The 116311-nt window shown below is 38.2% G+C and overlaps 8 protein-coding genes across 9 annotated transcripts in view; 3 read left to right on the forward strand and 5 right to left on the reverse strand.

Moving 5' to 3' along the window:
* The window catches only part of LOC308687102 (Fc receptor-like protein 5), a 12851-nt gene extending 12382 nt beyond the window's left edge, over positions 1-469 (forward strand). The window contains exon 11 of the mRNA XM_081359365.1: positions 1-469. This exon is cut by the window's left edge and continues 1294 nt beyond it. The gene's annotated coding sequence lies outside the window, so the exon portion shown is untranslated.
* Positions 470-5132: 4663 nt separating this feature from the next.
* Positions 5133-6577, reverse strand: LOC308687114 (histone H2B-like). Its single transcript, XM_081359378.1, has one exon. The coding sequence runs from the start codon at positions 6046-6048 to the stop codon at positions 5674-5676; it is 375 nt and encodes a 124-aa protein (XP_081215504.1). The 5' UTR covers positions 6049-6577; the 3' UTR covers positions 5133-5673.
* Positions 6578-6634: 57 nt separating this feature from the next.
* On the reverse strand, positions 6635-6946 carry LOC308687119 (histone H4; the record flags this gene model as incomplete). Its single annotated transcript, XM_081359382.1, has 1 exon — positions 6635-6946. The coding sequence occupies one exon, from the start codon at positions 6944-6946 to the stop codon at positions 6635-6637; it is 312 nt and encodes a 103-aa protein (XP_081215508.1).
* A 653-nt stretch (positions 6947-7599) lies between these two features.
* Positions 7600-8010, reverse strand: LOC308687110 (histone H3.2; the record flags this gene model as incomplete). Its single annotated transcript, XM_081359374.1, has 1 exon — positions 7600-8010. The coding sequence occupies one exon, from the start codon at positions 8008-8010 to the stop codon at positions 7600-7602; it is 411 nt and encodes a 136-aa protein (XP_081215500.1).
* Positions 8011-8898: 888 nt separating this feature from the next.
* On the reverse strand, positions 8899-9288 carry LOC308687125 (histone H2A-like; the record flags this gene model as incomplete). Its single annotated transcript, XM_081359388.1, has 1 exon — positions 8899-9288. Exon 1 carries the CDS (start codon positions 9283-9285, stop codon positions 8899-8901), a length of 387 nt encoding a protein of 128 aa, XP_081215514.1. The 5' UTR covers positions 9286-9288.
* Positions 9289-10171: 883 nt separating this feature from the next.
* Positions 10172-10792, reverse strand: LOC308687124 (histone H1-like; the record flags this gene model as incomplete). The annotated part of the gene is made up of 1 exon (XM_081359387.1): positions 10172-10792. Exon 1 carries the CDS (start codon positions 10784-10786, stop codon positions 10172-10174), a length of 615 nt encoding a protein of 204 aa, XP_081215513.1. The 5' UTR covers positions 10787-10792.
* Positions 10793-33605: 22813 nt separating this feature from the next.
* On the forward strand, positions 33606-107654 carry LOC308687103 (cell adhesion molecule CEACAM5-like). 2 transcript variants are annotated; one of them, XM_081359367.1, is made up of 8 exons: positions 33606-33879; positions 57692-57733; positions 71200-71397; positions 82405-82647; positions 97166-97453; positions 101203-101463; positions 102597-102884; positions 107309-107654. In XM_081359367.1, the coding sequence occupies exons 1-8, from the start codon at positions 33852-33854 to the stop codon at positions 107350-107352; spliced, it is 1392 nt and encodes a 463-aa protein (XP_081215493.1). In that variant the 5' UTR covers positions 33606-33851; the 3' UTR covers positions 107353-107654. The 2 variants fall into 2 exon arrangements, with proteins under 2 accessions (XP_081215493.1, XP_081215492.1); XM_081359366.1 differs by lacking the exon at positions 33606-33879 and adding an exon at positions 50824-50891.
* LOC308685815 (Fc receptor-like protein 5) lies at positions 36416-40783 on the forward strand (the record flags this gene model as incomplete). Its single annotated transcript, XM_081357838.1, has 8 exons — positions 36416-36614; positions 36713-36735; positions 36892-36997; positions 37073-37351; positions 37440-37703; positions 38390-38635; positions 38728-38838; positions 40182-40783. The coding sequence occupies 8 exons, from the start codon at positions 36416-36418 to the stop codon at positions 40226-40228; spliced, it is 1275 nt and encodes a 424-aa protein (XP_081213964.1). The 3' UTR covers positions 40229-40783.
* Positions 107655-116311: the final 8657 nt, after the last annotated feature.

Genomic DNA, 116311 nt, shown 5'->3' on the forward strand with positions numbered 1-116311 from the left:
ATAAAAGTCAAAGAACATTTGATGCAGACCCCAAAAAACTGCATCTAGCTTATAATCTCTTGAATATGAAAACACAACAAACAACAAATCCATTTGCCTTAACCATTGTGCGCTGTTCAGGGTCTTTTTCACCCACATTTCTGACTTTCATTCATGGGGATAACATGGATAATTTGACATGGTTTAGTGTAGGATTTTTGCCCATCTTTTGGAAAATGCTGTTTTAAAAGTAACAAATGATCACTTTAACCAGTAGATGGCTGCAGAGCACCACTATTTGCTATTTGCTTTTTGACTAACTGAAAGACATCTTTTCACAAGTTTTTCCAGTTGTACTCATATCTACATATAATGAAATCACAATTATAACAATAAAAGTTTCTTTTTGTCAAAGTTTAGGCACTTTTTGTACTGAAAAAAAAAAAATCTGTTTTTCAGTAATGTTATATTATGATTAGAATCAAATGAATTTGATCAATGGACAAAATTCATCCTCAAAATCAGAAACAACACAGAACACACATAGAAATGTATTGGCACACTTTAAATTTGTAGAATTATATGAAAAACAGATGTTTGAAATAAATGATAAACTCTAAAAACTCCAACTTTTCTCTTTGTAACATCCTGATCAGGTTTGATTCTAATCATAATGTAAAAAATTTTAAAAACTGAATTTTTTTTCAGTATAAAAACTGCCAAACTTTGACAAAAAGTAACTTTTATTGTTATAATTGTGATTTCATTATATGTAGATATGAATCTAACTGGAAAAACTTGTGAAAAGATGTCTTTTAGTTTGAAACTTTTAGTACTTTTAGAGCTCTGCAGCCATCTACTGGTTAAAGTGATTATTTTTTTTTTTTTTTACTTTTAAAACGGCATTTTCCAAGATTTGGCCAAAAATCTTACACTAAACCATGTCAAATTATCCATGTTATCCCCATGAATGAAAGTTAGAAAGTTGTGGAACATAGTGCAGAACAAAGTGCAGCCATAACAGGGCATTGTGTATCAAAAAGTTAAATGAAAATAAATAAATACAAATAAATAGAATGAAGAAAAGAAAAAAAATCTATATAGAGATGTCATTTAAAGGGTTAAGTTATGTTTATGCACTAAACAAGACCAATAAACTTGATTTATTAACCTATTAACACAGTATACCCCATTTTCCCATGATATATGTACTTACAAGGCATTTGCCCACCGGCAACTATAGTTGCCGCTTGGACTTTTGACTAAGTATACAAAAAACTATAGATCTCTTGTAAAATTTGTTTTATTTGGATGATTCTAGAGACCTTCATGATTATGTAGATATATATATGTCAACAAAAAATACTTATTAGTAACACTAAAATGACCTTTCTTTGGGAGGGTTTGCCTTCGCCATGCTTCCTGGAAGTAGGGGTAGGAAGTTGACAGCCTCATGTGACAGGGAGGAAGTGAATACCTTTTTTTTTTTCTTGAAATCCTTTATTTGGTTGTTTGCTTGCATGTCATTGAGAAATAAAACATGGACAACATCTAGAAAAATATTTACAAAAGGAAAATGACAACTATGCACTGCGGCAACTATAGTTGCCGGTGGGCTTAAATGGGTTAAGATGTGTGTGACCATCATATGACAGTAAACGAGCACACACACATCTCATTTTAACGATTGTTGGTACGTGACAGGAGGGCCTCCACTCAAGCATGAAACATGATGAACAAGTCTAAGAATGCTCCACATATGGTTGAAATACCATCTTTGGCCTAGAAGGATTTAGTCAAGTCAAGTTTTATTTATAGAGCACAAGTTTAACACAACCGTAGTTGATCCAAAGTGCTTTACAGTACAATAAAATAAATCAATAAAAAATAAAGAGAAAAGTAGTAGAAAAAAAGGAGATAAAAATCAAGTATCAAAATCATTCAGTGTATATACAAACATGCATAACGTAGAACACCGACTAATTTAAAATACATACACAACATTACTTGAATGCAAGAGAGTAAAAATAGGTCTTTAAGCTGGATTTAAAAGCAACCAGAGATGGAGAGGTCCTGATGTTTAAAGGTAAATTGTTCCAGAGCTTTGGGGCGACTACTGAGAAAGCTCGATCAAAAGAAAGCTTTTGATTTACACCGAGAGCGAGGGACAGATAAAAGTGACTGAACACAAGATCTTAGTGACCTAGAGGCTGTGTATGGCCTAATAAGATCACAAATATAATCTGGGGCCGCACTATGTAGAGCCTTGTATGCAAAAAGAAGGATCTTAAAGTCGACTCTAAATGTTATTGGTAGCCAATGCACTGAGGCAATGATAACATTCTGGGAGTCAAGACTATAAAAGAGGAAGGATGCCTTCCCTTCGCTGTCACACTCTGCAGCCGCTCTGTGTGACTGTACGACTGCTGGCCTTTTCTTGCAAGAAAATAAACCTCCTCAAAGACTACTGGAAATGTTTGTCTCTTATTCAGTGATAGAGTTTTGTTTTCCACCACAGTCTCTAAATAATGCGACTACAAAAAGGAGAAACTATATAAATCTGTTTTAGGAATGAACATTTTTCTTTCATTTATTTCAACAGGCATTAGGCTACTTCATCTGTACCATGTAGTTTGTAATTGCATGGCGTTATGTTGAGTCGGCTCAACTTAAAGCAAGTAAAACTGAAGCAAGTAAAAAAAAACAACAATCCTCCTTAAATCCTAAAGGAGTTCTCCTTTAAAAGAGCCTTTGTGTTCGCTGATGAATGAGGCCTGGATGATAAAATGTTATTTCCACTGAGTGAGTGATGAGATATCATATGTTTCTACTCACAAACATGATTATTTTGAACTTGATTGTCAGTAAAAGCTGAGACAGAGATATGACTATATCGGATTTATGTGTAATGAATGGAGTATAGGAAGGCTGCAGACCTTGAGCCAGTAGATATTCGCCCCAGGCAGTTTTACGGCCCTGTTGTTCCTCGTGCGTCCAGTAGGGGGAGGCTGTACAGCGACGCGAATTGAGGTATGTTCAATAATCTGCTAAAGTTATTGTTGTTAAGCATGATGCAACATTTATTATTTATAAACACTTAGCTAGATAGAGCTAGGGTAGGTAGATATCAATTTGTTTCTATATATCAATGGATGGGTCTATAATTTCAAGAGACAAAAAAGTTCTTAAGGGTCTGGTTGATGTTCTGTCTGGCTCAAACTTAGCTAAGGTTTAGCTGCTCCTAGTCTTCTCTAATCACTTTCAGAATAAATTTTCTTTTTAATTTTCTTTTGTTGCCTGTCTTTAGCTTGCGTGAGATGGCCTCTTCTGGTAAGACTGTTTACACACTCCACATGGGGCAACATTACAGTAGATTTTGGAAATATGTGAACTTTTTTTTTTTTTACAGTCTATGGTGTGAACACACAAAAGACACATTTATAATAGGCATATATGTATATATGTAGCCTATGTAAATCTCTCTCTCTAAGTAAAGAGTTGAACTGCACACTTACTCAAATATTTTGATTATTTCCAACATCATACATGCACATTAAAAACTTTTCCCATATGGTTTGAATGTAGATTCTGGTTTGAGTTGTTTCTTATAAATGAGATGATCTAATTATCTAATTTATATCTTAATATACATTTTTCTTAAAATAGCTCACTGATCTGGACTAAAATGTAGGCTATGTGTGCACTTATGTGTGTTTTTTCATACTCTGTATTTACCAAGTTCTCTTTAACTTGCATCTCATAAAGGTGTGTGTTTGCTTTAGCTACTTAAGGAAATGAAAATCTCTCTCTCTCTCTCTAAACTTGTATAAATTATAAACACCCATCTCTTTTTTTTTTAACTGCATTCCAAACCAACAGCTTATCTAGTAAATAAACGACTTACAGAGACATACATGGACATGTTTTTAATGTCATTTTCAATTTTCTCTGCACAGTCCATCATCAGTGGCCAAAAGAAATCAAAGTGGCTTGACACATTTTCCAAAAGTGTTCCACAAACAAGTGCCTGTGCCGTTGTACTTTGAAGATCAGGAGCAAATTGATGCAATCCACACTCACCTGACATAAATTCTGGGCCACACACACACGCACGCACGCACGCACGCACGCACGCACGCACGCACGCACACACACACACACACACACACACACACAGTGACAAGATAAAATTCACCATAGATGTCCTTTTTTAATTTTTTTATGTTTCTTTTTTTTATCCATTTTGACAGGAGGATAGAAAAACAGTTAAAGAAGAGTGGCAAGCCATAGGGGAGTCATCTACGGGAGTCATCATAATTCATAAATGGTGTTAATGAATATTTTAATTTGTGAACAACAATATTGTCTCTTTCTTTTAAATGGACCTTGGAATTTTAGAAAAGGGATAAATTTGTGTTTGTCTTCATGAAATGCTATGTTTTGTACCGTGACAACCAATATGAGAATAGTACAGTATTTATCAAGGATCCATAGGATTACACGGTACTGTATGTCTTATGGGATAAATATGGTTAATATCTAAATGTAACTTTATATAAATTCACAACATATTTCACTCAGTCTCCTGTATAACCTACGGTGAATATAACTATTCTAAGTCATATCTCATTACTTGTCATCTGATCCAACTATGTGTATTATTAATATTTTAATTCACAAAAACAAATAGTCTTCTGTAGGCTGAGTGAAGAGAGTGAAGCCCAACTGAATATCTACAGATATTTGAATCCTTAGTGCAGATCTACACTGTAACGTTTATATTAAAAATGTACAAAAAAACAAAACAAGAATTGGTCAGTCTATGGACGGGACGGTAATTAATGTGTAAGTTTCGAGCGTCTATTTAATGTTATTTCGCAGTATATCCCCTTACTGTACGCATCAGGGAGAACAGGGCCGTAAAACTGCCTATGCCGTATATCTAACGGCTCCAGGTCTACAGCCTCCCCATGCTGAATGTGTGAATCTCCAGGTTAATATAGTTCATGCTAACAGATCTCCACTGACATTATTGCTAGAAAACAACAAAATTGATCTCAACTTTTGAGATATTCTTTTTTTTCCCAAAAAGAATAGTACTAATAAATGAAAAAAAAATTATTAAAATAAATCAGGACCCTTTATTTATGATGGTCATTTCAGATGGAATATCTTTAATAAGACAAAACGGATCAAGCAGTGACATTTTCCAAAGATTTGTGAGCAGCTGCCTACATCTGTTCGGACTTTTCTGTTATTAATCTCAGTTAAAGCAGATTATGATAATCTATGAACATATTGAAAAAGGGTCTTCAAACTCCTAAAATTGAGGTGAATATTTGTGAATCTGCTTTTTAAGAAAAATTAAAGCAAATTTATGAATATTCCTGTGCCATTTTATTTGTGTAGAAATCTTATGTTCATGTTTGTCACAAGAAACAAAACTTAAAATCGATGTTCTAAAAACTAACTACAGGATGTTCCATTTTGAGACTGTTATAAAGCTCTTCTATTAATAAAAAATAAATGGAGCTAAAATTTTGCTGGATTGTATTACGTTATCAAAGTCAGCAATAACGCTGATTTGTTCTTAAAATTATTATACCAAAAAGTGCAGAAAAACAAAAGCTCTTTTTAAAGACAATATGTGTGGCTCTTAAAAGAGCCTTTGTGTTGTGTGTTGAGCGGACTCCTCTACTTGGAGCTGGTGTATTTGGTCACAGCCTTTGTGCCCTCAGACACGGCGTGTTTGGCCAGCTCTCCGGGCAGCAGCAGACGCACGGCGGTCTGGATCTCTCGAGATGTGATGGTGGAGCGCTTGTTGTAGTGAGCGAGACGAGACGCTTCACCGGCGATGCGCTCGAAGATGTCGTTGACGAAAGAGTTCATGATTCCCATCGCTTTGGAGGAGATCCCGGTGTCGGGATGAACCTGCTTCAGGACTTTGTACACGTAGATCGCGTAGCTCTCCTTCCTGGACTTTCTGCGCTTCTTTCCGCCCTTGCCGGCGGTTTTAGTGACGGCCTTCTTCGAGCCCTTCTTGGGCGCGGACTTCGCTGGTTCAGGCATGATGCTTCAGACAGAGAAACTCAAAGAACAATAAAACTGAATCACTGCAGGCGGGGTTTTATCCACTGCTCTATGCTAATTTCCAAAGGGAAGTACGGTCTTCTCTGATTGCTAGTTTTCCTGGACCAACCCATAGAATGATTTCATTGGCTACATTAAAAGTTCCTTGACTTGTAGGACACCCAATCACAGGCTTTAAATGTTAATCCCGCCCATCGCCTCATGTCTTACTACCATCCCCCATTCTATCATGTTTCTTTGTTTCATTTTCCCGCATTTTTCGTAATGCAATGCACAGCAGTATTACATATTGAAAGTACAATATTGATCATTTCAGTTTAATCAATTTGAAAGAAATAAAATACAATTCATATAACAAAATAACAGATATTAACATATTTAATTGCCACATAATGGCCAGTGGGGATTGTTATAACAATTTTATCACCGAATGTAAACAAAAATAGCTCATAATCTCGTTAAATTCCACTTAATATCGTTTTTAACCACTTAGAAACTTGTTCTCTGTGTGTAAATGTGGGTGGCTCTTAAAAGAGCCGTTGGGTTTGTCTTCTTCGTGGATCTCTTAACCCCCGAACCCGTACAGAGTGCGCCCCTGTCGCTTCAGCGCGTACACAACATCCATGGCGGTGACGGTCTTTCTCTTGGCGTGTTCAGTGTAAGTCACAGCATCACGAATGACGTTCTCCAGAAACACCTTCAACACACCGCGAGTCTCTTCATAGATCAGGCCAGAAATACGCTTGACGCCGCCACGACGAGCAAGACGACGAATAGCGGGTTTAGTGATTCCCTGGATATTATCGCGAAGAACCTTTCGGTGACGCTTAGCGCCTCCTTTCCCGAGTCCTTTACCGCCTTTTCCTCTTCCAGACATGACTGCGAATTTAATTCACAAACAGAATACAAACTGCCTGGAGAACAGAGGTTTATAGTCGGCTAGCGGACCTAGTTGAAACCAAATTCATGGGTGGTTCTGTTGTCACTCACTGGTGCTCTGCAAATGACATGCAGCTCCACCTCTCTGGACGTCATATGGGTTGAGTTAGATGTAGTTCAGCTCCACCTCTGTGGAAATAATGGGTGGAGGAATTGTGGGTGGGTGTTAGAATTAGTTTGACCGTCTATCTTCAACCATTACCAAATTACATTCAGAGAGGAGCTGGATATCTCACACATCACCCAGTGAGAAGCCTCTCCTACACCAAATAAGTGCAGTTGTCCTTCAAAGGAAAGTTTTTTTTATATTTTTTAAATCACTTCAAGGAACAAGCAAGCACTGTGACATTACCTTAAGCATACTATTTATGGAAATATAGTTTATTTTTAATAAAGCTACTTAATGTGACCTTGAACTTAAGAACAGTGTGCAGTTGCCATTAGTTACACATAAAAATAAAGTGATTAATCCAGCAATGCTGTATCAAATATATTCATGTTTTTTTTTTTTTTTTAAAGCAGGCCCTTTTTTGAGACATTGAGGTGGCTCTTAAAAGAGCCTTTGGGTTTGTGACTGTTTCTGCTGTGGATTTAAGCGCGCTCTCCGCGGATGCGGCGGGCCAGCTGGATGTCTTTGGGCATGATGGTGACTCTTTTGGCGTGGATGGCGCACAAGTTGGTGTCCTCAAACAGACCCACCAAATAAGCCTCGCTCGCCTCCTGCAGGGCCATGACAGCCGAGCTCTGGAAGCGCAGATCCGTCTTGAAATCTTGAGCGATTTCTCTCACCAGGCGCTGGAAGGGCAGTTTGCGAATCAGCAGTTCAGTGGATTTCTGGTAACGACGAATCTCTCTCAGCGCCACGGTACCGGGCCTGTAGCGATGAGGCTTCTTAACGCCACCGGTAGCGGGTGCGCTTTTACGGGCGGCTTTAGTGGCCAGCTGCTTCCTCGGGGCTTTACCTCCGGTGGACTTACGAGCGGTCTGCTTAGTTCTTGCCATTGTTTCTCAGGAGATCAATTATTACTGTGAACAAGACGAACAAATGAATAGTTCGCTATAACACAGCGCGTATTTAAGCCCAGGGCTGCCATACGCTTATTGGATGGCTTTGCTTCAGAGGCATTTGATTGGTTATTGTCAGGCGTCTGTAAATGACAGTTGGCCAATGGCTGTGCGCCTCCTGTTTTCAAAGAAGAGACACGAGTTTGTGGTTCCCGCCCGAATATCCTTTGTTTCTCTTTGTACATTAAAATAGAATAGGCGAAATCAAGTATAAATTTGTACAGCAAAACCCGTGATTGATTTTAAAATACTATTGAAAGTGTAGAGTTGGACTTGTGGCACTAATAGTAAAAACTGAGATAAATACATTTCCTTAACTACGGTGTTTCATTTCTTTGTAATATAAATATATCAGTTTAAATGTTTAGCCATGCCAATAAAACTATGCACTTTTATAATACATTCATTAAATCCTTACGACCGGATAACAATAACATTAAAATTCTCTAGGGACATGCATTTCTAGTCAGATTTTAAAGAATTAAAAAAATAACGTCATTGAAAAACTGATTTATGAATCTCAGACACTAGAGCTTTGGTTTCCTTCAGAAATGTATCTCTATAAATATACAGCAATGCGTTGTATATTTATAGATACATTTCTTAAGGAAACCATGTATGGTTGTTGTATAGTTTCTAGCATTGTATAGTACAAGAAGAGTCAATGTATGGGCATTCTTCTGGCAGTTTTTTTTTTTTTTTGCCTTTATCAAACGAACTTTAATAGAAAATCAAATAAAAATCGGACGAATGCAATCACTCTTTCTTGGAGAAATTGTGTGGCTCTTAAAAGAGCCTTTGGTCTGAAGAGAAGCTTCGGTCAGTCTACTTGGCCTTCGCGGGCTTCTCGGTCTTCTTGGGCAGCAGCACGGCCTGAATGTTGGGCAACACACCACCCTGAGCGATGGTCACGCCACCCAGAAGCTTGTTCAGCTCCTCGTCATTGCGCACCGCCAGCTGCAGGTGTCGAGGGATGATGCGGGTCTTCTTGTTGTCCCGAGCGGCGTTTCCAGCCAACTCCAGGATCTCAGCGGTCAGATACTCGAGCACAGCGGCCAAATACACCGGAGCTCCGGCACCGACGCGCTGGGCATAGTTGCCTTTGCGGAGAAGCCTGTGAACACGGCCGACGGGGAACTGCAGTCCCGCCCTGGAAGAGCGACTCTTGGCCTTAGCGCGAGCCTTTCCCCCGGTTTTACCTCTTCCACTCATTGTAGTTTGCAGTTATTGCTCTTCTATTGAGAAAAATAATACTTTCGAAAGCTGTGTTCTGACTTTTAAAAGAAAGCTCACTACTCTCCTATTGGCTGGTGTCTGAACACATCATCGAGCCAATCAGTGAACTTCCCTCCAAACCCAACCCTCTTTCTACTATTCTCAATAGTGTTTGCTACTTTTAATGTGTTTTCTACTTTTAATGTACTACTTTATTTAAGTTTTTTAAGGGGTCATTCATTTCTTCAGTTTCTTAATTTTCACTATTTTTATATTTTTTATTTATATAGTATTTATGACTTTGTAAAGCATGTTGAATTACCATTTTTTACTTTACTGTCTCTGGTTTTAAGCATAGTAATAAATTAAGGTCGCTCTTGAAGCAATGCGGTTTCAAAGTTCATTGGTATGAACATAAACGTCTACGAACAGCTACAGATTTAATCAAAATGTTTAAATTGTAAATGTAAACATAAAACGTCTCAAATTAAACCAAGATTAGGACATTTAGTTAAATTAGGAAATATAATTAGCTTTTAAAAACGTGCCTTTGGGAGAAAAAAAATTGGGCCTATTGACGTGCATCTTAAAAAAAAAAAATAGCACTGACCTATTTTAAGATACGTTAGTGCAAGTTGATTTCAGTTAAAACAGCTAAAATATGCATTTTAGTCTGGGACTAGGCTTAAACCTTCATTGTTTGTGAAACGGGATAAATGTGTGTGCACATGAATATAAAGGGCCCATGTATTGTCTTCGCGGTAACAATGACTTTCATTGAATAGATGACTGATGAAATAATAATACTCTTCACTATGAATTAGTGGGTGGCTCTTAAAAGAGCCTTTTTTGAGAAAATAAAAAACAAGGGAAAATAATGAGTTTATTTCTTTTTGCCCGCTGTCTTTTTAGGCTTGGCGGCTTTAGGTTTTGCTGCTTTAGGCTTCGCCGTTTTGGGTTTGGCTGCCTTTGCCTTTTTTGGGCTATTGGCTGCTTTCTTAGGAGTCGCCGGTTTCTTGGCCTTCTTGGGGCTCTTCGTTGCCTTTTTAGCGGCGGGTTTCTTCACCTTCTTCGGGGATTTCTTAGCGGCGGGCTTCTTCGCTGCTGCAGTTTTGGGCTTCTTAGCGGCAGCGGGTTTCTTCGCTGCGGGCTTCTTGGCTTTAGGAGCCGCTTTCTTGGCGGGTTTCTTCTTGGTCTCGGTCTGTTTCTTGTTGAGTTTGAAGGAGCCCGAGGCGCCGGTTCCTTTAGTCTGGACCAGGATGTCATTAGTAACGAGACTCTTGACGGCGGTCTTGACGCGGGAGTTGTTCTTCTCCACGTCGTATCCACCGGCAGCGAGCGCTTTCTTCAGGGCGGCGAGGGACACACCGCTCCTCTCTTTAGATGCGGACACAGCCTTGACGATCAGCTCGCGGACGCCTGGACCTGCTTTCTTGCTTTTAGCTGTTGATTTCTTCTTGGCCGCTTTGGTCGCGGATGCTGGAGCGGTTTCTGCCATGATTTCTCTGAGTGAATCTGGACTCACACAATCTGACTGTGATCGACAATGAACCGCAGCGCATTTAACCGCAGCATGAGAACCGCGTAGACTCAACCTGCTCTGTCCAGTGTCTGCTCCTCCACTAACGCCTTTGCTTGTGTTTTCTCCTTTCGTATTTGGGATACAACTGGAGTTGTAAAAGAGTTTAGTAGAGTAAAAACAACATACACATCGAGTAGAGAGATTGAACTTTAATTGAAGACTAAAACACGCGACAAGTGAACATATATTTAAACATCGTTGGATCAAATCCAAAGCGTGCACCGGTAATGATCAAGGCTGTGTGTGTATTTCATGTAATTTTGTGTATTAACAGTGGTAAACGATGCAGTGTGTCATCCTGGTTTTGAACTAGCACTTTGACAATGCTTTAATGTTAGAAAGATCGCTGATGGACTTAGATAGTGTTTCATTCAGAGGTTGTTTTGTGAAGCTTGAAGCACACACTCACACCTGTCTGTGTGTGTGACTCTCATGTCTTAAGTTTATCTGCAGTTACTATTGCTCCTTACATATCTCGATGCTTTATGGCTCTAGAATACCAGAACGAATTCTCAAACTCCGTGCATTCTGCAGGTCAATAATGAGCACAGACACGCGTTGACGAAGGACTCGGTACTAAACTAAACTTGTCAGCTGAATAACTCATGAAATTAATAACTCAGTGTGTAAGTAAGCCTTAATAAAAACACAAGAATTAAAATTTGGTAATTGGATGGTGTGATTAGAACTAATTTTCTCAATTACTGATGCACATTTTTTTTAATCAATTTAAATTATTATATGATTACAACAGAACTACCAAGACAAGTTGTTATAAGGATGTTTGCCATATCAGCCATGTTTTCTTAAAGAAATTGCACACTGCTAAAACTGCATGACTGTAGGTTATTATTCATACTTTGTGAATTCATTATCTGACTGGTTGCAATATACAAGCATGGTTTCATTCTGAGTGGGTTTGAGATTCTTGTTTAATAATTTACAGCAAATAAAATGATGTGCATGCAGTGCATTGGTCACATGCAGGAACTGTTTACAGACTCTGATATTGCACCAAAAAGGCAAAAGTTCATTACAGTTTAGAATGTTTTCAAAATATGATGCAATGGTTTAACTGAATTACTGAACACACCAGTTAAACTGACAGTCTCTTAAAGACACATCATTATTATTTATACTACATGTTAGAGCATAATAGAGGTTTGAACAAAAATAACCTTCATATTTAAGGGTTAAAAAGCAGAAGCACCGGATGGTTTGAAAATTATGGCTGCCATGTTTGACATTTCCAAATCGAGAGGCAATTATGCACAACATATTAAGAACACACCTTCTAGTCTATGGTTATCTCCAGGTTACTGATAAAATGTGCTTTAGCAAACTAAACAGCAGTCAAGAACAGTTACATGGATAGAAGGAAACTCATTTGTGCTGTATTATTATATTTATCTTTAATTCTGTAGCTCAAAAAGCATTATGCTAGCAACACCAAGGTCATGGGTTCGATTCCCATGGAATGCTTGAACTTAAATATATATATAAAAATGTATGCAATGTAAGCTGCTTTGGATAAAGTCATCTGCCAAATTAACAACCATCTACTCTGCCCGAGGTGAACGAAACATAATTAACTGAGCCAAACATGGTGTGCAGATTTATTTAAAATAAAAGAACAAATGAAGATGCATAGTAAAACAAATCAAGACTCAAGGTTAATAATACAGACAGGGGATATATCAAAACAATTTTCAAACATGTTACACCAGACAATTTGCTGTGCATTTGCCAGCTTCTTTTATTATAAAAGAAAACAAGAGTTCTGATTTCATTGATTCATCACAACTCCATTCCTCTGTGACTATATATTGGTATATGGCATAATCTCATCAGGCTTAAAGGAGAAGTTCAATTTTAAAATGAAAATTCTGTCATCATATACTCACCCTCATGTTGTTTCAAACCTGTATGAATTTCTTTCTTCTGCTGAACAGAAAGGAAGATATTTAGAAGAATATCAGTAACCAGGCAGTTTTTGGGTCCCATTGACTTCCATAGTAGGAAAAAATATACTATGGAAGTCAATGGGACCCAAAAACTGCCTGGTTACTGACATTCTTCTAAATATCTTCCTTTCTGTTCAGCAGAAGAAAGAAATTCATACAGGTTTGAAACAACATGAGGGTGATTATATGATGACAGAACTTTCATTTTAAAAGTGAACTTCTCCTTTAACTGTAAAACACAAACACAAACACACATACACATTAACCTTGCAGTGTAAATGAAGACACATATACATTTATTGTTTTTACATAAAGTTCATCATAATGACTACAGACTAATGGCTGTAGAACAATTTTCTCCTTTACTATCTTGAGAAATGCTACAGAAGCATTTTACTTTACTACTTACATGTAACTTATAAAATAATTCTGGCTAAATATATTTACAAATGTTCCCTTGTTTATTTCTAAACAAATCTAAACCTTCTATAAAGGACTGAACAATATATCGCAAATACATATTGTGACATTCATATCGCAATGGCTTGAAATAACTGAATGTAAAGTTAGGTAAAATCAAAACGTTAGCTTAATGCAGATAGCAGAGAACAGATTGGATACATGACTGTTACATCCGTGTGATATACATAATGTCAAAAATAGTTTAAAAACTCAATGCGGTACTCGCACACACACAAAGCGGTTTCTCGGACAGCGCACAATCCCAAATTCAGAACTCTTCCACAGCTCATATGGCCAAATACACAAAAAATTATGTCAAAAGGCCAGTCTTGGTGAGTATTCATGTTCTAAGTGAACATAGACTGTTGAGAAAGAATGAGGGAATGAGAATGGGTTGGTGTATCAGTATACTGGATCCATGCATTAGGTCTTAAAGTGACAGCAGCCTATAAACCTGCTGTTGACTGTGTCATTAATGTTAATCAAACAACAAAAAACAAAGAGAAAATCACTCACTGTTCTTGGCTGAATAACTTTTATAACTTTTATAGGAGTGTTTATTCTACAGTAAAGCCTCAGCAGTTTTATTTTTACATTTGAACTTCTGTTTTGTGCATTATTGTTTCGCATATCACATTATTTAACAAGTTATTGCATTATTGCATTATTGAACAGCTCTGGTGGACTCGTAGAACAAATGCACACACAAACCTGAGATACTGTATTGTTTGTTAATAAAACTGACAGAGCATTCAACAAATTCAATAGTCACACTGAAATTCAACAGTCACACTGAACACCATGAACTCTGTAGCATTTGACAGCCAATATGATGGACACGAGCAGAAACATGAAGGCTGCCAGTAGAGAACTGAGAAGTTTGGGGACTGAGATTGAAGCTTCTGGAAAAACAAACTGACAAAGTTATACTCAAGCAAGAAAACATGAAAGCATTGCACTCTTATGCATTTACAAATATGCACTGATGCATTTTCACCTTTTACAGAGATCCAACTGTGGGGTGACTGTACTCTCTCTGTTTTACAGTAGTAGAAACCCTCATGTGACTTTGAGACAGTAGTGATGCTCATCTCTCCTGTCGTCTGATTCTGGATCAGTGATCCGTCTTTATAGAAATCAGCGCTGAGGATCGGGGAGTTTGTAGATCGATGTAAACAGTGTAGAGTCAGAGTCTTTCCCTCAATCACAGGATTAACAGAACTCTCCAGAATCACCTCACCGTCTACAAACACAAGAAATGTGTGTAAGCTGTAAAATTGTCAACTAACTTTGGAATATGCTGATAAAATCAACGAAAACATGAGAACAAACAAACAAATGCTTTTTTTTTTTTTTTTTTTTTTCAATTCTATAGTTCAACAAAAGAGAAAAAAGATGCACTCACATAAAATAATTTATGAACAGGTGCTGGAGCAAAGCATAAAGTGTAAAAACACAAAATGCATATTTAAAAACACTTTATAAAATAGAGAGTTTCAGTCCTTGATTCTGATTAGCTAAGCTGTGTTCGAAGCCATTGTAAATTATACTACAAACATAAATAAATAAAATAAATATTTTTATGGAGTATGCCATAAAAAAAGTGTTCGGCGTCTTGCCTAACAGTGTCCCTTAGCTGTTCTAAATTCACTGTAAACCACGGCTTCACAGGGCTTGTTGCTTTACTCTATAACACCTCTAGCCTGGAAATCCAGACCTAAATCTGAAAGATTAATGGTCTGCCATTGACTAATTAAAATCGTCCAGCTTGAGGGGCGGCACCAAGCATGCATTTGAAAATCTCACTGCACGCAATAGGATAACACTACGACCAATCACAACAAGCCTCATACGCTTAGCTACCAGCGGATGTAACTGGTAGATTAGACTCTTGCCGTATCCGGTCGGCAAAACAGCAAAAACACCCTTCTTGCAAAGGAACGATTCGAGCGGCGTCTTCTGTTCCTCTTTTAGATAAAAAGCCAAGTCTAACTCGTTCATTGTAGCGGCCAAAGCCGTTTCAAACAACTGGTGTTCATCCATAGCCATCTTGCAATGTTTACTAATAGGCTTGTACGACTTCATGCAGATCTGCGCAGATCTGCGCAGACCGATCGGCGGCTGACTTGAAGCAGTGCATGCCGGTTAGAAATTTTGTCCGACTTGATACAGTGCCGACGCCACGTGACTGTGACGTATGCCATCAAAGTAGCGCGAGAGCGATTTGAGCGTAGCCGGAGAACTCAGCCAGCCCAGCTTTTCAAGAGCGGCTGCACAAGCTCTGATGACGACACAGCTGTTCCACGATTGGCCGGATTCACTATGCCATAAAAAGAGTGTTCGGTGTCTTGCCTAACAGTGTCCCTTAGCTGATCTAAATTCACTGTAAACCACGGCTTCACAGGGCTTGTTGCTTTACTTGTTGCATTTGCAGCTCCTCCCCGCATGTACGCGGCTACTCTCGCCGATCGGTTACATCCAGCCGCAGCCAATGTCGAACACACCTAAAGACTTCATCACATTGCTGTCATCATATGTTTAGCTCGCCTCTGGCCCGCCTATATCAGATAACCTGATGTGATTGGTGCAGCTCGGATACAAGGGCATATTTAATGAGCATCATTACTCGACGCCAGAGTAAACTCGCTGAGCAAATTCAACTTGTGCTCTCGCGAGAACTCTGGATTTCCAGGGTATAACACCTCAAGAACAGAGCACAAAAAAGACCAAAAAAAAATAAAAATAGACAAAAGAACAAATCAAAACCATGAGCTTTCACCTGGTTTGTGGTTAGGGAGTGAATGTACATTTCTGTTATTTATTTGTTACTCTTTGACAGGCTTAGTAAGAATTTAACTACCAGATAGACTAAACTTTTGTTTGTTATTTTGGCATTGCCCCCTTCTGAAGTCTTTGTTTCCTTCCAAAAGACCTATTCGCACTGGATTAGTATTATCTGGGGACCACATGTGATTTAGAAATTACCCACCCACATCTGAATTTTGTGTGGCGCATTCGCACGGGATAAGCGAAGCCTGTGATTTTACTAAAATTTACTGACTTATCTCCCGGATATGATGTCAATAGGCTATTGCTTGGAAATGTCTTGCCGTTATAGGTCTAGCTGCATGATATAACAAACAGAAGAATGTTCCTTACCGCATGCTGCTATATGTCATTCATCTCCATCTAATAATTTTTTTTATTTATTTTTGCTCTTCTGATGGTTTTCAGCTTTCTCTTTCTGCAAATTGTATAGTTGTATGGTGTATAGCGATAAGACCCAGCACCCAAAATACTATCAAAACACTCCAACACAGCCTCCATTCTTCGCAAAAGATGGATAAAAAAAGCACACAGGAAACAAAAACCTTGAAAAAATTATATACGACCCCACCAAATCACAGAGAGGCCAATTTGCGCGGGACTAATATTACCACAGGACCTCGGTGTTTGGCGAAATATGGTAGGTCATTTGCGGGGGAATTTTTACTTTACAAATTACAGACATGGCCGATTCGCACAGGATTAAGACAACCTCCGCAATAACAAATGACTAGAGGTCACCAGGTAATACTTATCCCGTGCGAATAGGGCTTAAGTTGTACTCTGTAAGTAAACTGTTATATGTTAAGAGCCTTTGAATAAAGGTGTTAAAAGGGATCTTGTTGTTGTGGTGCTGTGGCAGGACCCAAACAAATGCTCTTCAAAACATTAATTTTGTTATGTTCTGTTAAGAAAAGAACCCTAGACACTCATAGGACATAACAATTGTCAGAAAACATCACCTGTACTTGTGTAACACTGATATTAGAGTATATTTGTGGAAAACGATGGTTTCCCATTGCATATTTAGCTGCATAGTTTCTATGTGTTAAGGTCACAAACTACATGGAGATTATTTCTTAGTTCCAAAAACAAGAGGAGCTTCTTCAAAACAGATCTATTCTCCTTTGCATTCACAGAATTAAAGTGGTCACAACTTGACCTTTTCCTTTTTATTTTAATCAATGAATAATGCTTGAAAGAAGAGATACACCTTCTGACTGCCTCCTCTAAAGGACATTTATCTTGACTCTGTCTGACCGAGGGCAAACTACAGTATAACATCCAAGCTTTCACAATACACTGGTTACAAGTCATCTTTTGATAACATGAAGAGAAGGCCAACTAGAATGAACTGAAAATGTCTTGAGGACATAGGCTAAGTCTACCTGTCCTGCACATCGAGACTTTGAGTGTACTTTCTGTGAACTAAAATAGCCTCATATTCTCTGTCACAGTTTCACCATCGCTGATTGGACCAACACAAACATCTGTTTGCAAAATGTTATCTAGAACATAAACTGAATTGGAACATGATAGTAGTGTGTGCTACTATTTCAGTGAAAAGCAGTAAAAACATAAAGACAAACTATAAGCACACACTTGCCTGGTTATCTAATGTCTTTGTGGACTCATGATTGTCACAGTGAGGAAAAGATAAACTCACTCACCTAATACTGTCAGTGTAACTCCATCACTGATCTCTGAGTTCTGTAGGGTTTCAGTCAGAGTTCCTCTACATCTGTACAGACCAGCATGAGACGGATCCACAGATGTGATTATATAGATCGGGTCTGTTCTTCTGCGGTTATCTTGATCTTTATACCAGCTGTACCTCCAGACTCCTGTCTCCTGTATGTCACATGTGAGAGTGACTCTCTCTCCTCTGAACACACGTACATCAGGCTTCACCTTCACTACAGGTTTGGGTCTCTCTGTGAAATGAGCAAACACACATTTCACATGTCTAAAAGTCATTAAAACTCAAAATATAGAAAGATTAATTACCTCTCACTGTTATCTTAACATGACTGAGGTCTGTGTAGTATCCTCCTCGCCTTGCTCTACACCCGTATGTTCCTCCATCAGAGACTCTCACAGAACTGATTGTTTTAGTTCCAGCACAATCACTGGATTCCCAGTTTGAGTCTTTCCACCAGAGAAACGTCCATCCAGTTGAGCTTCCCAAGTCACAGCTGAGAGTAACTGTGTCTCCAGTGAACACTGAACTCTGGGGCTTTACAGTCAGAAACGGCTGCGGTTTATCTACACAGTGAAACAACATTGAGTGCATCTCTCACAAACACAGGCATTATGTTCCATATTTGTCAGTTTGTCAGAAAATGTTTTCTTTTAAATATAAAAGTGTTGTTCCACTTTTACTAATAGCACCCAACGAAAAAAGCCAAAATAACAAATAATGATAATAATGATTTGCATTGACATTTATTTGTTTAGTGGATGCTTTTATCCCAAGTACTTTCTGAGTATGTTTCCTAAATACCACCTCCACCCTCCATTATTCAAACCAAAAGATAGTGCCAGACCAAACTCACATTTTTGTTTGTGCCAACAAATGACATGTCAGACCACTCAAAGAGAGATATGGAGATATAGTACTTAGAATTTACCAATGACTTAAAGGGTTCCTTGACTATGATTTCACTTTTTTAACTTTAGTTAAGCCACGATCACACCTAACACGTTTTTCAGGTTCGAAAATGCGAGGCACACATCACACAGAACTGGTAGTGTGCTGTGTTTTTTATGTTGCTAAGTAACCAGGGAGTCAGCTGTCCTGTCAGTCTAATCATGAGCACTCTTAAATTTTTTTTTTTTTTTTTTTTTTTTTTTAAAAAGGCGCATCTCACTGCAAAAAAAAAAAACGTGTTAGGTGTGATCGGGGCCTTAGTGTGCAATGCTGCTGTTTGAGCATAAACAACATCTGCAAAGTTACAAAGCTCAAATAATGCAAAGGGACATATTTTCTTTTACAGAAATCGATTTTAAGGACTACGACTGGTAGGAATTACAACAAGCTTCTTCCTGGGTTGGTGACATCACAAACCCTAAAGTTCAGTAGCCCCACCCATTGGTTTGAGCACAACAAGTAGTAGTAGGTAAATAACAGACATGAGGCTAACACTGGATCAAGCAACTAAGCAATAACCATGCCTTTGAATGCAAAATGTTGTGCAGAGCCATGTGGAAAAACACAGCTGCAAGATTTGCAGAGAGCCTGAAAAAAAAAAAAAAAAAAAAAAAACTATGCTGTGCCTTCTATATTGGATCCGACAGGAACTGCGCAACATGCGAGTAATTTTTAAAGTTTAAAAAGTTTCTAATATGTTATTTAAACTGTGGTTAAATTATATATAAAAAGCAATCAAATCACGCTCACTTTACAATCGCTGGAACTGTCAATCAAACAGCACGAGTGTTCTGGACTCTCGCCAAAACTCCCGTTTGAATCAACAAATCTCTTATTTACATTGTGTTTGCACTGTTAGTTATGATGAAAGCATTCGTTAGTGTGCAGATATGACGAGATCGCTGCATTCATGCGCTCGACATGTCTGTGATCGGTTACAATGCTCATCCACTGCAACCTTTCATGCCAAGATCTACATATGATGCTATAATCAACACTTTCCATGATTCATAAACCTATAAACTAGGTCAGCCAGAACCGGGAGCACTTCTTATAACACCCAATGTACTCGTTGTTACATCATAAGAAGAATGGCATGTGCGCTAGTCTTTCTGTTTATTCCGAGGTTTACTGTAGACAGCCGGATTCTGGCCGTATCCAGATCAGATCTGAGCCTAGACACGATCACAACGCAGCAGAGATTGTGTCAACTAGACTCTCCCATGTGAAGACACGACAGCCAGTGGCACTGATCCTCAACAAACCCGTCTCCATACCAGCGTGATGACTCCGATCTTCAACCAGGTGAAACTGGATAAATATTCTGAATGTTCCAATCCAATCTGACTTCTGACCTATAATGGTCCCTGAATCATAATACAAGGAGAACTGGCCCCCGACTAAGCCTGGTTTCTCCCAAGGTTTTTTTTCTCCATTCTGTCACCTGATAGAGTTTTGGTTCCTTGCCACTGTTGGCAAAAGCCTTTTGCTTTTTGCTTGCTTAGTTGGGGACACTTAACATTCAACAATATTACTGATCTGCCAGCTGGACGATGACATCACTGTTTTCTCCAGAGTGGCTATATGTGAACTAAATTAATAACTTTACAACAAAAATGAACCATCACTGAACTTACGTAAGCTGGACTATGACACTATTTTCTTTCTGCTGTACAGTGAAATAAACTTTGTTGCATTATTTTCCTGTTATCACTGTAAAGCTGCTTTGAAACAATCTGTATTATAAAAAGCGCTATATAAATAAAGGTGACTTGACTTGAGAACTGTAATCTTAAAAATGTACTAAACGTTTTCGAGAGAATTCCACATGTAATACTTAGCTATTTCCATATGTAAAGATGTTAGCCAATCACAGCAGTGGGCGTTTACACTGAATGCTCACAGCAGACACGCCCCTTAAAACAGAGCATCCAAATCAGAGGGCTAAAATCAGGATAGGAAAAATGCCTTTTATTATTAAATTATTACAATTTTGATGTAAAAATCATAATAGTGATGCAAGTGCACCCCAGGAAACATTATAAAATTATAAAATAATAAAATAATGCAATTCATGATCCCTTTAATTATAGGTCTTTTCGCACACAAATGGGATACGAGAAACTTTTAATAAAAACCAAACAAACCTTGGAATTGTATTTATTTATTTATAATTTATTTATTTAATGTGACAATATATTTACTTATATATCATAATGCATGTAATTTTATATTCATTAATATACTGCTCAAAAAAATAAAGGGAACACTTTTTAATCAGAGAATAGCATCAAGTCAGTTAAACTCCTGGGATATTGATCTGGTCAGTTAAGTAACAGAGGGGGTTGGTAATCAGTTTCTGCTGCTTTAGTGTTAATGAAATTAACAGCAGGTGCACTAGATGGGCAACAGTGAGACAACCCCAAAAACAGGAATGGTTTTACAGGTGGAGGCCACTGACATTTTTTCCCTACTCATCTTTTCAGACTGTTTTTCACCAGTTTTGCATTTGGCTAGGGTCAGTGTCACTACTGGTAGCATGAGGCGATACCTGGACCCTACAGAGGTTGCGCAGGCAGTCCAGTTCCTTCAGGATGGCTCATCAATACGTGCCATTGCCAGAAGGTTTGCTGTGTCTCCCAGCACAGTCTCAAGAGCATGGAGGAGATTCCAGGAAGACAGACAGCTACTCTAGGAGAGCTGGACAGGGCCGTAGAAGGTCCTTAACCCATCAGCAGGACCGGTATCTGCTCCTTTGTGCGAGGAGGAACATGATGAGCACTGCCAGAGCCCTACAAAATGACCTCCAGCAGGCCACTGGTGTGAATGTCTCTGACCAAACAATCAGAAACAGACTTCATGAGGGTGGCCTGAGGGCCCGATGTCTTCTAGTGGGCCCTGTGCTCACTGCCCAGCACCAGGGAGCTCGATTGGCATTTCCCATTGAACACCAGAATTGGCAGGTCCGCCACTGGTGCCCTGTGGTTTTCACAAATGAGAGCAGGTTCACCCTGAGCACGTGACAGACAGGAAAGGGTCTGGAGAAGCCGTGGAGAATGTTATGCTGCCTGTAACATCGTTCAGCATGACCGGTTTGGTGGTGGGTCAGTGAGGGTCTGGGGAGGCATATCCATGGAGGGACCCACAGACCTCTGCAGGCTAGACAATGGCACCCTGACTGCCATCAGGTATCGGGATGAAATCCTTGGATCCATTGTCAGACCCTATGCTGGTGCAGTGGGTCCTGGGTTCCTCCTGGTGCACAACAATGCCCGGCCTCATGTGGCGAGAGCATGCAGGCAGTTCCTGGAGGATGAAGGAATGATACCATTGAAGGGCCACCACGCTCACCTGACCTACATCCAATAGAACACCTCTGGGACATTGTGTTTTGGTCCATCTGACATCACCTGGTTGCACCTCAGACTGTCCAGGAGCTCAGTGATGCGCTGGTCCAGATCTGAGAGGAAATACCCCAGGACACCATCCGTCGTCTCAGTAGGAGCATGTCCCGACGTTGTCAGGCATGCATATAAGCACGTGGGGGCCATACAAACTACTGAGAACCATTTTGAGTTGCTGCAATGAAATTTCAGCAAAATTGACAAGCCTGCTGCATTATTTTTTCACTTAGATTTCCGGGGTGTCTTTGAATTCAATCCTCTGTAGGTTGATTATTTTCATTTCCATCAAACGATGTGGCATCCTTTCGTTCATAACACATTACCCAGTCCATATTAGTATAGATATCCAGCATGATATTTTTCCCCATTGAGATCTGATGTGTTTTCAAAGTGTTCCTTTAATTTTTTTGAGCAGTGTACATCATAATATATAGATATATATGTGATCAGATATAGCACCGTATGTGCAATATATTGCATATATTTCATATATTACTCATGCAGCATAAACACAGACATATATACGTAGCTTGTATATATATATGTATATATATATATTTCTGTTTATATATATATTATTTCCATAAGACCTGTCTGATTGTTTACTTTGCTGGATATAGCAAATAATGACAAAATGAACGTGTTAAACAAGATAAATGGTGTATGTTTGTGTGAATTAAAACCACTGAAATTACATGTTAAAGGGTAACTAAACCCTAAAACAACCTTTTTTAGTTAATGATCTGTAAGACTATTAATGCTGTTCATTGATTCGAGTAATGTTTTTGACATTTGGGTATAAAGTGTTTCAATTCTACAATATATGGTGTAAAAACGTCTGAGTGCTGCCCTCTTCAGGTTGAACGGTTGCTACTGCAGTTGAATTTTGAATCTATTGGAAGTTGTGGTGCCGCGTGACGCAAGCAGGTTCCAGCTCACCACGCCCTGCGAAGCCCCTGGTATAAAAACATCTTGTTCCATCAAAACCACTGTAGTGAGTCAGGAGTTGGAATTGCGAGTATTGAAAACAACCAGGATAGCGTATATTAGCATCTAGTTAGCATAGCATTTATATAGTTATTTAGATTATTTCGTGTAGCCTTGGTAAAATGGGCTTCTCCACACATCTCGCGCTGAAAAGCGATGCAGTGCTAAACGCTGCTCCTCCTGCATGAACTCCACCACCGCAGCGGTGTCTTGAAGTGAGTGAGCATATATTTGTAATCACAATTTTGTTCCTTCCTATTAGGCTAAAGTTAATCCTCTGGGGTTGACAAACACGCCAAACAATAAACCATTGTGCTTTTGTAAAATAAAGAAAACAGGGTATGCTTTCTGCCTCTCCGTCTCCATGAACTTTTTTTCAGAAGCACATCTCTAAACTTAAACAAAACTCAGCGAATGCTAGTCACACAGGCATAAGCAATATATCTTTATAAACATTTAAGTCTCGGCTAAATTATCTAATTCAAAATGAAAACAAATATTCTCTGTTTATGTAATCTGTATGAAAAGATAAAGATGTCAGTCGTTCTCATGGCAACTCATTATCTGCTAATGTAAACATGATTATTGAAAGCGGGTCTCAGGTGCACAAGGCTTTTTCAAATATTGCCAGTGGGTGGTGTCAGGCTCTGATCAGGGGTTGAGTAACCCTTTAATTATCTTTAGTAGTGGAAAGTAGTCTACATTTTTGTAACATTTGTACTTAACAGTATAGACAAACAAAACCAAAGAACAGCTTACCTTGTACTGTTAACATAACCATTTCACTGCACTCTGAGTACTCTATGCTGTAGAACATTATTCTGGATGCAAAACACCCATAAAGTCCTTCATCAGAGGCTTGAACATTGATCAATTGATAATGATTTATGCCATAATGCCACATGGTCTTGATGAACCAGGAAAACGTCCATCCAGTCGAGATTTCCAGATCACATGTGAAAGTTACTGTGTCTCCCGTGAACACAGATCTCTGGGGATATACAATTAGATGTGGTACTGGTCTATCTGAAGAATATAATGATTAAGAGTTAATATACAGTCGGAAGTAATGTCTGTAATTGCTCATGTCATCATGGTCACGTGTCATGTATTGTTTTATAAAGAACAAATATGCAACTCACATTGAGTGTGTCCAGAATGGATATTTGAAGTCAGCGCTAAAAAACCCAAAATGAAACAAAGAGGGAGAGAAATAGAGAGAGAGAACACAAATTATAGATGCTGCTTTAAAAAAAAAAAAAAGGCATATATTTGTATGGCGTCCATTTGCATGTCATTCTAAACATTTGTAAGAAAATTCCACATTCACAGAAATGTATTTCAGTAAAACAAACATTCATTCATATGCATATGCATGCCAGCAGCCATTTCACCCTGTAGCCCACTGAAGCTCAGCAGGGTTGAGTCTGGTCAGTATCTGGATGGGAAACTCCCGAGGTTGCTGCTGGAGGAGGTGTTAGTGAGGCTAGCAGAGGGTGCTCACCCTGTGGTCTGTGACTCTCTATGGTCATTAAAAATCCCATGGTACTTTTCGTAAAGAGTAGGGGTGGAACCCTGGTGTCCTGGCCTCATTCCACCCATTGGCCCTTATCAATCATGGCCTCCTAATAATCCCCATCCACTGGATTGGCTCATCACTCTCTCTCCTCTCCACCTATAGCTGGTGTGTGTGTGTGTGTGTGTGTGTGTGTGTGTGTGTGTGTGTGTGTGTGTGTGTGTGTGTTTGTGTGCGCACTGGCGCCATTGTACTGTGGCTGCTGTCGCATCATCCAAGTGGATGCTCAGACTGGTGGTGGTTGAGGAGAGATTCCCTGATATGATTGTAAAGTGCTTCGGGTGTACATTAGTATGTATGAAAGTGCTATATAAATGCCTCATTCATTCATTCATTCATTCATTCTGTAGTTTGTGTTACGGCTGTGACGAGATCTCGCAAGTCAGTTGGATCACTTCAATTCCATCCAGCTCATCCAACACGAGCTCGTACATAGTGCAGCAGGAATCAGAGTTCACGGATCACGTGACGAAAGTAAGATATATGTCAAAAATATTGATTTTCTGATAGATATCGATATTGAAATATATGATATATATTAACAAATGTCTTGTGTATTATTACACAAACATTATTTCCACAAAGCTACCAAATCTCTCAAATAAAGAGATTATCAGTTCAATTGTAGAATAAAATAAATAAATCAATATACAAGCAATGACATTTTTACGCAACACCGCCACCAGTGATCAGAAATGGTAAAACATTCAAAACCTAAACTAATAATGAAGTCATTTAAATGAACGGCACATAATCAGAAACATCGCGTTCATAAACGTGAAATATTTCAGCTGTTAATGTGATGATCACACATACATACATACAAATCAAACACTGGGTGCAATATTAATATACTACGAATTGGAAGTAGGCCTAATATTGAACATAATCAGCACATTCACGTGCACTGGACAGCACGCGATTAACTGCTTCATCAATGTTAAATAATCAATAAAGGATAACATTGTATCAAGGATTTACAAACTCCTTAACCAACATTTATCATTAACTTTGTAAACAGTCAACTTACATTTGTTTATTGACCCACACTTTGCACACACAGTCCCGCTTGCACCTTCCGCTGAGTCAATCTGGCTGCTGATGATGCTTTGCAGAAAGTAGCGCATGCGCACGTGACTCGTCCTTTCAAACACTTTTACGCACTCATGAATATTGTTGGTGTAACAGGACTTGAATTTCGTCGAGGGATTGCACGTATTGATCATAAATGTACTCATTCCTGCAGATTTTGTGCTCACACCCAAAGTGCAGCACATAAAAGTATACTGGCTAATATAAACAGTATAGTGGGTCTGTGTGTCAGGTCTTAAAGTGACAGCAGCCTAGTAGGCTATATCGTCTGCCAAATTATGAGATAATATTTAAAATATCTATATGGCAGTTTTTCCCTATGGTATCGATGTCAAAATTGTGGCCAGTGAAAATGCTGAGTGGCTTGTAACTTTGGAAAACCACTAGCCACAGTGGCTGGTGAGCAAAAAAGTTAGTTCGGAGTAAAATCAACCTAGGGTCCTTTGCGCCATGACCTCCAGCCAAATTAAATTAAACTTTATTATTAAAATTAGAGCTTATTTAGAGAAATCAGCCAGATGGTTTAGTGCAGGCGCTAATGGATCCTATGATGTATCTCGTAAATTATCCCACTAATAATGCCCAGAATGGTACCAAACTTCTACAGTAGTACAAATAGGTTCTGTACTCAAAAAACGAGGCATTGGAAAGTTTGTAAGTACATCAGGAGTTTATTTAAAAAAACACTTGATGTTGATGATAATGAAAATGAGAGAGAGCGTTTATGGACAAGACTTTAATGTGCACTTCTTATACTGTGTTTATTTAGCTCTTACAGTGACTTTCTGTATTAAAACTAACGCTTCATCTTATGTGTGATGTACAATAAACTTTATAAAACTCATCAGTATATTTTTGGCCATCATTCAGACACTTGTATTGTTGTATTAATAGTGGACAAAAAACAAGATGAAAAATAAGTTATAACCGTAACTGAACTAAACTATACCTGCTCTATCTCCATTCAGCATATATTTTTTGGCTCTGTATACAGTATTGTCGAACTCCAGTTCGAACTGAACACTGCTAGTACAGTTTCTGTTCAGACATTTTAAATTAAATTAGACAAAAAAAAAATAAAATAAAAAATCTGTGTATATCTTCAGTTAAAACTTCACATACACACTCTGCGGACATCAGAGACTTATTTTACATCTTGTAAAAGGGGCATAAGTGCCCTTTAAGTTCACAGAGTCAGGTGTGAATGAAAGCAAACACAATGGTTTGTCAGTTTAAGAAAAATAGGAGAATACATTTTTGACTTCTGAATATGACTAGAATTACAAAACATGACCTGGATGGTTACAGACTCCTCTGAAGATGAAATTATTATTTTAATGTGTTAATAAAGAACAAGGGATACAAAAAAAAAAAAAAAAAAAAAAAAAAAAACTGTCACGATCCACACACAAAGGAACGGGAAAAGGGAAGATCCAAATGCAGTAGATATTTATTAGGGTAATCCAAAATCCTATCCAGTCCAGGCAGGGGTCAAAATCCAAATAATCAATCCAACAACAAGAAGAACACAAATTACAGGGAACAGAAGTGGTGTGATATAAGACAAGGAATCCGTGACAAACACTAGACTGGCAGGGTATATATAACAAGAACTAACAATGAATAACAGGGAACAGCTGGGTACAATGATGACGGGGAACAGCTGAGTGCAATGAACAGACAAGGATTGTGGGGAATGCAGTTCATGAACAGGATGACACCGTGGAGACGAGGACCTCTAGTGGACACCAGTGATACACAAACAGACACTGTGACAAAAACCCCACAAAAAAAACAAAAAACAATTACAGACAATAACTGAAGAATAATTAATTGAGAATAGGTCAAATGAAAGAAAGAGGCTTGTGGAATTAGACATCAGATTCAGAATGTAAATAATAACCAAGTCCAGCTCTAAGTCCCCCCCCCCCCCCCCCCCAAAAAAAAAAGAGTTGGAATCACCACTGACAATTTAGTCAATGCAAAAATCGGTAGGACTGAAATCAGCAAAACTTCAAATAAGTATTCTGAATTTCCTAAAATTAACAAACAAAAAGGGGAAAAATGTACCTGAACATGAAAGAAACAAGTCAATTATCAGATGCTGATGCGGCAAAAAGATGGACATTCTCAACAAATCACCTTCTCAACCAAAGCAACAAATCTGCTTAGACCACCACACAGGGAATCACAACCACCCAACCACCCAACTAAACATTTCCAACTCCGTCAATTGACAAATCATTGCTTAAAGAGGTCTTTACAAACATTATAAGTAGACCTCATATTTTGATATAAGCAACTTCTGATTGCTGAAAGCTCAAGAGTCAAACAGTTGAACTGTAAACACTGAAGATGTACCAGCTGACACACACATAACATTTACATTTACAATACATATCAAAACCTGATATTTGCTCTAATGCATAATAAATGAGAAAATAATACTCACAGAGCATCAGAAGAAGTGAACCGAGCTCCATACTGATCTATTAATGGCACGCTGTCAAACACACAGTCTGTTTTAAAGAAAGTTATTTCCTGTACTCAAGAGAGAAGGCGAAGAAGAAAATCTCACCCAATAGCCTGACAACGACATTTCATCATTCATCAACACCAGAAACAACAAACAAAAAAAGTAAATAAATACATGAATAAATATCTTGGCTATAGAGAAGTGCATAATTTATAATCAATTTTGACTTAAAAATCACACATTGCCAGTGGATTGGTAATTAGGATTTAAAAATGATTTCTTTAAGACTCATGGATGCATTTTTCCTGTTTGAATAATTCTATTTGGATAATACTTACATTCATGAATAATTGTGATCACTCCTGCTTGTGTTTGGAGCTTTTTGACAAAATAAAGGAGTGCAAAAGTCAGTGCTGAATCACCCATGCAGTAACAACATTGATGACCTGAAATAAGTCAATAAACAAAGAGGTATTAATGAAGCATGACAAATCATGCAAATCCAGATCATGATCACACTGCACAAACTGTACTTTCAAGGTCAAGCAAACTACAAAACAGAACCGTATTGCCCTGCAGACATTTATAGACCATTCTTAGACACTTTAGGCCATATAATACTTATTGGATACAGCGAAACATACACTTTAAGCTGCATAAATATTATCCATTATATAACTAGTTCTCTTTGTCATATTTTCTGCATTTCACTACCGCATCTAAGCTGACTGGATTATACCTTATATTTGTGTACTACAAATATTATTGTTTATAACACATTAGTTGTCATGTTCATCTTGTAAGTTGCTTGTAAAAAAACAACAACCAGCAAATAGCACTTTCCCCAAAAGCAGGTATGGTTCCCTTTTTGGTTATTTAATTGGGAATCATTTCCTAATGTTCTAGTTTTTTTTTTAATATTTAAAAAAAAAAAAAAAAATTATAACCAAAAACAAATTATTAACTAGGAAACACATCCAGATGGGCTTTTTTAAATATGTTTCTCTACTTGTTTATAAGCACATAATTCAACTAATATGTAAATTGTGTGTATGCAATTTATAGCTATAGCCTATTGCATTATTTTGCGATGCATTATTACCAATGCATTGGATGCATGGTTTTACAAGAAGATACAGATGATGAACGAGTAACACAATACGTCTACAATTTAATGCCGTCAAAATCCTGTAAATCAAAGGACAAATTTGTGGATTTCGAAAAATTCTTCACAACAAATAGATCCATGAATAGCTGGAGTCAGTGCACCATGTTTAATGATAGTCAGTAAACTCACTTGAAAGGAGCATTTCTGCCATCTATATGGGTGATGGTTGGACAGTACTAAAAAGTAAATAGTAAAATAAAAATATAATAATAAAGTCTGATCAGTCAGTCCAATAGCAATTCACTGATGTGGGCTTTTACTTAAAAGAACGTGTGAATCTGAGTGAAAAAATATATTTTTATTTTCAGTTCTTGTCTTTATGTGGCACACAAAAGATGAACAGATTCTTGCTTATCAATTAAAAATAAAATTGCACATAAATGTGTACCTGATGATAGTCACCCCCATTCTAAACTCATCTGAACAATTTGTCATAGCATCTTTGACAAGTCACAGCGTCTGACAAAGTTTTCAGTTTGGAAGATTTGTTTTTTTTTTTTGTCAGAGACGATACATGACAAGGTGACAAGCTTCAGTATTTATAGTGTTTGCTGGTCTTTGGGTGAGAGAGCAGAATTGGTAAGAACATTTCAATACCCTCCTTCTCCAAAACTCACAAGTAATACGTCTTATTTAGTGTTACTATGTGCCAGTGTACTTGTGTACTTCTTTAGACTGCAGTATGTGGTCTAACTATGTGACTTGCAACAATTTGGAAATGTTTGTTGAGTCCCTGAACTTCATATGTTGTCATTGCAATTCATGGGATTCAAAAGAAGCATACAGACCACATGTACAGTGTGTTATGGGATGATTGATACCGACAGTTAATTTTTACATTTCTCTCACACATTGAAATACAAACATAGAGGAATTTATAGTGCAAACAAGATTGATAATGACAAAGGAGAAGCATAAAGTAACAACAATAATCTCTTGGTGAAGCTTGCACAATACATGTTACTCACAGGAGGAAATTTCGTCTGTGGTTTGTGTGTTTAACGCTGACCCACAAGTTTCCACATGGCATCATGTTCTGTCTGTTTTTGGGTACATGGCAAAATACCCAGTGTTAATTTTACACTGCTCTTATGTTCATTTGTGCCTACACTACATGGTGTTAAAATAACACTGAAGCAGTGTTGAAGTTAATGAGATAATTAAATAATTAATGATTGACCATTAGTGACGAACACCTGGGGGTATTCCAGAAAGCAGGTTATGACATACCTGGGTATGTTTAAGGGTAAATGGATAACCTCAACTTTCTGTTCTAAAAACGCAGGCTCTCTGAACATAACCTGCTCCGGAGCAGCTCATAGACCCGGGTTAGTTATAATGTATTTATATAAGAATAAAAAAACAAACATTTATGATGTAACGGATGCCAGCTAGTGTGCTGTCCAAGAGGCGCTCTAGAGACTGTATTCTTTAGCCTCCTTGTTAGAGTGCCTGACTCCCACGCTGGAAACCCGGGTTCGATGCCCCTGCAGAGCGAGGCGAGTAGGACCTGGGTGAGGGGCTACAATGATATATCTTACCTTTCAAGCAATGTGGAAGCAAAATGACTACACTGAAAAGATAGTAAATGTTTATTTCTTAAATCACAAACTATTATTAAGTTTAATCAGTCTTTCTTTTTATTATATAATTAGAATCAAACAAACAGTATAATTATTTTTCACAGTAATTAAAAGTCCCCCTTTAGTCAATAATTGTATCTGTTAAAACTCATCTTTGATCACCAAAATTACATATTTAAACGTTTTTTTCATTGAAAAAAAAATCTTCATGTCTTAAGATAGGTTGAATGTAACTCGGCACCCTTGCCTCATTTAGTATACGCGGTTCTATGAATATGCAAATGAGCCCCGCCTCCACTTACTCACTCAGCTCAGAGATCCACTGGTTGACAATCACACATTGATCTGATTGGTTACAAGGTAGTTAGTGACGTCAGAAACACCAGCGATTTCAAAGCGTGTTTTTGATACACTGCAGTTTTAAGGAGAAAATACTCAGCAATGGTGATGACTTGTGAATTTACACATGGTTTGACTTTTTGACTAATTTTCACCACAGGGGAACTTAAAAGATTATTAAATGAAAGGATTGAAAATGATTGCACACCCACCAAACAGGTGGTGATATTCACCAAGTATATGCAATTTGGCATTTTACAAAAGCAGAAGAAAGAAATAGTATGGTGCGCTTTTTTCTTAGCGAACGTTTCATGGTGATTTGTTGATTAGTCGCTCTGTTGAGAATGTCTTGTGTGTTAACCATTAACATACTCTGAGTTGGATGAACTTACTCTCGGATGCGTTTTTGAACGTGCTTTTTTAATGATGTCTTTCCTACCTTTTTGAGCCTTCAAAGTGTTAATTAAATAGCTGTCAATTGAGCCCCCCATAGCCATCGTATTTCATCAAAAATATCTTAATTTGTGTTCGAGGATAAACAAAGGTCTTACGGGTTTGGAACGACATGAGAGTAATTAATGACAGAATTTAAATTTCTATGTGAACTATCCCTTTATGGCAGAACATGGCTAGGTCATAAGCTCTCTGTAAAGTAATGCGTAGTTGCATAAAATGATGTTTACCCTCAATGATCCATTAGCAGCCTTTAAATACGTGAGGAGAAGTTTTGTTGAAATGCTGTACATTTTAGTTTATCCTTCATTCTAAATTATTTTGCCTCACGTCACTAACAGTAAAAATAGGTTTTCAGTGATTCTACTATTTAATCATGAATAACAAATAGATAGCATATTGGAAATGACATTTATTTATTGTGACTGATTTTATTTGACATGCACAAAACAGAGGTGCACTGTTTAGATTGGGTTTGTGTTGAAGAGCTGCAAACAAAGTAATATTTACATAATGTTCTTTCTCTTAAAATATAAACAGGTGTACATGTCAGCATTATCATATTTGTCTGAAGAATTGAAGGTTCTGGTTGCCTGTTTCTTTGAGTACCATGTATAGTGTTTATAAGCACTCTGTTTTCCATTTTGAAGTTTATAGTAGATGTATAGTGTTGCTGCTCTTTGTGTTTATGGCATTCTGCATTGTGCATCTCTTTATTGGATTTCACTACATGCTAGCTGTTACAGTAAAACTATTGTAATTTTTACAATAGTTTTACAATCTCTATCTTCAGGGAAACTTTATGTTACGCTGAGTTTGTGCATGCCGAGTGACTGTAAATAGCTTGATGATCTTGAGCAATGCGGAAGTACTGAGTTTATATTTATTTTAACCCACTTTACTGTCATACATGGTTAAACCCACAGAGCTCAAATAGACCTGATACCAAATCTGACTGTGGTAGTTGTGTTTCTGAGACGAATCTGTCTGTGGTCACTGGGGAACATTTTCTAAAAAAAAAAGTATGTTTTTGTTTTTGAAACATGAAGCTCAACTGATTTACAATCAATTCATATTCAAACATGAATGCATAATGAATACATTCTTACTTTTGTAAAGATGAATAGAGGAGATGGGGATGTTGTAAGTCTCAACAATATAAAGGGAATAAATCTGTTTCTGTTTCTTCAAATATTTCTAATCATGCGAATGGATTTTAAAAGGCACAGCAGGGTTCATCTGAATCAGCAGATTCTTGTTTAATATGATGTTTATTCAGCTTGTTTAAGTTCATGAATTATGTTGGTGGAAAACAGTTATTTATACTGTATATATATATATATATATATATATATATATATATATATATATATATATATATATATATATATAGGCTATATATATATTATTATTATTATTATTTTATTTTATTTTTTTCTGAAAATAGATACAATAGAATAGGGTCCCTAAAATGTGTGAATAAGAGAAAAACCACATGGTCTCTAAACTGAGTTTATGACATGTACAATAGTTAAAGAATATTGTAGGCCTAATTCTAGGCTATTATGTAGCTTTAAATTTTTACAGTCCATTTTCGCTGATATATCAGTGTTATTTGCATTTAAACATTGTTTGTTATTATTTTATTCTGAAAATAGACACAAAAGCAACACAATCCCTTAAAAAACGTGCAAAAGAGAAAAACGGCACGATCCCTAAGTTGAGCATGAATAACAAGCTAACAAACGCGGAAGAGTCTTTTAAGGTGGAACGGAACGGATAGCGTCAATAAGAAGCTGGATTCAGCCTCGTCTCAGATGAGCCGTTTGTATTCCGTAGTGTCTGGCAGTGTGCATTTCTACAACAATTACCAGAATAACTTTTTTAGAGTTTTGTGTCCTCCTCCCTCATCTCTTCTTGAAGTGTGAAATTGCTGTTTAAACACAGGAAGTGTGTGTTTTAGCACACAGCACTGTTAAAACAGTCTATTAATGTGACAGTATGGGCTCCAGTGCACTGCCTCTCATCTGTGAGTATTTTATTATATCCTGTACTATTTTATTGTTTCTAATGTATTCAGCTAAAGATGAGATACATGATAGTGTTGTGAGGAGAGTCTGACCCACAGTCTCACTATTCTTTATTGTTGAAATTCATTCTGAAGTGTATAACCCTGAACACATCTTAAGTAAACTAACTCTGAACACATCTGAAGTAAACTAACTCTGAACACCTCTGAAGTAAACTAACTCTGAACACATCTTAAGTAAACTAACTCTGAACACAACTGAAGTAAACTAACCCCGAACACCTCTGAAGTAAACTAACTCTGAACACCTCTGAAGTAAACTAACCCCGAACACAACTGAAGTAAACTAACCCCGAACACCTCTGAAGTAAACTAACCCCGAACACCTCTGAAGTAAACTAACCCTGAACACCTCTGAACTAAACTAACCCTGAACACCTCTGAAGTAAACTAACCCTGAACACCTCTGAAGTGAACTAACCCTGAACACCTCTGAAGTGAACACCTCTGAAGTAAACTAACTCTGAACACCTCTGAAGTAAACTAACCCCGAACACACCTGAAGTAAACTAACCCTGAACACATCTTAAGTAAACTAACCCCGAACACCTCTGAAGTAAACTAACTCTGAACACCTCTGAAGTAAACTAACCCCGAACACCTCTGAAGTAAACTAACTCTGAACACCTCTGAAGTAAACTAACCCCGAACACAACTGAAGTAAACTAACCCCGAACACAACTGAAGTAATCTAACCCCGAACACCTCTGAAGTAAACTAATCCCGATCACCTCTGAAGTAAACTAACCCCGAACACAACTGAAGTAAACTAACCCCGAACACAACTGAAGTAAACTAACCCCGAACACAACTGAAGTAAACTAACCCCGAACACCTCTGAAGTAAACTAACCCTGAACACCTCTGAAGTGAACTAACCCTGAACACCTCTGAAGTAAACTAACCCTGAACACCTCTGAAGTGAACTAACCCTGAACACCTCTGAAGTAAACTAACCCTGAACACCTCTGAAGTAAACTAACCCTGAACACCTCTGAAGTAAACTAACCCTGAACACCTCTGAAGTAAACTAACCCTGAACACCTCTGAAGTAAACTAACCCTGAACGCCTCTGAAAGGCACAATATGTAACTTTTTTGCTTTAAAAATAGCAAAAATCACTATATCTATGTTATATATTTTTTTTAGTTGTGTACTTATATTATCCTGACTGTTTCCAACAACTTTTAAACCAGGAGAAATTTGTAATTTAATTCGAATACACGTCCCGTTTCTTTATTTCCGTTTTGTCGCCGTCAATGGCATCATATCAGCGTTGTCCCTGGTTTCCGCTCGTGCTGCCATAGCAACCAGAGCTATGAACCAGAGCTGTCTGATAGTAACCAAACTGACGTGGACAACGGTGTAGTTCGCAATGTCTATTTGCACGCTGTTGTTGTTTCGTTCAAACATTATGGACCATGGCAAGCAGACTTTGGATAAAAAAGGAGAACTAAACGAGAATCAATATCAGCGCGGTCACCGCGGTGTTTTCAAGATGCCTAGAGCTCCACGTCCGAGACTTCGACCGCTCCTACATGTACTTTATTAAACAGGTGAGCACATTTACATAAAACTAATCAATGTTATATAGTTCAACAATGATAAAATGTCAGAATATGATCTGTATGTTATTCTAATGTTGATCTAGCTTACTGCTAGTCTCATACAGACAGACTAACACATACATTTCAACACATTTAAATGCAGTTTAGTGTGCTAGTGCAATGTTAGACCAAGTGAAACAGCGCTGTTACCTCACAAGTTTAATTTGTCTAATAAAACGCCATTGGCGTGCATGGAGGATCATGCAAAAATAAAGGTTTAATCAATATTTAATCAATATTTACTCATGTGTGTATTAATACAGGAAAACCTGTAGTGAAGGTGAAGCCAGATCAGCGTGTGTTCAGAGGAGAGAGAGTCACTCTCACATGTGGCATACAGGGAGGAGGAGACATTCAGTGGAGATACAGCTGGTTTAGAGATGGAAACACTTTCTATACAACAACAACATCAACAGCAGAGTTCAGTTTCACAGCTGATTATGTGTCTTTCAGTAAATACAGTTGTAGAGGAGAGATCAGACTCACACACAGACTTCAGTGATGCTCTTACACTGACTGATCAGGTGAGTCTTCATATTCACATTTGTTTAATGATCATTTAAAATCGAAAATTTAAAATGTTTGTGGTTCAACACTTTCCTTATGTCCTTCTGTATCAGCCACATCTGTTAAAATAAGAGGACTTGAAGCAATTCACGTTTAGTCCTTTTTTTCTGTTCAGATGCAGAACTACATATTAATATTGAGTAGGAAGTTCACTATTTTAGTATTATGCATATTATGCACAAACAACCTGTCGAACAATCAACCTCTAAAATATTAAATGCTCTGATACTTGATCCATCTGAACTCACATCAGATCCTGCAGGAGCTGCACTGACTGGAAACACAGTGACTTTGACCTGTCGCATGGATCCGTCCACTGGAAACTGGGACTCTTACTGGTACAAACACACACTGAACCCTGAGACAGAGAAGACAGAAACAAACTCCTACAGCCTGAAGATTGATTCAGTGTCTGATGGAGGCCAGTACTGGTGTAGAGCTGGAAGAGGGAATCCAGTCTATTACACACAATACAGTGATGCACTGTGGGTAAATGTTACAGGTGAGAGAGACTGTAGTGTGTGATGCAACAAATACAGATCAGAGACAATATCTACACAACTTCTGAAACTATAAATGCAATAATCTGTGTTTGTACAGTGAGTCCTAAAGCTGTGCTGACGGTACGACCTGATGAACGAGTGTTTAGAGGAGAAACAGTCACTCTCAGATGTGATATAAAGTGGGCAGGAGACACTGAGTGGACATACAGATGGGAAATAGAGGGAACCAACAACCAATATAAAAACACTGTCAGCCGAACCTCAACACAAGAGTAGAACATCAGCAGTGTTGATCTCTCTCACCGCGGTAAATACACCTGTACAGGACAGATACACACTCAAAGCTCTCAGCGCAGTGATGCTGTTACACTGACTGTCTCAGGTGAGTGTGTGTTTGTTGTGATCAGCTTCTCCATCAGTTTCTCTACGGCTCTGTAACTCGTGATGTTTTGTTCAGCTGAAGCTCAGGCATCAGTGCGAGTGTCTCCACAGCCGTGGCTGACTGAAGGAGAATCAGTGACTCTGACCTGTGAGGTTTCAGGCTCCTCTAAAGGCTGGACGTTCAGCTGGTTCAGAGATCATGATCATCTGTCAGACAGCAGCAGAGGAGCTGGAGGATCTTACACTCTCAGTCCTGCTGCTCTACAGCACACAGGAGTTTATACGTGCAGAGCAGAGAGAGGACGACCAGCCTATTACACACACACCAGCAGCTCACACACACTGTGGATCACTGGTGAGGGTTTATGCTTGTGCTCATCCGGATCTGTGTTTCACTGCAGTCTCTGTGCTGTCAGTTTTGATGGAGATTTTCCTCTTTTCAGGAGTTTCTGCTTCAGTGTCTCTGGTCATCAATCCCAGCAGAAGTCAACACTTCTCATCTGACTCTCTCTCTCTGAGCTGTGAGGATCAGAGTAACTCTGCTGGATGGACAGTGAGAAGATACACAGACAAAGACACACAAACTTGTGCAAATCAAACAGGATCTCGATGTGTAATCGACTCTCTCAGCACATCTGACACTGGAGTGTACTGGTGTGAGTCTGAATCTGGAGAGAAACGCCGTCCTCGAAACATCACTGTACATGGTGAGTCAAATCACACTTACAAATATAAAACATAATAAATAAAAATCTGTTCAAGATTAAAAATGAATATTATTGAGAATTCAGTTGTTTGTCAGTTGATTATTCATAAACTAACTGAAAATATCAGATATTTTACAGCACATTGAATATCAATATTTTAAATCTGTAATAAAGTTTTGGATCAGTATTATGTACAAATTTATGTTTCGGAAAATTGTTTACCGAGGCTGCATTTATTTGATCAAAAATACAGTAAAAATTAATATTCTGTAATATTATAATTTAAAATAACTGTTGTGAAAATGTGAATATATTTTAAAATGTAATTTATTCCTGATCAAAGCTGAATTCTCAGCATCATTACTCCAGTCTTCAGTGTCACATGATCCTTCAGAAATCACTCTAATATGATGATTTGGCGCTCAAGAAACATTTATGATTATTATCATTGTTGAAAACAGTTGTGCTGCTTCATATTTATGTGAAAGGAGATAAAACAATTATTTGTTGAATATAAAGTTTAAAGAACATCAATTATTTGAAATGTAAATCTTTTGTAACTATAATTGTCTTTTTTTGATCAAGGCATCACATTTGATAATGCATTATTAATAATTGAAGTATGGCTCTTATTAACACAGCCTGTATCGTCACTACATCTGTTGATGTATTTCTTGTGTTTGTAGACGGTGAGGTGATTCTGGAGAGTTCTGTTGATCCTGTGATTGAGGGAGAGACTCTGACTCTACACTGTTTACATCGATCTACAAACTCCCCGATCCTCAGCGCTGATTTCTATAAAGACGGATCACTGATCCAGAATCAGACGACAGGAGAGATGAGCATCACTACTGTCTCAAAGTCACATGAGGGTTTCTACTCCTGTAAAACAGAGAGAGGACAGTCACTCCACAGCTGGATCTCAGTCAGAGGTCAGTGATGATCAGTGATGATATTACTGTAATATAATCATACAGTATCACGTCACTCACGGACAGATCTGTGTGTTTGTCATGTTCTTCAGTCTCAACAGCTTCATCTTCTCTTCTGGTCATTGGTGTGTCTGTAGGATTGAGTGTTTTCTTGTTGTTCTTCATCTCACTGGTTCTGCTGTGGAGACACAAACACAAGAAAGGTGTGGAGCAGTTCATCACATGTTATGAATTATTAAACCACATGAACATAAAAAAATAGAAAATACAGTTTCTGAATCCTAGACAGCCACTGCATGTTTATTAATAAATGAGCAGTTAATGCATGTAAACAGAAAATATGTGAGTGACAAAACTCTTAAAGTGACCCTAATGATCATTGTGTCTTTTATAGATCAGCACTGTAATGCTGGGTACACACCAAAATATTTTTTTTACATCTTATAAGATTTCCAAAATGTGATAGACCACAAACATGAGGACAAAAAATCCTAGATTTAACCGTTTTGCTCCTATAGTGTGTGGTGTGCCATGATGTGACAGACAGCACACCACACACAAACAGATTTTCAACCAGAGTCTCGACTGTGAACACAGGAAATCTCGTGAGACTTCAGAATAAGCATGGCAGACGATATGCAGGAAGAAAATGCGATGATAGCATTTGGAATGATTTTGTTGTTGGAACAACAATACTTGTTGGAATAATCAACAAGCTGATCCTCCATCTCTGCTGTCCACATCAATTTCACTTTGTGCTGCGCCATGACTGCGTTTGTTATGCTTCTGTCTTCCATCATCTCGCTTTCTGATTGGATATTGTTTCGTTTCACGTGATAATCTCCAGAGCGTGCGCGTGTTTGTCCTCGGGGTTCCCCACACACATCGGCTCCGACGTTTTCCGAGCAGGTTCGGACACTCTTAACACACCTCACACCAAGGGAAAATAGGATAAGATAATCTGTAGAATCATCAAGATAATTGGGACATAGCTAGGATTGTCGGAAGGGGGGGAATCGGCCCAAAATCAGCCCGGTTATCTTTTGGTGTGTACCCAGCATTACATTCAACAGACTGTCAGAGTCTGAGTCTGTTTTCTCATTTTGTATTCTTTAAAGCTGCAGTTCGGAACTTTTGGCGCTCTAGTGGTTAATAAACGTAACTGCATGCGTCTTACAGAAGAACGTTGTAGCCAGAGCTACTTTTCTCTGTTTATGTCTATGATGAGTCATGCAGGTACTGAGCTACTCCGCAGTGGTACGACCCGAACCAGTATAAAATAGTCCAAATATAAATACTTATTATAGATGTACCGTATTGATTCAGGATAAGACAAAAACATGTTTCGTAAAATGGATTTATGATGTACTCGCCTATTATATAAATTTTGTAAATTTTGAACACAAAAAAAGTTACAGACTGCAGCTTTAAAATTTGATGTCAATGTGTTGGTTGTTATTTCTCCAAGTTATTCTCCTGTGTGTTGTGTTTAATATTAGATTAAAAGTCAGTTTGAATATCTCCTTCATTGTGCGCTTCTTCACAGCCACCTACTCTGTGACAGAATGCAAGACCACAACAAAAAATCAATAATAAAGAGGGCTGAGGATCATCTCTTCACCATCCGTCAAAACGGATGTTCTCTCGAGAAGTGTGTGGAGGAGTTTTGGGAATTTGGTGAGTTGGAGCAATAATACGCTCAATGCCTGCTTTCGGATGGGACTGGATGAGGAGATTATTTAGTTCCTGTTTCCTGGTCATTGTCATTTACCCTGAGTAGATTCCATTAATTTCGTCCTCTGGCTAAATGGTTTTGATTTTGTGGTGGTCAAAAAGTCGAAAAGGACAATACAAAACCTCATCCAGTTCCATCTCGAATCCAGCTCACCACGAACCTGCGACCAAACCCTCCACATCCCTGAACATCGGGACCATCTCATCCATTGCTCCAGAATCCGCTCCAGTGTCCGCTCAAATCTCAGCACTCAGTTCCAGAATCATTTTGACCCCAGCCCAAAGGAGGAGGCTGAGGAAGAAGAGACGGTCCTCTGCATTCCCAGCCCCTGAGCACAGACCAGTGAGTGAAATTCCTGAGTCCGTTCTGTTGTGGCAAAAATTCTATTAAATCATCATCACTGTGTAAGAGACACTCTGAGTCTAACAGTCTTTTAAAATGTATTTATTCTTGCAAGAATAGGCCCAGTCAATCACACAGAAGTTACGCTGTGGAGTGAGTGAGACACAGACACAAGGAGCCGGGCAGCCTTTATACTGTTTTATCATACCCACTTCAAGGTCTTCTTCCCTAGAGCTCCGTTCCACATTCCACAGATAAAAGGCCCATGGCCACTAGCCTTGATCTATGGTGGGAAAAAAAAAAATATTGCTTGTGTGCGCTGGTGCTCTTATTCCAGTCTTTTAAAATACTTAAATGAATGAATGCATGGTAGGCCTACATGCCTTAAATAAATCTAACTGTTAAATAATTCATCTTAAAAAGCAGCGCACACAGCATAGAGAATAACAGTCAGCAACTTTGAATATTAATTAAGAATTTTGGGCATCAAAATATAAATTAGCTACATATGGTTAAATGATTGACAATGAAAAATTTCACAGGATAAAATATTCAAATAAATAAAGGGTCATATTCATCAGGTCTCACACTTCAGCATCGGGGTCGCAATTTAGAGGAGCACAGACACCCTGTGAACAACTTCATGTTCCATTGAGTTTGGACAATTCTTTACACTGTAATCAGATTATCTATCAATATTATTATTATTATTATTATTTTAGAACCAATAAATGTGTCTGCAATACCATCCATTAAAGAGATATTCATATCTGACTGCTCACTTTCCACCAGAGCCTAACATAGTCTTAATTATAGACATACAAACATGATTTTCTTTGCATGAGTTTTTCATATAACCTAAGGTCACAAGGGTTGAAAAATTTAAAAAATATTTTTCTTGGATTGTTGTCATTCTTATGATCTAAAGTAATGACCATGTTTTAAACAGTTCAGTTCAGGGTGATTTTCAGTGTATTTACTGTGACTAAACTGTATAAAAATGGATAGCAACCAATATTCATTGAAATCTTAAATGTATTTTGACTTTGAAGTGCATTATAAACTCTAGGGTGTTGTTATTTAAACAATATTCCATTCTTGAGGACATTTAACGTCTTTAACATCCAATCAGCAAACTGGATGTGAGCCGTTAAATCATAATAGATAGGCCAAATGTAGCAGATACTGTTGCTGGTATATCTGCCCTTGATATGGCCATGGCTTTAGAATTGAAGGGAATTTTATTTCGGGACATTATTTGTATTGTGGTATGGCCCAGATGACAGTACACAATTGAGAATCATATGTGGCTTGGCTTTTGGTCTGTCAGTCCACATGTGGGCCATATAAGGGCTGACAACCTTTTACAGAACTCGACAATTCAAGAATTATAGATTCACTTATGGGCCACATTCGTTTATATTATTTGTCTCACTGTGGAGTTATGGCACTGTTTTGGTTTAGTTCTGCTAAAAAGGAAGTTGGCTGCCAAACACGATCTGATCTGGTCCACTCTTCAACTGTTTACTTGGGCCAGATCTATGCCAAAGGAAATTTGATGAGACGAGGAAAACATGAGTTTTGTGCTTTTAAGTTCTTTTATTAGGGAAGAGGAAAGTAAGATAGAGGAGAAAACGGTTCCCTTTCGAGTCTGCCTCTTGACACTGCGTCATCGAAAAGGGTCTCTATGGGGGTTATCCCCTCCTTCCTCAAATCTACTGAAGCCTTATGAAATCTTACGGGCGTGAATCCGCCCGCCAATGGCGTTCAAGAGCGCAAAACAGAGGTGAACGCCATTGCCTCAGAATCTTTCAGGGAACCGAGGTTACGTTAGGGAACCGGAGACGTTTCTTAAGGCCCGTGCACAACGGGATGATTATCGCATGTGCAATTTAAAAAGAAATGATAAAAAAATAATAAAAAAAAAAGAGTATTAATACAAATAAATGCCTTGGGTTGTTGTTGTTTTTTTTTGGTTTGATGCGCCGTGTTAAAAAACTGGCCGACCAATGAGATTGGCGCTTTTGTTCACGTGCCTGGAGCCAGCGCCACCTTGTGTACCGGGGTATTTCTGTTTTTCAATAAGCACCATCTACTTTCAGGGAGTGAATTTGCACATTCACTCGGTGCATCGCCAGTGAAAATCGCTTTGTATGAACACAAAGACGCGCCGAAAAACATCTAAAAAAAACGCTGGTGATAAGCGAGCGATAATCGTCCCGTGTGCTCGAGGCTTTATGCTCGCTTAGTGTCCAGAAAAAAGATTCCGGTGTCTACGAGGTGTATTTTTATGAGATGTATTTTGTGCCACTGCTTAGCTAACAATGCAGCCAATCATGACGATCGTCACTTACCTTGTCTTGAACAGACGCTGTGATCAATGATGTGACACGTGAGAAGATAGAAGTGCAACACTCTTGTCATCCCCCTTCTTGCGTGAGAAAGCTACGGAAGAAGCCATGGGAGAAGCTGCGTGACGTCTGCGCAGTGTTGCCTGCTGTAACTTTTGCCAGTTTGATGTGTGAATCTTTTTTTTATGTCTTAAGTGCTGTTAATTAGCTAGTGTATTTTTGTTTTGTTTTGAGCAAAAAAAAAAAAAACAGTATGTTTTCGAATATTTTGACATTGTCTGATGAGAATAATGATGACAGATGAGAAGATCTTGGTGCTGTGCAATATCCTTGCAGCACTAACATTAGGCTATTATTTCACAACATTTATCATATAGCCTACACCTGCTGGCTACGGCCATGTATGAAACATTCCGAAAGATGTCTGCTCCTGAAATTTCAGTTTTAATGGGAGATGGAGAACAATTATGTGGAATATTTCATGCTTTTCCAAATTAACCGTCAAAGCTTGCCTGGTTCGTTAATAATAGGTTAAAAAAAAGCCTTTTAACATTTAGGCCTATAGATACACTGCACATAACTTTCTAAATCTGCCATTGCAATAATCAAATGTTGACTACTTGGAGGATACAACTGAAGTTTAAGGTAAGAATAACAAATGTGTTACATGTAAACTTCAAAATTTGAAATGCGTTCCACTTCGTGAAGTGGACGAGGGAAGTTTATATGGACAGACCCTCGTTCCCTCGATTTTGACCGTGGGAGCGAGTCTACTTCATATGTACACTTCAGGCACTTATATGTCCCACAATGCAATACGATTGTGACGTCACCACAGATCTCGTCTAATCACCACCACAACAAACAATGATATATTAATTATATATTTTTTTTATTTAAAACAACCCAGAGACACCTATAAACATTTGGATGCTGCATTAAACAAATTCTTAAAGGTGCCATGTGTAAAAATTGAGGTAAAAATATCCAAAAAATGAGCTACACGCATCAAAAGAATGAGAAGAAATAAGGGCGATGATGTCATTAAAAAAATGTCAAGTTATAGTGCTGCAGAGATATCAACCTTAATTAGCATTACTAGCCACGGCCCGACAGGTGTCGTAATACCAGTTTCGGCCATGGGAGGCGGTATACGGGCAACATAACCACCAGCCAACCTGCAATACACGAATAACTCGCACGGCTTGTGGGCGTACTTGAACCTGATGTTAATCGTGTGGAAAGTACAGCCCACTACTACATTTCAGTTCAGGGAAGAGAGCGGAAGGATGGCTGAAGCCCTTGGCAAGAGACCCCTACCACCACCACCCGCTGCAGGGAAAAAAACGCGCTCTGAAGCACAAATAAAATCAGATAAGAAAAGGAGCCGAACCCGAGTAAACATTGGCACTGCTTTCCATCGCTGGAGACAACTGATGGACATGAAAGAAATGAGGTTCGACTCCGAACTTGCAACATTTCTTTTGGATTGGTAAGATGCTGTTAGTATTTCGCTAGAAGTTTGTTTTATATGTTTGTGTAGTTTTTTCACGAAGTTATAACATAGAAATGTATCGAAGGCTGTTCGATAAACGTGCTAATGTTAGTGATGGCTAACCGTAGCTGCGTTTGATAATTAGCCTATGTAATTAGCTCTAACTTACCCACAGATCCAGGGCCGGATCTACCATACGGGCAATCTGGGCACGTGCCCAGGGGCCCTTGCGCAAAGAGGGGCCCTGCGTGATCGGAGGTTTTTTTTTTTTCGCCATGTACGCTGCTACATAAAAATAGTATAGGCTACATCAGGCTTGGCCTCGATCTTTATAATTATCCAATCAGAATTTTTAAAAAAAGTGTATTACATTATATGATCTGATCTCTTATTCATGCAAATGCTTTTAAACTATTCATGTGCGACAAGACAAAAGTGTGACTGACACACACATACACATACACACATACACAGAAAGGCGCGTGCGCGCGCACAGACAGCACGCCAGAATACAGTTATCTTTCGTGCTTGAACTTACAATAACACACAATTATGCCAAAATGTCCGTTTTGTCGAGTATCTTCATACCATAAGAGCTGTCTTATGATGAACGTGAAGAGTTGTGAGAGAATGAGGCGCGTGTGAGATCCGCGTCTCCGTCAGCTGGTCTTAAAGAGACAGCAGCCAATAAAGCTTTCTGTCAGAAAAGTTAATCAAAGAGCATAAAGAATAGAGAAAATGACTCATTGCTGTTGACTAAAGTAGGATTAGTCTATATTTAATGTATAATTTATGCAGTGCAGATTGATAACTTTATTCAATTTCGGTAGCCTATATGTCCTAGGTCTGCTTGTTAGACAGGCACAGGTAAATATGACATTTATTTTTAACTCTTGTATTATTGAGACAAATAACAATATTTAATTTAAAAAATATATTATTTTAATTTGAAAACACAGTGCATTTAGTTGTTGTTTCTAGTTTGAGTTGAGAAATAGGCTACAAATGTCAGCATTATCACTAATCTGTGTGTGCATTTTACTTGAGAAATAAGCAAGTTAACTCATGAAACCATTTGTTTACTATATCGTAATCGCATATTATAATATTGACCTCAATAATAATCACAATATGACATTTTCCCCAAATCGTGCAGCCCTACTTTTCAGAAAAATGTATTTTGTATCATTGTCTTGTGAACTAGTCATTCAGCTTTTGATCAATAGTGATTGGCATGTTAAATCCCACACCTGGTGGACACAGGTGGTGTGTGTTCCTTTGGAGGGTGTAGGGGGAGAGGGGCCCATGAGCTTCAGTGCCCGGGGGCCCATGGGGGTACTAATCCAGCCTTGCACAGATCCGATCCGGTTTTCACCTGTTATCTACCAGAGCCCGTCTCTACCAAGCTGATGCTAAAATGTAACATTACCTAAGAAGCTTGAAATGTCTTCGATGATAATGAACCCCAAATGGACGCACGCAGGGTCCGAAACTAACACCCGCCAAGCGCCATATGCGGGTAGATTTTCTGGTTGGCGAGTAAATCTCAAAAGGCTATCCGCCACACTGGCGGGTGAACGTTCATACCAAAATATGAAATTTTAAGCGCGCACGCGCTCTTCTGCCTCTAAGAACGAGCAGAGAGAGAGAGAGAGCCCCGGCCGCGCGCGCGCACTCACTCACTATATTCAGAGCGGTCAAGTTTCCCCGAGGCAAAACGTCCTCTGTTAGGCTTCGGCTATGGCTCTAGGGTCGTTGTGAAAGTAGGGGCGGAGCATAGAGACTATGCCGTTTCTCGTTTGTTACTCTAGAGTAGACCAATTCACTTTCTGGAGGTATACTGCCCCCATCTGGTATGGAATGTGGAGTATGACTTGATTTTTTTGCCAGACATAACACATGGCACCTTTAAAGGGAAAAATAAATAAATAATAAATCAGCTCCACAGCTGATTCCAAGTGATCAAGGGCTTAGGACGTTCCAATTCAGCCCGCCGCAGTTTCCGCCAGTAGTGGGCAAATCAATGACGTACATCCGAGTGAACGAGACGGAGGGAAGTTAGCGAGTAAAGGGCATGACAATTTTGGACTGGAACGCAGCCCATAATGTTTGCTTCTGCATTAAATCATAATACCCTAATTTAGTCAAAGGCCGCGCGTTGTCACTGGTGCGCAATGAATTCTGGGGTAGGAAAGGCTAGTGATGGGACGGTTGATCCGGGGCTCCGATGCTCCAACGCAGTTTTCAAAGCACTATTGTATCACTCACTGTACCGATGCTTGTATCGAAACGACAATACCACGTGATTGATGACGTTTGAAGCTTCGAACATCATGCAGTATCAGAAGTTCGGGACAGCTGGTTTGAAAAAAATTGGCGCTTCACAACCTCATCTGATGATGCATAAGAATGGAAATGATTATCGAGGAGGCATTATTTAAATTATTTAACACTATACTTCCCTATAACATAAAATGTATTTTTTAAAAACCGAACACCCAGAATATATTTTCAATTACAATTACTATAATTATGATCACATACTTGCATTTATTTATTTATTTGATCAATATGTGAATCCGTTGACCAGGCTACACATTGTTATGAGTTGTGGTCTCAGTGGCACCTTTGAAGGAGCTTTGGAACTGGGACAGCCTTCATCGAGCTGTGATGCGATCAGCCTTCGACGGATGCAGCCTTTGAATTGGGACACAGCCCACATCTCGAGGTCTCTTCAGTTTTATGGCAGGTAGCACCAACGTTAAGGTGTATTATCGCCACCTACTTTGTTGGAATGTGGACGCATTTCATAATTATTATTTTTTTTTAAATCTAAATTCTCTTAATCAGCTCTGTTCTCTTCAAATAACAAAATACACTCTCTAGTCCACAAGTTATTATATTAAATATTTTGTTCTTCCACTCCCACCAAAGTTCCCTCTGTTTATCGTTCATTATAATACTTTTGAGAGACAAATAACCAGTTTTATTAAGCTTGGTATGCCCAACCCTTAATCTTGTTAAAATATTTTCCTGGTTGGTGCTTCTTTTAGCTATCCTCACTACTCCTACTTCTTCATAAAGTTGACGTAGCCTACGGTGTTTCCTGTATCCAATTTTTGTTGCCACTCTTTAGTGGTTTAAGTTTTAGTTATTCCTTTTGGTTCATATTCACTAAGTGATATATTCATGATCTCATTTTCCAAAGCCTGTCTCGAGGTCTCCTTTCAAGTGCCTGCCTAAAAACCCTCTAAATCCTGGACTGGCTATATACCGGTATATCTACAGATGTTTAATAACTGTAAAAAATAATGATAAAAACATTGACAGCTCTATGGATAATATAAACGGCCTTAATGTTCGCAAAGCGAGTTCTGCAGACGTTTCTCTCAGGTGGTGTGGTTTATAGGCGTACTGGAAGTCAAAGCATTAGTTGTTTCTAAAAGAAGCCTTCATTTTTGGAGGCCATTGGTGGTTGAAAATGAAAATTCAGAGTCACAGCAAATCACCTCATTTACAGAGGCTTCTTTCAGCTCATCATTGAAGATGTTTTGTTAACTTTAGCAGCTGCTTGTAGAGAGAATATTACAGAGTGTCTTTAGTTTAAGAGGCCTATAGAGGTGAGCTTAATAGTTGTGGTTTGACTTCTGCTCTGTTTCTGTTCTGTGGGTTTACCCAGAGTAGAGGAAATATTTATGCCCTTTCTGCATCTTTAGTTTCATAAACCTCAAAATATCACTATAAGAGCACTTTCATGGTTCTACGCTCCTTTTAGAGAAGAAATTAACGTTTTAAATCCTGTTTCGGCCGATCATCAGTCCATCTGACCTGAATCAAAATCACTTTATCTGTGTCACTTTGTATTATTCACTTTCATTTGTAGGCTATTGGTGTTCATTGCAACTGGGGTCTCTGATATTTTAAAAGTAGTAAACGAATTGAAATATCTTAAAATGTATTCCTTTGTTTACTTTCTCATGTATTTAAATAGCAACAATCATACTGGGCTTGTAATGTTGACAAATCGCTGCAAGTCTTCTTTGTGCAATATGAGGATGCATACATGAATATCAGTCACGTGACCGCTCTTTTTCCATTTGACTGCCGCCATTTTGAGTACCTACCGAGTACTGTCTACTATGGTAGTGACAAGCATTAAGCTAGCTTGCTACTATTTACAGCTTCAAACGGATACAGTAAATGGCTACGGAAGACAACATTTCGCACCTCGACTGCCATGAGAAGAAACGCTACTTTCAAAAAATAATATCGTTAGGGTGTGATCCCTATGCGATACCTGATGCGTACTTCCAGCCTCTGTCCGCTCCTACCGAACTACCAATCCTGGCATTCAATGATATTATATGTTGATCCGACTATTTTAAGCATGCATTTAAATGGTCCAGGGGCAGAACTTTTGCCAAGCGTGTCAGAGGTTCTGGGTTCTAATCCGCACTCTTTTTTTTTTCTTTTTTTTCATCAAAACCGATTATGTTTATCAGTGGTTGTATATCAGGCAGGGACACGTTTGTGTGCAGTTTGTTTTGTAATTTCACCGGAACGAATAGAGTCTCTCCACATTGAAGCACGCGTCCGAGTGAAGACTGTGTGCGAGCACAAACAAACACAGTATCCGCGCCACTGATCGCAGCGGCAACGAGCACTTTGATCACTTGATTTCAGAAACAACACATTTCAGCGCTAGATTGCCTCTTATTTAACAAACGAACTAAATTAATGCTCTGCTAGTTAACTGGAGATGTTTTGTTTATTTGTATTGGTAGACAAACACATTGGATAACTTGTTAATTATATAAATGTTGCAGCAATATTTCAAATGCATTCACTTAGCAACAAGCCATGCTATAGCGTTATTTGCATTTTCAGATCAGTGCTGGTCAAACAGAGCTGAAAGTTGTCCGACTCGACCGCTCTTTTCTCCCTGATTTCAGACACTTTTTCTTCGTCTGTTTTCAAGACGAGGCCTTTGGCATCTTAAATTACTCTAATTACAATGGCTTGTTATCATTGGGGTCAGACACAGATTTATTCTAACATGTTCACTTAATATTGCTTTAAACAGAATAGCATTTCTATAAATTCTCCATAGTGATAATCTCATGAATTGTGATGTGCTTGCAATACGATTAGCTATGCTAATTGTAGCTATAGTGCATCTGTGACCCAGCTGCGATTTTGTGATGTATTTGGTCAAAATAATTCTAGTTAACTGCATTATAGCTAGTTTGTGTTTCTGGTGTAGTACCAATGTACAAAAGGCCCTTAATGAGTCAAACATGTGTAATTAATCTGGAAACATTACTTTGTATGTCCAGTATGTGGCCATCACTCAAGTTCATTGCAAGTATGCATCAGCCTTATAAAGCCTAGGGAAAAACATATGAGATACATACACATGAAAAAAACAAACAAACAAAAAAAACATACACATGGAAAATTGCATTATTGGTCAGCGCCACCTATTGTCCAGGCGTTACTTAGGCCTATCCGAAGGCAATCAATCGTTTTGCAATTTGCATTCGGTGTGTGTGCATTACGCTCGCTCTGTCAGAACTCAGAAGGAAACAGTCACAAGGATTCAGTTGCGAGTGAACAGTAGAATTTATTAACACAATAGTTAGTAGATAGTAGTGTGGATCAGAGTGGAAGCAGGCAGAAGAAGACTCAGGCTCGGTAACGCAGGGACGCAATGGGCAGACGTAGATACAGGAACAGGTAGTAATTCCAAACCTCAGGAAATCCACTGCATGGAAACAGGACTGGAATGCAGGAGAAACACGGTGAGTAGATCCCAGGTGAGCCTCAAGAATCATCTGACAAAGACAGGACGAAGTAACAAACAATAGGACATCACATTCAAAACAGCTGGCGCTGATCAGCTCATCAGCCGCGCTAACGAGCCGCGCCCACTCACACAACATATGTGAAAGCGCCTTTACACCAGTAGCCCTAGATATCACGTGGTGATTTCACTTTGTATTCACTGTCTGTAGTGTGAGGCTGTGTGAAGTGCGAGAACAATTACTGAAAAAAACAAAAACAAAAAAAACAACAACCTTTTTTCAAATAGATGAACGGAGCTGAAACAACCTGCATACACCAAAAGACAAGCTAAATATCTTAGAATGGCTCTCTATTTTCCTTTCTCTTTTTTTATGAACTTCTGTGTAGAGTTTTGTCTCCTCCTCCCTCATCTCTTCTTGAAGTGTGAAATGACTGTTTAAACACAGGAAGTGTGTGTTTTAGCACACAGCGCTGTTAAAACAGTCTATTAATGTAACAGTATGGGCTCCAGTGCACTGCCTCTCATCTGTGAGTATTTTATTAATATCTTCTGTTTCTAATGCATTGTATTCAGCTGAAGATGGGATACAATAATGATTGTTGTGTAGGAGAGTCTATGAATCCACAGTCTCACTGTATTCTTTATTGTTTAAAATCATTGTGATGATATGTTGCATGTTGATCAGATAAAGAGGTTGATGATGCATGTATCTGTGTGATAATGCTTGTGAAAGATGGGGGCAATGTGCACATGTAGGGAAGAGGGGGGGAAGAGATGTAGATTAGGATGATTCTGAGGTGAGACTTTTGTCTCAATAGTGCACGAGAGGGAGTTCAAATGTTAATTTCCAGAGAGATCCTTTGACCTCTCAGGGTTTGGTCGCTCTTCAACCAGACTGTCTGGCATTTTCTAATTTCTCAAATTCTTACAGTGCTATAAACAATTCCGGAAGAGCATGTTCAAATGGTCTATCTATCTCCTCTCGAGAGGAGGTGTGTGTGTATATACAGTGAGGAAAATAAGTATTTGAACACCCTGCTATTTTGCAAGTTCTCCCACTTGGAAATCATGGAGGGGTCTGAAATTGTCATCGTAGGTGCATGTCCACTTTGAGAGACATAATCTAAAAAAAAAAAATCCAGAAATCACAATATATGATTTTTTTTAACTATATATATATATATATACACATACATGCATACACAGCCTACTCACCTAGTTACCTCAACCCTCCCTCCACCACTCGACTCCTCAAAGGAGAAAGGTTCACGAGCCGGAACTCGAACTCGGGTCAACCGAGCTTCCCACAAGGCCATCGGCGCAGACGATGGGACAATGACTACATGTGCACCAATAATGAGATTATTTCTAATAGTCAGAGTAAGGTCTTAATCGCAGTAACATGTTTATATGACACGAGTAGAACTCTTCACTCCAGTTTACATGCAATATTCATTATTCTGATTATTCGTTAAGTATGGTTATACCACACTCAGATAGGCATTCAGTATGCATGTTAATCTACTCACATCAAATTCAAAATAAATTTTTATGAACGTACTGGATATTATTCTGTAGCGTGATGAACATCGCAATGCCGGGTTTGCCCTTACTACCGTCGTGTTCTTCACACCGTCTGGATGAAGATATGGAGCAGAGACTGTGCAGCAAGTGTTGACAGAATTTAGCGATTTGGAGAAGAGAAAACTTCAGAATAATGTAACGTAGTTCATTCTTGAAGTTGTGTGATCAACACATGGCATCGGTGTAGAACCGAGCACAAGTGCATTTTGGTCAGAGCGGTAATAATGTGATTAAAGGAGTAGTTCACTTTAAAATGAAAATTATCCCATGATTTACTCACCCTCAAGCCATCCTAGGCTTATATGACTTTCTACTTTCAGACGAATACAATCAGAGTTAAAAAAAACACCCTGACACTTAATAAATGAATCTTTATGTTATGTCATTGCAGAGTAAAATCTATAAATCAGAATATTTATTGCATTTATGAAGAAAAGGCTCAGCACCCAAGGCTCAAATGGTGTTCAGTGTCTTCGAGGCAGATTGCCAGCAACATCCATTTTTGGATTGTTTGTGATTTGGTTTTTAGTGACTGAGGAGTCCTCTTGACTAAGCCTAACTTTTCACAGATTTAGGAGCTGGCTGTTGCACAAAAAACCTTTGGGAAATACTTGTAGAGCAAAAATGTAGGAGTCCTAAAATTAGGACTGACATTCATTATTTTTAAGATTTTCTTCTTAATCAGCAACTTAGCTACTTTTAGCCTTAAGGTGTCTTGTGAATACGACCCCTGATTGTATTTGTGTTGATGTGAGTTGGTGTTTAATGATGCTGTATCTTTAATAATCTCTCCATCAGAGACTCAGAGAGTTTGAGAACAGAGACTGAACACACAATTATCTTCTCTATCACTTCTCGTTCTCTTTGTCCATCTGAAGAAATAATTGCAAAAAGTATTTGGACACTTAAATCACTCATAGATGTGTCTGAGTTTCATTACGTTTGACACAGTTTATCAAACCAAGAGGAAACTGCCATCAAATGATGCTCAAGCTTTTCTCAGAACTAACTTCTCTTTTCTGAGACACTTTACAGTTATTTTTTAACAAGCTGGCCTCAGTGTCATTTTTTATTGGATATACAAAGTCAGTTTAAACTGGCAGAATAAACACAGGTGTAGCCTATGTGAACATTTGAACAGCATTTTGTTTAATATTGTGAATACTTTATTTTGTGAAATGTTTGGAGTGCAAACTGTGCTTGTGGTATATTCCTTTAAATATCACTTATTTTGATATTGCATGTTTATCAACAACCTAAATGATCTCAGATCATAGTCGCCGATTCCGTGTGTACTCGAGCCCCCGGCAAAAACACAGGATAGTCTTCATTTATTCATCCAATCAAAAAAATCAACAGATTTCGGGAACCTCTCTGATTGGTGGATCTCACATGGAGTCCTGGCGCATCATCACACACTTCTACAGTTATATTGTAGTAACCCATCCTTTAAGTCCCTTAACTACCTCTATTGTGTTCTTGTTTCTTATTGGTTGTTCAGTTACGCACTCCTTAGTATGGAGCGTAAAGTTACGCTGGAAACGTCACGTTTAGTGCCGGAGCAAAAGCGCCTATCAGCTGCATTGACTGAATATATGAATATCGCACTATTGGTGAGTGTGAACTGTAACCTACATCTGTGTCAGAAGAAGTTCAGTAAAGCTTGTGAAAGAATCTCCTAGTCATGGCTCATTCCACACACACACGTTTCCATGTGCATTAATCCAAATCAACGGCACAACAATATTTAGCATTACAACATAACCTTACACACAAGATTGCGCTTTGTTTTTTTTTTCACACAATGATGAATTTTAAGTATCAACTGCATAATCATCAGGTATGTCAGCTAGAGAGCAACACTAATGGAAAGAATGTTTGGTTTAGTTTGGTTTGTAATGTACTTGGAGTCAGTATGTTTCTCTTCACGAGACGTGCAGAGTCACACTTCCTGCACAGGTCCTGTTCACTAAACCCGCAAACACAGTATGATAAACAGAACACCAGACCTGTTATCCGACAGTTCCCGACCCGTTTGACATAAAGACTGTGACCCGAACCACACCATGCTTTAAATGCTGTTGTCTCCCCTGAAGCTCTGCAGTGTTTAGTGTTGTTGGTCCTCTTCGAAGCTTGAAAAACTGTGGAGTCGGGGCAACACCAGCAGAAACATAAATCTATGTCTCAGGACCCCCTAAAAGGACCCATAAATAAACCACACGGGCCACCTCATTTTCTGTCCATTTACATTGTGATCATCACAAGTACTCTTTCTGGTTCTTGTTAAATACCAGTTCACACTAACAACACACTGACCAATGCGGACAATCACCAGATTACAGTATGTCACTCCTCAGACATTTAATAAATGCAAAAACAAGCGCTGACCAATACCAACAGAGACAGAGAAACACACTGATCGACAGAAACCGACTGAGTCTCTGTTGCAGTTTGTCGTCGATGTCGTACAGTGTGAATTGGACTGAACTGAACTGGATTTGGTTCATTAAAGTGTTGTATATGTGAAACACACTAAGTGTCCAAATTATTTTTGCAGCCACTGTAAAGTCACAATGAATTTGATGGTGCCGACGTTAAACAGGAAGTGATGTCGTGTGTCTCAAACACTTTGACCTGATTTGGTTTGGAGTTCTGAAGCTTGTTTTGTTCCAGTGAAATATCAGTGATGTGAAACGTTAATGGTAACAGTTTATTTTAGGGTTCATTTCTCACTTTTAAATAGTTGCCTATTAGCAGGCATATAACGATATTGGCTGATTATTAGTACTTATAAAGCACAAATTAATGACTTACTCAGCATGATCATATTCTACATCCCTTAATCCTGCCCAATACCTAAACTTAAACACTACAAAAACTACCTTAATAACTATTAATAATTAGTAAAATATGAGTTTATAGAGGCAAAAGTTGTAGTTAATAGTGAATATGTGTTCCCCATACATTAATCATATTAATTTAGCTTGTAATGTGTGTATGCGAGTGTCTTAAAACACACACAATCTTTATTTTTATTTTTATGTAATGTCATAGTGGCATGAATATGCATTATTCTATATGTTATTTATATACTTTTTATGTTTTACAAAACAATAAGCAAACACAAACAGGGGAACAGAGGGAATGATACAAAATTGATATGGAACATGAATAGTTGTGTAGAAAAGCAAAAGAGAGTTTCAGAGATTCACTGATTGATCACATTTATTGACGAGATTAACATCATATGTTGTGAGTTGTGAAGCTCAGTGGTTCAAACTGCTGCTTTTTTGTTGAGCATCAGTGAATCCTTCAGTGAATCAACTCTCATATCAGTTCACGAGTCATGTGACGTCATCGAGTGTGATGATGTTAAAGGGATAGTTCACCCAAAAATTAAGTTTCTGTCATTAAAGGGGGGGGTGAAATGCTCATTTTCACTCAATCTCCTGTTAATCTTGAGTACCTATAGAGTAATATTGCATCCTTCATATCTCCAAAAAGTCTTTTGTTTTATTATATTTTTTAAAGAAAAATAGGCTGTACCGAGTCTTTCCGGAAAAAAACGAGCGGCTGGGGGCGGGCCGTGCGGGCGGAGCTAAAGCTGTGCTAACGTTCCGAGCTAGTGACCAGAGCCATAGAGAGAAAGAGTTGCGACACTCTTTGATGTCGCCGCTATGGCTGTCGGGTGGTTCATGTAAGCCGCAATAGTTCCAAAACACACGCTGGCAGTCATGTTCTTCTATGGGACAGACAGCAGCGATTGCATTATTGAATGGTAAATATAAAATAAAACACACACCCAAGTACTTTTTCAGCTGTTATTGCATTATTGCATTTTGTTAATGTCAGTTTTGCATTTGGAGATAAGTTTTAGGCTATATTTTTGGAGGGAAAAGCATAGTGTTCATGTTCGCATGGGTAGTAGCACTGGCTTTAGCGGCTCTAACTTAACTTTTCCATATCATTCATCTGATGATGGACGTCTCATGATATTTATTTTAGCACAACTGGGCTGTATTAGGCTATTGATTCCCGTGATTTTGCTTATAAATTTTGATTCAGCCATTACACCTTCGTGATCACGCAAAGAGGTCTGCCGTGGCCGTCCGTTCAGAGTTCGCTTAAATATTTTTTATTAAACAATGACAGACAACAAAAATGTGTGCTTGTGTGTGAACAAGAAAAACAAAAACCAGGGGCAGGTGATCCATGAAACAGACAGGACTGGTGATCCCATAACAATCCTAGAGGTCCAGCATTGTTCTCACAAGCCGCTTCACTCAAGACAATAAAACATAATGAAAAGTTAGTATATCCCAAAAAATTTAATTAAATAAAAGTTGCTATAAAGGTGGCAGCGATTCATTACCGAACTCTTAACTGACGAAGTCGCGCTAGCTAACTAGCTAGCGCAGTGCTTGAAAATTGGTTGAAACATCCAACATAAAATATAAATAATTACGCTGTGCATGTACAAATGAAGACCAGTATAAGCATCGCAAAGGGCCTCTGATACAATATAGACAGTTGACAATTCAAAAGAGGTCGATATCTCAACAACTTAACTCTGGAACAACTCGACGCGCAGCAATGTAAGTGAATGGTGTCCAACGCCAAAATGACAGTGTTTGGAACTATTCCGATCTTCTAATCCCGGAAGTAGGCGGTTAAAAGCGCCGCCATTGTTTACAACGGAGGTCTATGGGAGTGTCGCAACTCTTTCTCTCTATGGCTCTGCTAGTGACAACACACAGAGACATTTGTTCAACAGTTTTACTCACCGTCCAGTTCCAACGCACGACCGCGAACCTCATTGTGACTGCTCGATCCTTAAGCATTAGACGATCTGCAAATCCGTCGATCTGGGCTTTGTTTATAAAACAATCATCGTCGAAATGCAGGGAACAACAGTCTTACACCGTTTATGCTCAGGAAAACAAACTCCATCCACGGGTTCCTTAACGCTGGGTTCTTTGGGAATCTGTGCAGGGTTGTCTTGCCCTGGCAACCAAAAACACACTTCTTTGGTGACATTGACTTCCCAAAAGCCGGGCAGGGCGCTTTGATGGCGAACTGCTTTCACTCTATTGCTCTGGTCTACGAGTGCGCGCGCGCCCGCGATCTTACCGGAGAAGTGCCCTTAGGAACCATATAAGGAAATTCCGCTCTATCTTACGTAAGACAGAGCCATACACGAAAAAAACTTTCCGAAACTTGTGACAAACCGACGTACAACATAGTTTTTGAAACTTTGTCCATGTTTAGCATGGGAATCCAACTCTTTACCAGTGTAAAAAACTCAGTATGCATGAAATAGCATTTAACACCCCCCCCCCCCCCCCCTTTAATTAGGCTACTCACCCTCATGCCGTTCCAAACCCGTAAGATCTTCGTTCATCTTCAGAACACAAATGAAGATGTTTTTGATGAAATCCGAGCGCTTCTGACCCCACATAGCCAGCAATGACATTGCAACTTTCAAGGCCCAGAAAGGTCCAAGTTTCGTACCATTCTGATGAAGCTGTGATTTTTAGAGATTCAAAACGATCGAAAAAAAATGATCGAAGAGCACCTAAGGGTTAAATGATGGACAATAATCCATCAGTTCTCCCCTGAATGACCATCAAAACAGAAAATCACTTTCAGTTCATGTAGAATAAACTCTAGACATGTTTCAGTGTGTGATTTACATTGTGTTGAATGAATGGAAAAGCTTCATATCTGTTTCTTCTGCTTTTAGTGCTGATGTCCCTCGTTCACTCTGGACTACCGGATTATAAAGGTAGTATATATGCATTATTACAGTAAATTGTATCTATTTAACCCGTTCAGACCTGAATTATGTTTTAGGTTTCTGAAAAATATAAAAGTACATTTTCCCAGCTCATGAGGCTTCTATAAATGAGACCAAATAAAAAAATTAAAAAAAATGTTTTGCTTTAATTGTAATTTTTTTTGTCCATTTCAATGGACGTCACGTCAAAACAGGTGTACTTCACAAAAATGTACCAACATAAAATTAAATAATAAACATAAAAATTGTTAGTATATACTTAAAGCTTTTTCTCAAGGTCAAAAACCTTTCAACAGTATACCATTTCAACTTTAATTTTGAGGTTTTTGTTTTACAGATTGCACATTGTTTGTAATAAACTAAATATCTTAGAATCAATCAATATGGTCATGTTAGAGTCATTTTCTTTGCGAATCTTTCTTTTTTAGATCAAAAACTTGAACATTACAACATTTCAACTTTATTTGTAAGGTTTTTGCTTTATAGATCGCACATTTGTTTATTCATAACAAAATAAACCTAGGAATCAATCAACGAATTCACGTTAGAGTAATTTACTGTGTGCATCCTTGAAACAATTTCTCTGTTAGCGATTTTCTTGTATTTCTACAGTACATTACTGGCAGCACGGTTGCCATGCATGATGCATGTATTTTGATTTCCAGTAAATGTACTGTAATTCACTTTACAGTACACAAGATCAGTACTGTAAACTACCAAATAGTACTTTACTGTATTTGTACTGTATTTTGTAATTTGATCTGCTTTTGCTGTAATTAATTATACGGTGTTGTAATATCTATATTGAGAAATTACTGATAAATGTTATTATAATTTTCAAAATAATTACTAATAATGATAATATTATATCACAATAATATAATATGTAGTTATTAGGAAATATAGGCTATAGTAGGAAAAAATATGGAAATCAATGGCTATACTGTCAACTGTCTAGTTACCGACATTCTTCAAAATATCTTCTTTTGTGTTCAGCAAAATAAAGAAACTCATACAGATTTGGAACAACATGAGGATGAGTAGGTGATGACAAATATCATTTTTGGGTGTACTATCCCCATAAAGGGATAGTTCACCCAAAAATTTAAATTGGCCCATGATTTTCTCACCCTCAATCCATCCTAGGTGTATATGACATCGTTCTTCTTTCAGACGAATACAATTGTAGTTATATTAAAAAATGTCCTGGCTTCCAAGCTTTATAATGGCAGTGAATGGTTGTTTCTGTTTTGAAAGTCCATAAAAGTGCATCCATCCATGATAAAAGTGCTCCATGGCTCTTGGGGGTTAATAAAGGCCTATTGAAGCGAAGCGATGCGTTCGTGTAAGAAAAAATAATTCATTTTTAAGTTACGCTTTCGATTTATGTCAAATCCTATGTTTCGTTTGGCCGGAAGCTAGTCATTTTACTTTATAAAGTTTTAAATACGGATATTTTTCTTACATCTCCATCTTCCTCATCATCACTCCACATAAAGTCAACATCTGAGATACTTCCATCAGCTATATGTTCAAGCACTTCAAGAACTATATATTCTGCATATGAAAAAGTAAAAAAAAAATGTATCGGTACTGTGATATAGATTTTTATATAAGAAATTTCAATCAGCATTACTGGACTTCAATTACTGGAATGTGATTTCAGTAACAGGCTTTTGAACCCACTGTCCATTCTAATGGACAGACACATTTGAAAAAATCCTGATTTAAAATGTGAAATTCTACAATCGATTTTTAACTTTAATTAATAAGTTCAATCTTTCTATTTTACATACAAACTATGAAATACTGGCAAACATATCAAAAAAAGTAAATAAAACCACAGAAAATGTTGCTTGCTTCTGTGTTTGGAGTGAAGTGCTGACATGCTTCTCTTCAAAGTAGTGTTTTTTTCTATAATTACTACATGCAAAGCTTTACTACCATTTGATTGGATGACAAGCGTCCAATCTAATGAACTGCAGGCTTTAACTAGGTGAAATGCTCCAGAAGTAAAAAAAAGGGGGGTTGACATGTGATGTCCATTGTAATGGACGCAGTTTTTTTTTTTGTATGTTTATTGTATGGATCAGATCAGGATCCCACATTTGTCTCTTTGCTGATGTTTATGTCCATATTTTGCTGTCACACATTTTCACACAGCATCATCTGTCTGTGTAGTTCCTCATGCTGCTGAAACACTGTTTCTGGCTGTTTATTCAGTCAAACACAGTCTTGCAGTTGTAGATCAGTCAGACAGTCTTTCTGTTGAATCCTGTTGACTGTAAACAGCGCCATCTACCGGCCAGAACAGGTTCTGTTCAACAACCGCCAGACAAACGTTTTCTCATCAGTTAAAAAAAAGTTTGAATGATATAATATCTCCTTTAAAATAGACTATTGTTTGTGATGCATTATGACAGTCGAGCTTCAGAAACCCAGAGTGATCATATGATCATGATTAAAAAAAAGGATGGCAAATGGTTTCATTTGTAAAGAAGGGCAAGTAGCCTAACAGCAAGTAAATTAAAGAAACATGCACTATTAGAAGGATGGAAATTATGAAAATTATGTGTAACACTCTAATTTAAACATATTTTGCTGGTGCTAAAAATGTGTAGAAAAAAAAAATGACACATAACAGAACTGTCCAGAATCCAGTCAGTCCATATAGTCTGTTAATGACAGTGACTTGCCATTTCATTTTTACTTGTATATTGTTGTAAATAAAACATCATATACAATAATCATACTTCATCATGTTAATCAATACCCTTGCTGACTGCTAGTAAGATTTTGAATCTGTCTCTTTTCTTATATTTATTTACGAAAACAATATTTTTGCCTGCTATTTACGAGTCGGGTGGCCCATAAACTTAAAGTCCATGTTGCAGGTTAACCACCACTGTCGATTAATGGGTACATAAATCACTCAAGATATGTATATCATTTTTAAAATGTCATAAAAATGGTCTTAAAGACCAGGGCCCGGTTTCCCAAAGCGTTCTTATCTCTAAGTAGTTCTTAACCTATTCCTTAACCTCTCTCTTAACCTTATGGGACGGTTCCCGAAACGTTCGTACGCTAAGTATATCTTTTGTAAGTCACACTTTCGTAAGGTTGGTCTGGACCACTCTTAGCTTTACCTTATCACTGTTGCAGGTCTAAATGAATATAATTCTGAAGTTTTAATACACCCAGACAGTATTAAATTAGGCTAATTCAAGTGTTTTCATGCAAAGAATAAAATTGTCATTACACTGATTGTTGTTAGATTTTTAATTATATTATTATACAATATTATTAATTGAATTAAAACGCTCTTTTAAAGGCCAGTGAAAGCATAGGCTACTGTCAGTTAAGTCCTATTCGGACGTTAATATTGTTTCTCATGGGCTCGTCCGGTATTTTAAACATTTACAGGGGTAAGTCGGTGATTTTAGTGCCGTCCGAATCCATAATATCAGTGTTTTTCTCACCCAATCCGTGTAAAAATCCCTGGCCAAATTAGTACCTTCTGTTTTTTGACAAACAGGTCGTGTGGTAATTTAATTGCCGTCTGAATCCACATCTCCGAGTTTACAAGAGATTCAAAATTCACGGTTTAAATCCTTTTTGATCACTGCCGAGCACCGTACGCAAGATGTAAACTTTTATTACTGAAATGCTGGAAAGTATTTACACAAGAACAATATTTCATCGCAGCTCCACCTCAGCGAACAAAAATGGGAAAGAAAAGGCGGCACGTAAATTTTTGAAAAGGTTATTGTGGCAGCAATAGGCTATATGTTACAATTTTAAAATATTTAGGCTAGGCTATTATAGGCTATTATAGTTTGGATTGTTTTTAATAATATCCAATAATCATAATAAATTGCAATTTCAACTATTTCTGAAGTGCTTCTTTTATAAAGATGACCGCTTTTTCACATAAACAGCCCCTGCACGAGAGAATAATTGATTCTCGAGCCATCGATTTCAAACAATTCAGCACCATCGCCACGGACAGCGCCGGGTCACGTCGCACGTAAGAAGGTATATCTTAAGCAGCTTTCTAAGGTATAGTTCGGGGAACACACTTAGGAAAATAAACAAATTTGGTAAGATATATCTTTCGAGTCTTCTTAGCAGGCTAAGAGTGAGCGTTATCGGGAAACCGGGCCCAGTTTTTTACGTTTTTGATATTAACGTTTTTTTTATGCATTTCGGTGATGACGTCACGTTGGGGAGAAGTGGAGGAAAGCCTAGCATTATGGTGCGTTCAAGCCATCTCGTATAGATTGTATTTACGGGTTAAACGCACTTGAACGCCACCACAATGTCATACTTAATTATAAATAATAAATAATTAAATGCATGGTCCGAGGAGAATGAATGGAGAGTTGGTGAAGTGTCCTGGTGAGCAACGCAGAAATGAGCACTGGAGCTAGTCTACCATAGACTGTAAAAAATAGTCTACGAGCAGCAGTGCACTAACGGCACTTTTTTTTTTTTTTTTATTGTCATTGAATAGCACCGAGTGAAAAATCAATGTTTTCTTTATATCTAGTAGAAGTGATTATGACGTTAGTTCAGATAAGTACCGCTAACCTTTGTCATAGTGTAGTACTGGTAAACTTCGTCTTTGTCATCTAGAAATAGAAGGCATCATGCTAGCTATATGGGTGTTTCTTAGCGTTTATCTCTTCCTCCGGTGAAAATGTTGTTGCAAACGTAGCCGCCGCGTGTCTGTCGCTGTGTTTGGCAGGTGCTTGTGTGAGCGGTGCCGTCCCATGGAAACTGCGTTAGAAAGTTTGTGCTGTAGGGAAGTGAGTGCGTTTTGGTCGCTGGTCGAGGAGCTCACCCCGTGACCAGATGTGACGTGCCTCACTCATCCAGAGTTTTTACACTCAGCACAAACACAGTAGTTCACCATTATCAATCTACCTACTATATATTTCTATATATTTATCTATCTAGCTGCTAGCTATCTATGCTAACGTTATGCTATCTGGCTGTCTGCCTATCTCTCTCTATACTAGCCTATCTATCTATATCTATCTGTCTGTCTATCTATGTCTATGTATTTATCTATTTATCTATAATCTGCGCTATCTGAATACTCTCGTCTCGTCTACTAAGTTACTCGTCTCTCTAGTCACTCTCAGTGCTCTCAAGGCGGGTGTAACGTTCATTTCTTTTTCAATGATGACACATTGTTGTAATGAACAGCTAGCTTGTGCTAGTCATTTATTTTTGTATTCCACTTAAAACATCCTGTCACCGTGATCACCTAAAAGTCCCCCAGTTCCTCTCTTTAAGTACACAGTAATTTATCCTCCAGCACCACCTTGTGTCTACATGGATATATTACATGTTAATGAATATCATTACATCCCCTCTCCTTTGAGTAAACACAGTAATCAACACTTTCTAAGAAATAATAAAAATGACATCAATAACACAACTTGGTTTTCTATCAAATATATGAATACATTTGCACTAGTGTCAATAACAACATGAACAATAATTTTGTTGGTATTTTACTCTTTTAAAGATTCAGTCTCTCAGGTTTTTTTACTACACGTGTGGATCTCCTCAACACAGGTGAGTTTGGTACGTTTGTCTCTGAATGATGACGTGTGTCATTTGAGTCTTCTGGTGGCAAGTGTGGAGACTCAGGTGTATCATTTGAGTGCTCCTGGAATACCTCTTGTGTTTTGAGCAAGGAACGGCGATTCCTCCTAAGTAACTGTCCTTCCTCAGTCCTGATAGTGTAAGACCGTGGTCCTACTTCCTGGAGAACAGTGGCTTTCTTGTTCCAAGCATTTTGATCCTCAATCCTGACAACATCATCTTTTGATAATGGCTTGAGACTTTTGGTCGACCTGTCATAATATGATTTTTGTTTCTGCTTTAACAGCTGAAGTCTTTGTCTCAGTTGTCTGTTTTGTTTTTCCTTTACCCAGCAAGGTAGTGTGGTGCGTAACTTACGACCCATTAACAGTTCAGCAGGCGATGAACCACAGTCCAAAGGCGATGCTCGATAGCTCAACAGAGCAAGATATGGATCAGACTTGCTGTCTTTAGCTTTCTTCAGCAGTTGCTTTAGAATGTGGACACCTTTCTCAGCCTTGCCATTGGACTGAGCATACAAGGGACTTGATGTAACATGTTGAAAGTCATAGTGCCCCACAAACTGCTGCCATTCCTTGCAGTTAAAGCATGGCCCATTGTCACTAACGACAATCCTTGGAATTCCATGTCTGGCGAATATGGATTTGACATGTATTATGACACTGCTTGCTGTGATGCTGGTGAGAAGTGCCATCTCAGGAAAATTGGAATAGTAATCAATCACAATTAAATAGTCTTTACCATTTAAATGAAAGAGATCCATACCAACCTTTTGCCATGGTGCTGTTGGCAGATCAGCCACCTTCATAGGCTCTTTTGCCTGTTTATTGTGGTGTTTCTGGCAGGTCTCACATTTGCTTATCATCTTCTCAATGTCCTGATTGATGCCAGGCCAATACACAGTATATCTTGCCCTCCTTTTGCATTTTTCAATTCCCAAGTGTCCCTCATGAATCCTCATAAGCATTTCCTGACGTAGAGTTTGCGGAATCACTATTCTGTTCAGTCTTAGCAGTAGTCCATTTGCAACACTCAACTCTGACCTGATGTGGTAATATTTTGCACAGGAACCTTTTGGCCAATCAGTTTGAATGTTCTGTACAACAGTTTGTAACTCTGTGTCTTTTGCTGTTTGTACTGCTATTTGTCTTGATTTTGTGTCTGAAACAGGCAGGGAAGCAGTGATCATACTCACATGAGCCTCAACGTCGTCTCCAGTAGAGCTCACATGACTCACTGTGGGTGCTCGGGATAGTGCATCTGCTAGCACTATGTGTTTGCCTTGTGTGTAGATTAAATCAAAGTCATATCTTTGTAACTTCATCATAAGACGCTGAATCCTTGGAGACATCTCATTTAAGTTTTTCTTTATGATAGCGACCAGTGGTCGATGGTCTGTCTCCACTGTAAAAGTGGGGAGGCCGTAGATGTATCCATGAAACTTTTCCAGTCCAACCACCAAGCCTAGACATTCCTTTTCAATCTGGGCGTACCGACACTCAGACTCAGTCATAGACCTGGAGGCATAAGCAACAGGCTTCCAATCCTCTCCCTCTGCTTGCAGTAAGACTGCACCAAGGCCATCTTTCGATGCATCTGTGGACACCTTGATTCTCCTGGTAGGGTCAAAGAAAGTGAGCACAGGTATAGTAGTCAGCGTTGTTTTGAGTTTTACCCACTCTTGTTCATGCTTTGCTGTCCATGCAAACTCATTCTCCTTATGTAGGAGGTCTCGCAGGCAGGCAGTCTTGGCTGACAAGTTAGGAATGAATTTTCCAATAAAGTTGATCATTCCCATGACCCGTAGTACTCCTTTCTTGTCTGTGGGCCGGGGCATCTCCAGTATGGCTTTTATTTTGTCTTTATCTGGCTCTATTCCTTGAGCAGACAGCTTATCTCCTAGGAATGTAATTTCCTGGACGCCAAACTGACACTTGGCTTTGTTGAGTTTCAGTCCATTCTTCTGGACACTCTGCAGCAATTTGGTCAGTCTCTCATTGTGTTCCTGCAAAGTAGAGCCCCAGCAGATGATGTCATCCACGTAGACCCGGACTCCTTCTAGACCTTCTATTATGTGTTCCATTGCTCTGTGAAAGATTTCAGATGCCGATATGATACCAAAAGGCATCCTGAGGAAACAGTATCGGCCAAATGGTGTGTTGAAGGTACAGTATTTTGTGCTCTCTTCTTCTAACTTGAGCTGCCAAAAACCTTGAGACGCATCCAGCTTTGTGAAGTATTTAGCACCTGACATTTCACTGCTGATTTCTTCTCGCTTAGGGATTTGGTAATGTTCACGCTTTATGTTTTCATTCAAATCCTTTGGATCCATACATACTCGTAGTTCATTGTTCTTCTTCTTAACACACACCATTGAGTTGACCCAATCTGTAGGCTTTTCAACCTTTCTGATTACTCCAAGCGTGGTCATCCTTTCCAGCTCTTTTTTAAGACGATCACGCAGGGGTGCAGGAACTCTCCGCGGAGCATGTACCACAGGCTGAGCATCATCCTTAAGCTGGATCTTGTATGTAAACGGCAAGACACCAAATCCTTTGAAGATGTCAGGGAAGCTTTGTACCATCAAGTCTACTGAATCGTGTGGTGTGTTCTTAGCTGCACTGTCACAGTTGATGCGGTAGACTCTTTTAACCAATCCCAAATCCTCACAAGCTCTATCACCTAACAGTGAATCATGTCCTTCAGCAACAACAGAAAACAGTATATGGTGCACTTTGCTCCTTGACGCTACTTTTAGTCTGCACACACCAAAACAGTCTATTTCCTGTCCATTGTAGTCCTTCAATGGTGTTGTCTTTTTCTGCATTACGGGTTTTTCTTTCATGGCTTTAATGTCACTTATACTTATCAAATTTGCTTTTGCCCCAGTGTCAAGTTTCAATGTAACTAATGCTCCATTTATCTGCAGCGGCACAATCCATTTATCCTCTTTTACTAAATTCACCTCATAGTCAGCATTGCTTATTACTGTGGGCTTCACATTTTCTGTGGCTTTCTCTGATGTATAGTCACATGACACCATTCCTACAAAGAATGTCTCATCTAAATCAGTGTCCTCAACAACATGCACAGATTGGCTTTTACATGATTTTCCTTTTGAAAAACACTGCTTGGCAAAGTGATTCTTACCATTACATTTTGTGCACATTTTAATAAATGCTGGACATTGCCTCGGTTGATGCTGGTAACCACATCGTTTGCAACTAAATGTCCCGTCCTGAGACTTCTTTGCATTCTTGAACTGCACATTCTTCTTCCCCTTGAAGGATACAGCACCAATTTCTTCACTGTCACCAATTACAGTTGCACCATTATTTATGTCACTGAAGGTCTTAGCATGCTTTTGAGCCAATTCATTGGCATGGCAAATTTTTACAGCATCCTCCAGTTTAAGTTCAGTTTCTCTCAACAGACGTTCTCTGACCTTTTTGTCATATATTCCAAAGACAATCTGATCACGTATCATGGACGATTTCAAATCCAAAAAATTACATGTTTGTGCCTTCAATTTCAAATCTGTGAGAAAGCTATCAAACGTCTCATGTTGCTGTTGTGTACGTGAACGAAACCTCTCATAAGTTTCGTTTTTCTTCGGAGAACAATGAGCATCAAATTTCTTTATCACTTCCTCCAGTTTCTTGTCATCGTCAGGTTGATCAAACACGAACGTATTGAACATTTCAATCGCATTTGGACCTGCTATGGTTAGCAGTAATGCTATCTTCCGTTCGTCTGGTTTATTCTCCAACCCGATCGCCGAGATGTACAGCTCGAATTGCTGTTTAAACGTCCGCCAATTGCAGTCAACATTACCCGTGAGCTTCAAACCCTCCGGTGGCCTCAGCGACTCCATGTTGCGTTTCACAATTGTCCTTCAATAACTTCAATAACCACTCCTGGTACCATGTAACGTTCATTTCTTTTTCAATGATGACACATTGTTGTAATGAACAGCTAGCTTGTGCTAGTCATTTATTTTTGTATTCCACTTAAAACATCCTGTCACCGTGATCACCTAAAAGTCCCACAGTTCCTCTCTTTAAGTACACAGTAATTTATCCTCCAGCACCACCTTGTGTCTACATGGATATATTACATGTTACTGAATATCATTACAGCGGGCTTTATTAAATTCTCTCCCCAACGTGACGTAATGCAATGCATTGTGGTGGAAAGGAGAATTGCAAGCCGCTGTAAGATAGTACCTACTTTTTCGTATTATATTCCGTTTTGTGATACCCAACAACATAAAATACAATGGATAACAGTTTAAATGTTTATTACCAACAAGTAAACTGCACAAATTCGATGAAAAAAAACCCCTGCAACATGGCCTTTAAAGTCCCTGTAAAGGCAATTCTAAAAAAAAAATCTAAACACATTATAAATGTTAGAAATGTATTGCTAAATCATATTACAAAGACTGTGAACTGTGAAGTACTGAATTGTGGAGTTAGACCGTTAAACAGTTTTTCACCATTGCTGTGTTCCGGATTTTTTGGGCGGGGCTAAAACGGGGGCTCGATGACGCACTGAAGCCCCTAAGCTCCTGGACACGCCCCTACTTGATGACGCACTGGAGCCCCTGACGCTGGCCCCTCCCCTAACAATATAGCACATTCACATCAGTTTGCCGATCGTGAGTTACTGTCAGTACTATTAGTTACTACAGCCTACAGTTTGCTAGCTAGCTATGCCTTCGTCACGGAAATGCGTCCTACCTGGATGCGATCACGTACAAAACAGATCGGTGTCCTTATATTAATTTCCGAAAAACTATCATATCAACAAGAGGTGGATTAATTTTGTGAAGAGCCACCTTGATGGAGAGTCGAGGATCACCGCCAAAACCCGCCTCTGTAGTGATCATTTTACACAGGATAGTTTTATAAACTTTCGTCGGAGACAACTGGGATTCACTGATAATCCGCTGTTACTGGTGAATGGGGCCGAGCCGACTATCTCCCGCCTCATCCTCCCGTCGCGCCGACAACTGGTGCCATCGTCGGCAGTGCGTGCCCACCAATGAGTGTAAGTTGCCTTGTGTGCTTATGTTATAATTATAGTAGGTAGTCCAGGCTCGAACATGTATGGCTTTGTAAAACAAATTAAGCTGCTAGGAGCATCCATTCTGGCTGTAGCGGTGACAGACAGTTGAGTGTGGCGACGGCAGCTTTCCCGCGAGTGGGCGTGGTTTCAGCGCAGCCAGCGGACACGCCCCCAGCGTTTGAGAGCAGAGACTACTGCTCATTTTTTCCAGATTTTGATAGCTTATTTTATGTACTTGCCGGCTTTTTTATCATTGAAATTTGGCTGGGTGGCTAATAACACATTTTTCTGTGGTGTGACAAACTCAGAACACGTACTTAATTTTGACTTTACAGGGACTTTAAACATGGTGGAGGAGAGAACGATTGCTGCTTTTAAAATGTTTTTTTTTTATTATTATTAGTTTTTTACACAACAGCTATCGCCTTGTCTTGTTGTTAAAGTAGATTTGAACATTTAAGTCACTTTGGATTATAAATCGCAGTTTCAGATGATAGAAAAGTTTGTGTCCACTGATGTAGAGTTTATAAAATGCACACTGATGTCTATGAAAGCGGCAATAATAATCCTTTCCATATAATGAGGCGCAAACTAACATGGCGCCGCCCATTGCGCATATACAGTAGGCTAGCGCAACTAATGCGATCATTATAAAGGTGTTTAAACAACAAAACACGACAATATTTTGAATAAAAACATAAAAATAAAAGCAGATCATCAGTCTTTCAGCGCTATTGTGGCTGCGGTGTGTCACGTGACAAGCAATGACGCGTCACCATGGAAACAATAAAGTGATGCGTTCTAAATAATAACGGTCGCCTTGAAAACCTCACAGGGGTCAGCCAGAATATTTGAAATGTACGTGTAAAAAGGTTAAATATGAATACAGAGCCTGTGTTCATTTTATTTATTTATTATAAATTACAGTACTTTTTTAAATTAATATTTTAAGTACAGTACAGTTTTTTTATTAACTTTTAAGTACAATACATTTCCATAACACAAATCTTAATCATAATCATAAATAATCTGCAATACATTTTAATTTAATCATTAAGTTTTTTTATTTACCTGTATAGAGTAAGGGGAGCCGCTAGAAACTTTGGGCTCTATGAAAGAATATGAGGTTGGGCCCCTACCGCACCCATTCCATTAATAACATCGATCTCTGGGGCCCCAAAAGTGCATGGGCCCTTACAGTCGTCCTAGTTTTCTCCCCCTTAGTGGCGCCCCTGCCTGTATGTAAGCAGCACAGTGCAGTGTTAATATTCAATCTGTGTTTTTACAATGTTTAAAGTGGCTGGCAATAATAAATATTCTTATTAGAAATAAAACTGCCTCATATTTGACCTGTAATAGTGAGGCCTACTACTCTATTGTATTTCCATATTGGTCATTATGGTGGTACTTGGTGAGCCACATATTTTCTGAGGTGGTATTGGTGTAAAAAGTTTGAGAACCACTGTTCAAGTGCATCACACACATGCGCGCGCGCACACACACACACACACACACACACACACACACACACACACACACACACACACACACATGCGGGTTCAAGCTTCGTGTTTAGCATATTTTATGCACTTTTGTAACGAATCACTCAAAAGTAATTCATAGACCTTATTCAGAGCTGCTCCATGACAGGAATGAAAGCGAGGCTGTGAGGGATAAATTTACCGTTTTCTGATGACATCTGCTGTTAAGAGCTGTTATTAAAGCTCATAGATCACTTATAATTTTCCACAGCTCATATTGTCTGGGGTTTTTTGTCTACTGAAATTTCTTGGAAAGATATTATTTCAGTGTTTCATCAGCAGAACAATCCAAAAACACATTAACAGTAAAACCCACTGAAGATGTCTATCCACAGCCTCACTTTCATTCCCGTTAAAAATCAAATAAGCTGCTGTGATTAAAGGTTTATTTACTGTTTATTTTTTTATCTGCTGTCAGACTAACATCTATCTTTTTGTTGCAATTAATCTGATTATTGTACATTTCAACTTGTTCTAGATGCCCCCCCCCCCTTTTTTTTTTTACATCTGAGCTCCTGCCCCTGAGAAACTCAAGTTTAAATAATTTAAATATTTAAATATTTTTCCTTATGTTGGATATTTTCTATGCTTAAAATTCAATTATTTTATTGTTATATGCTGAAAGTTTATGAATTAGATTTTTTAACATATATATATATATATTTTATTTTTTTTGAGAATAGGGCTTTCGTAATGTTTTTTAACACAATGTTTGTGGCCAATGACAGCACATATGTTAATGTTACATGTTTACACATCTTTGTGATGACCTTTCAGACACATTTACTGTGTTTAAATGCATTAACACTATAAAGGAGTTAAAATGAACAAAGCTCACGCATTAAAGTGTAAGAATTTAACACGGGTTGAGTCATTTTTAACACATCCTTTCTGAGAGTGTAAATAACATTAATAGGAATATTAGTTTCATGGTATCATAAGACAACTTGACTAGTCTTATTGAAAATTGATTTATCTTGTGTACAGTACATATTGTAAATGTTGGACAAGCTGTAATTTGAACATGCTTCTGATTAATTCAAAGATCAAAGCATACATGTGGACTAAATACAAATATAAATATTTTATTTAGTTTTAACAATACATTTATGTATTTATAATGTAATCATCAACACAAGCAAACTAAATGTTTTATTTAATGCAGTCTTTTTCTCAAAGCTTTGAGTTCATGACACTGATCTTGATACTGAAATACTTTTTCTGCAGATCAGCCTCAGACAGTCACTCTCACATGTGAGATACAGGGAGAAGACATTCAGTGGAGATACAGATGGATTAAAGATGGTTCAGTCATCTCACACACTGAGAGAGTCATCAACATCATATCTGTGTCTGATGGTGCTCAGTACAGATGTGAAGCAACGAGATCAGACATCAGTGATGGTGTTACAGTGAATGTATCAGGTGAGTGTTCATATTCAACTGTGTTGCTCATTTAAAATCCATATTTGTGGTTCAGCACTTTTCTTATATTCTTCTGTATCAGCCACATCTGTTCTTAAGACAACTGAAGCAATTCACTTTAGTCATTATTCTCTCAGATGCAGAACTGCTCACTGAATAAAGCTCAGTATCTGTTTTCTGCTCATTTCTTTAAAGCCCCATTATGCTTTTTCAATATTACCTGTCATGCAGTGATGAAGCTGTTTATGAATGTAAAAGGTCTGCAAAATTGTAAAGATCAAAGTGCAGATAAATAAAGTTATTGTCTCCTAAAGGAATAGATTCTGAACTGCAGAAACGAGTCGTCAGTGTTTCCAGTCTCACTTCCGTAACTTATCTACGCAACAAAGTAACTAATTTGCATAATGCTCTGATCTTCATTATCTGCCCGTGAACAAAGTCTGATATCATCCTGTCAGTATCGGATTCAGTTCTCTTGCGCAGCTTATTGTGCTTCTAATATTTCTTTATTAATGACTTTGAACAGTTCCGGCGACTGAAAGCTATACTTGAATTAACATACAGTCATAAATACAACATTTATAGGATATGAAATGTCCCCGCAGCAAAAGCAAAAGTATCCACGGGTGAAATGTTTCGAAATGTCTCTTGGCACAGCAGAGCAGCAGTTTTAGTAAAATGATTTTCAGTACAAAAAAAAAAAAAGCAGTTTAAGTCATTTTTTTATATACTTTGACATTTTTGGTGCAGTTTAAAAAATAGTTATTTTCACCATTACCACAAACAAGCGACGGAGCTGCTGAATCTGAGTGCAGGAGCTCTATAGGCTATCATAGAAACACAAGTGTTTGCGGTTGATTTCTGTCGTGACACTCGCCAACAGCACTGAACACACACTTCGGTCAGTACAACTTTACATGTTTTATTATTTGAAACTTTATCAACTTCGGTACATAAAAAAAAAAAAAAGCTGAAATAACAGAAAATAGCCGTCTCATAAACATACAGTAATTTTCCGTAAATAAAACACATTTTGTATTAGTTCTACGTCAGAACGGCAGCTCACTATTGACCGACGCGGGTCACATGATCACCACGACACATGCGTGTGATGCTGACGCAGGAGCTGGCCAATAGTGAGCCGGCGCTCTGACGTAGAACCTGGAAGCTCTTCACTGTTTACACTACTACCATAAAGTTGTTATTTAGTTGTTTTTTTTGTGCACAAAAACTATTATCCTCGCCTCATTACTGTGCGCTATCACAGCCGCCCTGCCAACGACACCGTAGAAAGATTCGTGGACACTCTGACTCATTAATAGGGTCCGCAAAGCAAACAAGCATGCTGATCGTTATTTGTGCAGACTGACCAATAGGGTATAAGTGAACCTCAGGAAATCTTTTAAATGTGAAAGTAAGAAATTGATCGATGGAAAGAACTTAACAATTATAGTGACATGTTTGCTAACGAAATAAACCAATTAAAAGCCATTTGTATGGTGTAGTTTTTGTGTTCATGGTTAAGTGCTAATAAACTTTGCATTCCCACTGAAAAACAAGCGTTCCAGCACGAAAATGTGGCCTATGAATAGTGTTGCACACCTTCTTATCAAATTCACATGATCAACCTCTCTTCCATTTTGCTTGGGAACTAATGTGGTCGGAACCAAAGTTTTCACGACTGCGTTCTCTGGAATCCTCTCAACCGAAGCACTTCTACATCCCGATTGGTTGCCGCCGAAACCGCATCATAGCTCATTACCATAAAGTTGACCTGACTTCAACTCTCCTCGACACCCTCACTGTCCAAGACGCGCCACCAGCTCTAAAAGACCCTAATTTGAATAAAATACAAAAACTTTTAGAGAAAATTTCAATAAACATTTTATAGAAAAACACTATTGTTTTACAGATATATCCTGGATTATTGTGATCAAACAGTCTCTCTGTAATATGCAATGTTCTTGCAGTTAAAGGACAAGTTCGGTATTTTACACTTAAAGCTCCAATATGTAGGAATTTTGTAATAAAATTTCCGAAAATAACTTGCACAGTGTGATATATTTCCTCCAGTTGTGTACTTACAATATCTCAAAAGTCTCCAAAGATTTTTTATTTCAGAGAAATTCCGATTTTAAATAACTGGCCGTCCCGGAAAAGAAATGTCGCGCCTCAGTGACGCAATGTCCGCTCTATCCTTTTTTTCCGGTGTGGACCATGTGATAGGATATTCCACCACACCGGATTTTTTTTTTTTTTTTTTTACAACAACTTTATTGAGTTTTTTTTTTCTTATCACAATAAACAATAAAGACGTCTGACAAAGAATAAAAAAAGAATAAAATTAAAAATATGACCCACCACACCGGAATATCACGGTCAAATGCGGAAGTGGTGGTTAAAGCGTTATAGCCATAGACTGTATGGTTATAGCTGTTATGGATCACGATTACTCTTTGGCGAGTATTGAAGTGCCAACAAAACGAAAGCGTCCATATTCGGATACACGCGGAGTCACGGACTGTGTGACAAACGGAGGAATAAAACCCGGATAAATATCGCCAGGCGTTTTCGAGATGGAGAGAGCTGCGCGACAATCTTGGACTTGACAGAGACTCTGCTCTCGCGAGTGTATTGATAGACAGGTAAGACATGCAACTATCAATAATAGCACTTATAAACAAAGTTATATTGCTCTTTGTACTTCGGTAAGGCTTTTTATCACGTGTGGTGACCGAGATTATGGCAGTACAATTAAATACAATCGGATATGTGAACACGTTAAACAACACGGCATTAACCATAAAAACGTAAAACTGCACAACATAAACCAAACAAATCATTTGACAAATAGCTGTATGTTGTAACGGGATAATATAGCATAACATTTCACGTTCCTTGCAGTTCATTAATTATGATGACATAAAATAATACGATCAGACATACAGGTAATACAAAAACGAATAAATTACCTCATCCGTGATCATGATTCATTAATTCCATTTAGATACATTGCTATGGTGAAAACGCATTAAAAACGACATCTCCCATCGTCACCTCCTTCATAGCGTCATCAAGCTTCGCCTTTGTTATTGTTGAAACTGCGCCCTCTTGTGGTCACATACCAAAGTTACATAGTGGAGCTTTAAAGCCCTGTTTACAGATCGTTTCTGATGAAATAGAACGGTTAAGATTAAAATTTGGACACATGCTCCTGTCCCGAGAATTTTAGGTTTATTTCGCTTTGCCAAAAACCTCTAGAATGGGTGTATAGGTGCACTGGAACAATCCTTCATAAAACGCATTAAACTTTCGTTTACAAAGACGTGAAACTCACCGAGTGGTCAGGGGTGTTCACTGATATGCTCACACAAAAATCGCTGCAAAAGATGCTTTCCAACAGGTGTTTTACCATTCGTTGTAAAACTGTGGATCTATTTTTCCAAACGTCTCACACCCGTAGATTCTTCCGTTGAGAGCTTGAATAATAGACACTCCAGCCCAGTTGGTGGCGATAATGCACCTTTGCCAATTGCAAGCAAACCACTGGCATTTCATTGAATACACAGAAGAAGCAGAAGAAGAAGCGGCGGAGTAATACCGTACCTCACACAGCACATTCAATACAAGTCAATGGAGTTGGACAAAAACTACGATAAAACCTGTTGGAAAGTGGACACCCCTGACCACTCGGTGAGTTTCACGTCTTTGTAAACGAAAGTTTAATGCGTTTTATGAAGGAGTGTTCGAGTGCACCTATACACCCATTCTAGAGGTTTTTGGGAAAGCGAAAGAAACCTAAAATTCTCGGGACAGCAGCATTTGTCCAAATTTTAATCTTAACCGTTCTATTTCATCAGAAACGATCTGTAAACAGGGCTTTAAGTGTAAAATACCGAACTTGTCCTTTAACCATTAGCTAGCAATAGCATAGCACATGAGCTAATGTATTTATCACTGCATTGGCAACAACACAGTTACTGCCTTTAAAGCAATGCCGCATATCATCAGTGTTTGTTGGTCTTCTCCTGACTGAAGCACAGGCTCTCTTCAGCACAACGGTGACCCACAAAACTCACACAACAGAAACACTTTAATCCCAACAGAACTTTAAACACTAACAGATCTCTCAAGATTTCAGCGTCTTCACTTAATACAATCCAGTTTGACTATTTCTTTTAAACAAAAGTTATTGTTGAATTTACAAAAGTTTAGTTGTTAATGTTTTGTTGAAAATAATACAGATGTTACCATTATGGTGATCGGTTTTTGCTTTAGTTGGGCTCTTGACTTTTTCAACTTTTTTATTTTTTTCTGGCTGCTTTAACTTTGAGTTTCTAAAGCATATTTGTTATGGCAAAAATTGCAAGAGAAAATCTGAACAGATGATAGACGTAGTGGTCTGATTCACTGATCTCGTCCTATTATATTGTTTTATTATGAAAGTTATTAATTTCACATTGCTTATATAGCTCTAGAATATAGCTGCTTTATTTCCCGCAGTACTTTGATATTTTGAAATATTTTATTACACTGAAACAGTTGAAGCAAATCCAAATCCTGTCTCCACAGTGACCCCTCGTGGTCAGAACAGTGTAAATGCAACAAAACCCCAGGCCAGACATGCATAAAAACATGTTTTTATTTAATTTTTTTAAATATATTTTTTAATTACATATATCTCATGTAATCGCTCAATCAGTGTTTCAGTGAAGGAAAGACATAAGTAAAACAACTTGCAGACAATATGCCATGTAGACATTTACCTCAGGCCAGTCCGTCAGTGTCCACAGCTTGTTAGTCAGCAGATAAATGATCTCTTTCACTAAATATATGCACTATATTATACATTCATTTTATTTTACTTAACCTGTTAGTGATGTCTTCATTATTTAATGTAGGCTATCTGTCATGAAAATTACAGCCACTGTAAATTATTATTTCAACAATGAATTGGAGTAATTAGATTTAGAAGTTAATGCAAACAAACTGTCTTATGTGCAGTTTACATGGTTGAATGCAGTGTTATTTGAGTGTTATATATATACACACAGTGGTGTGAAAAAGTGTTTGCCCCCTTGGTAAATATGATCAAATATGGCTGTAAAAAATAAATCTGCATTTTTAATCCTTTTGATATTTTATTTAAAAAATGTGCAAAAATCTAACCTTTCATTGAAGTAAAATAATTGAAAGTGGGGGGAAAATCACATTATGACAAATGTTTTTCTCCAAAAAACACTTTGGGAATAATTGTTTGCCCCCTTTTATTAAATACTTTTTGTAACCTTATATATATATATATATATATATATATATATATATATATATATATATATATAACTGAAATTAGGCTCTGCTGTTACTCTTTAGTATTATAGTAATGTGCAAGTAAGGGCTCCCGATTGTTTACAGCGTTAGCAGAGATATATATATTTTTTTATCCTTAAGATAATTTTAATTATAACTGAATTCATTTAAAGACAGAGACACAATTTGTTTAGTAAACCACTATTTAATAAAAAACAATAAAAATAATTATGTTTAGTTTTCTCCCCCCTTAAACGAACCGTGATGTCAAAACCGAGGTAAGTACCGAACCGCAGTTTTACCATCACACCCCTAATGATGTTATATCATCACCAGTTAATATTGATGTATTTTAGGTCGTAGAATAAAATGTGAAAATGTCTTGACCTTATTTCAGCCATTTAACAAAACAAAAAAACATAAAAAAAAACGTTGACTTCGGGATGATGAAAGTTGTGCTAAAATGCTAAGTGATGTCATACCTGCACCTCTATAGTGTCAGCCATAGACTGTAAAAAAATATGGACGTAGTGTCCGTGACGTCACCCGTAGGTTTCTGAAGAGCATTTTTGAAGCCTAAAGTGGGCGGAGCCGGCCGTCGCCATCTTGGCCTTGCGTCACTCCCGGATAACAGAAAATAGGCAAACAGGCGGGGCGTGAGTGGAGCTGAGGAGCCTGGCTATAGATATGAGCCTGGCTATCTGAAATCACCAAGCAGCAATATTCTGATCTGAAAAATGAAGCCTACCCGGAAGTGCGAAAAACTGCAATACATCGAAAATCCGCTAGGGGCAGGTCCCAAAAGGGAGCAAATGTCCATAGACCCCATGTTAAAATGTCCGTTTTCACAGCATAAATTCATGTTTTTACAGGTTGGTCCCATGGACTTTTATTGTATTTTTCGATAGGTTCCGAGTGCCTGACAACTGTGAGGGGGGTGAATTTTTTTTCTAACTCGTTAGTTTAGATCGTATTTAGATATAAAATGTATGACAATAAGGGCGTGGTTAACTTTGATTGACAGCTTGATTGACAGCTGACAAGGCAGCGCCACGGAGAATGACAACATAAGAAGTGCCATTTTTTAATACAGTTGACATATAATACTACTGTTTCTGTATCATGAAATGTAGTTTTAAGAGTTTTTCAGGCGAGAATGTAGTTGTTTAAAGCTCAAATCTGTGGTTTATTTAAAGATTTATAAATTTTTATCCAGTTGATCCAGCGATCAGCGGGCGCTCGGCGTTCATGCCCCGCCTGGAGCAGCCTTTCCTCGGCTAGTCGTTCTGAGGTTTGCCGCCGACTCTGGCGTCTCTGCAGTGGTTAAACATGAGATATAATTCGTCTTGTGTATATCTAACAGGCGATTTTTGGTCTCGTGAATCTATATTTTTTTCCCTGGGCAATCGTTTTGGCTGAGGGGAAGTTTCATAACTTTATAAGCTATTTAACTTTACCGTTGTATGGTTAGACGAGCGCTGACTTTGTATGTTTGACTGAATTGTTTGCTTTATTTGTATAGCTTCTTATACCTTTTACTTATACTTTTATAATGGCTAATATTGATAAAAACTGAAATTTAACAAAAAGAGACTGGGTTGAGTTTTGTCATTTTAAATTTTAATACAACGAAGATGATCTGTAATGTTGTTTACTGCAAAATCTGTTGTTTAGTACAAATGCACATATTGCCTGGACCATAAAATGTTTAATATTTTTATATTATATTTAAAATGAAAAGAGGCAGGTGTAACGGAAAGCAGATGATCAGGTCTGCCTTTTTGTTGATTAATCAAATCTAATCAACAAACAAAAGGTACTGATTAACCCCTCAAAACAAAACAACAGTGTTAGCAGATGCTCGGTCAGGTCCCCTGAGTTAATCTCATCAACTCAAGAAGATATTCACACTGAAAAGGAAGGACAAAGTTCGCCACGCGGTTCCACGTGTGCACGACTCTGCATACACACACACAAAACACAGACTCCTTATCATGCCCGACCACTTGTGGTCAAAAGTACCTTTTTAAAATGTTTAAAATGTATTTCTTGCTGTGCTTATGATCCTTATACCCGGAATACGATATCTATAAGCTTTATTGATATGTAATCAGTTTAATATGCATGTAATCACGAGAAATCCTGTTTCTTTGTGTTGTTGACTAACAGAATTGTCATTCGCGGTATTGTTTTGTTCAGAAGAACACAACGGTGTTGAATATTTAGCACAGAATATTAGAGGATGCATTATTTGATTAATACCAGTTTTATAAATGTTTATGAACGAAGTTTATTCCGCCAGCATTAGTTAGAAGAGGCGTGTACCTTTCCAAATGAAAGGACATGACCACAATACGTCCTCCCAGGCGATTGGGTCACGCACGCAAGGGGGCGTGACTTGAGCTCCTTCAAAACACAGCGGGCTCTCTCACCTCTCTCTCTCTCACCTCGCTCTCACCCTTCTTCCTCTTCTCCCGGCGCGACGCTTCCCCGAGGAACATCCCGGAAGGCCTCGGACAAACACATGTTCGAGTCGTAGCTGCCGTTCTTTGCAACTAAGTTATACCTTGCCTCTTCCTTCACGGAAGATGAAGACGAACTTTCTCGGTAACGTTACATTTCAGTGAGCCTTTTCAAGCTTCCCGCGACACCGGAAGACGCAGTCGAAACAGGACCTCGTCCGCGCTTTCAGCATCAACCAAACAGAGAACAGACTTGCAAGTATATTTATCTGATAAAAGCTGCTTTTCTGGGGTCTGGCTTTTAGGTTTCTGTATGTAACAATTACTAGCTTTTCCCTTCTCTCTATTTCTTTCTTTCTTTCTTTCATTTCATTTTATTCTTATCACGTATGTTATTATTGTTTAAATGTTTGTTTGTGTTTATTGTTTGCATTTTTACGTACGTTTCTATTCGTAGCTCATATAATCTTTAGTCACATTTATTAAAATCCATTTATACTTTTCACTGTCTCTGTGTTTGAAAACCCACCATTCTAAAGTCAATGAAACAAAAGATCTTAAGCTACAAGCTCGATATTAGACTACATTCAGTAGTTTTAATTAATAAACTCAATAAAGTTTAATGTTCGTGGCCAGAACCTAAACTTTAGTGGAGTTTGTGAATACCCCTTCTTAACTGTACTGACCTTACATCTACTCGCTGGACGAATTAAATGTTGGTCAGACCAGTTACAGAACGAGGTAATCTCGAAAATTGATAAAATAAATGTACATGCGACTTATGAATTATGACCATGAGTCATAAATATTAATATTCCCAAGATTCCCCATATTCTTGAGCTAATTCATATTTACCCAGAGTCGTATACGCTACACAGGTTTGTGTTTTATATTTTGTTTTTTCATAAATAGGCAAACGTTATGTGCAGTGAATATAATCAATACGCGTTGCCTGAACCACATTTGTGTGGCTATAATGTTTAAGATTTCTTTAAATGAAAACGAAAAGAGTTAGTATGGTGTTTTATAACATATTTCCTTGCCTAAAATATACACAGAGATAACCGGAGTAGCAGAGCGAGCTGAGTGACGCGCGCTGCGTCAGAAGGTGGGCGGGGTTAGGATTTCCCAAGATTTTCCAAGATGGCGCCGCCCATACCCCCCATAAACGGCTTCAAACCCGTTCTTCAGAAAGTCTATGGGTGACGTCACAGAGGCTTTGTCCATATTTTTTACAGTCTATGGAAATCACCTAGCTCGACGTGATCGAGTTAGCTGATGATGTAAAGCCAATTAAAAGTTCCTGTTTTTGCCCTTTGAAATATTATAATAGTTAAAAGACACGGCTACAAATGAGACTGTGTATTACTTCGAGAGTGTTTGTGTGTGACAGTGATTTATGTGCATACATGTCAGTCACTCTTTCATGGTCCGTCAGTGCGGCATCGCTCGTCAAGTTCGTAGAGAGCTTATTCAGTCCATTTTAAATTCTGATTTTGGCCGCCTCTCAAATGGGTTAAACCGTTAAACCATAGATATATTGCCTTAGAAGTGCAAGTAAATGCGCTAGAAAATCCGCGCTCATTCATGTGCATTTATTGCACGGATGGAGAAAGCGCCGACGCCTGCATGATTTCATCTGACGGTACATAAGCATATGATATTATAATCTATCTGTTCCATGAGAGCAGAACGAACGAGCCTTTATTGACGTTTTGAAAACCCCAAAAAGCAACGAAATTGTCAGACATCCATTAGTGCATGTTCACAGAGGAAAACAACTGAAATACAGCGCTGGTTGTTCTCTCGAACGTGGGCTTTGTACCCAAGTATTAAATTGTATGAAATAATCCCGAAAAAAAGCACAAACACTGCAGAGAAGGCAAGTTCAGCAGCAACATTTGCTGAGGTGAAGTGACGGCTAGTAACAGCAGACAAACGGCTAGCATTGACATCAGCGGCAATCCACCTGTCACTCAAGTGGCCACACCCTTAAATTTAAATATTAATCAACTAAACGGATGAGTTATAAAAAAATTCACCCCCCTCACAGTTGTTATGAAGGGCAAAATTAGCTGTATAGACCAAAGCCACAGAGAGAACCAGGCTGTAAACATGTTTTTTTCTGCTGTAAAGTTGGTAATTTTAACATGAGGGAGATACAGATTTGACTCACTTCTGCAGCCAGGCCAAGCGGCCAGTTAATGAATTGCAGTTTAACTCACTTCCGTGTTGGTTTCAAGAGAGAGACGGGGAGGTTGCCGCTTGGTGTCAGCTGACCCTTTACACCATCTGGTGGTGATTTTACAAATTATTATCACCATTGTTTTTGTAATTTTACATACATTTCTATGTTAAGACAACATAAAAGTTACTGTATGAATAATACAGTAATTTGTATAAAAAATGAGAATGAATGTAATTTGTCATTAATGGTATAACGGGCGTTGGCCAGTAAGAGCTGTGTGTGTAAACCTCTCTCTCCTGATCTGAAGAGGAGCGCTAGCTACTGACAGTAGAGGCCGCGGTGTTTAGCGCCTCCTTCGGCGGAGACTAAAAGTTACAATTGTTGTAAAAGTTACAAATGCTAGAAACCACATATAATATAAAGACAAGTTTTGAAAATATGCGACCCGCAGCAAAAGTGTAAAAGTAGCTCAATTCCAATGAAGAAAACGTGGATTTGGCAACTCTTCATGCAGCGGCGGCTCTGTGTGCTATAGAGAGGAATGGAATGTCGTAGAAGGCCGTACGCAAGTCGACTTGCGCCAGAAGACACCATAGACTGTAAAAAATAGCTTAACACTTGACGATGTATGACGTAGATGTAGGAGTAGCGTAAGCTTTGAGTTCAAGTTCAGTTGTTATTCTTTCGGCGTAAATCGATGCGTACGGCCGTCTGCCGGAAGTTCATTTTGTCGATAAAGTTTTAAATAATTTGTGACCTTACATGCATGTAGGCCTGTTGTAGGAGACTCCAAAACAAAATTAGGAACCTTAAAAATAGCATAATGGGGTATTTTAGTGTGAAACGGGACACATGCAATGATTCAAAGGTTTTCCTTCATGTTTTTCATGTACAGATGTTAGTACAGTAGACTACAGTTTTTTACCAATTTTTTTTTTTTTTTGTCAAAAACACAAACTAGGTCTTTAATATCATGGTGTTTTTCACATAAGGACATGTTGAGCTCTTAACACACTGACATTTTCAATGTTTACTTCTGTTTCTCAGTGAAACCTGTAGTGACGGTGAAGCCAGATCAGCCTGTGTTCAGAGGAGAGAGAGTCACTCTCACATGTGACATACAGAGAGGAGGAGACATTCAGTGGAGATACAGCTGGTTTAGAGATGGTTCAATCAATCCAGACAGCACTGAGGGAGACACCAAAAGCATATCTGTGTCTGATGGTGATAAATACAGATGTGAAGCAACGAGATCAGACATCAATGCTGGTGTTACACTGACTGTATCAGGTGAGTCTTCATATTCACATCTGTTTAATGATAATTTAAAATCAGTATTTGTTGTTCAACACTTTTCTTATATTCTTCTGAATCAGCCAAGAGGACTGAAGTAATATAACTCTCAGGACTCACACATCAATATTTTGAAGTCACAATGAAACAGAAGTAGTGAAATAACTTTATGGCAGGGCCTTGTTTCTATGCTTCAGCTGTCACTGTTTATTAATTATATTATGAAATGTGAATGTTGCACTCAAGAACAGAGGAAGATCTGAATGTTTAAGTGAGAGTTTAAGTGGACTAAATTATATTTTAAAAAATAAGTCTGAGTAATCTGTCATTTCATCTGAAGATCCAGTTGTAATACTTTGATGAAAATTTACAGGGTGAAAAAAAAACAAAAAAAAACAATATGGATGAATCAGTAACATGCATTTAGAAAATAGATTGAATTTCCATTTCATGCCAACATTAAGTAAACTGTGCTGTGTGGACAGATCAGCACTGGACAATATAGTTTTATATGATGTGATTCAGTGAGACGGTCATTCTGCACTGCACAACTTGTGTTTGTTGCATGTTTTTGTGAATTTTCTGATTTACTTTAATATCATGTAAATTGTGTCATTCCAGTTAAGGACGTCTCCATCTTTGCTATTTACTTTAGTCACTACGTTTCAGCTACGTTTACATGGACACTTTTTGCTTGATTGATTGATGAATCCGAACGTAGTCTTTACATGGACGCTAAAAATGTGATCGGGTTGATGTGCGTGTTTATATGTCATAAGCTTCTGATCGGATTTGATCTTTTGACATGCGCACACTGCACATAGTTTCCCGCTGTTGTTGCATACTAACTGTAATGGGTCAATAGGGGTGCTTTTTAACTGCTCTCGATACGCCACTCCAATTTTGTTTGGGTAGGAGATCCCAGATCACTAGAGGGTTTCCCACACGGCTATCCAATTAAATGAATAAACTTAAGGCAACATTACTATAAACAAAGAATCACTTTTAATCACTCTCACAATATTCCTTCAGGAACTTCTAGAATCTAGACCCTTTACACTCAGTCTAGAAAAAATGGTGTTTAAATCTCTGATTGGGATTTCTGTGATGAGAGACAAGGCGTCATGAGTCGAGTTCCAGCGTGTAGCAGTGGGTATGATGAGCTTTCTTTTTAGCACATCCTCAGCCTGGTCTGAAGCCACAGTAGAGCGACTAGTTTTTGTCCAGAGAGCTGCACACTTCTGTAAACTGCTTTACAGTCATTGTTACTGGTCAGCCATTTCTCCAGGTCATTTTTTGAGATCACTTGTATATGATGCACAGCACAGATGAGGCGGCAGTGAAAATTTCTCATCTGATTCTGTGGAGAGTGCTTCGGCAACATCAGTAAAAGTGACCTCCTCCTCCTCCTCCTCATCATCATCAGATGGCTCGTCAGAGTCAGACTGTAATGAGGTATGTTGTTATGGGAAGAAGGAGGCGGGAACTGGCAAACATTCACACATTTTAATGATGAAAATAAAACAAATACAAAACGAAAGTAAAAGACAGCAGCCCCTCATGGACGACTGCAGTCACAATAAAATAAAACAAAACAAAACACAACACAAGTTCAGGCCTGTCCTCTCTCGATCACCACTGTCGTCGCTCCTCCTTTTATGCTTCCGCTCCTCCGTTAGAGATACGAGCACGTTGGTGCACGTTTCACTCATTATCAATCACGCCACCCATTATCGGTGACACATGCTGTTACTTTATTTGATAGTCCAAAGGCTGAATGAACCTGTTCTATTTGCATGACATCGTAAGTGTGTCTTCCTCTCACCCTCTTGCAGGCAAGAGCAGCCTTCTCGCGTTTAAAACTAATGCTGTCTATCCAGTGCACCGTCATTCCTAAGTAACGTTTGTTGTTGGCGGACCAAATGTCTGCGGTGGTAGACACATGATCCAGGGACTCGAAAGTTCTTTTGAGCTTCGATTCCATGTCGGAATAACACTTGTCCTGGTAATGGGAAAATGTTTTCCTGTCAGACGTGGGATTGCGAGTCGCGGCGGGTATTTTATCTAGTATTTTTCTAAACCCGGGCGATTCAGTGGTCGACAGGGGAAGCATGTCTTCTACATTAAACCCTCCAACTAGCCTGCTCATTTCTTTTTGTGTTAAACCTGCCGTGCTCCAAGACTTGAGAAAAGCTTGGCTTGTTTCGGTGGGGTCGGCTTCTGAGTGACTCCTTCAAATGACCGGCGAGCAGGATCTTTCGCCACAAGTTCCCTTTCGAGGGAACGAGACGCTGCGTCGAGAATCGACACATTGGGGAACGCCTTCAGCGTGACGCGTCTGAAGCCTGTATGGAACTAGTCCAATCTTGATTGGTGTTACGTGATGACGTCACCCGTGACGTCGCATGTGACGGTGAAGCGGAAGCTATAAAAAGGACACCGGAACATAACAGCGCTAGCTTTCTGTTCTTCAGCAAGCGTTATATGTGACTGTGTGTCTTATTTGGTGTTGTTTGTTCGGTAAGGTATTTTGATGGAGAAAGAGAAGCATTTCAGACAGTGTGCGTCCCCTTGCCCACGCTATTTAAGCGAGGGTGACACACACGTGCTCTGTGTTGTTTGTCTCGGAGCGGAGCATGCACGGGCAGCGCTCGAGGGCGCTTCGTCTTCTGGCCTTTTCGGCGACGCAGTCAACACTGTCGTCGATCGGTTTCAGGAGACGAAACGACAATCGGCCGCTCTAAAACATCCCATTCCCCGCCGTCGTTCCAAGTCTCATGGGTCTGCTGCCAGGGGGCAGTCCCAAGAGGCAGCCGCCAGCTCCTCACACCTGCAGCAGCAGAAGGAGAGTGTTGCTTCTCGTGCCCCCCCGAGGAAGGTCTGGGTCCGAGGGCAACATTCTCAGCCAAAGTCTTCTGGGCCCAGGACAGATCTGAGGACTGTCATTCAGGCGAGGAAGGCTTCGGCGAAGAGGTCCTGACGCGTCTGAGGGTGGTCCCCCCCGTGATAGAGCAACAACATCAAGCTCCTTCACGGAGCCCTCAGGAAATCGATTTGTGCTCCCCGCCGCTATGTGCGCTTCGGGACACATCGGTTTTCAGCGAACGCAAATCGCAGTGTCCGCCCGAAAACGATGCGGCTCTGTCGATTGCGTTCCCTCTCACGAGGCCTGCAATAAAATTATGTCGGTTAGTTCCTGCCAAACAAATGCTTCAGGCCACCGATATTTCAATTACAACACCCGAGGTCAGTCCCGAGAGACTGATCCCCCTAGTAGATTATCTAGACACCTGGAAGGGTCTTCGAAATATATCTCAGTGGGTCCTGCGCACAGTGGAAAAGGGGTACAGAATTCAGTTCGAGTATCGTCCACCAAGATTCAGTGGGGTGGTTCACACACTGGTCAGCCCAGAGCAGGGTCAGGTTATGGAGCAAGAGGTTCAGTCCCTCTTAGCAAAGGAGGCCATAGAGCAAGTTCCTCTTCAGGAAAGGGAGGCCGGGTTCTACAGTCGGTATTTTATAGTTCCCAAAAAGGATGGGGGGTTACGACCTATAATAGATCTAAGGGTATTGAACCGGTCTCTGAGGAGATACAGGTTCAAAATGTTGACTATACCTCTTATCGTGAGTCAGATCAGGTCCGAGGACTGGTTTGTCACGATAGATCTGAAAGATGCTTACTTCCATATTTCCATCCTTCCCCAACACAGGAAGTTCCTGAGATTCGCTTTCGGGGGAAAAGCGTATCAGTACAGAGTTCTTCCATTCGGCCTAGCACTGTCTCCTCGCACCTTCACGAAATGCATGGATGCGGCCCTTGCTCCTCTGAGACTTCAAGGCATTCGCATCCTCAATTATATCGACGACTGGCTCATTTTGGCACAATCGGTAGAGATGGCGGTTCAACATCGAGATGTTGTTCTGAACCATCTAAGGTGCTTAGGTTTAAGACTCAATGCCAAGAAAAGTTCCTTAATTCCTCTACAGAGAACCACTTTCCTGGGGGTAGTGTGGGATTCTATCACGATGCGGGCACAGTTGTCTCCTGCTCGGGTAGATACTATCTTGAACACAGTAACGAGTCTCAAGCTAGGCCATCACTGTCAAACACTTTCAGAGGGTGTTGGGCCTTATGGCAGCAGCGTCCAACGTGATTCCTTTTGGCCTGCTGTACATGAGGGCCCTGCAGTGGTGGCTCAGGACCAGAGGGTTTTCCCCGAGGGGCAACCCTTTTCGCACGATCAAAGTAACGCGCAGATGCCTTCGTTCTTTGGTCATGTGGAAGAGACCAGGGTTCCTGTCCCTTGGTCCTGTGTTGGGGGCACCGTGTCAGAGAAAGATTCTAACCACGGATGCCTCCCTCACAGGCTGGGGTGCGGTTATGGAAGGCCGCTACACCAGGGGTACTTGGAAGGACCATCATCTTTCTTGGCACATCAATTGCTTGGAGATGATGGCAGTGTGTCTGGCCCTCAGACATTTCCTTCCGGATCTCAGAGGCCATCATGTTCTAGTGCGAACAGACAATATGTCGGTGGTGTCATATATAAATCGACAGGGGGGCCTGAGATCGCGCCCTCTGTGCAGACTGGCGCATCAGGTTCTTCTATAGGCCCAGGGGAAACTTCTTTCACTCAGGGCAATGTTTATCCCTGGGGACAGCAATGTGGGAGCAGACATCCTGTCGAGGCAGGGGCTGAGGCCCGGGGAATGGAGACTCCACCCCGAGGTGGTGGAGTTGATATGGAGGGAATTTGGTCAGGCGGAGGTGGACCTGTTCGCCTCTCAAGAGAACACCCATTGTCTGCTCTGGTACTCCCTCACGCTTCCAGCTCCTCTCGGACTGGATGCCATGGTGCAGACGTGGCCGAGGCTTCGTCTGTACGCATTTCCCCCGGTTGCTCTGCTCCCAGGGGTTCTAGAGAGGGTCCGGCGGTACGGGATCAGCCTGCTCCTAGTAGCCCCGTACTGGCCGGCCCGAGTGTGGTTTTCGGCCATTATGGTTCTCCTAGCAGGTCCTCCGTGGCAAATTCCGATCAGGAGAGACCTTCTGTCTCAGGCCGAGGGCACAATTTTCCACCCTCGACCAGAGCTATGGAAGCTGTGGGTTTGGCCCCTGAGGGGGACCAACTCTTAAATGTCGGCCTCTCAACCGAGGTTGTCGAGACCATTTTAAACTCTAGAGCCCCCTCCACGAGGAAACTGTATGCGTTAAAATGGAATGTATTCACTTTATGGTGCAGAGAACATCAAGTGGACCCAGTTACTGCCCCGTGGCTTCAGTGCTGGAGTTCCTTCAGAGTCGTTTCTCGGACGGGCTCTCCCCGTCCACACTTAAGGTCTATGTGGCGGCCTTAGCTGCCTTCCACACGCCTTTAGGGGTGGGCACTTTGGGGAGATACCCACTTATAGTACGTTTCCTTCGTGGAGTTAGGAGGATGAGGCCTGTCATCCAGTCTAGGGTCCCCACGTGGGACCTGACAGTGGTTCTTGAGGTGTTATCTGTGGCACCCTTTGAACCTTTGGATGAGGTGACTGAGAAATTTATGTCTGCTAAAGTAGCGTTCCTGCTCGCCATCACGTCCCTAAAAAGAGTAGGGGACCTGCAGGCTCTATCTGTCGCTCCTTCCTGCCTCGAGTTCGCTCCCGGCAAAGTAAAGGCTATTCTCCACCCTAGACCTGGCTGAATGTGCCTAAGGTGCCGTCTAATGTGGCACGGTCCATAATTCTCCAGGCCTTTCATCCTCCACCGCATGTGTCGGATGAGCAAGCTAAATTACATCTACTATGCCCGATTAGGGCCCTGGAAATCTATGTGCAAAGAACTTCGGGCTGGAGGAAATCGGATCAACTACTTGTGTGCTTTGGGTCCCCAAGGAAGGGGTCACCTGCTTCAAAACAAACTATTAACAGATGGATAGTGGAAACAATTTCTTCAGCTTATGAGGTGCGTGGTTTGCCTTCACCTCTAGCGTTAAAAGCCCATTCCACTAGAGGGGTGGCTTCCTCTAAAGCTCTGCTAGCAGGAGTTTCCCTCCAAGAGGTCTGTGATGCTGCAGGCTGGGCTTCCCCTCACACTTTTATAAAACACTACAGTTTGGATCTGCCCTCTAACCCGGGTTCACGGGTTCTCTCGTTTTGAGTATGCCCGATTGCTTCATACCAGGGCGTATTCTCTCAGTGTGGCGCAGTGGGCATTTCGTTCCCCAATGTGTCGATTCTCGACGCAGCGCGAGTTCCCTCGAAAGGGAACGTCTCGGGTTACGACTGTAACCCTCGTTCCCTGAGAAGGGAACGAGACGCTGGGTCCCTCGGCCACACTTTTCGCGCTCCTGAGAACGACTTGCTTCGACCAATTGAAAGCTAGCGCTGTTATGTTCCGGTGTCCTTTTTATAGCTTCCGCTTCACCGTCACATGCAACGTCACGGGTGACGACATCACGTAACACCAATCAAGATTGGACTAGTTCCATACAGGCTTCAGACGCGTCACGCTGAAGGCGTTCCCCAATGTGTCGATTCTCGACGCAGCGTCTCGTTCCCTTCTCAGGGAACGAGGGTTACAGTCGTAACCCGAGACGTTTTGTATTACCATGCTGGGATGACAAGTGCTTTGACAGGTTGCTCATTGAGTTGGCAGCAGTTGAAAGACACTTGTCGCCTGGGCATAGAGTGCATTTCACACGAATATTTTTGTCCTTTCGAGCAATAAACTGAAAGTATTGTGAATATCGTCACTGGCCGAAACCCCCTGTCTCCATCTCCATCTCCATCTCCATTTCCCTCTCTCCTTCGCACCACGCATGCACACACCACTTAAACCGATCAGAACTTTACACACAAGCAAACACAGCTTGGGTAACACAGGAAAGCGCATTCCTATAGTCAAGTAAAGTAGTGTAGTTACCGATATTTTTAGTGTAATGCGTTACTTTATTACCCCAAAAATGTATATCTTGACTGTAATCTGTTACTTTGTAACTCGTTACCCCCAACACTGAAAATAATCCACTGTGAAATGCACCGGATACAAACAAATAATGCACTGCTGAGATATTCACATTGTTGAGAAAAAAAAAAGCCTAGCTTTAGGATCCTTTGGAAGGTAATGGTATTGATCCTGAGTCGATCTGTTCTCGTTCTCATGTCACTATTCACTAACGATCCAGTGGGCAGAGCCAAAGACACGGTGACGTAGACATACGTTGATATTCTTCTTCTGCAAAGTTGGTCTTTCGCAGCTTTCTGACGTCACAAGTCTCCACTTTTGAGATCCTGTTGTTTTCTGGCCATGGTTTCAATAAAAGCAGTTTTGAGTTTTGAAACTTACAGGGTATTTTTATAGTATAACGAACACTTAACTGTCAAAAGGTCAAGGAAAATTGTAATTCTCAGTTCATGATGTTAGGGGGTTACAGCTTAAGGACCCAGAACCAGATATGATGAAAGAAGACCAGGAGTTGTGAGGTTCAATCAAATAGATACAAATTTACTGAAGAATAGTTTGCAGTTTCATCGGTAGAGCCAGCGTCAGAGTCTCACGAGGAGGTCGCAGGCCATACTCTACCGTACACAAAATCTCACACCAGTGAGACACACAAGGATAGATATGAGAGTATGCCGCCATTATATTTGTCGCCTGATTCCTAGATTTAGTCCTCTGGTGACCTTGGAGGTCGTGGAAAGGCGTCTCTGAGTCTGTTGTTGCATACCGAAGTGTTCCATAACTCCTATACAGGACCGGCACAGAATATCCAATACACACACAAAAGCACTAGAGAATCACAATTTCCTCAAGGTTGGAGAGGACCTGAGCTCACTATCATCAGGACAGACTGCCAAAACATACTGATTTAATTATTTAAGAGACAAGAGATTTTGACCACAACCCTTCAAAGACCCCTTTAAAATAGACCTACCAGAGCTTGTTCTTCCAGCGACCACTCGCTAACTTCCCTCTGTCTCGTTCACTCGGATGTACGTCATTTCTTGCGGTGCACGAGTGCCCACTACTGGCGGAAACTGCAATAAGCTGAATTGGAACGTCCTTGATCACTTGGAATCAGCTGTGGAGTCGATTTATTACTTTTTTTTTTTTTTCCCTTTAAAAATTTGTGTAATGCAGCATCCAAATGTTTATAGATATGTTTGGGTTGTTTAAAAAAAAAAAATAAAAATAAATATATATATATATATAATTAATATATCAGAGGGCCCTATTTTAACGATCTGAAACGCAAGTGTCAAGCGCAAAGCGCAAGTAACTTTGTGGGCGGGTCATGGGCACTGTTGCTATAAATGACTCTTGCGCCCGGCGCAAATCTAAAAGGGGTTGGTCTGAAGTAGCTTCATTATTCATAGGTGTGGTTTGGGCGTAACGTGAAATAAACCAATCAGAGCGCCATCTCACATTCCCTTTAAGAGCAGGCGCGCTTGTTCTATAGCGGATTCCTATTATAACGGCGGATTTGCCAGGCGCGCGCCAGGAGCGGTTCACAGCCGAGGAGAGCGACGTTCTCGTCAGGGGCGTAAAACAAAGAGAAGTGACACTGGGGATGGAGAAACACACCCAAATTAACTCCGGTTAAACAGGCGTATGATAATTTGGGTAAATGTGTAAGCTAGATGTATGCTTTTATAATAAACGATCTATCTATCTATCTATCTATCTATCTATCTATCTATCTATCTATCTATCTATCTATCTATCTATCTATCTATCTATCTATCTATCTATCTATCTATCTATCTATCTATCTATCTATCTATCTATCTATCTATCTATCTATCTATCTATCTATCTATCTATCTATCTATCTATCTATCTATCTATCTATCTATCTATCTATCTATCTATCTATCTATCTATCTATCTATCTATCTATCTATCTATCTATCTATCTATCTATCTATCTATCTATCTATCTATCTATCTATCTATCTATCTATCTATCTATCTATCTATCTATCTATCTATCTATCTATCTATCTATCTATCTATCTATCTATCTATCTATCTATCTATCTATCTATCTATCTATCTATCTATCTATCTATCTATCTATCTATCTATCTATCTATCTATCTATCTATCTATCTATCTATCTATCTATCTATCTATCTATCTATCTATCTATCTATCTATCTATCTATCTATCTATCTATCTATCTATCTATCTATCTATCTATCTATCTATCTATCTATCTATCTATCTATCTATCTATCTATCTATCTATCTATCTATCTATCTATCTATCTATCTATCTATCTATCTATCTATCTATCTATCTATCTATCTATCTATCTATCTATCTATCTATCTATCTATCTATCTATCTATCTATCTATCTATCTATCTATCTATCTATCTATCTATCTATCTATCTATCTATCTATCTATCTATCTATCTATCTATCTATCTATCTATCTATCTATCTATCTATCTATCTATCTATCTATCTATCTATCTATCTATCTATCTATCTATCTATCTATCTATCTATCTATCTATCTATCTATCTATCTATCTATCTATCTATCTATCTATCTATCTATCTATCTATCTATCTATCTATCTATCTATCTATCTATCTATCTATCTATCTATCTATCTATCTATCTATCTATCTATCTATCTATCTATCTATCTATCTATCTATCTATCTATCTATCTATCTATCTATCTATCTATCTATCTATCTATCTATCTATCTATCTATCTATCTATCTATCTATCTATCTATCTATCTATCTATCTATCTATCTATCTATCTATCTATCTATCTATCTATCTATCTATCTATCTATCTATCTATCTATCTATCTATCTATCTATCTATCTATCTATCTATCTATCTATCTATCTATCTATCTATCTATCTATCTATCTATCTATCTATCTATCTATCTATCTATCTATCTATCTATCTATCTATCTATCTATCTATCTATCTATCTATCTATCTATCTATCTATCTATCTATCTATCTATCTATCTATCTATCTATCTATCTATCTATCTATCTATCTATCTATCTATCTATCTATCTATCTATCTATCTATCTATCTATCTATCTATCTATCTATCTATCTATCTATCTATCTATCTATCTATCTATCTATCTATCTATCTATCTATCTATCTATCTATCTATCTATCTATCTATCTATCTATCTATCTATCTATCTATCTATCTATCTATCTATCTATCTATCTATCTATCTATCTATCTATCTATCTATCTATCTATCTATCTATCTATCTATCTATCTATCTATCTATCTATCTATCTATCTATCTATCTATCTATCTATCTATCTATCTATCTATCTATCTATCTATCTATCTATCTATCTATCTATCTATCTATCTATCTATCTATCTATCTATCTATCTATCTATCTATCTATCTATCTATCTATCTATCTATCTATCTATCTATCTATCTATCTATCTATCTATCTATCTATCTATCTATCTATCTAGATAGCATGAGGGAACGTTTGCGCCGGAACACGCCTCCTCTTTGAGCTGAACCGCCCCTGGGAGCGCAAGTGTATTTCTTAGTTAACCAACGTGCTTCTGTTGAGGGAAAAGTCCGCTTTGCGTGGGTGCAAAATAGGAATGAAACATGCGTCGGTGTACAAAGTCAATTGCGCTGGGTGCAAGATAGGGCCCAGAGAGTTGTTTGCTGTGGTGGTGATTAGACGAGATCTGTGGTGACGTCACAATTGCACTGCATTGTGGGACATATAGGTGCCTGAAGTGTACATATGAAGGAGACTCGCTCCCTCGGTCAAAATCGAGGGAACAAGGGTCTGTCCATATAAACTTCCCTCGTCCACTTCACGAAGTGGAACGCACTTCAAAATAGTGGCAGGGATTCCCCCGAGGAGAAGTGCTTAGGGAAATTCACAAGTGCGTGTCTAAAAGTGGACTGGAACGCAGCCCATGGCAAAAATTTCAGACACTGCAACCATTCCACTCATAGGAAGTGGCATTTTTAAAGGGAAATTACACCCTCTACGGATACCCTCAGCAGTGCCCCCTATTGACTTGGCTACACTAACCATCCCATTTTTTAGTTTTGTTTTAAAAAGCAGATTTATTATTTATCTATTTCGGGTCCTACTGTAATTATGCGACGATGAGCACATGATCCATTGAGCCATGCTGCTTTTATTTATTAAGCAGTAAAAGTGCCCCTTGCCGTGCCCAAAACTGTGTCGTCTGTGGATGAGAGTCTGAAACGAGGACTGTCCTGGTCCATTTCACAGACAATGAGTGGTAAGAGAATTTCAGAATGACAGGACACTCATTTATGACACTTTATTCAACAGGAAGAACAGCTCGTTCAGCGCGTCATTCGTCATTACACCTTTTCTACGCCATTGCACATGTGCAGCACTCTCTAGTTTCGTTTTTCAATCCAATCAAGTGTTAAATGTCCTCTTGATCGGATTACAAAAGGAATAAACCACACCTTACAATCCAAATTAAATTTTAATCAGATCTGGCCAATTCATTCCGACTGATGTGGATTAATCTGTATATTCAGATCAGTCAATTTAATTAAATTCATGTAACTGACTTAATATTACCATCAATTAATCTGTTCGTCCAGCGAACACTCAGTATTGATAGTCTATCAACTCTTCTGTCACACACTTAAGGTTTTTGGGCCAATCACAATGCACTGGATCGCTGGCCAATCAGAGCACAACACGCTTTTCAGAACGATGAGCTTTGTAAAAATCGACTTGTTTCAGAAAGTAAAATATGTAAAATTATTACTTTTTTTAACCTAAAACCATGTAAACACATTGCATTAAACCAAATACACAAACTAATGTTCTTTTTAGAACCATCATATGACCCCTTTAAAGTTCCACCGAGCTCACACCCTTGAGTTTTGGCTTGACCAATGAGAAATGTGCGATTCTTAAGCGGGAAATTCCTTTGTTTGAAAAGCTGACTCATTTGCATGATTGGCGTAATCTGCTGCTGTTTGTGTGCATTTATACTCTGATAAATGTAACAAACACAAACTGCATTCTATGAGATGGTGATGTCCACCAAAGTGTGAGTCATTAAATTAAGAATATTTTGATAGGAGACATCCTTTTGATGGGGTTACATTAACTACTAGTTCTATCATCAGGCATGCATAACATTATACAATATAAAAAGACAACATACAAACAGTAATAATATACAAAATGTACTGGGGAAATGCATGTTAATTCATTAAGCAGATTTGTCAATGAATTAGTGGAGATAATTCCATTTCTATGGGATTGCATGTCTGTTATTTATTTATTTATTATTTTCTTTTTCTTTTCTTTTTTTTTGTGTGTGTGTATGTGTGGCCTGTACTGTTCTCTCATTGAGAACAATAAAATGTCCCAAGTGTCTTTGAAGTGTGTGAGTGGAGCAAAAGGGTGATAATTCACAGTGGGGCAACCAGACATCACAGAGTCTTCCTGGGAGAGGAGTTGTAAAGATTAAGTGGAACGATGGTGTCCCTTATAGTACAACAATATATCAGAATATACTGCAAAATACAATGCGATATATTACATAATACATTTCGCTATATGGGAAAATATTGCTTATATTTTTCAATATACTGCAATATATGCATTGTCCATGTATGGCTATATATTAATGAATCTATAATATTTATAAATTAAAATAGCATTACGTGTAATATTCACAAAGTTGTATCCTTTATTGTGTACATATATTGCACATAGGCCTACATGTTCTCATATAAATGTAAATGTATATTCACACATATTACACACACACACACACACACACACACACACACACACACACACACACACGTTCACGGAGTTATAACAGATTTCTAGTTCCCAGCATGCTTTACTTCTGACTGACTTCTGAAAGAAGAGCAGATGTTAAAATTAAATGTTATTTAATGTGTTTTGCTCAATATTAATATAGGGGGAGATCTGTTAGTGTTTAATATTCTATTTTTTTGGAATATAAAAGTTCTTCTGGTATGTGTGAGTTTCTGGGGTCATTTGTGCTGAAGAGTCGAGCCTGTGATTCTGTTGATGATTGACTAAACACCATTAAGATTATAATTACTATATTTTAAAGCAGAACAGTGATAGTCTCTTGATTAAATACTTTAGTACATGTAGGTGTGCTTATGCTTTAAAAGTAACTAGCTTGAAAAAAATTAACATTTATAGTGTAAATAATTTTAAAAAATATAATGTGTATACATATTGTTTTGCATAAGTACATATATCTGCAATATTACACATGCAGTACAATATCTGATCACATATACATCTATATATTATGAAGTGTATTTCTAAATATAAAATTACATACAGTATGATATATTAGTAAATATATTGTTGACAATTCCTTCTGTATTATTCAATATATTGTTTTATATTAACATAATATATTATTCTGTATATTTTCAAAAATAAGGTTAAACCATTTAATATATTGATCATTCATATTGGACATATATTTTCGTTATGTTAGTGGTGTTTAATCGTCCAGTCGTTACAATTAGGCTCCATGTAAATGCAGCTACTGTCACTACAGGAGATATTTATGAGTATAATGAGAACAGAAAATGACATTTAAGTAATTGAGTTCAATAAAGATGAGTTTTGTGCTGAAGTCAGAGAGAATGACGAGACTCACAGATAATGATGTTAAATGAGTTCATGAAGTCTTCAGATAGTCTGATGAAGTTGATTCAGACTCAGTATCTCCTCATATGAGCTTGTAGTTGGAGATCTTCATCTCTCCTTCAGGAGCTTCATTCTGCTTTCTATGGCGAGTCAGAGGTGTTTGTCTGAGATCGTGATGGAGCCAGAGCCTCAAAACTAATGACATGACAAAACTAATGACAGTACAACAGCAAAACACAACTAATATTAGGAAATATGAGATAAAATCTATAAACTATATAGTGTGAGAAATGTCAGTCTGCCCCGACTCAGCTTCCACTTCAAGATATGTATTAGAATATGTTTCTTCCCTAAAAGAGCTTAATTATCATAGAGACGATTCCTCCTGATCTCAGTAATATGTAAACACCACCGGAGTGAAACTCGATCACTTCTAGTGTGAAACGGCAGTGTGACGTCGAGAATAATCCTGTGTTCAGAAGATACATGAAGGATACATGGAGTTCCCGTCTCAAACAATATCAGAGATGTGGGAACGGAAGGCTTTCACTTTCATTGTTATCCTCAATTTACTTTTAAGACAAAACTTCATTTACATGTAGAGCTGGAAGACGAATGTAATACAGTATGTTTGAGCAGAGATTATTCAGGGTTTATTCTGACTCTGATGAACGCAGGGGCTTTAATGCACTTTGTCACTGTTGCTGCGATAAAACTTCATCATTGAGATCTTCAACATCCTCAAAACATTTACAAAATGTAATTCTTTTGCTTTTTTACTGAAAGAGATGTTTGAGTCATTTTGTGTTTCTGTCTTTCTTCTCAGATTTACCCACATCTACAGTGACTGTGACACCAGACAGTCGTGTATTCACTGGAGAAACAGTCGATCTGAAGTGTGTGATAAACCCTGATCACAGTGACTGGAGATATGAGTGGCATAAAGACAGTGTAATATTACAGACGTCTGATTATCGTTACACTGTAAACAGAGGCACTCTCACTATCAGAGGAGCTACTGAGTCTGATCAGGGTCAGTACTGGTGTAAAGGACAGAGAGATGGAAGACCAAACTCATCAACATCAAGCTCTGCTGTTTCTCTCTCTGTGAAGGGTGAGTTCAACATCATTGTCCTCTTAAACTCTCTCTACTAAGATACATTATATATAATCGAGACACTGTTCAGACTGAACTACTTTATTATTAAATAGTGTAAACAGGGCCTATAATGAACACTCACCATGAGCTATAAATGCGTGTAAAAATCGGCGAGTGTGTGAAACGCTGTCAGTCGCTATTTGGCCAATAGCATTTTTTTCAATTCTAACAAATGCAATTTTCTGACAACATGAACGTGAACAAGCGTGAATGACGCTCTGTACAGTTGACGGGTCAGTGCTTCATCATCACGAAAGTTTCAGCCTCTCCAATGTAAATGTTCAAGGAAGTGGAAAATGCGAAAGGGAATTGGTAACTCGCGTGTGTGTGTGTGTGTGTGTGTGTGTGTGTGTGTGTGTGTGTGTGTGTGTGTGTGTGTGTTTAACATCTGAAGCGGCCCTGAAAGACACTTCTCTCAGACAGTGTGTGAAGTTGAGCTCTCTTTCATGCCTACCTGCGCTTCAGTGGACAAATTCACTCGAAATTACGTCAAAAAACATAGTCCTACTTAGTCGGTGATGTCTTAAGCGAACGCAAACACAAAACACATGATCCGTGCATTCAGCCTTAAAGTGACAGCATCTTCTTCATGACTGAATTAAGCAGATCATGGGAATTGGCGGTGAAGTGTGTTCAGTGTGTGTTCAGACTCAACACACTGTTATATAATCTGTAATGATAAACGTTCAGTGTTTGTTCAGTGTTGTTGTTTAGTGGAGGAATTCACGCTCTCTCATTCATTCACTTGCTCATATTCTTTCACATGTGCACTCGTGTCTCAGGCAGAGAGTTCAGTATCTTATGCACATGTTATAATGTCAGTGTTATTCTTGTGGTTTATTTGTGTTCAGTAATGTTATTAAAACTAAACTATTATAATATAGCTCTATATTTTTTTTAGGCAACCATGTAGATCTGTTGGATAATTGTTATAAACTTTAGGTAGTTTCTTAACCCTTAATCGCTGTTTGGGGTCATTATGACCCCAATGGACTTTTCTTTCATTTTTTAAAAATGTTACCTTCATATCAGAGGCATGAAACTCTGGGACTTTTCCTAAATAACCTATCTAAACATGCACAAAAAAACTGGGCTTGATTTGGTTGTTCTAAAGGTGTGTAAAAAAAAATTTACCGTTTAAGCTGTTTGGGGTCAAAATGACCCCACATTGAAAATGAATGGGAAAATGAAAAAAATGACTTTTTTTTATTTTGTTTGTCAAAAAAATAAAATTAAATCCATTATAAATCTGAAAATTTATACATATAAACCAAGGTCTGGTCCTAGAGCATAAATAAAAAGTAGAACGAACTTTCTATCTCATACACACACACACACAGACACACACAAACACATAAACAAACACACAAATGTATGTGTTTGCAACAGAGAGCATTTTTACAGAAATTGGTAAATAAAATAAACAAAACTGGCATAAATCTAAAAAAATGTACATTTAAATCGAGGTCTGGTCCTAGAGCATAAACCCAAAGTGGAACAAACTTTCTATCTCATACACACACACACAACAACACACACAAACACACACAAACACACACATGTATGTCACTGCAACAGAGAGCATTTTTATAGAAATTGGCAAATAAAATAAATAAAACTGGCATAAATCTAAAAAAAAATTACATTTAAATCAAGGTCTGGTCCTAGAGCATAAACCCAAAGTGGAACAAACTTTCTATCTCATACACACACACACACAAACACACACAAACACACACGTGTATGTCCCTGCAACAGAGAGCATTTTTATAGAAATTGGCAAATAAAATAAACAAAACTGGCATAAATCTAAAAAAAAATTACATTTAAATCAAGGTCTGGTACTAGAGCATAAACCCAAAGTGGAACGAACTTTCTATCTCATACACACACACACACACAAACACACATCTATGTCACTGCAACAGAGAGCATTTTTATAGAAATTGGCAAATAAAATCAACTAAACTGGCATAAATCTGAAAAATGTCACATATGCAACATGGAACAAGCTTGTTCACACACACACACACACACACACACACACACACACACACACACACACACACACACACACACACACACACACACACACACCACAGTCATGTCATAGTGGTGACTTGTAATGGTTCTGCAAATGTATGTATAATAATTTGCAAAAGCAGATAATTCAAAATATATCAGAAAACAACAACAAATTCTAACTCTGACAAAAATACAGATTTTTTATGTATTTCAAAATGTTTAAAGAAATATTCACAAAATATATATATCAAAGTTGTGAGGAGAAGTTGAAGCATCACAAACAATAAAGTGAAAATGAATGAGTCTCTATGGCCCTCTATTGGATATATGTGGTCATTGCACTTTCTTTCTTTAATTATAATTTCTAAAGTTTTTCCACAAACCAGCAGATGTCAGTATTCTATCTCTAACACATAGAGCAATGTCCAAAAACTATTTAGATTTAATTAAGATCATCATTTAAGTGATTTTTTCTTTAAAAAATCATTTTTCATGAGCCAATTTATGGCCTAGTTATGTAATTGTGCAGTAAATAGGTAAAAAACTTCAAAATTTCCACAAAAACACAGCATAAATGTATAGTTGAGAAGTAAATAAAAAAAATGATATATAGTTTTCCATATAAAAAATTTATATTTCCTTATGCAATTGCTTTTTAAAAGTTTGGGGTCAAAATGACCCCAAACAGCCTAAATGTTGTCCTTTTTTAACAGCGATTAAGGGTTAAATAACTTAAGATTACAGATTTATAGTTACAAGTTTAATGTTGAGTGAACTGAAATTTGGGAGTTAACTTGTTATCTTTGTTTTCTTGAATAAGTTGGTGCAATATTTAATACAATACAATATTCAAAACAATGCATAATTTTATAGTGTAATGTTTTCGTTGGTGGTGGATAATATACAAAAAAAGTCTGATTTGGTCTTAAATGCAAGTTTTATTCATCAGTGTTCATTGAAATGGTAAAAAAAAAAAAAAAAACCTTCCTGTATGACGTCATTTTTTTCTGCTTTTCTTCTCTCATGCACACTGTTACTTTTGACTATGTTTGCCTTTATTCTCATTTTTAATAAAATTGTACCTTTTGATAGTCATTATGTGATTATAAAGTGATTCAATAATGTCCAATATTCCTGGTTTTATTTTCAAACTATTTTGGGTTAATCTTAATCCTGTAATGTTGTATTTTTACTCCAAAATTTAGGTTAAAAAACATTTAACCCAATCTGCTGTCAATCTTTTCAACCCAGCATTTTCTACTGTACAACAGTTTATTATTTAACTGTATATGCTACATTGTCACATGACCTCATCACTTTGCATGTTTAAGTCTGTAATATTTTTACACTCTTAAATTTTGTAAGATTTGTAAATGTTGTACAAGCTGCAATTCTGTGTCACGCAAATAGAAAATAACACACATGTATTATAGACTCAGTTTACATGTATGGCACACTTTACCCAGTCTTTCAGTTTATACAAAGTTTATCAGTATATAGTCTATCAATAATTACAAACAAATTTGATGTAATCAATACAAACTTCCAGCAAACTTTATCTTTCATTTTTAATACAGTGTTTGTCTCATAAGGAGGTTTTGAGTTCATAAACACTAACATTGATCATGAGACTGTGATGCTGTTTTAATCAATATTTACTCATGTGTGTATTAATACAGGAAAACCTGTAGTGAAGGTGAAGCCATATCAGCGTGTGTTCAGAGGAGAGACAGTCACTCTCACATGTGACATACAGGGAGGAGGAGACATTCAGTGGAGATACAGCTGGATTAGAGATGGACACACTGTATATCCATATACAACAACAGCAAAGATCAGTTTCACAGCTGATGTGTCTCGCAGTGGTGAATACAGTTGTAGAGGAGAGAGATCAGGCTCACACACAGACTTCAGTGATGCTCTTACACTGACTGTATCAGGTGAGTCTTCATATTCACATCTGTTTAATGATCATTTAAAATCCATATTTCAACACTTATGATCTTCTGTATCAGCCACATCTGTTCTTATAAGCAATTCACTTTTAGTCATGATTGTCTTCAGATGTCTTGTGTGTGTTGCACATTTTTATCAGGATATGTTTTAAAACATCATGTAAATTGTGACTTTCCAGTGTTGTTGGCGTCTCCATCTTTGAGATTTACTTTAGTCACTGTCGCTATGGTTACAGGAGATATTTACTAATAGAAAAGATGAGTTTTGTGCTGAAGTCAGAGAGAATGACGAGACTCACAGATAATGATGTTAAATGAGTTCATGAAGTCTTCAGATAGTCTGATGAAGTTGATTCAGACTCAGTATCTCCTCATATGAGCTTGTAGTTGGAGATCTTCATCTCTCCTTCAGGAGCTTCATTCTGCTTTCTATGGCGAGTCAGAGGTGTTTGTCTGAGATCGTGACGGAGCCAGAGCCTCAAAACAACAGACATGACAAAACTAATGACAGTCCAACAGCAAAACACAACTAATACTAGGAAATATGAGATAAAATCATCTATAAACTATATAGTGTGAGAAATGTCAGTCTGCCCCGACTCAGCTTCCACTTCAAGATATGTATTAGAATATGTTTCTTCCCTAAAAGAGCTTAATTATCATAGAGACGATTCCTCCTGATCTCAGTAATATGTAAACACCACCGGAGTGAAACTCGATCACTTCTAGTGTGAAACGGCAGTGTGACGTCGAGAATAATCCTGTGTTCAGAAGATACATGAAGGATACATGGAGTTCCCGTCTCAAACAATATCAAAGATGTGGGAACGGAAGGCTTTCACTTTCATTGTTATCCTCAATTTACTTTTAAGACAAAACTTCATTTACATGTAGAGCTGGAAGACGAATGTAATGCAGTATGTTTGAGCAGAGATTATTCAGGGTTTATTCTGACTCTGATGAACGCAGGGGCTTTAATGCACTTTGTCACTGTTGCTGCAATAAAACTTCATCATTGAGATCTTCAACATCCTCAAAACATTTACAAAATGTAATTCTTTTGCTTTTTTACTGAAAGAGATGTTTGAGTCATTTTGTGTTTCTGTCTTTCTTCTCAGATTTACCCACATCTACAGTGACTGTGACACCAGTCAGTCCTGTATTCACTGGAGAAACAGTCGATCTGAAGTGTGTGATAAACTCTGATCACAGTGACTGGAGATATGAGTGGTATAAAGACAGTGTAATATTACAGACGTCTGATTATCGTTACACTGTAAACAGAGACACTCTCACTATCAGACGAGTATTTACGTCTGATCAGGGTCAGTACTGGTGTAAAGGACAGAGAGATGGAAGACCAAACTCATCAACATCAAGATCTGCTGTTTATGTCACAGTGAAGGGTGAGTTCAACATCATTGTCCTCTTAAACTCTCTCTACTAAGATACATTATATATAATCGAGAAACAGGGCCTATAATGAACACTCACCATGTGCCAAACGGCAGTAAAAATCGGCGAGTGTGTGAAACGCTGTCAGTCGCTATTTGGCCAATAGCATTTTTTTCAATTCTAACAAATGCAATTTTCTGACAACATGAACGTGAACAAGCGTGATTGACGCTCTGTACAGTTGACGGGTCAGTGCTTCATCATCTCGAAAGTTTCAGTCTCTCCAGTGTAAATGTTCAAGGAAGTGGAACAAGCGAAAGGGAATTGGTAACTTGTGTGTGTGTGTGTGTGTGTGTTTAACATCTGAAGCGTGGCCCTGAAAGACACTTCTCTCAGACAGTGTGTGAAGTTGAGCTCTCTTTCATGCCTACCTGCGCTTCAGTGGACAAATTCACTCAAAATTATGTCAAAAAATATAGTCTTACATAGTTGATTATGTCTTAAGCGAACGCAAACACAAAACGCATGATCCGTGCATTCAGCCTTAAAGTGACAGCATCCTAATAATCCTGGTGTTGTTAATGTTAACCAAACAACAGAGGACAAAGAAAAAAACACTCACTGCTCTTGAACTTTAAAAAGTTATCTTCCTCTTTGGTCTTTGAGGCTACAGGGGTTGCAGTGGAGAGACGTTCTTGCTTCTCTGCACACATCTGTTTTAATGTACAGTCAATGGGTCGTAAATATACGAGTAAATATGTGAGTGATTTGCGCGTAAAGAGACATTCCAGAAAACTCTTCTCCTGATTCACAAATACTTTGTAACCCTCAGATGTGATAGTGAAATGTGTGTGTGTGTTAATAAATTCCAATCAGTCGTAAATGGGACGCGCGTGCACGCTCATTCTCTCAATTACCATATAATTTTGATGATTATGGCTTACAGCTTATGAAACACACAAAATCAAAATCCCAGAAAATTAGAATATTACATGAAATCACACAGTAATTACACAGTAATCCCATGGTCATTGAACCAGGTTTTGGTTCTTTTGGCAGTGTGTGCAGGTGCAAATCCTGCTGGAAAATGAAGGAAGCATCTCCATAAAGCTTGTCTGCTGAAGGAAGCATGAAGTGCTCTGGAAAGTGCTCTGCCAAAACCTGGTTCAATGTCCATGGTATCACTGTGTAATTACTGTGTGATTTCATGTAATATTCTAATTTTCTGGGATTTTGATTTCGTGGGTTTCATAAGCTGTAAGCCATAATCATCAAAATTATAACAAACAAAGGCTTGAAATATCTCACTTTGCATGTAATGAGACTATATAATATATTAGTTTCACCTGTTAAGTTGAATTCTTGAAATAAATCAACTTTTTGATGATATTCTAATTTTATGACCAGCACCTGTATATGGGCATCATATTATGACACGAAACGAAGGATTTCAACATGTCTTTTCAAAAGTGAATGAAAAAGAGAAATTTCTCAGATGCAGAAATTGAAGTTTTATTATCAGAAGTTCATTCAAAACGCCACATTTTATTTTCAAGCGTACATAGTGGCGTATCAGGTCCTAAAAAAAGGATTTTTTAGGTAATAAGGATTTTACTTAAATGCTTTAGGTAAAAATGCTTGGCAGCATATTACAGATGCAGTTAATGGAGTTTCATCTGTTAATTACGGAAGCGTATTGCATTCACTTGAGGAAAAAAAATCGACTCTGTTTTTCTGAATTAATGAGTTAATTATCTCAGAATTACAAGATAATTAAGTCATTAATTCAGAAAAACAGAGCAAATTTTTTTTTTTATGAAAAATTATCTCAGAATTCTGAGATAATTAACTCGTTAATTCAGAAAAACAGAGCAAAATATTTTTTTATGAAAAATTATCTCATAATTCTGAGATAATTAAGTCATTAATTCAGAAAAACAAGGCAAATATTTTTCTTTCAAGAAAAAATTATCTCATAATTTTGAGATAATTAAGTCATTAATTCAGAAAAACAGAGCAAAAACTTTTTTTTCATGAAAAATTATCTCGTAATTCTGAGATAATTAACTCATTAATTCAGAAAAACAGAGTAGATTTTTTTTTCCTCAAGTGAATGCAATACGCTTCCGTAATTAATCGAACAGTCCCAGAAGTGAAAAGAAAATGGTTCGACATGAAGCTGCAACACTTGTGACTTGCGGACTTGTAAAAAAAAAAATAAAAAAAAAATGAATAAACAGCTTGAATATAAATAAAAAAAATAAAAAAAAAGATTTAAAAAAAAGACTTGCGGACTTGTGTTCCGTTTGCAGATGCTATTGGCTCTCGTAATAAAAGTAAAAAGAAAAAACATATATAATTACTATATATAATATTTTTTCAAAATTCTGTGTAAATATGTACCCGGTTAAGGTGAATTAAAATGCAGCTTATTTATGAGCAAAACGTTCGGATGTTAATCGCACTATTTACGCGTGGCTGGGAGCAGGTGTAGATTTCTTTCGTACCAACTAGCATTTGGAAAATACGAACATTTTAATGAATCCGAAGATTTACGCCAGAACCACTTTACACACGATTTACACAAAAATTCGTTCTGCTCGTGTTTCATGAATGAGACTCTATGAATGAGTGTGTTTCAGCAGCCTAGAAAGGGTCCCTCTGTAGTTGTTAGGAGAGAAAGCCTGATAGGGCTGCCTTCAGCCGGAAAGTGGCCATAAATGGACTTGTCTCACATTCTATAAGAATGTAATGTATATTCTCATTGGTTGGCTGTTACACCCCCCTGAACCCAGTATAAATGCTGATGTTTGCAAGTAAAAGTAGAGAAGGTCGGTGGACACCAGTTGGCTTCATGTTCCTGACTCTCCCAGGCCTGCAATTCTTTTCAATCCATGAAAAAGGAACAAGACTGAGAATGAGGCACGAGGAACAATAAATAGAGATAAAATATTCTAACACCCACTTTATTAAATTTTAGTACATTAAAGCGTATTAGACCTGGTTGAAGAGCACTGTTTATTCATTTTTTATGTATTGTATTTATTTGTGCTTTTGCTTTTAATTTGATTGGTCTTATTTTATTACTGACTGTTTTACTGACTGTTTACTTCTTTAAATGGTTTCAAACTGGAATAGAGGAATGTGAATTTTCACTGGTATCTAAAATGTTGGTGTCATAACTGCCTGTGTCTGTGTCATGGCTGGTAAAAAATATTTGTGGCCGGTAAATTTTCTTAAGTTACCGGCTGGTATATACTAAATACTACACTGTAAAACATTTCGAGTCTGTTAAACTTAGAAACGAAAGTTCACCTGCTGCCTTAAAAACATGAGTTAACTCAACTTAAATATATTCTTTGTTTCAACTCAAAATGTTGTGTTTTACAAGTTAACTAGCTAATGAGCATTCATTGTTTCAACTTGATTCTCTGAGTTTAAACAACTTTGTCAAATGTTGTTTCAACTTGATTCTCCAAGTTAAGACAACTTACTAGGTTACATTATTGAAAACTCATAATCAACAAATCATCTGCTCAAAAATATTTTTATTGTAAATAGTTCAATGTTGCATAAATTTAACATTGGTTTTATGATACAATTTATGTCAGGAAAACAGGTTCTAAGTAAGGAATTATTATTAATTATTATTAAACGGTTTCATTATGTTACAAAATTCCACAACAATTTCATCTTTCACATACTTTCTTATAACAAAGAGTCTTTGCAATTGTAAATGACAACACCAGCAGTTAAACACTTATAATCAGCTAAATTAAAGAACAGAATGCAAAGTAACAATAAGTGTCCCCTCAGCAAAAACTTCAGAAATTCTCAAAATTAACAACCTTGCATTAAAAACACATCTAAACATTTATATTTTGATATTTTTCAGCAGTACTTGGGTTTTACTTGAAATGGTCGGTAATATCAAAATTCATGTTAGGAAAAAAAGGTTTTAAGTAAAGGATTATTATTTAACAGTTTCATTATGTTACCTATTGTATAACCATTTAATCTTTCACATACTTTCTTATAGGAACAGAGTCTTTGCAATTGTAAATGACAACACCAGCAGTTAGTTAAAAACACTTATAATCAGCTAAATTAAAGAACAGAATGCAAAGTAACATTAAGTGTCCCCTCAGCAAAAGTTTCAGAAATTCTCAAAATTAACAACCTTGCATTAAAAACACATCTAAACATTTATAATTCTGAGATTTTTCAGCAGTACTTGGGTTTTACTTGAAATGGTCGGTAATATCAAATTTGAACAGTGTTAAGTAACTGAAGACAAAGACTGCAAATGTAACATGTTCCCTCCGATGTATGGTTTGAGACCAGTCTATAAATGATATCTCAGCAGTTTGTTTCGAAGTCCATGTATCTTGGCAGAACAGTGGTCAGTTTTAATCTTCATGATTACTTTCTGCAGGAATTCGAAGGAGTACCTCATACTGCGGGGATATTCAAGGTTAAGGCAGTAGAATGTGCCCATTAACAGAGCAAAGCCAGTGGGTATGTCTCTGAGATTATGGAGAACAATTGTCTCTTCTACCACCACAGCCACGTTGGAGACATCAAGAGGAAATGCATCATTCAGGACACCTTCGTGTCCAATCAGTAGTCCAACACGCATTCCCTTCATAATGACATCCAGGGTTTCACCATGAACCTAAAACAAATGGACAGTATCAATCCTAATTCAAAAGGCATGTAATAGATTTGGTCTATAAAATTATAGAAATGGTCCAATAAAAGAATGACAATTGCACTAAGCCATATCATGATTTTACTTCATTTCAATATATGCTCTAAAAGGCTGGGATGACAGTCAAAACAAGCCACTGGAGAAGCACAAATTAGGCTAAAAGCCACTGTATGGGCAATAATTTTATTATAAACAAAGACTAAAATGAAGCTAATTAATTATTAATTTATTTAAAAAAAAAAAAAAAATCACAAAAACAAAATCATGACAGTTAAGTGAATCATTTTTTTCTCCATCCCTACTACTCTGCAATGAATTCAGTATCATAAGTGCGTTAACAATGTGTAAATATATTTTCTTACATCACACATCTTGATTATATCCGAAGTATCCTCTGTAAAGAAGTGTGGAAGACCAAGTAAGGCAGCTGTTCTTCTGTTCTGATTTGTGTCCTACAAACAATTGTAAACAAGACAGAGTGACTGGCATTATACAAATTAGAATCCCTATGTTAGTAAATATTGATTAGGGTCAAATATCAATTTCAAAGATTATTAAAAAAGTAAACAGTTATTAATTAAAAAAGAACAAATAATTTAATAATAATAATAATGAAATAATCAGTGATTTTCAGGTAGGCCTATCAGTATTTTTTAGAAACCAAAATTGAATTAAGTAATCAAATGTAAAATAATTAGTTCATTGTTATTCATACCTCCTTATCAAGGCACTGCATAACACTGCTAAGGCTCAACCTCCTGCTTGAAGATACAGCTACTTTGTACAGCTCTAAAAGACTTGGCACCAAGGCATCTAGTCCATTTAAGAATGACTGCAGTAGATCGGTGGTGACTAGTCTATTGAACTCTCCACTTATCTGAAACAGACACATAAGACAGCAAAGATTGAGAGAGGGAAAAGAGCGACAGTAGTTAGGGACAGCAAATACAGATGGAAATTATTTCACAGGCATATGTGAACCTTAAATTCATTTAAATCAGCCATGTCACTACCCATTTAAGGAAATACATAATTTCCTTGTAATTTATATTGCTGTGAATGTCTGAGTTGGCACTGGTTACCTGTCTCTCATTGAAGAGTGCAGGCCATCTGTCCCTGACTACAGAGATGAGCGGCTCGTCACCAATGATTTCCTTTCTTCGCTGAGAGAATGTTGCATTCATCAGTTCATCAAGAAGCTGCAGGTCTGGATCACACTTTTGGACCTCTAAAAGCATGGTCTTCCGATTCTCCTCTAAAGTGACTGCAGATTGTCCTTCAGGTAGATTTGGCAAATAGTGGATTTCTCCCTTCTTTGACTTCTTGACTGCCTTGCAGCTTGTCTGTCCAGGCTTTCTTTTATTTACAACAACTTCAGGGCATCCAGCTGCCATCAACTTCTGACGGTAATTGCCCATCTTGAATTTTAAACTGAACACCCAGCAGTACCATCCTTTGGCAGAACCTGGCTCTTGGAGACAAGGGTGCTTTGCTACAAGAGCTTTGGCTACACTTTCATACTGATCTTTACTAGGATATGGAGTGTATTTTGATATCATATCAGCTAGTTTGTCCAGTATTTCACTCTTAACACCCTTGGAGATAACAATGACTGTTCCATCTCTGGCATAGGAATCATTTGCTGCTCTCAGTTGAAGTTCAACATCATGGGAGAAGTCAGGAATTACAAAAGGATCAGGCCAATCCACTGATGAAGCATTAGCTGAACTCAAACTTGCAGAATCTAATGCCGAGTGAGAAACTGAATCAGAAAATGTGAACAAAACTTTCAGTGTTGCTCGATCAGTTGGAAGATCTTTGATATCTGTCAAATTGCAGAGTTCATTTCCAAAATCTGGATCTTCAAACTGTAGAATGAAGTTTCCTTGCAAACCCAAACTGGTGCGTAGTGCTTCACATAATTTCTCAACGGACTCAGGCAAACTCTGTAGGGTAACACGTCTTATTTCTTGAGGTGACACAATAACTCTGAGAAGCATCTTGGAGGAATCAGCAGCTGTAACTAGATGACAATACAATAAAACAAAAGCAAAAGGTTGTAAAAGTATAGATAAAAGTAGGGATGGGCATTTTTAAAGAGTATTGTACTCAAATTAGTTTATTTAAATGACGTTTAATGAGAAATACTTTTTTTAATGTATCAAGTTATTATCCAATTCTGAACAAGCTTATGATGATTAGTCAATTTCACAACAAGCTTACATTATATCTTCTTTTAGCTGATAACATTAAACAATATGTAATCAAAAACAAAAGAGCCAAAGTATTAAGCTCAAGCATAGTGAGTGGGGAAAAAAACGCTAATAAAGCAGACGTCGACATTTATCTTACAGAACGAACATATACTCAAGTCGGTTATTGTGTTTATAGTTTCACGTTCAACAATATCCACATGCTCGGATGAGAAAACATGCTCCTCTGACAGACAAAAGCCATGAAATTGTACAATGAATAAAGAACAGCAATGACTGAATTAAACACATTGGGCCCTATCTTGCACCCAGCGCAATTGACTTTGTACACCGACGCATGTATCATTCCAATTTTGCACCCACGCAAAGCGCGCTTTTCCCTCCACAGAAGCACGTCGCTAAACTAGGGAATGAACTTGCGCTCCCTGCACAGTTCAGCGCAAAAGAGGCGGCGTGTTCCGGCGCAAACCTTCCCTCATGCTATGGTTTATAAAACAATTGCGCCACTGGCCGAAAAAAAAAAAACAGTTTAAAGTCAGTGACGCATTGCGCATGTTATTCATGTGCTATTTTAAGGGCGCATGCTGGGCCATAATCAATCACTTTAATTCTCTCATCTACACACAGACGCAGCAGTTATTTTTGCAAATCATACATTACGATAGATAGATAGAGTTTATTATAAAAGCATACATCTAGCTTACACATTTACCCAAATTATCATACGCCTGTTTAACCGAAGTTAATTTGGGTGCGTTTCTCCATCCCCAACGTCCCTGACGAGAACGTTAGTCTCCACGGCTGTGAACCGCTCCCCGCGTGCGCCTGGCAAATAATAGGAATCCGCTTTAGAACAAGCGCACCTGCTCTTAAAGGGAATGTGAGATGACGCTCTGATTGGTTTATTTCACGTTACGCCCAAACCACACCTATGAGTAATGAAGCTACTTCAGACCAACCAATTTTAGATTTGCGTCGGGCGCAAGAGTCATTTATCCCGCTGGTATTATAGCAACAGTGCCCGAGACCCGCCCACAAAGTTACTTGTGCTTTGCGCTTGACACTTGCGTTTCAGATCGTTAAAATAGGGCCCACTGTGTCATTGTATTAGGCCAGCAGTGAGTACACAAATAAAACAGTAAAAAATAAAAATATTTAAAAAAGTTCACCTTACCTTATTTTATCTTATGAATGTCCTTCATATAGCTTCCTGGCTGGCTCAGGAACACTCTGTAGGGTGACACGCCTTGAGGTGATAACTTCGAGGAGGAATCAACAGCGTAACTGTGAAAAAATAAATAAAAACAGTAACAGATATCAGAAGCAGCAATATAAAACCCATGAAATTGTACTCAAAGAACAGCATGGTCTGCATTAAATTTGTTGCGTAATTGCATTAGGCTTGGAGTAAGTAAACAAGTTAAACAGCAAGATTTTAAAGATTTATGTTTACTATACCTTATTGTAACATGAATGTCCTTGGAGTAATGAGCAGCTTTCCATCAACAAGGTATGCGACGAGGGGGATGTAGTCATTCAGCTCTTCAGGTTGGACAGCCACAGTTACTGCAGGGTCTTTTTTGGCGAGCTGGTAACACCTTAGATGTTCCAAGAAGCCAGCTGTGAACAGTTCAGTAATGAAAAGTATGCGACCATCCACTATACAGATCTCGAGTACTTTCCCAAAATCTGGTAGTCCGCTTGTGTGCCCAACTGAGATCACCATTCCTTTGGAATATTTTGTCCCATTTAAATACACGGTGGATGTGAATGAAACAGTGTCCAGACCTTTAAACTTGTCCCATATTGTCACCCTGATAGTAGCATCCAAGATGTCCACAGATACAACAGATACAGGACCAGTTTCAATGCTTGGTTTAAAAACACTTGGCATCTCCAGATAGTATGCCAACATTAGTTGATGTCTTGTGGCCAACGTGTGCAGAACATTTTTGAAGTTGCCAGCATCACGGACCACCTTTTTAAAGAAAGAATGTTTTGCCTCAAATCTTAGCGTCCAAAATTCAATTAGGGGACCAAATTTTTGGATTAACATAGGATAATGTTCCAAATAATGATGTTTAGGACGCAATTTAGTACATGGGAAAACTTCTAAAAGCAACTGTCGATGGTCAGAGATTTTGGCTTGCAGGTAGCACAGAGTTTCAGTTGTGAATGAGGAGCTGGATAACAACTCAACAATGTCTTTTAATTCAAGAATTATATTCCACGTTTTTTCACCCTCTGGAATACAGTGGCCAACCAACAGTGGAAGAAATCTCAGAAGTGCCCAGTTCTCGTGTCCATTGCCACCGATAGTTTTGTTTTTTTGAAAGTTTTTTTGTATTGTCTGGGGTCTGTTAGTTTTGTCATAGAATTGAAAGGGGAATGTTTTTATTCTCTCATTAAGGTCATTCAATGTAAAATACTTCTTAGCAATCAGATCTGAGAGGCATATGCAGAGCTCCACAGGTACAATTCCTTCAAATGCATCGTGTAGAAAATCCGGTGGAAATCCTTTTGCAGCATGAAAGTGAGCCAGTCTGTTTAAAGGACAGTCTCTCTTTATACCATCAACACAAGAAAGATCACTTTGCTTTAGCACATTAATGGCTTCATCGAACAATCTTGGTGTTCTCAAGGTAAAAACCCCACTTCTGACATTATACTGCTGAAGATCTACACGATTTGCCGTACAAAATCTGCAAAACTTATCAACATTGAAAGACTCTTGAAATCCAGAAAGTGAGTGTGCACCCAAATTGTCTGCAGATACATACAAAACTGTCCCTTTGAGATTAGAGCCAAGACTCTGAACAAACACACCTTCTCTCTCAAGGAGCTCAAGATCCCTAATTAGAGGCTCTAGAACCTTGCTGTAACCATATTATTTTATGTGTACAGTTTTGCACAACACAGCTAGATAAATTGATGATAATGTTGAGCGAAGTTGTATGGGTAAATTGGCAATCACCCAATATACCCCACAAATTTTGTGCTTTTTTTTTGAAGTACCTAACGGATTACAAATTTCAAAATCATCAATATATAGTCCAAGAGCTATACCCTTTTCTTCAGAGAGAATCTTGTTTTCTTTAAAATATTCTCCATCTCGAATTGAACCGTAATTACCTTCAAGTTGACTGGATCTTTCTAATGTCTGAAGTACCTCTTTTCGTTCCAAAAGTTTACTGAGCAAATCTAAAATAGGAACATAAACAAAAGTATGATTTTTTTCTTGTGCATTTAACACATACTCAACTGGTTCAATAACAGAAAAGTTATTTTTATAAAATGACTGTCTTTTGCGCTCCGTGCCAAGAGGCCCCTCCCTTGAGAGCAATCTAAGTGGGTTCAAAGTTTGTAATTCTTCAGTCAATGAAGATACAACAGAGGGATCAACACTGCAATTATTGTCTTTCAAAATGTTATCAATGACAGTCTTTATGTTTTGATGAGCAAAATCTCCAATGTCAAATAACTCATCAACTATTTCCTGTACTGCTGAATTAGATACATGTAAAAGTGTTTGCATGCGGAGAAATAGAGATCCCAACTGATTTTGGATGGCCTTGCCATTTTCAAGTCCAGATTCAGCCGCCTCAAATACAGACTCAGTTTCAAGTATATCTTCAGTGTCTGAAACAAAGTCGTCTTCAACAACAGGCACAGAAACAGCAAGCTCTGCCACAAGCTCTGGTCTGAAATTTTCTAAGGTGGAAGGCTTATGATAGCGACTTCTATGAGAAGTAAAAGTAGATAGCACACTAGACTTGAAAAAACAACCTGCAAATGGACAATTAACAAGTTCTCGGTTTCTCAAATGAATCTTCAGATGGATGAAATATTTGTAAATGTCACAAGACTCTGAGAATTTGCATAAATCACAGGATAATTTGGTTAAAATCCTGTATCCTTTTTTATGTTCTTTTAAATGATTTTTAAGTTCGGCTTGGGTTTGAAAAGTTTTTAAACAGTCTTTATGAATACAGGTGAGGCCTGAACTCCTCCGATGATGCCCATGAAACTCTTTGTAGTGCTGTAGTATTCTTCCCTGATGATTAGTAGAGAATGCACAAAACTTACATTTCCACTTCATTAAGGGAACATTCTTGAAATCTGTCAAGAGGAAGAAGAAGAAGAAAATTAAGAAAAAAATGTATTGCACGTTCTCAATGAAGGTCAGTGTAATACTTAAAATCTAATATACCCAGTTTTATTATATAGATGGAAGGTAATATTTTAAGCACCTTTGCACTGCATTACTAATCTCTACAAAGATACAAATAAATCCAGTAACATTTTAAAAATCAAGAGAGAGAGAGCAAGACAGTTTGAAGACGGCGAGAGGGCGCGCGCGAGGCTGGGGCTCTCTCTCTGGAGTCTCTGCTCGTTCTTTTCAGTAAATTCGCTTTCGCGGCCGACCAAAAAAAATCAAATGCCTTATTAAAAACCTCATTTCATCATCTCTCTTATTAAGCCTTTTAAATTTCGCGTGATAATCAGCTCCCTGAAAACAGGTCGTGCCACAACCATTAGCAGCTATTTGCACTCGCTCCCGAATATATTTTTAGGTCGCACAGATTAAATTTCGGGAGCATATGCGACCAAATGGTCGCAATTTCGAGCCTTGTATTATGAATATATCATGGCTTAGTTTTAACCCATTTAAGCCCACCGGCAACTATAGTTGCCGCAGTGCATAGTTGTCATTTTCCTTTTGTAAATATTTTTCTAGATGTTGTCCATGTTTTATTTCTCAATGAAATGCAAGCAAACAACCAAATAAAGGATTTCAATAAAAAAAAAAAGGTATTCACTTCCTCCCTGTCACATGAGGCTGTCAACTTCCTACCCCTACTTCCAGGAAGCATGGCGAAGGCAAACCCTCCCAAAGAAAGGTCATTTTCATGTTACTAATAAGTATTTTTTGTTGACATATATATATCTACATAATCATGAAGGTCTCTAGAATCAGCCAAACAAAACAAATCTTACAAGAGATCTATAGTTTTTTGTATACTTAGTCAAAAGTCCAAGCGGCAACTATAGTTGCCGGTGGGCAAATGCCTTGTAAGTACATATATCATGGGAAAATGGGGTATACTGTGTTAATAGGTTAATAAATCAAGTTTATTGGTCTTGTTTAGTGCATAAACATAACTTAACCCTTTAAATGACATCTCTATATAGATATATTTTTTTCTTCATTCTATTTATTTGTATTTATTTATTTTCATTTACCTTTTTGATACACAATGCCCTGTTATGGCTGCACTTTGTTCTGCACTATGTTCCACAACTTTAACCCTTGTGCGCTGTTCGTTTGCGGTTTACAGTCAGGTTGTTTGGGGTATGAGAGACCCCAGGCAACAAAATGTTATTTTGTAACAATATATATATTTTAAACAAATGTAATTTTACTCAGTTTATTAATGTTTTTACTCTACATTTGGACATTTTTACTCCACAAAATGTTCAAAAAAAAATTAATACAAAATGTGCCTTATAAAATACCCACATTTCTAACTTTCATTCATGGGGATAACATGGATAATTTGACATGGTTTAGTGTAAGATTTTTGGCCAAATCTTGAAAAATGCAGTTTTTAAAGTAAAAAAATAAATAAATCACTTTAACCAGTAGATGGCTGCAGAGCTCTAAAAGTACTAAAAGTTTCAAACTAAAAGACATCTTTTCACAAGTTTTTCCGGTTAGATTCATATCTACATATAATGAAATCACAATTATAACAATAAAAGTTACTTTTTGTCAAAGTTTGGCAGTTTTTGTACTGAAAAAAATCAGTTTTTCAATAATGTTCCATTATGATTAGAATCAAACCTGATCAGGATGTTACAAAGAGAAAAGTTGGAGTTTTTAGAGTTTATCATTTATTTCAAACATCTGTTTTTCATATAATTCTACAAATTTAAAGTGTGCCACTTCATTTCTGTCTGTGTGTTCTGTGTTGTTATGGATTTTGTCCATTGATCAAATTCATTTGATTCTAATCATAATATAACACTACTGAAAAACAGATTTTTTTTTCAGTACAAAAAGTGCCTAAACTTTGACAAAAAGTAACTTTTATTATTATAATTGTGATTTCATTATATGTAGATATGAGTACAACTGGAAAAACTTGTGAAAAGATGTCTTTCAGTTAGTCAAAAAGCAAATAGCAAATAGTGGTGCTCTGCAGCCATCTACTGGTTAAAGTGATAAATTGTTACTTTTAGAACAGCATTTTCCAAAAGATGGGCAAAAATCTTTTAAAAACACTTAACCATGTCAAATTATCCATGTTATCCCCATGAATGAAAGTCAGAAATGTGGGTCAAAAAGACCCTGAACAGCGCACAATGGTTAAGGCAAATGGATTTGTTGTTTGTTGTGTTTTCATATTCAAGAGATTATAAGCTAGATGCAGTTTTTTTGGGGTCTGCATCAAATGTTCTTCGACTTTTATACATAATAAATTTGTTTATGAATAAAGATTGATCTGTTGAA

Source organism: Scardinius erythrophthalmus (assembly GCF_964197995.2).
Source record: "Scardinius erythrophthalmus genome assembly, chromosome: 2".
In the NCBI taxonomy this organism is placed as follows: Eukaryota; Metazoa; Chordata; class Actinopteri; order Cypriniformes; family Leuciscidae; genus Scardinius; species Scardinius erythrophthalmus.

Coding starts and splice junctions, on each gene's coding strand:
- LOC308687114 (XM_081359378.1), bottom strand. CDS start 6,048: ATGCCTGAACCAGCGAAGTCCGCGCCCAAGAAGGGCTCGAAGAAGGCC.
- LOC308687103 (XM_081359367.1), top strand. CDS start 33,852: ATGGGCTCCAGTGCACTGCCTCTCATCT. Junction 71,398..82,404: donor TGTTACAGTGAATGTATCAG/GTGAGTGTTCAT, acceptor TCTGTTTCTCAG/TGAAACCTGTAGTGACGGTG. Junction 82,648..97,165: donor TGTTACACTGACTGTATCAG/GTGAGTCTTCAT, acceptor CTTTCTTCTCAG/ATTTACCCACATCTACAGTG.